Source organism: Camelus ferus, chromosome 5 (genome assembly GCF_009834535.1).
Source record: "Camelus ferus isolate YT-003-E chromosome 5, BCGSAC_Cfer_1.0, whole genome shotgun sequence".
Taxonomy (NCBI): Eukaryota; Metazoa; Chordata; class Mammalia; order Artiodactyla; family Camelidae; genus Camelus; species Camelus ferus.
The window spans coordinates 59,959,248-60,103,426 of NC_045700.1; the positions used below are offsets into that span (position 1 = coordinate 59,959,248).

At 38.7% G+C, this 144,179-nt stretch overlaps 2 protein-coding genes and 1 non-coding gene across 15 annotated transcripts; 1 reads left to right on the forward strand and 2 right to left on the reverse strand.

The window, feature by feature from the left end:
* Nucleotides 1-8,694: 8,694 nt before the first annotated feature.
* FN1 (fibronectin 1) lies at nucleotides 8,695-73,407 on the forward strand. Of its 13 annotated transcripts, none has more exons than XM_006184307.3 (46): nucleotides 8,696-9,085; nucleotides 10,039-10,167; nucleotides 11,121-11,258; nucleotides 12,616-12,747; nucleotides 13,690-13,827; nucleotides 16,108-16,266; nucleotides 18,655-18,846; nucleotides 19,660-19,839; nucleotides 20,446-20,622; nucleotides 21,682-21,834; nucleotides 23,110-23,238; nucleotides 24,258-24,401; nucleotides 28,904-29,025; nucleotides 31,320-31,500; nucleotides 31,696-31,872; nucleotides 32,684-32,812; nucleotides 32,915-33,004; nucleotides 33,800-33,994; nucleotides 34,897-35,169; nucleotides 36,479-36,745; nucleotides 40,412-40,506; nucleotides 41,933-42,101; nucleotides 42,546-42,632; nucleotides 44,746-44,937; nucleotides 46,193-46,465; nucleotides 47,588-47,770; nucleotides 49,936-50,025; nucleotides 51,315-51,584; nucleotides 52,292-52,408; nucleotides 53,162-53,326; nucleotides 53,866-54,021; nucleotides 54,701-54,814; nucleotides 55,616-55,885; nucleotides 57,045-57,232; nucleotides 58,106-58,193; nucleotides 59,069-59,245; nucleotides 60,180-60,269; nucleotides 60,508-60,687; nucleotides 61,928-62,017; nucleotides 62,996-63,462; nucleotides 64,487-64,625; nucleotides 66,883-67,047; nucleotides 68,928-69,053; nucleotides 69,567-69,673; nucleotides 72,200-72,310; nucleotides 72,643-73,407. In XM_006184307.3, the coding sequence occupies exons 1-46, from the start codon at nucleotides 8,938-8,940 to the stop codon at nucleotides 72,712-72,714; spliced, it is 7,434 nt and encodes a 2,477-aa protein (XP_006184369.1). In that variant the 5' UTR covers nucleotides 8,696-8,937; the 3' UTR covers nucleotides 72,715-73,407. The 13 variants fall into 13 exon arrangements, with proteins under 13 accessions (XP_032335814.1, XP_006184369.1, XP_014414372.1 ...); XM_014558886.2 differs by having other exon boundaries at nucleotides 63,071-63,462; XM_014558889.2 differs by having other exon boundaries at nucleotides 63,356-63,462.
* TRNAN-AUU lies at nucleotides 52,702-52,777 on the reverse strand. The gene has a single exon. It is a non-coding gene; the product is annotated as a tRNA-Asn (tRNA).
* A 5,740-nt stretch (nucleotides 73,408-79,147) lies between the features above and the next one.
* On the reverse strand, nucleotides 79,148-102,550 carry ATIC (5-aminoimidazole-4-carboxamide ribonucleotide formyltransferase/IMP cyclohydrolase). The gene is given in 17 exon segments (XM_032479924.1): nucleotides 79,148-79,378; nucleotides 79,686-79,841; nucleotides 81,175-81,357; nucleotides 82,565-82,657; nucleotides 87,810-87,938; nucleotides 90,291-90,380; nucleotides 91,432-91,517; nucleotides 92,328-92,435; nucleotides 93,283-93,408; nucleotides 95,222-95,378; nucleotides 95,708-95,794; nucleotides 95,796-95,860; nucleotides 96,160-96,248; nucleotides 98,308-98,374; nucleotides 99,146-99,222; nucleotides 101,978-102,104; nucleotides 102,391-102,550. Coding segments are annotated over 17 exon segments (1,779 nt in total). The 5' UTR covers nucleotides 102,410-102,550; the 3' UTR covers nucleotides 79,148-79,258.
* Between the last annotated feature and the right edge of the window lie 41,629 nt (nucleotides 102,551-144,179).

Consider the following 144,179-nt stretch of genomic DNA (forward strand, 5'->3'; position numbering starts at 1 on the left):
TCTTCAAATAAGGTCACATTCTGAGGTCCTGGGGGTTAGGTCTTTGACATCTGAATTTCAGGAGACCCAATCCCACCCATAACAGAGCTCTTAGTAGAAGTTCAAAATAACTGATGGATAACTTGAATTTGTTATTTCTAAATAAATGATAAATATCAGGAGAGTTTAGCAAAGAAGCTAAAATTTTGCTGCAAGTGTATACGGAGAGCCTGGGAAAGAAGAAAAAATGAAGCAGAATTGCAAACAGCAGGTCAAAGCTGGTAAACGAAACCCATGCAGTCACCAGGAGAAGGGTAGCTCAACAACTGGGCATCTAAGGAAGGCAGTGACAGGCCCATATGTGGGTTAACGTGGAAGCTAGGCTGCTGTCACAAAGATGACCAATAGCTCAGAGGCTTAAAGAATAAAGGAGTGTATTTCTTTCTCATGCAACAAACAGTCCCAGTGTCAAAGGCCCAGGTGAGTGGAGAAGGTCTGCCCTTCATTATGATTCAGGACCTAGGCTTTTTCTAAGTTGTTTTCATCATTTTCTTGGTAAAAGCTGGGTTGTTTTCCATGTCTGCATTTCAGCTGGTAGGAAGGAATAAAAGAATCTGGAGCAGGCATGCTGAATGAATGAAGTCCCAGACCCAGAGTAGGGACATAACACTTCTCACCTTGCACTAGTGAGAACTATTTCCACTATGATGCAGCTGCAAGGAGGGACTGGAAAGTGTGGTCTAGTTGTGCACAGTGGGACCATCTGGGGAAGAACAGACCGGATCTGGGTGGGCAACCAGCAGTCTCCATCATATTCCTTAAAGAACTTCAAAGAATAGAAATAAAAACATCTTCCCACTAGGGATAAATTCAGTGCCAACCATCCAAGAGTATATAGTGCTATTGGGGAGAAAAGACTCAATCTACATTTCTTTCAATAGGCTATAATAATATGCCAGTCTCTGTGGAAAAGAGTATAAATGTAATCAAAAAGTAGAGAAGAAAAATTTCCCATTGGGCCAAAACAATCAGAGGCCTATAATTATTACTATTGTCGCTAATAACCGTCATCTTCCTGTTGGTTTTCTCACTGCACACAGAGACAACCGGCGGCGGCAGCAACTGCCTCACACAGAACACGTGTATCACCTTGTTTACATCCTAATTACATAAAATGATAATAGATCCCGTAATTACCTGCCAATTAGCTTGATAACCGTTTAATTCAACACCCAGAGAAGCTGTGGTTATAGCATTTTAGCGTTTGTTTCCCGTGCTGTCTTTTCTCCACATGGATTCCAGCTTAAACTTTCCTCCAACTTCATTCTTTGACATCCTGTTCCAGGAGAAATAAAATTTGTTCTCAAAGCACAGACTGGTCGAAAAGAACATAATGTCTTATCAGTTAAAAGGAAATACTAAAACAGTAGTCAAAATTTTATGTAATAAAAAGCTGTCAAAAGTAACACTTTTATTGGGAACAAAATAACAGAGACACAAAACGGATTGTCTAAAACGGATATAAGAATGTAGATATTTAAAATCTCTGAAAATGGAAAGGAATTCCTACTTCCAGCTAAGATTGAGTAAGAGGGAACCAACACTATCTCACTTGAAACAGCCAGAGGCAAAGAGAAAGAGAGAGAGAGGGAGGGAGAAACCTCCAGAAAAAAATATATAAAACCATGGTTTTTCAAGACACTGGACATCAGGCAATAAGGGATAGTGATCTTTGAGAGACTCAAAACAAATGAAGTAGGAAAAAAATGGATGAACTATACTTCATCTAAATAGAAAATTTTGCACTTCAAAAGACACCATTGGGGGAAAAAAGACAAGCTACACACTTCAGAGAGGTTAAAAAATATCAGAACTTAACATTCTAATGATAATTCCAGATGGTTTTTACTTTGTGTTGCTCTTCTAAACAGAAATGGGTTTGTGACTTGGGTCTATAAATTTTTGCATTATTTTGCTTCAAAATAATCTTGAGTAAGTTTTCCTTTACTTTATAAGCTCTCATCTAATATTTCAGTATCTAAAACGAATTAAAAAACAAAACTCGCATTTTTATACATGTAAAAATGTGTAAATTCTTTAGCTTTTACATATATGACATTCACAGATTCTGAGGGACTTTTAAAGATTAATTTCTGTTCCTGACATGGTAGAGCTCCTGATCCCAACTTCTTTGCATGAATCAAATTACTCTGGTAGACAAGCCAAATCATTTCCAAGGGAGTTAAGAAGTATGGACAAATACTATATACTTATCAATAAAATCCTGGATTCTTTTTTTCATCATTTTATGATCACTAGGTCATTGCTCCTACCATCAGAGCAATTTACTGTAGAAAAGATACAGAATTCAAGGGGCACAAGTTTAGCAGAGAGAGAGCACATGCATACAAGAGCCCTTCAAGACAAGGGAAATACTCCAAGAAGAAATTATGGAGTCATATTAGTTGCCAAGTCTGAAACATAATTCATGCAACACAAATCTATTTTGCTACAGTTTCGACCTAAACCACAACTTATGCAAACTGTTTGTGTCATGGTTCGAGACTGTTAGGATCTGGACTATCAGAGTTTCAGCAGGAAATGAAATTCAAATGATTTCCACTGAAAAAGTCTGGTGAAGGCACTGTTAAAGGGGTGTTGGCCCAGCCAAGGGGTAAAGCAGGATGCTGAGGCTCCCAGGGACCAGCAAGGTAGGCAGATTTATTGCTTCTAAGGCAATTACGGGAGGGAGCCAGGGAGAGCTGGAGCCTCAGGGAACAGTCTGGCAAGAGCTGTGTAACCCAGAATAGGGTTCCTCCCCATTTCTTTTTAGTTATTATTCCCACTGCCAAGAAAAATTACATCTAACTTCAATTCTACCTGATGAGATCAATTAACCACTAAGGAATAGCTTTTATCAGGTAGGGCTGAGTGGTTATTGTTGTGTTTCTTTTTACTCTCCACTCCCCACCACCCACCGAGAACCCATTTTCTCCCTCTTGGGGGCAATATTGCTCCCACAGAGAATGCTCATTCTAGAGAGAGGCAGCTGTCACCAGAGGTGGCTCTGAAACCAGCCTTCCGAAGAAACACTGTGACTTTTGTCCTCCTGCCCACAGCAAGCAGAGGGCTCTGCCTCCCGTCCAAGGGGTCAGCCTGGGATGCAGGGTGAGGCAGCAGAGGACAGAGCCCCAAGATCTTGAGAACAAAGAAAGGAACCACCGGAGTTTTTTCCAAATTTCTTATAACTTAAATGGGGCAAAAAATCTTTGGGGGAGGCCTTGTATGTCTTAGTGAAGAACATAAATTTTTTGGCCAGAAGACTTTCAGTTTCAACTTTGTCTCTCTTTCCTTGCAGAAGCTTAAGGACCATCTTTAAACTGTCTGAGCTTCAGAGGATAAAATGGGGTTATGAATATCTGTTTCTGGCAGTTGCTTTGAGGAGAAACTAAAATAACATAAGTGGAGCACTTAATGTGACTGGCTGGACAAATCATCACTAACTGTGGATTCGACAGTGTTGGTCATCTGCCCTTTTTTTCCTCTCATTCATATGTGCCAAGCATTCATGCAGCAGTGCACTATACCCAGTGCTGGGCATACAGGTTAAACGAGACAGAGACTCTGCCCCACCAAGCCTGCAGTCTAGTGGAGGGTCAGAGGTAGCAATCAGAATGGCAAAACAGGTCAGGCTGTTTGAAGGAAATTGGTTCGCAAAAGATACAATGGATGAAAGCTGGTGGCATATCACTTCACAGAGTTCTGTGTGACATCTGAATAAATTAGTCTCGGGTTGAAAAAAAATCATCCACAAAATCCTTCAGCCAATTGCTTTGCCCATATCTGCATTCCAGAAGGAGATCATTAAGTGATACCATTTCTACAAGGATGCTGATTCAGCAAACTTCATTCTAGTAATTTTTCTAAGCCTTGTATCCCCATCTGTAAGGGTGAGAGCGTGATCATACTGACCCTAGAGGGTGTTTGTTGGTTGAATGAAAAAAATGCCTATAAAGTACATAGTACTGGATCTGGCTCAGAGAAAGTGCTTAATAAAATCTAGCTGGTCAGATGTATTTCAGATGTACTGAAATCTTTATGACCTTGTTCACGTGCTTAAGCGTGCCTTAGTTTTTCATGTTGAACATAGTAATGATTTTAAATGTCCTTTCCATCACAAAGTAAAATTTTCATAACTAATGAGAGAATATATCAAATTTATCAAGAAAATGTTTCAGCATAAATTTAGGGATAGTTATAATTATACTTTCATGTTATAATTTTGTTATAGCTCAGTTGAATATGTCCTTAGTTTTTTGTTAACTCATCGATGGAGTGTCTCTTGATCACCTACATCATAGTAGTCTTCTGTCGGCACAAAAGTTTATTTAAGAGATAATGTTTACAGTTGTTTTTAAGCATCTGATGCAACCTTCACAGTTAACTGCATGTAAGATGCTGAACATATGTGAATGGAAACAAGATAGAAAAAAATTTAAATACTAAGAATCTTTCAAGTTTCAAAAGAGGTTTTCAGCCTTTTTAAAGCCACCTACATAAAATAAAGCAAAATTGGAAAAAGGAGCAACGGCACACAAAAAATAAAAATTTTCCAAGAAACTGCTACCTATCTTGGAAAACCAAACTGTTTTACAACACGGTTCTGGGAGAGCGTTCCAGCTACACAGTAGTTCGTTCCACTTTATGGATGAATAAGACTCCTTTGCAAAGCCTTTTGGGAGTCCCATCACTCTAATGAGAAAAAAGAACACTCCAGTTAAAAAACAAAGGGCACAGATTAAGGCTTTTAAAAGTGCTGATTAAATAAGAAAGGAACTTCAAATAGAAACAAAGTGCTGATTAACTGAAAACTGGCTAGTTTTCAAGGCATAAATTAAAGTCTTTATCAAGTATTTTTTTTCCCCTGGTTGCCGGGCCCTGTCAGTTCTAGACTAACTGCCCAGACATTTTACCTGTGAGGGCTGCCCATGGGGCAGTTTATTTTTCCTTCTCGCACCTGTGTTTAATGAGTAGCAGCTCTTCAAGCCTGGCTGTTTTCAAGGGAAGATGGGAAGGATTTCACACCAAAAAAAAAAAAAAAAAAAAAAATCAAGACAAGAAACCAAACTACCATAATTTCTCTCCATTCAACCTACCCATAGAAGACCACGAAATAGTAAAAGACACTGCAGGCTCTTATGGTAGAAAGTTCCACAGGTCACTTAATCAATGGCCTCACCTCTAACTGGACCGAAAATGATTAAGAACAGATAAAAGCCAAAGGTTTTCTGGTAAAACAGCCCATCTTCATTTAAATGTAACCTTTGGGGTCAAGAAGTTACTTCTTATCAGGGATAAGATTTTTTTCCAGCTGGCAAGGGATTTGCCTACAACGGGTATTGTCTGTCATGTGTGTATTACTCTTAGAGAAAAGCCATTTTCCACTTAGGAAAAAAACTGCCTTTTAGTACTTATCCCTTAAGTTGTTTTAATTTCAGTCCTCTCTAAATGACTGGATCTGATAAATTCATTTTCTGCTTAACCATAATCTTCAACTCAGATGAAGTCAAGTCACTTTGGATTTCCATAATTGTTCATGCTCCTTATTAACCTTCTCCAATAAGAGGACGTTCAAATAACAACCCCCCACACACAAATGTATGTGCTCCTTTTTGTTACTGAAAATTTAAATTGACCTAAGTTCTGAGAAAATCCTATCTCCATGGCAAGTCCAAGAAGAAACAAGGCACAATCCTAAATGAAGATTTGTTCCTTCTCTCCCACATCCGTGCCATCACACAAATACCAGGTTTCCTAAGGGGTGACTGATGTAGAAGGAAAAAAAATCCACTACTATATTAAAGGCAAGCTCCCTCTTAGAAAAATGAAGACAGGAGGTCACTTTGTGTGTGCTGCAGCCACTTGGGTGCATTTGCCTGAAACAAAATCAGAAGATGGTACAAGTTAAAAAAGAATAAAGAAATACTGCGCTTTAATCAATTAAAAAAAAAAAAACCTTATTCCATACCATAAAATTCACTCATTTTAAGTGTACAACTCGATGATTTTTAGTAACTTTACCAAGCTGTGCAGCCACCACCACAATCCCATTTTAACATTTATTTCTAAGACCCCAGACAGATTCCTTGTGCCCATTTACAGTTAATTCTTGTTCCAGCTCCAGCCCCAGGCACCTAGCAATCTATTTTCTGTCCCTTTTGTCACAATACCCCCTGCAAATCAAGATGAGGAAAAGAAATCCAAGAATCTAGCCTATAAATAAAAAACTACTGTTTGCTGAAGAACCCACCCTGTCAAAATCATCTTCAGAATTCTTAAGGGAGTGCAAGGGAATCTTGGACCCGCGGCATGCCTAGTTTGAATAGGGTCAGTGTGGAGAGATTTAATTATCTCTCCAGTTAGAGATAACAGACTTACACAATTACAAGGGATTTTGATAATGAAAGAATACTGTAGCAAGCCTTGTTATTTTAACTAAGAAAAGGTCTCCACTACCAAGGTTTAAAAAGAAAAATTAAAAGTGTAAATTCGTAAGCATTTCTCTAAAATTCAATCAAAATATTATTACATTTTTGCTTATGAGACACTAGAAATATGTCATATCCTTAAACAAATTATATTTCAATGGATTGAAACATGTTTCTTCTGAAATGTAAGCTGCTTGGGCTTTTTCCCTCCAAGCTGTCATGTGTATATTATTCTAATGTATTTTGAGTACAGTAAATATATCCAACTATCATGGTTTTGGTTGACAAAATACTTTTCTAACCACTTATTTCCTTCCCCTAGAATCTATGTATTTTAAGAAAGTATTAGCTTCAGGTTTATCTTGCTTACATCCTGATTTCCAGGTATCCTTCCCTCTGGAAGGAACACCCAGCTTCCCAGAAATTTACTAAGAATTTTACAAGGGGCCCTTTTATATTTGAAAGAGAAAACTGCTTTGTCAAGTTGATGATGAGAAATTCAAAAAAACTCTGACCCAGACAGGACTCTAAATTTGGGGAAGTCCGTGGCACTCTTTCAACTTGAAAAGTTGGTCACAAAGATTCCTCAAGAAGTTATTTTACACTCTTTGTAAGAAACTGATATTTGCTGTGTTTTCCCCCCTTTAATTCCCTGTGTTAATAAAAACAAATGTTAGTTTTGTGTCTTTGATGTGCTGGACATTTTATAGACCAGGGTTCGAATTACCCCATGGCAGTTATTGAAGGTGGAACTTTTGAAGAAAACAAGTACTTGCAGAAAGAAACATATCTGGCTGGCAACTTTCATAGGTTCTCAAAGCAAACGGGAGGTCTGCACTTACTAACCTAACTAAGAGGCGAAGCTTTGAGTTTGGGCCCCTCAGGAGTAACTGAAGAAAGCTGAGGACTCCTTTGGAAGATCTTTAAAAAGCAAGTGTGACCTGTGTTTGTCTGAAAAAAGGGCTGATGTGATGAGTTGCTAAATGCTAGCGACTTCTCAGATTCCCTTTCTACTCTCTGCCTTTACAGGGAAAGACCAGGAAGTTTCAAATGGGAACTTTCTACATTCTTGGAGTAAGTAACACTTGAAAAAAAAAAATTGGCAGCGGCGTTGGGGGAGGGGAATTCTGTGATGAAACCGATGTCTACCAAACAAAAATTCCAAATAAAAAGCGAGGAAGGGACTGCAGGAAGGCGAGACTGGGAATGGTCTTGTCTCAGCTTTAAGTGACTCAGAGGTCTCTGTGTAAGGGGCGCGGTGAACATGGTCAAGGACACCACGATCTTTCTCTTTCCATGATCGGCCCAACTTTCCAGTTTTCAGTGGTAACAGGCATCCTATCCGCAGGAAAAGAAGACTTTCTTGCATACTTGAAAAAAAAAAAAGTAAACTGCTGCTCTGTCTTTTCAAAAAAACCTTCTCTGAATTTCCCCCAGATCCGCCAAGCGCCCCGCAGAGCTCCTGGTACTTAGTAGAAGCTCATTAAAGGATTTCTTTTCCCTTTCGCCCCGCGGCTAGCACGTCTCAGAACCGGGCAGGTACAGAGTTTAGAAGGGGAGAAGTTTTGAACAGGAAGCTGTAAAGGCAAAGAAAGTGAGTCCCCAGTCAGTACACAGTAGAGCTAAGAAAGGGAACAGGAGGCGCGCCAGCCCCGCCCTGGGACGGCAAGGTCTACATTCCTACAGCAGCAAGGTGGTGGCTACTTTACGGCTTTTCCTCCCCTTGAAATACACTCTAGTGAGCAGAGATTTTTTTTTTTTTTCCAGAGGTGATGCAATGTCCTCAACCTCCCCCTACTACAGTAAACTAGAAAGGGGAAGCGGTGGGGGGGAGGTGGGGGAAGGAGGGACTAGGGACCCCTTCGCTTCACACGACTCCAGCCCCTCCCTTTCCTCCCAGTCTATCCCTTTCCAGCCGCTTCCCATCCCTCCCCCTCTGCCCCCAAAAAAGTTTGACGACCGCAAAGGAAACCGAAAAAAAGTTCTCTTGCCCCAATCCTGGCGGGCGATCAGCATCTCTTTTGTTCGCGGCGAACCCACAGTCCCCCTGACGTCACCCGGAGCCCCGGCCAATCCGCGCGCGGTCGGCGGCGGCGGCGGCGAGAGGAGGGTGGGGGGAGTCCGGACGGTCCCTCCTCCCCGGCACCCGGGGCCTTGCGGGGGGCGGGAGGGGACCGTCCCATATAAACCCCGGCTCTCGGAGCTCGGCCGCCCGCGCCGACTGCGCTTTGCAAGAGGGAGTCCTAGGCGCGAGCGGGGGAGAGGGGACCTGCAGCCACAACGTCTTTGGTCCTCTCCTTCCCCTCTGTCCCTCTACCTTTTCCCTTCCCCATCCTCCAGTCCTTACTATCTTGGCGGTGTCAACCCGCTGGAGGCACTGGAAGGGACTCCCCCCGCAGGTTACGAAGGGAACCAAACTTGGTGGCAAGTTGCCTCCTGGTGAGAGCGTCTCTCCCCGCAACGTCTCAAGATGCTCGGGGGTCCGGGGCCCGGGCTGCTGCTTCTGGCCATTCTGTCCTTGGGGAACACGGTGCCCTCCGCCGGAGCCTCGAAGAGCAGGAGGCAGGCTCAGCAGATCATTCAGCCCCAGTCCCCGTTGACTGTCGGCCAAAGCAAGCGTGAGTACAGACCGCGGGCTGGAACAGGCTGTCGCGGGATGGGACCGTAAAGCCAACTAAAGTTGTGGCTGAAGTTTTGTGTGCGCGCGCGCGCGCGTGGAGTGTGTGCACGCCTTAATGAGAAAAAATCGGCTGTGGACACAAAAGACTCTTGGTTTGAGCAGGCTGGTTCTGAGGGCCTAGGATGAGATAATGCCTTGGAGGACAGGGGCTCTGCGAACCCCCGCAGTACTCTTACCAACTCTTCGTTCAGGTCTTCAGGTTGTCCTCCTATGAATTCATCAAAACTTGCCTTTAAAGAGATAATGATGTACGCCTTTAAATTTTCCATTTGGGATTAGTGTGGTCCTTACTCTTGTTTTCTTTGTTATTAAATAATTGGTTAAGTATTTTCAAAATGGGGGTGCAGAGAGGGTAGCTAAGTAACTATGCTGTTCCTACTTTGAATGAGATGTAATTGGTTCAGATTTCTCTGGGGGCCCTCAGGATGCTTCTCCAAGAACAGAGATCAGAATTCCTCTTCCAGGTTTTCCAAAGACACACCCTGCCTTTTCCTTGGCTAAAGGAAACTGCTTAATGTGCCCTTCTTGACTTATTACCCCAAAAGGGCACTGAAATTCCTTGCATGTTTTAAAATGTAATTCCCAGTTATCTGCTTTTCAAAATATTTCCACTTCTTTGATGCAAGACCCCCGGCCAGATGGAAATGACATCATTGTATAACATTTAACGAAGTAAAAAGGGGGGGGAAAGGAATACTTAAATATCTACGTGTGCAAGTTGTGGTTAACTCTTTAGATAGCTAGTTGCTTTTAACTCTCCTGGTGCTCTGATGATTAACTTTTTGCTACATTTGTTACTTAGGTTCATCAATTTCACTGTACAGGAAAATTCCATAATCTGGAAAAAGGAAGGATACAAATTTAATAACTTTCCCCTTCAATTACTTACAGCTGGTTGTTACGACAATGGGAAACACTATCAGATAAACCAACAATGGGAGCGCACCTACCTGGGCAGTGCCTTGGTTTGTACCTGTTATGGAGGGAGCCGGGGCTTCAACTGCGAGAGCAAGCCTGAACGTAAGTTGGGGGGAGCCTGTCTGCTACCTGGTATCTTCTAATAGATGGAGAAGTAGTGCCTGTTAACTAAACCTAGCATTAGTAGTGAAATTACATACACATTTTCCCAGTTGAATTATCTATCTTTTCCTCTTTTAAAATGTTTAATAACTGCTTAGATTTGCTTTCCATATGTTCTTTTAACCTATAAAACAAAAGAACAAATATATCCCAAAGTAGTTCCTAGAGTCTTCTTTTTATATTACTTTCCCAAAGCTTTTGATGAAAAAAATGAAAGATGTTGTGTGTTCTTTCTTCCTCTGGAAAAAAGAATTGCTTATAAAATTTTAATTTATTAGAAAGTAATTTCAAATCTTAAACTATAAAATTATGGGGCAAAAAACACTTTGGGCGCTATAATGTGAAGTGATTTGTTGGCTGCGGTTCAACATAAAACCACTAACCACTTCAAAGTTCTCATTCCTTTATGATTCTTGATATGTTTCTTGTAAATTATGGCAACTCCTACTGAGAAGCACTGTTGAGGCTAAAATGGAAATAGTAGGACTAACAAGTGACAGAGCCTGATGGGAGGTGGGGCTCTTCAAACTGTTTGCTTTTTATGTGGACCTTGGTTTGACTTTCTGAACCAGAGAGAAGAGGAAGCCCTTCCTTCACAATCCAGCCAGTCCTAAGGTCTTACTTTATATATGACTTTTCCCTAAGGGTCTGAGAATCCTTTCCAATGGAAATTATATTTCCAGAAAATCAGAGAACTTGTCAAATGTTGAAAACTGAGGCTTTATAACAGCCTAGGGTAAAATCTACATCTCCCACTTCAATTTTTTTAAAACTTTCCGTTCGTCCTTTGCTGCTTGTAGGATGGAAAAGTGAGTTTTCCTTTGGATGGGGTCAGTGGAATCGAAAAGCTTTTACATATGTGGGGCTCACGCAGACTTTCCTTCTCCCCTCAGCTGAAGAGACTTGCTTTGACAAGTACACTGGGAACACCTACCGGGTTGGCGACACCTATGAGCGCCCTAAAGACTCCATGATCTGGGACTGTACCTGCATCGGGGCTGGGCGAGGGAGAATAAGCTGCACCATTGCGAGTAAGGACAGCGTTCCGTCAAATGACTGGAAAATCTCCCCATATGAAGTTTTCCATTCCCATCACTGTCACTTTCTGTTATCTATGACTGGATATTCCTAACTTGGGGATTTGTCCCAGGTGACCAGGTACTCTTATGTGGACACCCAACTGGTTCCTGTGCTTCTGGAAGGTGGTTCTGAGCACAGGTGGTGTCAGTGTTGAGTCTGTGTGGATTTGTGTGTGTGTGTGTGTGTGTGTGTGTGTACATAGCGTTACCAAGTGGATCTCTTGGGTTCCATTCCAAGCAAGGCATGCTTGGAGGAGTTGCCCATTTTGCATGATCTGGGCATCTTCAATCCAGACTGATCCTGGGGTGATCTGCAGTGATTGGGAAGGTGGCCACGGAGAGCGAGTTAGCCACTGTGTGGTCTGCTCTGCTTGTTTGCAATGCACAGATGTCTTGGATCTCACAGCAACAGTCTGGTTTCTTTGTGACCAGTTGTTTATACCCAGGAAGCAGATCTCTCTCTTGCCAGGGATAATATGGGATGATTAGCCTAAGAGTGTTTCCAAGGTACTTTGGGATCTGGATTGACTCAGCAACTCTAGTTCAGCTAAGGCAAACTTTCCAATCTGAGTCATTGGGTTACCAATAGATTATATTAACATAGCATTTAGTTTTTTTCATATATCATTTAAGTCATTTTAAGGTCTGTCCAAAAGACAAATCAGTCTCTTGGGAATAAGCCCAATCAGCTTTGCCCTTATTTAATGTTAGAGTTTATTCAACTTTATTGGCAAATCTTAAGAGTCAGTGGTCCACAGCATTTACCATCCAGTGGACAGTTTAGCCCTTGCCTGGGCCACTGTGTTTAACAGCCTAGAGAAGTGCCCAGATTTCCACACTTAGATGTATACATCTCTTTGCTCCCATCAAAATGACATTTCTATCCTAGAGTAAAATACAGTCTCCACATTCCTGAAAGCTGGAAAACTAGGCCCGATGTCTCTTTAATTGACTTAGTCTCAGGCCCAACCTGCTATGTATGCATGGAGGTCTTGCCTGCCAGCCTTTCTTTTCTGCTTTAGAACCCAATTTCCTGTGATCTCTCTGGGGAACCAGGATTTATGACTCCTTTCCTTGCCATTCAATTTTCTCTGTGCTTTCCCATTGTGCTTAAACAAGACATTTAATTGAATGACCCAAAGTGACCAGACCAGTTAATTTTTCCTCTGTCTGTGATGGGAAAGCTGCTCCCTGTGTCCTTACTTTGGCCAGCTCAAGTGCCTATCCTGGTTGGAACATGAGACGTTTTCTTTTTTAAGAAATATTCTCGGTCCCACTCTCTCTAACATTAACTTTTGATCTTGAACAGACCGCTGCCACGAAGGGGGTCAGTCCTACAAGATCGGTGACACATGGAGGAGACCGCACGAGACTGGTGGTTACATGTTGGAGTGTGTGTGTCTTGGGAACGGGAAAGGAGAATGGACCTGCAAGCCCATAGGTGTGTGATGCACAGTCAAAATGTCGGGTTGAGCCCAAATCAATGCAGACAAGAGATCTGAATTCCAATAAAAAAAGACAACAAACTGAAATTTTAATTTCAATGATGTAATGTTATATAATCCATTGTTGTCTTAAAGGAATCAGATCAAAAATACCAACCATGTGTAGAAGTCTTACTTTTGTTTCAAAACACAAGATAAGTTTGAAAGATTTAGGAAGAAATTCCTTTTCTCTCTTAAGATCTGATCTCAGATTTCCCCATGGTCAAGATGTAAGTTATTTAAAAGAAAGAAAATGACATTTTTGCCATATTTCCTCATTGGAACACACTGGCCTGAAACATGATATGGTGTGTGCTCTGTCATCTTTTTGTCGAAATAAAAATTGTTGGGTTTCTTTCTGTCTCAATCCTCGGTTGAACTCCATAGATACAAATCTAAAAGTTTCTGGCTATAAATTTTACTCTGATTGTTGTTCTCTAATTCAGAGGCTTTCATTTTTCTTCGTGTTGTCTCTGTTTTCGCAGAAATCCAGATTTTGAATAGCTTTCTTGTCATTGTATTTAGGCATTCATTATTGGTCATTCAGAATTAAGATCGGAATTTTGCATATTTAGTCTCCTACAGACTGGATACATACATAGATCCTTTTCACTCAAAGTGCTGGCATGAAGAAAGGTACTAGCTGAAAATACATAGTCCATGTGCTTGTTAGGAGAACAGAATTTCTGCCTGCCAACTTGGCTATGACTTTCTTTCGTTTTGGTTACTTACTATGTGCTTAGTTACAGGGCGTGCCTTTCATTTTGAACAGAGTACCACTTAACAAAATGTGGTTGGATTTTTGCTTATACAATACACTCGAAATTACAGGGAAATGGCACAATTCAAAATAACCCCTCCCCCCCTTTTTTCTGCTTCTCTTTCAAATTTCCCTACAGCTGAGAAATGTTTTGATCACGCTGCTGGGACTTCCTACGTTGTCGGGGAGACTTGGGAAAAGCCCTATCAAGGCTGGATGATGGTGGATTGCACTTGTCTGGGAGAAGGCAGTGGACGCATCACCTGTACCTCTAGAAGTATGTTTTAGATCTTTATGTTAAAGATGAGGCCAGGTCTTGTTTTCTGGATTCCTAGAGACAATCGTCACTTAGAACACATCCATCCCACCAATGTGGTAACGTTTGGGTGTCAAGAAAAATTCCAACTTATCCTGCTTCTTCAAAAAAGACTAAATTAAAAAACAAAAACAAACACAACAACAACAAAAAACCTAGTTCCCTAAGGTCTTAGGTTATCAGCTACTGAGAAAGAACTTTAATACACATTTAAATGCCAAATGTGTTGTGGACCTGAAGATTAGTTGCAAATGTTTCATCCAAGTTATCACTGAAATATTTTCTTAAGTGTTAAGAGTGAAGAAATTGTTAAAATAACACGTAAATGCATCTTTGGGCATGTAGGTAGTGTTGACATAGGAAGGACCAAAGCTCTAAAGTTTTTGGTTTTCTGCTATGTTTGAAATTTAAATAAGACACATTCATTAGCAAAATTGATGAAAATGAAAAGCACTTAGCCCATAGGTTAAAATTATGTGTCTGTTTTGGGCTAAGGACAGTGTCTCTTTAGGCTTATTAATGCTGTAAAGAAGCTGCCCGCTGGCATCTCTGCTGCTCCTTCTAAGATTGCCCTGGGGCCTGACTTCTTGCCTTAGGAATTAAAGGTTCCTTTTCTGAAATTTCAAACTAACAGCGACTATGGAGTTTGTGGAAGCAGAACAGTCATTAACGGTGTTACAAATAAATTTAAAATCACATCGCAGTATTTTGAACACATTACATTTATCCAGCTGAAGATATTTAATCATCTTAAAATGCTCATCACCCAAATTTGAATTCTTTGCTAACAAAAAAATAAGTATGTCCTGGAAAGTGGTAACATTTCTGACCAAATCTTTCCCAGAACCCTGCCAGTTCATTAGATCTTTGGCATTTAAAATTGTTATGGTCTTCAGACTTCCAAGACCTTGGTGGCAATGCTTTAGCTTAAGACAAACTAGATGTTTGACTCAGACTCTTTATCTATTATTTAAAACTCTCCTAATAGCAAGTTGAAAAAAGTTTCTCAAAGAAAAGTAATTTATTCCACGAAATTTTGTAAGTCCCTACTTTGTATAAGACGATATAGGGATGCAAAAAATGAGTTGGACAATAGCCCAGCCTTCAGAGAGCACTTAGTAAGTAGGTCAGGGTGATGAGAAAGGCTTATACATATTCATCTTCTACAAAGCACAGTATTAAGGGCGTCAAGACAAACACTGAAATAGTGCTATGGAGGTTCAGGGAAGGACAAGACTTTTTGTTGGGGGTTTGGGGAAGAGCTATCAGCAGCAATGGTATCTTCATTCAGCCTTCTGCTGTGGTGGGAGATCAGTGTGGGTGTGTATTTGTCTGAACTTAAATAATTATTATTTTCTCTAACCCAGTGCAGTGCTTTTCTGATTCACAAATACATCAAATCCTTTCTCCTCACACTGTAGCATGTGGGCAAAGCTGGATTATAATGGAAACAATCCACTTGCCAGATAATTGACCACAGATTAATGGTAATTTACCAATTATCATTTATACTGTGTTTATTATATGAAATATTAATTATAATGATAAGCTACCAATGATCATTTTACATGAATAATCGCACATTTCCATCAGAGGGTTAACACAGAGCAATTCCAAAGAGGCCATTTTGTTAGTGATGTTAAGTAAGTGGGGGGAGCGGAGATTTAGAGGGGTGAAGAGAATATTTCAGTCAAAGAAGTTGGTTCTCCCCTGAATTTTTTTCACATGACAAATGAAGAAAGAGATGCTGCTATCTCTGAATTGCTTCTCTGGGGCAGTTGAGGGAGACCCTTTGAGACCTACTTGCCTGCCTACTGTTTCTAGTTTTCTAACAAAAGTCCCCTGCAGATGGGAAGGTTGTCTACAATAATTACTAAGAGAAAGCCCAGAGAGCCTGAGAAGGAGAGAGAGGGCAGATTAGCGAGCCAGAAGACGAATTTGGTCAAAGGAATAATGTGAAAACAATGTGGAAAAAATGTAATGGATGAAAGATGATGAGGAAAAACTTTGGCAAACAGAGAAGTGGAAAGAGACTAAGTCCTACAGCTCAGTTCACACTGTTTCAGACACAATCCCCTATTTCAGAAGTTTAAAACCTGTGGCACCAGGGCTGAATATGGACGAATCACTCAAAAACAGCTTACCAAGCCTGAAATAACCATATTCTTATTTTAGGTTTGTAGGGAGCACTTGCCATGTTTGGCCTTATTTACATACTGAAATGCTTCCTTTCTGACACAGACAGGTGCAACGATCAGGACACTAGGGCATCCTATAGAATTGGAGATACCTGGAGCAAGAAGGACAATCGGGGGAACCTGCTCCAGTGCATCTGCACAGGCAACGGCCGCGGGGAGTGGAAGTGTGAGAGGCACACATCTCTGCAGACCACATCCGCTGGTGAGGCACAGAGCGAGCACGGACAGGACCCAGGGCGCGGTTCAGGGAGTATTTCCGCAAATCCATCTTTCCCTTGACACGCCACTTAAGGATGTTTGGCAGTGTTTCAGCTAATAAGCTTTGTTCAGACTCTTAGTTGTTAAAACTTTGTTTATTGTCTTTTTAAATGTAAATAAAAATAAAATGAAAATGGATCTTGGGAAAAAACAGTTTTAGCCCCAAGAGCTTAAACTAATGTTTAAGAGGATGCTAATAACATAAAATCTACACTATTTATGTATAAAGATATAGATAGATAAATACAGAGAGATCTATATATACACATATAGATGCACACATATGCATACACGTGCATATTGAATATCTATAGTGCATTTTAATGGAAATGAGAGACTTTTGATTAGTTTACGTGATTACTTGATTGTTATGCTAGGAAAAGGGAAAAAAGTACTTTTTTTTTTGAAATGGAATCTAGCTCCTTGTCCTGACATTCAGCTCTGTTTGTAGAGGAAGTAATCCTTTATGTGTGCTTTCCATGCTCCAGCAAAGTTTTTTGCATTCCATAAAGTAATGCACAATCGTTTTCTTCATGTATTGGCATTCACAGTTGCAGAAATTCAGAGGGGACCTAGAGATGGGAATGAATGATATACTAAGCTTTTTTTTTTTTTTAAAGCTTTAATTGTTTCTAGAATAAGAACAAAATCCTTGCATTGTTGCTTGTCTTGTAAGAATCTAAGGAAAGAAATATGGCAGTCCAGGGTGTGTACTTCTGTTGTTATTCTTGCTATGTTTTGATGAAGTTTTCACTGCACAATGAGCCAGCATTGTTCCTGAGTCTTTTATCAATCAGTCATTTAGTTAAAAATATTAATTACTTTGAATTTTTCTCCTTTGCTGAGTTTTCATTTTTCAGTGAGCAGGTGAACAAGATGAGATTTGATAATATCTTTAAGGTATTTGATTATTTTCAGTAAAATTGCTGCTAACCAAAAAAGAAACAATTACAAATCTCAATTTGCTGAAGTGTAGTTGGGGTTAAATGGGCGTAAGCATTCAGTAGTTGTTATCTATTTTTATTAGTATTACTAATATTATACTGAAATAACTTAATTTTTCAAAAAAGTTTGAGAAGCACTGGGTTAAACCAAATGGAACTTTCTTATACAGGATCTTAATGTTCCTTTGCATTGTGGCTCTCCCGGGTGAGGTGTATGAATACAGACGCCGTGTCCCCCCAGTATGTGTGACCTTGGGACCATTGTCTGTGAAGTATTTGGGTTCTCTTGGGTTCAGCAGCACTTAGGGAAATGCTGAATTCAGCTGACCGGTTACTCTAGCATCAGTTCCAACTCCACTCCTCCTTGGGCCCGGCCCTCAGGAGAACAGATTTCTAGAAGTTTAAAGAAAAGATCAACATATTCTGTCGTTTTACTCTGAAAGGAGAGCTGTTTCAAGAGGATTGACTGACTTTAGAAAAAAAACCATCACAGAATTTCCAAATAATCCTGGGGAGAAAGAAAATATGGAAGGAGGGGCAGCATCTAGAGAATCCAACCTGGCTGCCCAGGGCACCCTCTGGGATGCTCAGAGTCACACAGATGGCAAGAGGTCTGTAGCAGAGTGGCAGGGACCTCTCAAAACAATCTCAGGAAGAGAGAGGCCCAGATATATCTGGCTAATGGGAGCTGCTAAGAGAGGAAGGGTGAGATAGACCATTCCAGGTGAATGGAACAGCATGAGGAACAGCATAGGGTGCATGTTGGAATGATGAGCAGCTCACTGAGACCAGGCATAGAACAAGGAAGGAAGTGGTCAGAAGTGAGCTGGAAGGAAGTTAGGTGTGGAGGACCATGAAGGCATGGATTTCAGGCTCACTGGAGTGAGTAAGGAGTTATTGAAGTTATCTGTTCTGTTGAGTGGCAGAATAATGTCAGTGATTTAGAAATATAATCTTGGTAGATCCAGATAAACTGGAAGATGGAGATCATTTGGTAGATGCATGTGGATTATTTTCTGGGCTGCATGCAGTTACTAACTACTATATATAAAATTGATAAACAACAGGCTTCTACTCTATAGCTCAGGGAACTATAGTCAATATCTTGTAATAACCTATAATAAAAAATATGAAAATGAATATATATATAGGTATAACTGAAACATTATGCTCTACACCAGAAATTAACACAGCATTGTAAACTGACTGTACTTCAATTAAAAAAAAAAAAAAGCTAATGCAGAAAGGGAGAGTGGGCATTTCTTCCCAATTCCAGGTCACTCACAACATGGATTGCAGAGGGATCTGTATGGGACCTTAAGGATCCCGACTCCAGAAAGTAGTTTTCTCTTAACCAGCTCTGTGACTTCCCTTTCTCACGTCCTCAGGGTCTGGCTCCTTCACAGATGTCCGAACGGCCATTTACCAGCCCCAGCCTCACCCGCAGCCGGCTCCATATGGTCACTGTGTCACAGACAGCGGTGTGGTTTACTTGGTGGGGATGCAGTGGCTGAAGACACAAGGGAATAAGCAGATGCTTTGCACTTGCCTGGGCAACGGAGTCAGCTGCCAAGAGACAGGTCTGTGGCATCTTTTCAAAAAAGGGTACCGATAGCTTTTTATTATTTTGTTTTTTGAAAGGCAGCAATTCATTTGCCAAAAAAAAAAAGTAAAACAATAAAACAAACAAGAAAAGCTTAGAATTTTACCACAAAGTGATAGCAACCAAGGCTGGCATTTGGTCTATTTTCTTCCAATCTTTTTAATCTATGTATTTTCCTTCCAGTGGTGAGTGTTACACTGCTCTGTATTACCTTTATTTGTCTCAAATGTTGTTCCAAGAGGTTGCCTTCTGAATAGCTAATCATCCATATTTTATACTGCAAATCTCAAAAGGTCTGGAACTTTGTGATGTAAACTTCTTTCCGTAACCTAATGCATCTCTTCTGGGCTATAAAAGTGAAAGTAACTGTAGTAATAATAATTGGTACACTTGACTTTTCCCCTAGAATAGTCTCATGTGTTAATTGTCAGGGCACCAACAGAATCATATATATCCCTCCAGTATCTCTTGAGCAGCGTCCTTAACTAACCCATAGTAATATAGCTTTGCATATGGGGAAACTGAGGCGTGGTAGCAGAGATGGTAACAAAGGATGTCCCCAGAAGAACTCAGGTGTTGCTCTATCCACGAAAGGCATGGCTTCCAGAGTAAGGCATTTTTGGCAACATGACGATCTGGTTAATACTCACAGCTGGTCGTATAGTTGTTGTTATTGTTTTTTTTCCTTTTGAGGGCACACGCTCAGTCTCGGGTAAGCTATAAATAAGGAAGTACGGGGGGGAAATAAATGCAGCTCTGTTTGCTGAGACCCTGCTGGTTATGCCCACAGCTGTAACCCAGACTTACGGTGGCAATTCCAACGGCGAGCCCTGCGTCCTGCCGTTCACCTACAATGGCAGGACTTTCTACTCCTGCACCACAGAAGGGCGGCAGGATGGACATCTCTGGTGCAGCACGACTTCCAATTATGAGCAAGACCAGAAATATTCTTTCTGTACAGACCATACTGGTGAGTATCCCAAGGGTAAAACACAACAGTGAGAAAAACCCATTTCCCATGCCCTATTTTTATCTGCCAGCCATCTAGCCATTCATTTTGAGGCTGCACTTGGGAGGTATCACTTTTGTGCAATCTGGACCCAAGAGACATGAAACTAACTCAGCAGCTAAAGATCCTTCCAAGTTTCCCAGTAGTCTGGGGAAATGATACCAAGGGGAAAGCCCTCTGGTGCATTTATTTTTGACGCCTTGGGATTATCATGCGATTAAAGATACTCTCATGTTAAAATCAGTGGGCAGTCCCACAGGGCTGAAGGATACACAGGACAGATACCTGAGTGCTTTTGCTTCTCTTTTGGCTAAAATTGTTTTATTCAAAGCGACCATGTGATCTTTTTGGAGTGTAAAAATTGGATTTAAATCTGCTTTGAAGGTGAAGGTGAATACACTAAGGAAGCTTAGAACTATATTCTCAGACGTTTTTATTTGAGAGAGACTCTCTGAATTAGTCACAGAAACTCAGCTCTCTCAGAACCTTGCTGTAGTAATTCCCTGCTGTCCATTGGAAATCTCAGTTGTAATCTTTTTCTTCCTATTTGTGTATTGTTCTGGACAGTTTTGGTTCAGACTCGAGGTGGAAATTCCAACGGCGCCTTGTGCCACTTTCCCTTCCTGTACAACAACCACAACTACACTGACTGTACTTCTGAGGGCAGGAGAGACAACATGAAGTGGTGTGGAACCACCCAGAACTATGATGCTGACCAGAAGTTTGGATTCTGCCCCATGGCTGGTAAGATGAAGCCCTTGTAGACAGTCATTTATGGAGGAATTCAGAAGGATGATGTCCAGTTTACTCCTATGTCACCCATTAAGACTTAATTTTGAGATAGCAGAAAACTTTGTGATATATATATATATATACATACACACACACATAAAATCAAATATATAAGAATTATATAATTATTTACATGGTTTTAAAGTCCTACTGATATAGTTTAACGCCACCCGAATATATAAATACGATATAAATACTTCTTTAAAAATCTGGAAATGTAAATTTTTCACGAGTTAGTCTTTTGTAAAAAGCACCCAACTGAGTAGCTAAAAACATTCAAGTGGCTGATAAAGTCACAGATTTAGAGTCTTTGCATACAATCTTGGTTTGACTGGAATAAGCTCTATCATGTATTGAATACCAAAATGACCCAAACTCTGTGTTTTCTGACCAGTAGAGAATTTTGTTTAAAAGGGAGGGCTCTAGCTTGTGTGAGTGGAGAAAGAGGAACCAAGGCCTTTTGTTTGTTTTCAAGTTTCAAGAGCCCCATAGATTGCATTTGATTTTCCAGTAGTGGGACCAAAAACCGGTGTGCTGTGCACTGTCCAATGTGAATAGTAGGCAGAGAAATATCAGAAGAAAACTACTTACACTTATTTCTATTCCTCTCATTTGTTAGATTTAGAAGGAAAACACACATTAGCTTCCAATTCTATACCCATACACACGGTTTCCCTTTGATCTAGTATAAATCAGAACTAGAAAGAGTTCTGGGGCAGCAGTCATATCCAGGCTTTGAGAACATTGTACACCCTTTGAATGCATAGGCATTACTGTGGTTTACATCCCCTAACCACTCTGTAATTACCTCATCTTTAGACTGTGTTTTCTCTCTCTGGTACTCAGAACTCCACGCACCCTCAGCACAGCACTGAGATTTCTTTGAGGCACACAAAACGTCTTTCCAAGTGAGACTTCTGAAGATAATGAAACTAGACTGATAATATTGCATTCATTTTAGTCCTTGTGGTCATTTATCCAGTGATGCACTTCTTATCTGTTTCCAAACAGCCCACGAGGAAATCTGTACCACCAACGAAGGGGTCATGTATCGCATTGGAGACCAGTGGGACAAACAGCATGATATGGGTCACATGATGAGGTGCACGTGTGTTGGGAATGGTCGTGGAGAATGGACATGTGTTGCCTACTCCCAGCTCCGAGGTATGTTTGTTTGCTTATTAATGAAAATATGTGAGAGGACAAAGAATACAGAGAAGGTAGATTTTTACATGATACGTTTGCTTTAACGAAAGCAGGAGAAGAAATACTCAATGGCTACTCCATGTAGTCTACGGTGCTAGGTAAATTTTGCATGTTAGGCTGCCAGTTAAGAAAACCTGGCAGAGCAATTCTCAGATTCTGAAACATTCCTTAGGCTGAGCCAAAAAGATGACTTCAAAGGCTAGAGCACAATTGATTGATCCTTTTAGCTTGTAGTTATGCTGATTCTTGTCTAGGAAAGGCTGGATCATTTCTATAAAGAAAAGAGGTTCTGCTATTCTCATATCAGATCCTCACAGATCAAAAGTTAAGGAGACAAAGACATAGAGACCAATTTCTTTTGTTCACTTCAGTTTTTCCTCTTTGGACCCAGGAGTATAAATGGGTGTTGATCTATTAAAACTATTTTAGTTTTTCTTCTTTGATTTGAAATGTAAGATTTAGGTAGAACACTGAACTAAGAAATAGTCCATATGGCCTCTGTTGACAATGGCCTGAACTTGTTCTCCTTTTACGGTGTCCAATGGGTGACACCGTCCAGGTGTAATAATAATCACATACGATGTTGCACAGCTGAAAAGGGCACTAGAAAGTCATCCAGAACAATTCCTCATTTTACAAATGAAAGAACTGAGACCCAAAGAGGGAAAGTAATTTTCTCAGGATCTCGGAGATTTAGCAACAGAGTTGGCCTAATTTTTTTTTAATTTTCCAAATGCCATAGGTGGTATTTTATTTCCCAAATCCAAATATCTCCCCACCCCTGCCATTCTAGAGGTGAGACTGTCAGTCACTTCATTGCTGGGTGTCTTATAAGTATGTTTTATCTCCCTCCTATTTATTGTAACAAACAGAGGCCTCAACGTCATTATCAACACAGCAAGAACTTTTCCAAAAGTTAGACAGATACTTGGTTAAAATTTGGCTTTCCATAGGAAGATATATATATATATATAAAACCACATTCTTTAGTTGTATATACTCCAATCTACAATCTTTATAAGTTTATAAGAGACAGATTTTTTTCTTTTGCAAAAATTGTAGTGCTGAGTAAGCTTTGAAAAAAAAGCTCATTCTATACCAGTAGAAAAATTATTTTAGTGGGAGGTGTTGATAATTAAGTGGAAGGAACTATCTGCTTTGAAAAGCATAGCTTCTTTTATTTCATCAGTGAAACTTTAAAATTCTCCACTCATCCCACTGTTACCTAAACAGATCAATGCATCGTCGACGACATCACATACAATGTGAATGACACATTCCACAAACGTCATGAAGAGGGACACATGCTGAATTGTACCTGCTTTGGTCAGGGCCGGGGCCGCTGGAAGTGTGATCCCGTTGGTAAGTAGCTGTGTGTCTCTAGCTGGATTTGGACACTGAGAATAGTTAGCAAGTGTCAGGTAAGGAAAACTATTTGATATCACTTGATTGAAGCTGACTCCAGACTTTGATCATGGCTTGCAGAGAGCTTGGCAAAGTCTTTTCTCTAATCATGGGCCAATATACAATCTTGATATTGGTAGTTGTCTATTTTTGCTTAATTTGGGAACAAATGGAGGTTTATTTTAACTGAATGGGATTCGTTCTTTGCATCTGAATCATAAAGATAGTTCTTGTTATGAAAGAGAACTTTCCTTTGCTGACTGTGCAATAACATGGGCAAATGATTATGCCAGTAAATACCTCCCTCCAAATGCTTTATTTTTCTTGGCTGCCCTTTTTAGTAGATCTAAGCAAACAGTGAAGGTTGAGCCTTAAAAGAGCTGTGTGACCAGCTTTAAGGTAATCCATTAATATTCCTTTACTCAAAGAGACATGTTGCTCGCTAAGAAAACAAACTGATCAGATGAGTTTGTTTGACCTCAGATTGCCACAGCTGAGAGAGAACCCTGAGAGGTTTTCTTAGACGCTTCTCAGCAAGTGTTCATTGGTTGAAATCTGGCTAATTCATTTGTGTGTAAAATTAAGTCCTCCACACTTTGAAGAAGTGTACAAAGTGATATTTTATCCTTGCTATTCAAGTGATAAATCAATTGCACTTAAGTGGGTAAGATATAATACCTAACTTATTTTTCTCTAAAATTTGGATGTCAGTATGTATAATAATATCTAAATCTTAACATTTTTATTCAGAAATATTATCCTTTTAGAAAGCTAAATACTCTTCCCAATGGGTACTTTTAAAACCACTAACTAGACAATAAGGTAAAAGATATGAACAAAATATTTTTAACTGTATATAATTGTAAAGACAGTGCAAGTTTTAGTTAAAACTAAGAACATGTGCTCTAGCATACTGAAATTAAATTTGTAGGTTTAAGTCTTCAAGGCTGCTAATCTTTTACTTGTATGTGTTTTAGACCAGTGCCAGGATTCAGAATCCCACACCTTTTATCAAATTGGAGACTCATGGGAGAAGTATGTGCATGGTGTCAGGTACCAGTGCTACTGCTATGGCCGTGGCATTGGGGAGTGGCACTGCCAGCCCTTACAGACCTATCCAGGTAAGCAGCTCTATTCCCACAAACAGAACTGTCAACTGGGTTATAAAAACAGGGCAGCATCACTGTTTATTCATCCTTTGATGCTTAACTTGGTGTCTCCTCCCTTCCTTTCCCATCCTTTTCTCATCCTTTCTCATTCAGTAATCAATTGAATTTTTACTAAAATGATTTTCCTTTCCCCCCAAATCAAGTAAAAGGAGTGGAAGGCTGTGAAAATGTCACTGTATGTAAATTTGTTTCTTAACATAGTAGAACATTCCAGGAGGTGAAAGCACTGGCTAATTTGCTCTCTCATCTGTACACAGAAATAGAAACCATGAGCTGAGCTATGCTGGGAGTAGAGGTCGGGGTTTTATGTTATGATTCTTGCCAGAGAAGTTGCATAGAGAAATTGCATGAAATACAGCATAGGGTATATGTTCATTCAGCATTTCATCCAGGCCCTCTTTGTCAAAATGTTCATTTGTTTGATCAACTGGAGTCTGGAACAAAGTATCCTGGGTCAAGAATTGAGTAACTTGGTTAGTTCTCTGCCCATGCAGTTCAAATACTCGAAAATGTTCGTTGATGGATTTTTTCAGGTCACAGGACAAAATGAGTATCTGCAGGTATTATTAATTCATTTTAGAAAAACAATTTTTAATTTAATTTTTGCTGAGTGATTAATTACAATAAGATGAGTTGAATTAAGAAACTCTAATTTTTAGGCATTCATTATTTGAGTAGTTACTGAGATCAAAGCCTCCTGGAACTCTGTTAACTTAAGACTTAAGGCATAGCCTACATTTAGAAACAAAAAGAGAGATCTTCAGGGCACCAGATTCTGCCTAAGACAGAAATCAAGATGAGGTTAGATCCCCCCATAAGGTGATAAGAGATTCACTATCACAGGGAGTGAGATATGGAACAAGTTGGCCAAAGGCAGTAGATCCCAGCTCTATACACGCTGCTAAAGAGCTACAAGTCAAGCTTCATTCATTATTTCCTCACCTGAAAAATGGGGAGACTGTAGCTGATTACCTTTCAAGTTCCTTCCAACACTAACAATCTAACAATCTGTGATCCTAAATACCAACCACCCAGATATACCCTTTCTGAACTTTGACGAAACCCTCCTCTCCCCAACCCTCAGTCGCTGTCGTGGCTGCAGAAGATGACGTGGCTTTAACAGACTCACAGCGCAGACTGACCTGGCTTTTCAATTGTATTGCCTGGTGGATTTGGGCATAGGAATCACTTAAAACCTTTTTCTTTTTAATTTAATAGTTTAAAAAAATCTGATTGTAGAATTATTGTAAATTGAGAAAGTGTATAATTGAGTCTTTTTTTTTTCTTTAATGATGCAACCAAAGGATAGAAACTCCTAAAGAAATGCCCTTTGGTGTCTGTGTTTGTGGTTGTGATTGGTGTGGTGTAGCAACCTGCTGAAAAGTGATTTACATCTCAATGATTGAGAGAGAACCTCTTTTACTCTCTCTTAATGTAAGCCTGTTCTTGTAGCTGCTTGCTGGGAGCATTTAGGTGAGATGCAATCTAGATGGGAGGGAATCCTTCTGTGTTGGAGTTTCATGTGTGTTGACCTTGTTCCCACTCTTTAAAAAGGGTAACAGTGGGGCCCATTGAGCACAGAGGAGATTGAGGGGAGAGGAGATTGACCTCAGTGCACGGTCTGGTGCTCATCTGTATGTTTGGTTTGTTCAGTGGTTCTTGCCTTGGCTGTGGGGCTTTGAGAGTGTGAGAGGAACAGGGGAACAACACATTAGCGATAGCCTTGTCCTGTTTGTTCCTCCAACAGTGGACTTGGTGGAGTTGTTCAAACTAACAGAAGATAAGAGGCATTGGGTTTGTCAATAAACAACTGGGAAAGCACAGATCTCAGCAAACTATCATAGAGAAAAAAGGACTGAGTCGCAAACTCATCAATGTTTAACTTCTCCAGGGTCACCGTTACTGGAAATTATTCATTTGGGCCTTCTTTCAGACTGATTTTAAAAGTATACACATGGTATCATGTCTTTTCTTAACTATTTGATTGTTGGTCTGATCATATTGAATAGGAGAGGGAGTAAAGTTTTCATAGTGGGGAGTCATTGCTCAGTTAGGTTAATTTTTAAAGTTTTACCAACTCACCAATATCAAAAGGATTATCAAGATTTTAAACCTAAATAATGTAAATGGGGTCCGAATTTTCATATTTCCTGTCTTCAAATCAATAAGTAGAAAAAGCAGAGTAGAGTGAGGGCTGGAATTTAATTGACTTTACAGGTAATGGACACAGTCTCTTTATTTTCTGGACAAAAATGTGCTAAATGCATGACACCCCATTGCTGTTAGGGCAGTTCCCTTACAGGTGAGCTATGGCACAAACCCAAGATTGAAAACACAGGATTTCAAACCAGCACTTGAAATTTTAGAAAGAAAAAAACTTTCGTAGTTTTGCTCCATCACTGAAAAAAATATTGAGTTGCCTTTTTCTTGTTCCTCCTCTCTCCTTAACTATCCTTGTCCTGTGGACACAGCAGCATGATTGAGCTTAACGGTGGGCTGGAAAGGTCATTGGTGTTACTTTTCTAAAACTTAATAGACATTTAAACATCATAAAAGTTTTTAAATTAAGGATTATTTTTTAAAAGCAGTTTTCAATTCACAGCAAAATTAAAACAAAAGTTTCCCATGTTTCTCCTACCCCCACACAAGCACAACCTCCCCTGATGTCAGCATCCCTCCCAGAGTGGTACATGTGTTACAGTCAATGAACCTACATTGACACATTATCACCGATGCCTATGGTGCACATTAGGGATGGCTCTGGGTGTTGTATGTTCTGAGGCATCATAAATTTTCCCCCTCAAATCATGGTTGCCTACCTAAACAAAATACATATCAGGTGTTTCTTTACAGGAGAAAATTATGGTAGGATTTCCTTAAAGGATCAATATTTACACAACCTTATGCCAATTATTGTAAATAATTTAAGGACATGCTATTCCTATGTTTACTGATATATATGGAAGTACTTTAAATAATCACATCTCTAAAATTTTGCTTCAATGTTTGTTTTTAAAAAATGTATTTACATTTGTAAGGGGTGATTCAAAGAGGGACATGGAATTGACTTCTGCCAATTGATTAAAACAAACACCCTGCCATGTTTTATGAAGTAGACACCACTTTAGAATTAAAAATTGAGAATATTGTGTACACATCTTAGTTTTCATATAGCTTACAAATTTGTACATTAGATGAAATTAAGATTCAAAGAATATTTGTTAGTCTTCAGCCAACTTGGGATTGTTCTTAGTGTGGAAGTGAATATATTATTCTAGAACTTTTGAGTTTATACAGATATGCAAGTTGTATACTTGTTCCGCTAGAAAACTTTGTTTCAAAGATAATTTAAGAGCAAAAATAATAATTAAGTTTGAAAATCATTTTTTTATAAGACATTACAGAAAAATCTGTTAGTAATCTGGTGAAGTGCTTTATTAAATGTGCACAAATTTGCTCTGTTTGACAGAGTGGCAGTTAGAAATCCTTGGAAAGGTTATTACAAGGAACGTTACTTTATTTCTAATAAGTTGAACATTGACATCATAAAAAAATGGCAGTGTTTAGGAAAAAGATAGTTTTCTGTTCTGCAAGCATAAATTTTCCATCTATTTCATTATTATCAATAATAATGAAATTGAGTCCACTTCTTTCTTTGCCTTTCTTTTAAAAAAAAAAGAACCAAAACCATACTTTAAATTTTGTTGGTTATAGTTATACACAATAAGATGTGGAAATATTGAATTTAGTATACACTTCAAAATGTCATTTCATTGGTCACTACTTTTGAAAAAATATAAGTGTGATCTGTTAATAATTTGACCAATCAATGGAATGATTGTAAACTTCTTGAATAAAAATAAAACTAAAACTTTTTTTCCAAACTGATAGAATGCCTAGACTGATAGGAAGAGAAATAAAACTGAGTCTTTAATTATTACCTTTGTCTGTTTGTCTAAGACTCTACCCCATTTAGAAATGTGTTTGTTTTACATCATGTCATATGGCCTTTGGAATGTTGTTTCTTTCTTAGATGGTAGATTTGTTCTTGATGAAAGTTCCCACAAACTAGAATTTCCTTCAAAGAAGTTTAATATAATAAGTAAATGAAGTTTGATTTCTATATTACATTATTTGTGTTAGGTTGGTTCCGCAATTTTCTCACAATTCTTACTTTGAAAATGGAGAAGAACTCAAACTAGGTGGCATTTAAAAATTATTTTATTTGCTTATAAACAAGTTCTATATGTTTCTCATGTTTCTCAGCTAAAAAAGGATTTGTTGCATTGATTTCCAATGTCAATATGTAAAACCTTATTCCCAGATAATTTTTATTGTGCTCCCATTTACTGATAAGCAAAACTGTCTTTAATAATGCCATCCCTGTGAACTAAACTTTAAGTTGAAGTGAGGTAATACTCAAGATAACCAGATCTCACATTTTTCATTTTCAGGCACAACTGGTCCTGTCCAAGTAATCATCACTGAGACCCCCAGTCATCCCAATTCTCACCCCATCCAATGGAATGCCCCAGAACCATCTCACATTTCCAAGTACATTCTCAGATGGAAACCTGTGAGTATCCTGCTCAGAAACCTTGGACATGGAGGCTTCTGAAATTAATAGATTCTGAGAAGTTGTTTTCAGCTTTTGAGCCAACAGATCTGATTAACTATTCACATGGCTTTGTATTTGTTTAGTGACCAAAAATTATGCAGTCAATCTCACTGACATATCGATTTTTTGGTTTTTGGAAGAATTTAACTCTTTGTGTTAGAAAGAGCTTTGCAAGGACTTAGAAATGATAATGCTTAAACTTACTTTTTCTCAGTATGGGAAGAGAATCTAAAGTTTCGCATGTCTTGCAACTCCATCAAAGGGAAAAAAAAATTACTGGCATAATTTCTATGTTTTGAGAGACAAAGTAGCTAAATTAATATCTTTTTTGATTCATTTTTTCAGTGATCATTTCTTAAAACCTTATTTTCAGATGAGATTGGGAGCATTCAGGGGTATGGCTGTAGACTTAACTATCTTCAGTCCCTTGAAGTTATTTAGATAGAAAGGAAGGAAATGATGAGAGGGAGGTATAGATGAGGGATTGGTGGTGTATTTAATGAATGACCTTGTGATTTTTCTAATAATCATCTAGAAATTGAAGAAACCATGCTAAGAAGGATATTGGTCACTTAAGCTTTAGTTTCTCTTTCCCTCCCATACCTGCCCTGCTATTTCTCCAAAATGCATGACTCATAATTTGAGAAACACTATTTTAAACACAGGAGAAAAATGCCCATTTTTAATTTCAGCTATTGGTTTCCAGCAATTTAAAGTAAAGCAAAATAAAACATTTGACCAACTTAGGCAGTTGTATTAAATTCTCCTTGAAAAATTCAAGCTGTTGAAATCATTCTTTTTCTTCTTTCACCCCCTTCATTAATGTCCTCAGTATACGGAGTAGCCATTTGCAGAACTTTGTGTGTAATGATGTTGATCAGTGGAATCAAAATATTTGCCCCTCCAACACCTTGTCTCTCATCTTTTATCTTGTCACCAACTTTATTTACTTTAAACTTAACTCTGAAGTATAATGTGAGCCCACTGTAATAAGGAGCAATTACAGATAGGTATAAAATATTTATTAAATTAGGAAGTCTTCAAAGAGTGGAGTGATTAACTTCGTTGAGATTTTTAACAATTCCAGGTTTTTCCTTAATGTATGTCACCTGAGAATTTATTTTTGAGTATTTTCTTCTGATAGGTAACCAAGGAAATTCACATTGAATGACATTTTTTTTATTTTTGGGGTTTTTTTTTTTAACTAAGTCTGAGCTAATTACAATGACTGATTTTATTTTTTTCCACAGTGTATTTAAATTTAAAGAGTACTGGAATCTCTTCCATTTATTCCCAAAATATAAATGGGCACTTGAGTATTTGAATTATTGAGGAACTGGTTGATTGGATAATTAAAAAAAAAATTACTGGGCATTAAAAATGTATTTTGACTTTTATTAGTTTAGAATATTTATACTTAAAAGGATCTCATCTTGTTTGAAGTAAGGATGCTTCTTTTCCACACATTTTATTGCAGTGAGTTTTGTGATTCATGGTATATTAATGAAGTTGGACAGGATGTGAAAATATAAACTGGGAAACAAAGATTAAATAAACTGAAATCATATTCTTCTGCAGTCTTGCCCAAAGTTGGCTAACCACTTTTGATGGGATAGTTCATGTCCAAGAATGAGTCACAAAACCAGAGCAGTTAAACCTTGTATGTCATGGCCCCAAGAACTGAGTCACAAGGGAATATTATGCCTTTGACTGTCAGCAAGAAACTTGAATTGTATCCCACCAAGTGATACAACATATGGTCTTTTCCCATTTCAGAGAGGACTATATCTCTGTTCATTACAGAGTTTAAAAAATAGGGAAACACAAAACTTGGCTTCATCATATTGTGTTGCTGGTATTAATTAAACTAGCAAAAACGAAGGTGCCCAGGGCCTCCGACAGTGTAACCTTGGGCTTGTCACATAATTCTGTTTCTGCATCTATAAAATCAGGGTGATAAGATCCTTAACTTGGAGGATGGGGAGATGGAAGATTAAATGGGAAAATGCCAGTAAAACAGCACAGAGCATGGTACGTTGTAAGCTATCAGTAAATATTAGGTTTAATAATCATCATTAGTAATGTTAACAAATTTTGCTACAGGTTCCTATTCTGATTACCATTTTCCATGATTTTTCTCCAAAATGGAGCTGCATAGGCCCCTCATTCTTCAAATACTCCACCTCATCTCTGAATGTTCATCTTTGTGAATACGCGTGTGATTTTTTTTTTCTTTTTACTTATATTTTTAGAAAAACTCTCCAGGCCGTTGGAAGGAAGCCACGATTCCGGGCCACTTAAACTCATACACCATCAAAGGCCTGCGGCCAGGTGTGATCTACGAGGGCCAGCTCATCAGTGTCCAGCACTACGGCCACAGAGAGCTGACACGCTTCGACTTCACCACCACCAGCACCAGCTCAGCGGTGACCAGTACGTCCCCCAGCCATCCCCGCGTCCAGGACTGCTTGCCTCAGAGCTGGGCTCCCCAAGGAAGTGTTTTCCTTCTCAACTCATAGTCCTCCATGGATAGCACCCATGATTTTTTTAAAATGATGTTCTAGAGATAGCAGTAGTACATTTTCTCGATGCCTGAAGGCTGTCTGTCCCCTATCTGTGACTCTCTAGGCAACACGGTGACGGGAGAGACAACACCCTTGTCTCCTGTGGTGGCCACTTCTGAATCGGTGACTGAAATCACAGCCAGCAGCTTTGTGGTCTCCTGGGTCTCGGCTTCTGACACCGTGTCCGGATTCCTGGTGGAGTATGAGCTGAGTGAGGAGGGAGACGAGCCACAGTACCTGGGTGAGCTCCACGTGCTGTCAGGACAAGCTGCTGGGGACCCCTGCGTGGGGCTGGCCCTGGGGGACATCCAGGCAGGCGGCCGGGGAGGTTTGGAACTAGTTGACAGCTCAGACTGGACAAACGATCCTCCAATGTGAGGACAGAAAACAACTTACCCTTTTTAGCACTGAGCTGGGTTTTTCCTCAGCCACGCTTGCTTTCCTGGTCCCTGGTGGGAGCTGCATTATGCGTTTGCCCAGGCGCAGGTCCATACAACAAAAGTGTTTTCTTCCTGGAAGCAATCGCCAGCAGGAGGGCTGTGGTGGAAAATGTTAGCTTTGGGGGAGGCACACTACTCTCATTCATGCTTTTCAAATTCTCATGTTTAGGGGCCTTTTAAAAACTTTATTGTGGAGTAATATACATACTGAAAAGTGCACAGATCATAAACGTAGAGCTCAATGAATTTTTATAAAGTGAACACGCCCACATGATCAGGACCCAGATTAAGAAAAAGAACAGCCTTCCTACCCGCCTCCCCACCCTCCCCCACCCATAACAACTGACTTCTAACTACAGAGGGCTGTATTTACAAATCTGGGGGTGAATTAAAATTATACATCTTTAGAGAAAAAATTTGGGAAAAGGGGGAAAAAGGAAAAATTATCTCATAGTGCATTGATAATTATTGATGCTCAACTAGTACAGCTCCTTCTGGTCTCTCCCTGCTCCCCCACCATGAATATCTAGTTTTTAAAATATTCTCAGAGGCTGTGGAGTCATTCGAGGGATTGGTACGCTCTGATAGTAACCTTTCCCTATTATTTTAAAGATCTTCCCAGCACAGCCACTTCTGTGAACATTCCTGACTTGCTTCCCGGCCGCAAGTACATTGTGAATGTCTACCAGATATCCGAGGAAGGAGAGCAGAGTTTGATCCTGTCTACTTCACAGACAACAGGTACACGTGTGCTGTGTGGGCTGAAAGAATCTTTTTCCTGTAAAACAGACTTGTGGCAGTATTTCCTGTTTTTCTCACGTCTTTTTTTCTTTCTTTTGTTAGCACCTGATGCTCCTCCTGACCCTACCGTGGACCAAGTTAATGACACCTCGATTGTCATTAGCTGGCGAAGACCCCAGGCACCCATCACAGGTCAGCTTAGCTGCCTCCTCTTGGCTCTTGTGTTCATCTTGATGTAGTAAAAGTTCAGGGAGCAGATTCTGATCTGTGGGCAGGAAAATCACTTAAATTTCCTTTATAATTACTACATCAGGGTAGAGATGTGTGTATGTGTGTGTGTGTGTGTGTGTGTGTGGAATGCTAAGTCTTTACAGCCCGACTTTCTCAGGGATCATTTCCCCTTGAATCTGTTTTTCGACCTCTTTCATACACACGAAACAAACACACACAGTCGCACACACAAACCTCTAAAGCCAGCTCTCCGACTTATTACACCACCAGGCATTGCTGTGGTACAAGAGGAAGGATTTTTCTGAAAACCTCACTCTAAGATTTATTCTTGAAGAGGCAGCCAAGTTGCCTTCTTAGCTCATTAGGTGATTCAGCTGTCCCTGAAGTTCCTAAAAGACACAGACGTGCTAGACAGCTTTGTGCTCAGAGTGGTTCATTAATTGCTTCCATCGTCCAGAGCTCAAAGACAAGAAATTGGCTTAATACCAATCTTCTCACCTCCTGGCTTCTCTAATAGACATTTATTAAGGATCTTGGGTTTTCAAGGATGATATTTATTATTAAAAAGTTTTGCATGACTGTTCTTATTTTATATGAACAGTCCTTATAAGAAGTAGCAATATTGAAAGAGTCAAAAAGAAACACTCGTTCTTAACTAGTCCAGCAAGATGCTAAGGGCTATTAGAAAAGGGGGATTTATGCCTTTTGAAACCTCTGTTTCATCAGCGTATCTTACTTTTTTCCCTGAATCCACAGGATACAGGATCGTCTATTCCCCATCCATAGAAGGCAGTAGTACCGAACTCAACCTTCCTGAAACTGCCAACTCCGTCACTCTCAGTGACTTGCAACCTGGTGTTCAGTATAACATCACTATCTACGCTGTGGAAGAAAATCAAGAAAGTACTCCTGTTTTCATCCAACAGGAAACCACTGGCGTCCCGCGTTCAGGTAACTTGAAGACGTTTCCTGTGGTGTCTTATCTCTTAAGGCTTTACAAGGTAACATCTTTAACCTCCTTTTTGCTGGAGGAACAAAACTGACTGGCTTGTGTTCATTCCATGAACCTGCTGGGGAGGAGCAGACGTGTAAGAAGAAAGAATAATTGTCTCTGTGGGAGGGTGGTTTTATCTCTGTCAACAGTTCTTATATGAAAGTAGTCATAGATTAGTCTATCCCTAAACATATGCAATGTAGCTGAAATATCCTCACTGTAAAGTAACTTATCAAAGCTGGCTATTGGCCTTCCTGATTAAAAATTGACACCATAAAGTCTTCATATTTTTCCCCAGAAACCTAAGGGTCAGTTTATCTCTTGCTCTCAAGTATGGTAAAATGATTTAGTAAAATAAAAACCACCACATTTTTCCCTGTTGTCATAGAAAGAGCTCTTTTGGGGGGAGGTTGGTATGTTAATTTTAAACCCCTCAAAAGGACACTTCATATGTTGGAAACTCATCTGCTTGCCTACATATTTTACATAAAAGCTTCAAATGTCGTATGTAAGCCGTATGATTGAATTGTAAAAATATAACCCTCAAAAAAGCATATTCTTTGATTAAGAGATAAAACAGCATTGTTCTGGAATGAGAGGCTCAATGAATTGCTTTATACATATCCAGGAAATTGACTTTTTAAAAATAATCCTTCACAAAGGGGAGGGTATAGCTCAGTGGTGGAGTGTGTGCTTAGCATGCATGAGGTCCTGGATTCAATCCCCAGTACACCATTACAATTAATTAATTAACCTAATTACCTCCCCCTGAAAACAAACAAACAAATAAAGTGATTTAAAAGAATAATAATAGTCCTTGGCAGGAATTGTGAATGACTGGTTGGCTCTTGTCTGTTAGATAAAGTCCCGCCTCCCAGGGACCTGCAGTTTGTGGAGGTGACGGACGTGAAGATCACCATCATGTGGACACCCCCCGAGAGCCCGGTGACCGGTTACCGCGTGGACGTGATCCCTGTCAACCTGCCTGGGGAGCATGGCCAGAGGCTGCCCATCAGCAGGAACACCTTTGTGGAAGTCACCGGGCTGTCCCCCGGGGTCACCTACCTCTTCAAAGTCTTTGCCTTGCACCACGGGAGGGAGAGCAAGCCTCTGACGGCACAGCAGACGACCAGTATGTCCTGCTGCAGACTTCACCTCCACCCCACACTCCCCACCCTCACTTCTGTCCTGTGATGAATGGGCAGCAGGCCATTCACTCCCAGCTTCACAGTCAGAAACAGGAAAATACTCAGGGGGTAGGGGGAGTGTAGAGTAGACACCAAGTACGTTAAGCTTGAAAACAGAACTTAGACAAGCTCCATGGAGACTAAATGGTAACCTGCTTCCCAAATAGCCAGAGCAGTGGCAGCGAGAGAAATCTTAAGAGAACCTAATTTTCCTTGCAAAGGGAGACATGGATTGAAAATTTGAGCACATTTTTATGTAACTAAATATACCTAGATCAAATTTTAAATGTCATCACTTAATCCTTTTCTAGTAGAATTATTTACAAATAATAATTGCTAAAACATGTAGTGCTTATTAAAGTACCAGGTCTTCTGCTCAGTTGTTTGCAAGCATTATCTGCATGTTTAATCCGCATTCTGAGCTAACGGGGAAGACCTCATTATTATCCCTGTGCTCTACATGAAGAAACTGAAGTTCATCAAACGTTCTGCAACTTGTAGGATCAGAGATCTAGGAAGTGATGGAGCTGGATCCTCATAGACCTGTGTCTTTTTGACACCAAAGCCCATGTTTCCAATTGCTATACTTGACTACCTCTTAAACCTTTCCTCCCTCTGACAAGTGTTTTAAATGATTGTAGGGAAACTGCCTGTTACCACACTCAGGAAGAAAACCCACAATTTAAGGGGTTGTTTCTGATAGTGTAGACTCACCAGGGTCTTGCCATCAATCTGAGGTTCTGAGTATAGGTTATAATTATTGTCTCATCTGAATTATGTGAAAAGAACATTTATGTTTCCAGTAAAAGACTATTCATTGAATAAATGCACAGAATATTGCTCTTGTTCCATGTGGAGCTGTCTTCTTGCCCTCGTCTTAGTGGGCCTATCTCTCGTAACCTGTTTGGCTCAGAGCAGAGAAGACTGTGGCTTCACAAGTGTTTGTTTTTGGCTTTGTTTCAAATGCCATCTCTGTAATGTTAGTGTAATTTCTGAGGGTGATGGGAAAGTCATGCTGGGAAAATTAGACTTTCCACAGGATCAAAGTCAAAGAAAAATGGTGAGCAATTTCTCATGACTGACACAGACATTTGCAAATTTCTCTCTAGCAGTCAGTCTCTTCATGGCTCAATATTTCCAAGGTTTTGATCGCTCCTTAGTTTCAATCTTGAGAAGAAAGCACTTAGAAAATTCAGTCAAGCTTTAGGGTTTCAGTATAATTACTAAGGCTCAACTATTTCTTGAATTTTCTAGAATTGGATGCTCCCACGAACCTCCGGTTTGTCAATGAGACTGACTCCACCGTCATAGTGACCTGGACTCCACCTCGTGCCCGGATAGCTGGGTACCGACTGACCGTGGGCCTGACCCGGGGAGGCCAGCCCAAGCAGTACAACGTGGGGCCCTCGGCCTCACAGTACCCCCTCAGGAACCTGCAGCCTGGCTCTGAGTATGCGGCAACGCTCGTGGCTGTGAAAGGCAACCAGCAGAGCCCCAGGGCCACTGGGGTCTTCACCACTCGTGAGTCAAAATTTAACTGTCTTTTCTTAGTGATGGCCACAAGTTTTTACCTCTTACCTCCTGGACCAGCACTTTGAGTAACATGGTTTAAAACACCCAGTTATTTGCAAATTGAAGGCTACTGTATTCAGTGAATTTACCAAATACTAGTTAAGGCAAGAAAAAAATCAGCCCCTACGTCTACATCCTAATCCTTTGGGTATCAAATGAGAGCAATAAAAACGTGGAACAAAAACATCTACCAGCTGAACAGAAACCAACAGGACAAGAAGCTGAGGAAATGATTTCTTTACAAGTGTTGACTACAGCGGATTAAAGTACTTCTGCAGAACAGACTAGCTGGGTTTTTTTTTTTTTTTTTTAATCTTAAAGTACTCTCGAAATTCTACAGAAGGAAAAATACTGACAGTAATTTTTTGTCATTTCTGTTCTTTTGCTCAACATTGTACAGGAGGTGGCCTTAAATCTCTTATATATCTACATCACAATAGAAGACTGTATTCATAAATTGAATTCTGTTAAATGTATCCTCATTTACATTACAAAGAATTATGAGACCCATAATTTCTAGATAAGCATTAATTGTTATTTTTAACTTGACATTTTGAATTAGAGAAGGACCTTACATGACACTTTGTCAGCATATATTGCAACTGTGAACTAGCTTGCAATTTCCTAAAAGCTTTGAACAAATCTTACTCTGGCTAATTTTAAAAATCAGTGTTAAAAAGCATTCAAAAAGTGACTGTAAATTTAGTTTGTAAATTGCTATGGGATTCATAAGTCACCAAAATTTTATTTCCATTTAAATTTGGTGTATAAAGTCTGGCTAGTTTTTCTCCCTAAGTAATTGCTAATCATAAGCAAGTAAAATCTGCTTTTTATCTGTAAGTTAACCTTTAAATTTTGCTCTTTTATATTATATGTTACTGAGATACTCTAAAAACTATTAACATGAAATCAATGTCTTTGACTTCTTGTAAATATCTATTTCTTACAGATAACTTTCACTGCATTAGAATGGAGATTTCAGTAGATTTAATCTTTTACTGAACACATGTAATTCTATATAGCATCATTTTTACTTTTTAACATGAGACATATTTCATATAGTTTCTTTTGTTGGAGTGCTTATAAAAGAAAAAAGCATTTTTAATCATACTAACAATAATTAAGTGGATTGGGGTGAGTCAATATGGACTTATTTCAAGTACTTTTGGAGACTGATATATTGGGCATGTTATTTTATTGTCTGCACCATACATTTATAAAAATACAATTATATGTGAATTAACTGATAGAACTGATTTTATTAGATAAAGGGGAACAAGGAGCCTTGCACAGAGTATACTTTCAAAAAATATTTGTTGAATAGATGATTGCAGAGCAGCTCAACCAAGCTTAGATTTAAATAAACCGTCTTAAGCAGGGAGTTCTACAGCTTCATTTGAGCTTCAAGTATTCTCTGAGGCCATAAACATCAGCAGGGCTTGCATATCTTTGAAGTTGCTTTAAGTTTCTGTAGCTTTTTCCTGTTACCAAGCTGAATTCTGGGAATAACTTTTCTGGGTTTTAAAACTTATGCTAAATTCTTACAGGTATATGGCAGCGGGTTTGGGAGAGCTGTTTCTGGGGAAAATTCAGCTTACTCCTTTATAAATAGGGCAGTTTTGTTCTGTTTTTGTTTTTTGTTTTTTTTGAATATCCAGACTGTCCTTCACCCAACAAGACCTGCCAGAATCCATAGCTCATACTTACAGTCACTCCCTCTGTTTGACATCAGTCTGTGGGTTTGTGGTTTGGAGATTTTTCTGTAATGGCCTTCCCAGGCAGAGAGCATCGTCTTAAACTTTGGAAGATTCTAGCTGGCTGGCTCAAGCCATAGAGAAGACCCAATCTTAAAGCCCAGCACAGTTGAGGAGAATGTAATTTGTGGAAAAAAAACAAAACAAAAACAAAAACAAAAACAAATGCAGATGTTCAGTGAAAGAAGCTGACTGCTCTCTGAATTGTTTCTTGTGGCCCTTAACATGGTCACCCAGGGCTGTCCATGGCATTTTAGCAAAGTCAGTAGCAGCCAAGTGGTGTATGATTTCGGAGACTCTTGGACAGCATCACCGGTCACCTATCCCAATTACCCTGAAAACACCATCAAAATCATCATATACTTAGGAACCGCCTCTCTCAACCAGTAGAATGTCAGTCCAGCCATTAGAGCAGTCATCACAAAGTGGCCCCCACACAGAGTTAATTTTTTCAAACAACAGTATTTTTTAAATAATTTTTAGAAATTGCATGTGAAAATCCAGCCTGAAAAACAACAAAAGAATTGTAATGGTGGGGCTGAAACAATTGACTGGAGCTCTGGAGGATGAGTCTTTGTCTCACCAGCCATGCATAATTTAGCATAAATGCATCTACTAGGTTTTTAACCAGTGGACACAGAATTTGGTTGGGACATAAAAAGGAAGGGATTGAAGGCACAAACTATGACCAAGTCCATCCACACACTTGAAAGCCTTACATTTGACTAACCAACACAAATGTCTTGGCTTCTAAGCCCTCACCTTTCCCATAGCAGCCAGTTATCAAAATGCTTGTAATCCTTACTACAAGATTTAGTTGTTCAACCAATTACAGTTTATAGATTCTGAATGTCTGTTAAGATTTGTAAGACTGTTGACAATCTCTCTTTCAACTTTGTGTTCACATGCTCTTTTTCTTCCCTTTTTATTGTATTTTTAAAGTACTGTTTTCACTAAGAAATAACAGTGATGTCAGGATGCTAGGAGACTCAAGATAAACTTTTATTATCATTCCTAATTCCAGTGGCAGAATACTAAATTTCTGCAGTGTGATTATTCAAATCACACGTTTAAGGAAAGAATCTTTAGAATGTCTAAGTGCTTCCATGATGACAGATTTTGTTTACCTTTCCTACGGCACCTTTTTTGCAACCAAAAATAATTGGTCATCATTATGGAAGGAATCAGCAGAAAGCTATTTGTAAGATAATCATCTATAATTTAACATTGTTCTCAAAATAATGATTAAGAAGTAGAGTGATAATCAGTTTGTGGTGACCAGTTTTACATTTACATGGGATTCTGTACTGACAATATAGGGAAAGCTATTGTCATCAAACTCAAGTCCCAAACATGATGAAAGACACAAATTCTAGAATCCAAGGAGTTGAAAGGATCCTCTGAGATCATCCAGCCCCCTTGTCACTCAAATTTCATTCACACACCGACAACGTTGGTGTTACAGAAATGCAGACTACCTAACCCCATGTGGACCTGCAGAATCGAAATCTGCATTTTAAGAGGGGAGGGTATAGCTCGAGTGGTAGAGCACATGCTTAGCATGCACAAGGTCCTGGGTTCAATCCCCAGTACCTTCTCTATAAATAAATAAATAAACTTAATTACCCCTCCTACCCTGCCAAAAAAATCTCAGAATCTGCATTTTAGCCAGATCTCAGATGATCTGTATGGCATGGGAAAGATTGAGAAGCACTGCCCTACTCCAGATTTTCATATATGTTACCTTCTGGATCCATTAGCGACTAAAGTGCTGTTCTTGATAAAAGTATTTGTTATCTACTTTCTGTACCATCATCTGTGATTCTGAGGTTTGAACACGTGCCTTGATTCCATTTCACAGTACAGCCCCTGGGCTCCATTCCACCTTACAACACAGAGGTGACAGAGACCACGATTGTGATTACATGGACGCCTGCTCCAAGGATCGGTTTTAAGGTAAATTGCAGATGTTCCTAATCTCTTGTGACACAGCCCTGAGGTGCCCTCATGCTTCTAGATGTGGTTGAAATAGGATGTTCAGGAGTCAGGAGATTTGGGTTGTATCCTGCTTCTGTGCGTACCTCCCTGATCACATTGTCAAGGCATCACAACACGTCTGCCTCCCTGAGTTGCTGGAAGGATGGACTGGGGCAGTGCCGGTGCTTTGCAAAGAAGAAAACGTTAGTCCCGAACTGTTAGTTATTGTTATCTTATTTTCTCTATTCTTTCCCCCAGGGAACTACATTTAAAAATATATAGGGAAACTCTATTTGTTGTGTTGTTCTAAACGGATATCAACAAGTTCACAAAAACCAATTTAAGGAGACCAATTAAACTCAGAGTCACTTAAAAATCACATTTCATCCAGTCAGTTTCATCTCAACTTGTTCAAAGCCCCTTGGGTGAATTGCTTAATGGAAGTTAAGATTAAGGTCTTCCCTCTAGATAATCTGGATTCATTCTTTAAAGTAATGGTACCAGGGAAGTGATGAATAAACAAATGAATGTGTTTAAAAAATGAATTCCTTTCTCTGGCATTTAGAATGTGGGGAGAGAAATATTTATTATAATTGAAAATCAAGACTAAATCCTCATGGTTCCTTGTTAAAAAAAATGCATCAAAAACCACTTCTTTTGAAAAATATGCAAATGGCATATTGATGATTATGCTACTTAAATATAGAGAAACCCTTTCTGAAGATTGGCAGTATACCTTTTAAATTTCCCTTAATAGTGTCATTCTTTCAGAAGCCTTGTAACATACTAAGAATGTCTCTAGAGTTGAACGATGTTTGATGCACAGTATTACCTAGGTTTTTGAAATAAAATACTAAGGATTGAAAATTCTGGGCACATTGCTTTTAATTCTTCTTTTGTAACATATCCTGCAGTTGAAGCAATGAACATACTTCTTCAGAAGGAGTGTTTTTGAAGCACAATGTTACAGGGGCTGGTACCTTTAAGTTGAGTGTCAGTAACTCATTAAAGAGAGAACTAGAGGATTTCTTCCAGGAAAAAGAAAATAATAAATGAACTGCCATGTGGCCCAAGGTTCCTATGTACTTCGTTTGTATCAGGAGGTTATTTATCAAGCAAAACAGTATGCAATGACATTTCTCTGGAACTTTCCGTTACAAGCTACCTTAACTTTGTTTTGGAAGATACTTCCCCTAACTTACACTACTCTTTCCCCCACCCCACCCCCAAGCTCATTCCAGGGAATTTCCAGCTAAATTATTTAATAGAGCTAAAGTAAGGCCCTAACTCATCCCCAGCTGAAAGCGGAGTACAGGTCCTAAGGAGTTCACATTATGCAAGGCGTAACCACAACCTCTCAGCAGTGGCCCAGCTCTTGGTGTTTATTTTGCTTTCCTTCTTCTAGCTGGGTGTACGACCAAGCCAGGGAGGGGAAGCACCACGAGAAGTGACTTCAGACTCAGGAAGCATCGTTGTATCTGGCCTGACACCAGGCGTGGAATACGTGTACACCATCTCAGTCCTGAGAGATGGGCAAGAGAGGGACACCCCAATCGTGAAGAAAGTAGTGACGCGTAAGAGGACTTCTTTGCCTCTTTTCTTTTCCTTTAGTTTTTAAAACTGTTCCACTTTTAAAAAATAACTGATAGTGATATCACTTTTGACTTATAATGACACAGGGGAAAGATTCCATCCCTACTTATATTATTAGCTATTTCCAAATTTGGAGTAGCAAGTTCAACTCACGTCATCTATTCCATGGCATTGCAAGTGTTCTTTCCATGTCAAAAATATTTATGAGCTGGCAAGACAGAAACAAATTTCAACAGGGTTGCAAAACAATAAATTGGGGAAAAAAAATCCTCTCAAAGAATTGCTGTCCAGAATGGTTTCATAGTACAACTTCTTTATTTTTTACTAATTCTGGAAGGAACAAAGGAAGGAAGGAAAGAAGGAAGGGTGGGAGGGAAACATTTCATAGCTCAAATACTTTGTGTTAAATTCTTTTTTCGCCCTAGCACTGTCTCCACCAACGAACCTGCACCTGGAGGCAAACCCCGACACTGGAGTGCTCACTGTCTCCTGGGAGAGGAGTACCACCCCAGGTAAGCCTGAAGTGTGTCAGAGGGCAAGTATACGCACTGCCTTTCCAAGACAAAGTTTAGAAACTGTATTCCTATCAGAGAATGATAGGATCAAAAGTATAAGTACCTTGCTCTCCATAAAAAATACAGGAGTACATGAGTGTACATCTAAGAGTTACATGTAGGGTGTTTTACTGCACGTTTGTTTAAGTCACAAGAAAGACAACAAGGCAGAGTGTTATTGAGCTACAGGGAACCATGAGGGCTGAGGAAGAGCATTCTGGGAAGTGTCTTTTGCTCAGTGGCATTCAAAATTGCCATGCAAATGCCAAACAAAGTTATACTATCTAATTTTCCTTTTGTGAGTTATCATAGATTCTAACTTTATTGTTCAGTACACTTAGATATTTCACAAATATTTTGTCATAAGTTGCACTACAAAAATCTAAGGGTGAATAAAGGTAGAAATGACTCCCATTTTACAGAATTAGAAAACTGAGGCAGAAAAAACTGACCTACCCACAGTCACCAATTTTAAGTGTGACAGAACTGGGATTGTACTTGTGTGTTCAGACTCATTCTCACACCCATCATGTATTGGATCTTAACGGCTAGTTTGTTTTACTGATACTCAGTGCTGAGAAATTTGGCTAAACAGCATTCCGTGACTATTTTTAATGCTTTGAATAAAATTTTTATCTAAACTTTTTGTTTACACATATTAAAAAATATCTATAAAATCCTAAAATGTTTTAAGATACCTATAGCAATATTCAGGAATCATGGTGTACCAGGGCAATGTCAAGAGAAATTTTAGATATTCCTGATCTTTGTGAAAGTCTCTTTAAATGAGAAATGGTAACTAAAACAGTTAATATGGTTACAAGGGGGGAATCACTAGTGAGATATCAGGATACTCATTATTGAGAAAATTCTAAATGAAACAAAAACAGAAATTCAAACTGATATTGATTATATCTGTGACTGATATACTTATTAATTAGAGGACTATATTTAGTTTATTTGTTCACTGTTTCTGTTTTTATTCTGACTTTAAAAAAAAAAACAATTCTTACCTTTGCTTGGGCACACAGCTAAGACAATTATCTCTAAATCTGATCAATATGTGTAGTCACATCCAATAAAGTGAGCTGAAAGTATCCTTTTTAATCCTGCTCTGAAGTAAAGTGATTTTGGTGACATTTTCATTATCTTTGGAAACATCATTTAAGCCAAAATGACACTATTTCCAGCTAAATTACTCTACATTTGAAACTTGCAAGTTGGCAAGTTTCATGCTTGTCAGAAGCTGGATGGTTAATATTTAGTCTTAATGGACGGCCTAGCCTGTCCATCGGGATGGTCACTAGCAAGTGTAATGACCCAGACATTTATTTCCCATCCAGTTGGATTTCCTTGTATAGACCACTCTAGTGTTCACCCTGTTCCTAATGACAAAGTATACCATCATTTTCTTGCTCTTTAGTAAGTTTAACTTAAATATACTTTTTCATTTTACTTTTAGTCTGCCCCTGTGACTCTCAGGTTATCATTGGTTTTTGTTTTTGCTTTTGTAATTTATATGTCTCTCTACTCCCCCTCAACCCCCTTACTGCCTGATTTCTGTGACTCCTGAAGACTTTAACAGTTAATATTCATTCTCTAGAATAAGTAGAGACACTTTTGTTTTTCATTGTTTCTCCTTTCCTTTCTCCCTTCCAGTGAATCCCATAGGTTCAGACCTTGTAAATTAGGAGAGCCCATTCTGGGGAATGTGCCTTAAGGGTGAAAGCCTTTCCTTACCAAGCAGGTAAAATAGAATATTCTTCAGCTGCCCTGCAAATGCTCCATTAAGGAAAAGCAGGGTAGAGTGGTAGAAGGAGCATGCAATTTGGAGACAGAAAAAACCTTTGGTAATCATTTTTCTTTTCCAAGATACTCTTTAAACTGAGAATGTTAATACCTGCCTCCAAGGGTTGCTATAAGCACTGAATGACAATAGGTAGAGTCTTCAGTATGTAAATGCTGGTCCTTTCCCCATTCCCCTTCAAGGATTCATCCTTGCAGATTAGTTTAATAGGCTCTGGGTTGCAAAAGTTCTGTGCAGTAACTTCCTCCTTTCTGTTTTCTCCAGACATCACTGGTTATAGAATTACCACCACACCTACAAACGGCCAGCAGGGATATTCTTTGGAAGAAGTGGTCCACGCAGATCAGAGTTCATGTACTTTTGAAAACCTGAGTCCTGGCCTGGAGTACAATGTCAGTGTTTACACAGTCAAAGATGACAAGGAAAGTGTCCCTATCTCTGATACCATCATCCCAGGTAATGGAAAAATAAGCTGTTATCCTCAGAGTGGCAGTTGCAGTAAGAGTGGGGATTAACATCTTAATCCCTGGATGGTTGAGTGTGTCAAAAATGTTTGGGATTTAATTCTGACTTCCCATCCACATGCTCCAAAACCATGAAGGTCAAAGCAACTATTTGGACAAATGCTTGCTGTTAACACTGCTTGACTGTCTGTGCTTCACTGGGATGTTCTTTGTTGCGATGGGTATGTAATGGAGTGGCAACCATGGCATTAACTCTGTCCGCTCACATGGAAATATTACTAAAACGATGTCATGTGTCTGTACTCAGTACTGACAGGCAAAAAGTAATATGGTAAATGCATCCCATCAGTACATTGGTGCCTGATCTTACAGTCTCCATACCTGGGCACTGAAATAGCACTTGGCTGACACGTTCAGTTCTTCATCTTGCCATTTTGGATCATTCCTTCTTGCTGTTGAAGGAAAAACAAAGAAAGGTCACACCTTTGGGGTGTTCTTTCTTATGGACTGAATGACAACATTAAAAAGACCTATCTAGGGATAGGTTTGTTGTTTGTCCAAAATTGAATTATGACTGAATGAAAGCATTGGACATTGTGTTCTTCTTTGCACTATTTGGTAGAATGCTTTTACTAATGCTAATTAAATTACTGATTACAAATTGAACAAAATATTGGCAGTGGCCTTGGACTCAGGCCTGTCTTTCACCTGAATATGCTTTTGAATGGCACATTTTATACCATACATTCATAATGCATTCTCATTATGGTCATGATGTTATAATGAGTTTTTGTATGGGAAAAAAAGAAAAACTCATCAATCAATTTTTTTAACCCTCTTCATGCAAGCTTTCTTTTTCTACTAAAAATTTTTAGATTTTTTAAACACTACTGATACTATAGATATTATGTCTAGGTTCTAAGAATGGTTTTGACATCCAGAATAGGACTATATTTTTTAGAACCTAAGAGGTTCAAACTTTACTGTCTGGGGGATTTTCAAAAAACAAACCAAAAAAAAAAAAAAATCTCTAAAGGAGTATTATAACCTGTTTTATTCTCCCAGGGAAGCAAATTATTCATGATGCTTAAAAAGTCTTTTCAGATAATTTGGAACAGATTGCATATTACCATCATTGCTTTAACACCACCAATTTTACCACTAGTAACGTGATGTACACTGCTTTATTTTTTCCTCTTTTTTGCCTCTGTTTTCCTTTTGCCCTCCTTTGCTTTGTAACTCAATAGAGGTGCCCCAACTCACTGACCTAAGCCTTGTTGATATAACCGATTCAAGCATCGGCCTGAGGTGGACCCCGCTAAACTCTTCCACCATTATTGGGTACCGCATCACAGTAGTTGCGGCAGGAGAAGGTATCCCTATTTTTGAAGATTTTGTGGACTCCTCAGTAGGATACTACACAGTTACAGGGCTGGAGCCGGGCATTGACTATGACATCAGCGTTATCACTCTCATTAATGGCGGAGAGAGTGCCCCTACTACACTGACACAACAAACGGGTGAATTTTGAAAACTTCTGTGTTTGAGACATGGATGATGGTGTTGCATGCTGCCACCAGTCACTCTGGTTAAACGTGGATGTTTCAAGGGAAAAGCCAGCAATTTGCCAAAGATTAAGAGAGGGTGGATCAAGGGGTAAGGATGGAACACCTATGCTAATCTGATTGGATAAAGACAAATGCAGTCGTCTTAAGTACACTTTCATCAAGCCACAAATAGGTATAAAGCTAGAGAAATGTAGATATCTGGTCTATCAAATACAAAACGGCAAAAGTTGCTTGAATTTGCAGACCTAGCATTTTTTTTTTAAACTAACATTAATACCAAATTGTATCAGGAGCACCAGTTAATAAGAAATGTACTTCCAAAATGTACCATTATACCCTCCCTTCTACTCTGACAAACTCTGCCATCCTCCTTCTTAACTGTTTAAAAAACGATTGCAATTTAGGGTAGAGTAGAAGGAGGTTGTTTTGTGGGAGGAGAAAAAGAAACTTTGGAACATTCTAAGTTTCATTGACGTGGTGAGGTCAAAGAACTCCTCTTTAACCACAGTCTGGGGACCAGCATGCAACATTATAAAGGTTCTCTGCCCTGCATGGTAAGAAACATGCTGAGAACCAATTTGCATGAAGCCTTTTCATTTGTAAGTAGAATTCACTGAATGGAATTGTAGCCATGCCAGTAGCTGTAGTCACTCCTGTCAGGGGGAAATTTAGGACCCTCTTGTCTTTTTGTCTGTGTGCATGTGTTTCTTTGGAAAGTATCGCTCTGTTTCTCTCTGCTGTGTGGCAACTTAAGCCTCTTCAGCCTGGGATCAAATAATCACCAGTGGTATTAATAATATACTTAAAATCAATGTCTTTGAAAGCGGCTTAAAATTATTCTTTAAAATATATTGACGGCAGAAAGGTTAAAGGGGCCTAAGAGCAGTACCGGGTGTAGTGTTTCATTTTTAACCGTAGTTCACTATGATTTAGATTAGATTTAGCTTAGACTATTTGCATGATTATGACTCGTTTTCTTTATGCATGAAATCCTGGTTTTACTTTTCTAGCTCTTCTTATTTGCTTTAATTCTTAAATTATATTAACTTAGTCTTCTTTCTTATTTGAAACCAGCTGTTCCTCCTCCCACTGACCTGCGGTTTACCAATGTTGGTCCCGACACCATGCGTGTCACCTGGGCCCCACCTCCATCCATCGAACTGACCAACCTCCTGGTGCGCTACTCGCCTGTGAAAAATGAGGAGGATGTGGCAGAGCTGTCCATCTCCCCTTCAGACAACGCGGTGGTCTTAACAAGTAAGTGCTTGAGTGCATGTGCCCAGTAAATGCTAAGCTAGCACACAAGCAAAGAATTCCATGTTCTCAGGTAGGAGCAACAAAGATTAAGACAGTCACAACAGAACCGCAGGCTGAACTCCGAATCTAACGTTCAGTTCTGTAAATTGTGAAAGGTATCATGTTTGTTGTTATTTTAATATATCTTTGATATCTACAGCTTTTAAAAAATCAAAGTGGAAAAACACCAACAGTGAAGTTCAAAGACTTTAGACAGGTTCTGCTTCCAAATAAGTATGTGCAATTAAATGTATGTCAAGAGAAATTATGTGACTAAATCTAAACATTTAGTGAGAGAAAAAAATGGGGATTGAAAATAGTGTCCCCACATCTTTTTTTCTTCTCCTTTTTTTTTTTTTCTTGAAGTGTCAGCAGGTCATCTACTTGGCATTTGAAAACTTAGAAATAGTGACTGGTTACTCAGGGTAGATCAGGATTCTATTTTGAAGAAAGAGCCAGAAATTTAATTTGTACTTCAAAAAGAATCTGTGAGCAGGATTTCTCGGATGGCTGAGGATTCAGAAAACAACTGACATTAAAATAAACAATGACAACAATTTATGGAAATTGTTTCTTTCTAGTTCCTACCCTTTTGAAACTGATATCTTTTATTAAAGAAAGAGGCTGCAGCATGGTGCTGTGTTTCACATAAATTTTGCTTCTCATTATTTTCACCATAATAGTTAAATGCCCATGTAAGAATAGCAAGAGTTTCTCAGTTAGGGGAAAACAGCTCACATTTAGGTACACTATCAAATGACGGTCTGAAAACAGCCTCCATCTTTCAAACACGTTTTAGAGGATGAAATACAAACAAAGGCAATTCAGCATGACCGTAGTCTTGGATCCTCATTTTGTGGCTGAGGGCGAGAAATCCTTAGGTCTGCATATCAGTCGGGTTGTTGTTTCTGTTCTGGAGCATTCTGGAATCAGTCGTCACAGCGTTACCCAACACAGAAGGTCCTGCTTTAGGATCACTATCTGCCCCACCTTAGTCACAGACCTGTCTCATGTTGTTCATAAGATCTTATTCCAGATCCTACTCTGGATCTCAAGGTTTTACTTCCCTGAGAGAAGCCATTTTTACCCTATGTTACAGATAAAGCAGCTGAGGTCACCAATGACTAAATAGATTGCCCCCGGCCAAGCAGGAAGGAGAGTGGAGTCCCACCTCCTAGTCTGGTGCTTTTCCAAAACTTGCAGGAGCCCCTAAAGAAGGGGAGATGGCGTAGAGGGAAACGGGGTCTCATGAGTAGGAGTTTGAAGGTTAGAAACCTTATCCTGTACCTTTTTTGGTACCTCAGAGTGAGAGAAGAGGATACCCAGGAATGTGTATTCCATTCTTTTGAGTATTCTGTTCTTACTTTAATGGGGCAGAACGAATCACTCCCGATGACTATGACTCTTTTCCAGTAAAGAAAAACAGAACTACAAACTACAAACTGAAACAGCTACAGCAGAACTATAAACTACAAACTAAACTAGTTGTTAAGACCCACTGGTCTTGGCTCAGGTCAACTGCTGTGTGATCTTGGGCAAGTCTACCAAAGAAGATAACTTTTCTGGGCCTCAGTGTTCCCACTTCCAAAGTGGGGATAATTTTAAACCAGACTTTTGGAGGTAATGAGTATGTTCATGATCTTGAATGCAGCGATGGTTTTACAAGTGTATACGTTTGTTAAAACCTATTAAACTATACACTTTAAATATTGGCTGTTTGTTATATGGCAATAAAGCTGCTTTAACAAGTAGCAAACTACCTCCTAGGGTTATTGTGAGGAGTAAATGATAAGCCACAATGCCACAGTCATTACCACATGCCCTCAACAGTTAAGTGGATGATAGAGATATTACTGTGCTGCAGCCACTCCGTTTTATGTCAGATGCGGCTGAGTCACGCTCTCAGAGGTGGAATTGAGAGCGGGGCTTAGAGATGCTACAGGGCAAGGCGACCCTTCCTCATCACCTACTTACAACCCCTCTCCAGGTAGCAATGTTCGCTTGGGTGTCAATAGGCTATAGGACTGGACTCTTGGATATTTTATCAGTTGAAATAGTCCCAAGGGTATTTTGGCTTTTCATTCTTTCAAGCACATTTTGAAAATAATTCTCACTTGCCTCTTCAGATCTCCTGCCTGGCACAGAATATTTAGTCAGTGTCTCCAGTGTTTACGAGCAACACGAGAGCATTCCTCTTAGAGGGAGACAGAAAACGGGTAAGTCATGTGGGCCATATGCTTATCAGGTAGCTTCCACCTACCAATTTTAAAGAGCAAAATGCAGTGCTACTTCTAAAAACACATCCCCGTCTTTGTGGGAGTGGTGATGCTTGTTGCCTTGTTGCTACTTTTGATCACTGGTCTTAAAAATTAAGACACCTTATTCAACTATGATGCTGGCTTCCAGTCACTAAGATTATACTCTCTGCTTCCAGGAGGACTAAAAATAGTCCAGAAACTTTGTTGTCTATCTTAAAAAAAAACTCCCAAGAATAATATCTCATAATCTCTATTAATTAGAGATGGGAACAATCCTTCTCATTAGGCAGCTCTGTCCTGTGGCCAACCCAACACTGTCCCTGTCATCTGCATATTTTCCCTCCTTTACTTAGCCAACGAGTTTCTCTCTATTTTCCACTTGGTGAAAGAGTCATTAAAAGGAGGTAGAATAGACTCTCATAATATTATATCCCTTCTTAAACATGAGTGTTTCTATTAATTTTTCCCTTTCAAGAAAGTATAATTTAATATAGCCATTTATTTATTTCTTATAGTCCACTTGCTTCCAAAAAGAAGTTGTGGTAATTCAGTTTGATTTAAATATATTATTGAATAGAATATGTGAATGTTATAACTAAAATAAAAATTTGCTGGAAGTCCCAGAGAGGTTAAGTGATTTGAATTTGAGATAAACTTTAAATTCTTGCTAATTTTTCTTCAGTGCACTGAATTCTCAATTCATGAGGAATTACCCACACTGTAATTTGTCCAGGGTGATGTCTTATTTTAGTTTTAGAAAGTTTTTTGTTTGGCATCCTTACCCCCTGTTGACACAGCAACTCCTTCTTGAGGGTAGAAAGCTTCTTTTGAGAACCAAAGACTTAACTTGAGAGAAGGCAGATCTTGCCTTACTTTGAGAGATACACTTACAGGGTAGAAACGAGTACTTGAACACTGACGCATTTGAAAATATCAATTCCCAAAGTATCTCAAACATCTGTCTTCAAATGTGATGCATAAATCACTTGGATTACTTAGCAAAAGAAAAAAGAAAAAAATACTTGAGTTGGCCATTTTGAACGGACTCAGTTTATGATTTCGAAATTCATGTGTGGCTTCGAATCAGTGCGTCATAACCTGGGGTTCATGGCAATTCATTGTGTTAGTGGGAAAAGATGGAGACATTGGTTTTATGTTACTTTCCCTCCCAGTCTTCCTCACTTCCTAAATTGGTGCTGTCTTTTTTTTCCCCCTTTCTCTCTTTCTCCCCTGGGTGGGAAAAACAGGTCTCGATTCCCCAACTGGCATGGACTTTTCTGATATCACTGCCAACTCTTTCACTGTCCATTGGATGATTCCTCGAGCCCCCATTACTGGCTTCAAGATTCGCCATCATCCCGAGCACATGCCTGGAAGACCTCGAGAAGATCGAGTTCCCCCCTCTCGGAATTCCATCACCCTCACCAACCTCAACCCGGGCACAGAATACGTGGTCAGCATCATCGCTGTTAACGGCAGAGAGGAAAGTCCTCCCTTGGTAGGCCAACAATCAACAGGTAACTTGTTTTCTGATCTGCAAAGAAACTCAGAGGACTTTCCTATGCAGGCAATAGCTTCTGTGACATAGCTTTGGGTTGTCAGAGTCATCATCTTAAAAGAATTAGGTCATGGTTATGAGAATATATTAAAGAAGATGATTTCTTTATCCCAAGAAATTTCTCACCTAATTTAAGTATTTATGCATTTCTAAAAACTAAAGTTTTATTCAAAATGTAGAAAACACTGTTTCAAATTTCCCTTAAAAACAAAATTATTTTAATATAATAGTGCCATTGTTCTTAAGAGATAGATGCTCAAGTAATTAGGGGAGAAGTGTCATCCTGATATCTGTACTCTAGTCTTAAATGAATTAACAAAAAGAGGGACAGGGAAATGTGGCAGATGTCACCAACTAGCAAGTACCTAAGGGAAAGAAATGGGTGTTTACTACATTATTTTATGAATTTTATGTTGTTTTAAAAATTTTCAAAATAAGAAGTTGACGGGAAAAAACTCTTCAATAAACTTGAAATAATCATCTTACCACGATTTTAATTGTCCCCTTACCTTGCATTATTCATAAATTTTAATTTGGCCAATTTTGTATAGTATTTACATGATAACATGGAAGAATCATAAAGGCAATGATCTGAAAAATGAACAAAAGGTGAATCTGGTCATCTTTGAAAGTTACGCATGTAAAAACTTTCCCATGTTTTTCTAGTTTCTGATGTTCCGAGGGACCTGGAAGTCATTGCTGCAACTCCCACTAGCCTGTTGATCAGCTGGGATGCTCCTGCTGTCACAGTGAGGTACTACAGGATCACCTATGGAGAAACAGGTGCGTTGGCGAAATGCTGCTTCCACTCTGATCAGGTACTCAGTTGTGGGTACCCTGAAAGCCCAGCAATAGATACATCATTAAAGAAACCGACAAGTCCATTTAGTGGAGCCTTGTCTTTCCTAAGACTACTTGGGAAATATGTATGATCTCACTGGTGGCAAAAATTCAGATAAAAAGTTATTTGTATAATACTAGAGGGGAAAAGCAGAGCTTGTAAAGTCACAAACATATTATCAATGGTAAAATGATAAGTAATTTGTATTTATCTTCCTCTTTTTTTTTTTTTTTAATGGGGGTACTGGGGTTTGAACCCAGGACCTCATGCATGCTAATAAGCATGTGCTCTACCACTGAGCTATTACCCGCCCATTCTTCCTTTTACTTTCCTGTGTTTTCAAACTTTTGTTTACTATAAATACATTCCACTAGATTTGAAAAAGGAACACAATATATGCAATCCTGGGTTGAGGTCTTACCTCCTCTCCCCTTCTAATGTTAACCTGCCAACGTTAAAGCCGAAATGTTAAAATAGCATTAGCTGCAATTTTCTCCCAATTTCTACACACTCATCAAGGCTTACGACAGGCATAAATAAATATAACTTTCTGTTCAGGCTGTATTAATAGCACCTCTTTTAAAGGGCATAAGCAAAGGTGTGACTTGCTGCTCTCAATACATTAATTCAGTTACTCAGCAGTCCCCAGGTGCCTCTCAGCCCCTCACACTTTGAATTAACCCCTTTTCAAACAGGAGGAAATAGTCCTGTCCAGGAGTTCACTGTGCCAGGAAGCAAGTCTACAGCTACCATCAGTGGCCTTAAACCCGGAGTCGACTACACCATCACTGTTTATGCTGTCACTGGCCGTGGGGACAGCCCTGCAAGCAGCAAGCCCGTTTCCATTGATTACCGAACAGGTACTGACCCTTCCTCTGGGACAACTCAGGCTTATGTACTCACAGAGTTTTCACAATGATCTCCCAAAGTGTTTTCCTCCTTGTGGAACTGATTTTCTTTTTTAATAAGACAAGGCAGCAGCTACAGCTAACAGAGTTTTGAGCCAGAAACACAAGGAAGCACACCAAGGGCAGGGATTTTTGTCTGTTCTGTTAATGGATGTGTTCTATGGCATATATAAGAACAAGTATAAAAGATGTTCAGTAAATCTTTGTGAATGAATGAATGAAAGAATGAGCTGTTAAGGTAAGAAGACAAACATCTACTTGAAATGTAGTTTCTTTGTAAAGGAAGCAGCTGCCTTGGAAATAGGTAATGGTATCAAGATGCACATACTACCTGCCAAAAGCTGTCTCTGTGTTTCTGCAAGAGAAACCCCTGGGAGTCATTGACAGGAGTAAGAGATTATTCCACTGAACCAGAACTAGAGACAAAGACTTGTCCAGTCTTGTCCCCATAGAGTGGGGTTTCATTAGTTTCTCTTGTTTTTTATTTGTAGAAATTGACAAACCATCCCAGATGCAAGTGACTGATGTTCAGGACAACAGCATTAGTGTCAGGTGGCTGCCTTCGAGTTCCCCTGTTACTGGTTACCGAGTGACCACTACTCCTAAAAATGGCCCAGGACCATCGAAAACTAAAACTGCAGGTCCAGGTAAGAATAGCCAGCATCTCACATACATCAGGATACACAGAGTAAGACCATAATAAATAAATATACGCTTTTTAAAAATAAATGGCTCTGAGTACTATAGTTTCATATCATGTGTCAGAGTTTCCTCATTTGTGAATTTTGGGCTTACGGTTATTACCAACTCCCTCCGCAGCAGAATTTTTCTAATGAGTTCATTTCTGTTTTTACATGCATAGTTTTGTTTGATGGTGTGAACATCTTAAATTTTTAGATCCATCTTTGTGGTTTTGTTTATCATGCACACCGAGAAGAGAGAGATGGGCCTGACTTTTTAAGATCCTTTTAGCGCCTTGTTTTTGCTTTCGTATAAAATAATTGTGAAATTAGGACCCTAAGGCAGTATCTTAAAGTCCAGTTAATTTTCATTTTACAAATACAGCATCATTCGTTGTTAGTGGCATCACAGTTAATTTTAGAGCTTTTTCATTAGCAGGACTTCCCTCCAATATGGTCATTTGTATTAGCAATGAACACATTTGTCCAAGAGAAAATCCATGTGGGACTCCTCCATATTTTCATGACAATTCTGCAAATGAAAATTCTAGGCCACCACACATTTACTACCCAACTCTAAAAGCCACTGGGTTGATCTCCTAGTGAATGACATAGATGCTGCATTTGTTTTTCACTCCCTTTGCAGATCAAACAGAAATGACGATCGAAGGCTTGCAGCCCACAGTGGAGTACGTGGTTAGTGTCTACGCTCAGAATCGAAACGGAGAGAGCCAGCCTCTGGTTCAGACAGCGGTGACCAGTACGTAACCAGTGCCTGTTTTCCACTTTCAAAGTCAAATTTTGTTCTTAGGCGTCTGGATACCTAGTTTGTATCTCGAGCTGAGTCCTTTAAAACATCTTTCCTTCTCAGTGCCAAGCGATGAACACATAGGGAAAGAAGTTGTGGAACTACCAAAGTTAGTTGCTGTGCTTTGAATTTCTTTTGCTCAAATGGCCTCAGCAAAATCTTATTTGCCTGTAGCAAATCTACAAAATGTTTTGCTAGCACCTTCTTTTCTAAAACTGGATGGTAAAGTTGATTAAAGTATGCTTCGTGAAGCTGTTATGTTTGGAGACTTTGTGGCTGGACCAGACTGTGGCTGGACCAGCGTTTAATGTAAATATTTAACACAAGGGTGGAAGGGGGAGGGTGCAGTTAGAGGAAGATTCTAACAATCTGAATCTGATGTTGAAAATCAACTTTACCACTTCCAAGGTATAGAAAATCCAGGTCTATGAGACTAACATCACATTGCAAAAACAAATCTTGGTAGAATATCTTAAAATATAAATAAATCCTCATTGTGGGGACGTTTTGCAGGGTGTCTGCATCTCACGCACACCTATGTTTTAATAAGTGATATGACATTAAATATTTTCTAAACCAAAAAGAAAAAAAAAGTAAGCAGGTGTCCAGTAATTTTTCATTTAATGGTGAGTTAATTGGAATTTAATTCATCAAAGACAAAATGGTGTCTAGAGAACTGCTTTGCATGTTATAAAAATGCTTATTTCACAACTTGCTTTTCACATAACCTCTTACCGTTAATTTGCCTAACAGACATTGATCGCCCTAAAGGACTGGCATTCACTGATGTGGATGTCGATTCCATCAAAATTGCTTGGGAAAGCCCACAGGGGCAAGTTTCCAGGTACAGGGTGACCTACTCAAGCCCTGAGGATGGAATCCATGAGCTATTCCCTGCACCTGATGGTGAAGAAGAGACTGCAGAGCTGCAAGGCCTCAGGCCGGGTTCTGAGTACACAGTCAGTGTGGTTGCCTTGCACGATGATATGGAGAGCCAGCCCCTGATTGGAACCCAGTCCACAGGTATATCGTTAATTGCACCACTGGGTGCTCATGGGCGCAGCGGCTTTATGCCCTGCTGAATGAATCATACTTTATCGGGCTATTGATTCCCGTATAAGGGGGGACCAAAAAAAAAGCAGCCTCTCTATTAGGAAAGACCCTCTTTAAAGAGGAATAGTAATAAGCATTAAAGTGTAGGTGGCATTTAGATGAAGTCTAATAAAAGGAAATTTTGGAGTAGCCTGGCTTAGAAACCAGGCTATAAAGCAAGATATTGGAAGATAATACTGAAATTGTGGATTATTTCCTAAGCCATGATTTCCTGTGGTTACACTCACCGTGTATAAAGGAAAGAAGTTTGGCATCCTAGAGTTTTCGCTAAAAAAGGAACCCAAAGTGGGCCATTTCATAGCAGCATGATTCTGAGAACACGTGGGTAAGACTTTCCTTCTCTGGTTAGAGATTGTGTGCTGGGGGTATAATTTGCTTAACGGATTGAGAATCAGACACATAGGAAACAGCTGATAGGGCAAATGCTTTCCACAATACTTTATCCTCTTGTGCTTTATTTCTGAAGCAGAGTGGAATGCTAAAGACGTGTCCTCAGGACAGCATAAACCCTGGAGGTGACAATCTGTCTTATTGCTCTTTGCTTCTCTTTTCTGCTTTGTTGTGAGCCAATTTTCTTCTTACGCTGCACCACAGAGAATACTTCAAGTTTAGCAGCAGTCTCTGTCGTGGGGTCCAAATAAGAGAATAAAAACGTAATTCTATCTTTGGAGGGATAGAATACTCTGTGAAATGGTTTTTCATACAAAGATAATTTATATAAGAAAAGGACGTTTTCTCATCTTTCCATGGCCGATAAGCCGATTTTTGACTTTTTTTTTTTTTAAGGGAAAGCAAAAAACAACTTCTAAAACCTAAAATCTCTTAGGGTTTTGGCATTAACCCATGTTTCCAAGTGATTCTGAATATTGGTGGATTAAAAACACATTTTTTTTTCAGCAAACATTTTCTTCATTTTGCATCCCCCTTTGTACTTTTTTGCACAGAATCTTTGTTTGATCAGAGTACTCACCTAAGCAAACAAGCACTATCTACTTCTTGGAATTCACTTTATTTTTCCCTTTTCCCCCTTTACTATAAGATAACCTCTAACCAATGACCATCCCGACAGCCATTCCTGCACCAACCAACCTGAAGTTCACTCAGGTTACACCAACAAGCCTGACTGCCCAGTGGACGGCACCCAATGTTCAGCTCACTGGATATCGAGTGCGGGTGACCCCCAAGGAGAAGACTGGACCCATGAAAGAAATCAACCTTGCTCCCGATAGCTCATCTGTGGTTGTATCAGGACTCATGGTGAGAAGTGGCCTTTTTTCATTGAAATAAAAAATGTACGTCATCTCTTACACAGTTTAAGGTGGTAGAAATATAACATAAAATAAATCTAACTGTGTTCTTTGCCTCTGCCATCAAATTCATTTTATTATAATTTTGTATCAAGTAAAATTACTTGTGTTGACCTGAGCTTTTCCAGATGACTATCTGGGACCGCATTTTACACGTAGCTTTGGATATTGCATAGATCTTTAAATCTATTCTATTTCAAAAGGCTGCATGTATGTGGTGGGGTGGGGAGCAATAGGTATATCCATAGACTGAATGCATAAATCATTCAGCCTATGAATATATTACCTTTACAAGGAATATCTTCCAGTTTTCACCAAACCACCTTGATCCTACCTTCCTTAAATCATTTTTACTCCTTCTATATGTGCATGCAGAAAACTAGCCAGGAACCTAGGAGATTGGTGTACTTCTTAACATAAGGCCAATTCCAGGAGAAACTTCAGAAAGAGGGTTCAGAGATAGGCTAGAGCATTCTCTTTGCCTCTCTGTGATCAGAAAAACTCATGATTTGTACCTGTCAGATTATAAAGGAGAAAAACAGACTAATACCCATTTTCTTCCTTTTGTATTAGCTTAGTGTAAGTATGTGAGTTATGGCTTCCTTGGGGTTAACTCCTAAACATATTTTTAAATTTATGTGATTCAAACATGTTGTTGATCATCTGCAGTGTAGAAATGAAATCAATCCAGAAACTTACAGTGCTACGGATTTTGCTAGTTTATTTTTTCTTTTCTAACCATTGCATTTTTCTAATGCTGGAGTGAAAATCCCTGGGCTTCAGAAGATCACAATGCTAAAGCTTACCACGTCCTTTTCTCTAGGTGGCCACCAAATATGAAGTGAGTGTCTATGCTCTTAAGGATACTCTGACGAGCAGACCAGCTCAGGGAGTCGTCACGACTCTGGAGAGTGAGTAACCAAACTTTGTGGTATTGACAAACATCCCATATCAACAAAAATTAAATGGCAAATGCCTTTCTAGATCACTAAGTTAACAGTGGAGTGATTTCTAGTTTGGAAATTGATTTGTTCGCCCATCTTTTTGAGTTACTACAGTCACCTTTTATGCCTCTCCAGAAGATGTTCTGCTGGCCAGTAAATGGAATTACTTCATAATGTTGTAATGTTGGTGCAATGAATTAGGACTACCTAGTTCATGTTCTACTTATTAGAATTTGTTTTCATAGAGATAAGTTTGGAGAGGACATGCTGGCTTCTGCTGTATTTTAACAGTATAGTAAGATTTGGACAAAATTGGGCCCAGATTCTAGTTTTCTGCCATAGCAATAATCCACAGTTATTCTCTTTCAGAAATCACAAAAAGTGTCAAAGTTTCCTCATCTACAAAATAGGGATGGTGTTACACCTGTTAAACAATGTGAAGCCCTATAAAAATGAGAAAATACTAGCAAATATGTATATATTATTGCTGGCTGCCATATCATTGTTATTCCTACTACACATTTTTTACATTACAATAACTTAATAATTTTAACATTTATTGAGATATTTGTAGATATCTGAATACAGCCTTAGGAACCAATGGCCATATCTAGAAACCTTTTCAGTTCTGTAAAAAAAAAAAGATACAAGAGGTGAATATTTTCGTTTTTCCTAATTACTGTCAGCTTTTCTCTTTAGATGCCATAGGAGAAAATCTACACATTGTTAGTCATGTGTAGAAACTGATGTATTTTGTATATAATAAAGAAACATTTTAAAATATCAAAACCTTGCCTACATAAGCCAGCCAGGCACTAACCCCTGGCTATCATCCCATGCAGATGTCAGCCCTCCAAGAAGGGCCCGTGTGACGGATGCTACTGAGACCACCATCACCATTAGCTGGAGAACCAAGACTGAAACGATCACTGGCTTCCAGGTTGATGCCATCCCAGCAGATGGCCAGACTCCAGTTCAGAGAACCATCAAGCCAGACGTCAGAAGCTACACGATCACAGGTCGGGGAACTCTCTGTACTGACCCCATGTGTTAACTGCTATTCAAAACACACATCAGCTTATTTGTTTTTCTACCACTTACACTGATTAAATGTATCTTCAGTGCTTTATGATAACCCAGCTCTATTTTTAAAACTTATCTTCATACCATGATCAAAAACTTTTGTCTTGTGAATATCTGATTTCATCTAATGTTTGCCAGAGAAATGGCATAAGTCCCATTCATCAGATTTGATCTTTGCCGGGGGAAGGTATAGCTCAATGGTTGAATGTATTCTTAGCATGCATGAGATCCTGGGTTCAATCCCCAGGACCTCCATTAAAGATAAATAAATTAAATAAATAAATAAACCTAATTACCTCCCCCCTTAAAAAAAACAAACAGATTTGATATTGCATCCATGGACTCTTTCTTATTAAAAAAAAATTGTACATTAATGCTTAAAAACCAAAAGAAACTCAATGATAGTATAGATTTCTTAACATTAACATAGATTATAAAGTAAAATTAAATTAATAAAAAAGCAAATAACACTACCTCATAGAGATCATTGTTATTGTCAGAGAATGTTCCGTATCTGGGTCAGTTTAGGTCTTTCGGAGATTTAAAATTCTGATTCCAGTGACCATTGGATGAAACACACTCAACAAGTGCTCACCCATCACCAAGATGGCCACTTCCAACACACCGTTTTTGTATTTTAAAATTTGTTTTAGCCAGTGTCTTTGGATGCAGGAGTGATTTTCCTTGGAGACAGGTTTCTCATTAACAGTGAACAACCATACCATACTTTATTCTTCCAACGTGAACTGCTTCCAAGGGCTACATAAACATAAATATATAAGTAGGAGAAAGCATGACAATTGCAGATGAGTTTGAAGATTTGCCTAGTAAATGAAGGTCAGATAAAAATCTTCTCTTCACAAATCCCAGGTTTGCAACCCGGCACTGACTACAAGATCCACTTGTACACCCTGAACGACAACGCACGGAGCTCCCCTGTGGTCATTGACGCCTCCACTGGTAACTACACTTTCTCCTGAAGAAATGCCACTGGCTTAGGTGTAGGTAATCAGTCATGTGAATTTCAGAAACAAAAACGAGGCTGATACTTCTATATTACAGATCATAGTGAACCATTTTCACAGTTTACAGAACTCTCAGATTTACTCCAATCTGTCTTTAAGGGCTGGGGAAAGAGTGTGGGAATAGTTTTCCTGGTCATTCATTTTCTTGGAGACTGAATTTTGTTTTCTTTTAGCCATCGATGCACCATCCAACCTGCGTTTCCTGGCCACCACACCCAACTCCTTGCTGGTATCATGGCAGCCACCCCGAGCCAGGATTACTGGTTACATCATCAAGTTTGAGAAGCCTGGGTCCCCACCCAGAGAAGTGGTCCCTCGGCCGCGCCCTGGTGTCACAGAAGCTACTATTACTGGTATTGCTGCTTCCACGCTGCCACTTTCCTCCTGACTCCCCAGGGCACACAAAGTGCTCGGCAGTCCCCAACTGCGTGTTTGACACTGAACCATGAGAACGAGAAGCCCCGTCCTCTCAGTAGGAGCTCAATACATCTCAGAAGTCATGAATTCATGAAAATTCAATAATTTCAATACTGTCATTATCACTAGAGTCTTTTTATTTGCTCTACGTTTGCCAGACACCGCTCCGTGTGGTCCTAGAAAAAGATGTTTTTCAAAGCTAACTGGCAGACTTTGATACTGTCATCTTACTCTGCAACCTAAAGGAATGAGAAGCCGGCAGGATTTGCCCGAGTGCCCTCTGCCATTGCCCTCACTGTCCCATTTCACAGAGTAGGTCTGGAGGCAAAGTGATTCCCAACTACCCATGTTGGAGAGAGTGCTGCTTGGAGTGGGGAATAAAAGATCAGAGGCCTCTGGGATCATTTTTGTCCAAGGGATTAAAATTGTATACTGTGAATAGGGTATCATCTGGACTTAAAAATCTTGGGGGGAGGACATAGCTCAGTGGTAGAGCGCTTGCTTAGCATGTACAAGGTCCTGGGTTCAACCCCCGGTACCTTCATTAAATAAATTAATTAATTAAATAAAACCCAATTATCCCCAACACACACACACCAAAAGAAAAATCTTATAGAACACACAGGTCCCAGGAGGAGACGCTGCTTTTTTAGAAAGTTTGCGGACAGGGAAATAGAGTCAGACATGGGAGGCAGTGAAGTGGATTCTGCCTGCAGGGACCGCACACACAGTGGGCACTCTCTCCTGCAGAGCACTTCTGTATTGTCTGACCTTTCACTGATCCAGCCACTGAGGGCCACTGGACTGCTAAGCTTAAGTAGATTTGTGTCTACGGTATATGCATTGATCTCTCCAAATGTGTATTCTGAGGGCCGTGTACAATGCTGATAGATTTTCCTGAATTCAAAAGGATGGATAAGAAGTTAGAAGAATATCCAGGGAAAGTTAGAGTAAAAGTGCTTATTCAGGTGTCAGATTTGTTAGGAAGATAATTTGCTAAGTGGCCATTGCATGCAGAGTATTTGGGTATTCATGGAAGTCAATTTCATACCTTTCAAGAGTCCAAGGACCAGCTGGAGAGAGGATGCTTGCTCCCCAGGAGAATATCCTGGTGGGATCAACTTCCATTTGACCACCGAGCCCACAACGTAATGTGATCATCTGTCCTTCCATCAGGTCTGGAACCAGGAACTGAGTACACTATCCAAGTCATTGCCCTGAAGAACAATCAGAAGAGTGAGCCTCTGATCGGGAGGAAAAAGACAGGTAAAGAGCACCTTCCGGGTAACGGAGACCGTCACTACAAAACTCATTACAAATGATTCATTTTGCAGTGAAAAGGTTCTCCAGGTTCCGCTGCATTTCTCATAGACCTTTTTTCCCTCTGACAGCATAGCATGTACATTGTGCTTCGTGACAGCAGGAACAACCTGACATAATCTGCAGAGTTCAGTTTGTTTTTTTTGTTTTGTTTTGTTTTTCTTAGCCAGTCAATACAAAAGCTTTTTATTCACTTTTAAAAAAATTCAAACCAGGTATTAGAGTGTAAAACTGAGTTGTGATCATTGCTATTCTTTTATACATTCTGGTGAAGTTAAATATGTTTAAAAAAAAAAAGAAAAAAGCAAGGGGAGAGAAAAATCTTTCCCATTTGCCTTTATTTATTACTTGGTTTCTGAAACTAAATAATGTCTTACTTTTTTTTTAATCCAATTTCACTTTAATTTGAAGAAAATGCTTTATTTGTGCAGGTAGGAGAATTTTTTATAATAAACTTTATGTATGTATTTTAATCTACTTTTATTTTAGCATTTCAAACTGAAAATTACTGTGCCAAACCTCTGGAATTCTCGTACTTCAGATGCTGATATAATTATTCTGGATTCCAGTCCTTATAACAGGATTCTCAAGTGAAAAGGAGAAAAAAGGCTTCACCTTTCAGTTCCATTAGGCTTAATTTGAGCAAAGGCAGCGTCTATGGGGCTCGGCATTTCAAAGCTTTGTGTGTATGATAAATTCATACGAACACTTTTTTCATTCTCAACTGTAAAGAAACCTTTGAGAAAAACCATAAAGATTTCTTTCTGGAAAAAAGTGTTTTGGGATCTAAGTACTGCTAATTTTCCAGGGGCTTTGATCGGATTGTCAAGTAGTTGTTGTTGCCTGAATTGATAATGACTTGCTGCTGCTACTTCTGGGAGCTTAATGCGCTCTGCTTTTTTGGCTCTAACCTCTCTTGGCTAGATGAGCTTCCCCAACTGGTAACCCTTCCACACCCCAATCTTCACGGACCAGAGATCTTGGATGTTCCCTCTACAGTTCAAAAGACCCCTTTCATCACCAACCCTGGGTATGACACTGGCAACGGTATTCAGCTTCCTGGCACTTCCGGTCAGCAGCCTAGTCTTGGGCAACAAATGATCTTTGAGGAGCATGGTTTTAGGCGAACCACACCGCCCACAACGGCCACCCCCGTAAGGCATAGGCCAAGACCGTATCCGCCGAATGTAAATGAGGAGATCCAAATTGGTCATGTCCCCAGGGGAGACGTAGACCATCACCTCTACCCTCACGTTCTGGGACTCAATCCAAATGCTTCTACAGGACAAGAAGCTCTCTCGCAGACAACCATCTCATGGACCCCATTCCAGGAAAGCTCTGAGTATATCATTTCATGTCATCCCATTGGCGTTGATGAAGAACCCTTACAGGTAATTAATTTTTCTCTTTACTTCTGGACAGCCTGGGAAAATAGTAAGCCAGGTTACTGAAGGGATCAGAGCTCTGATGTCAAGTGGCCATACTTCTAGGACCATCTCAGAAAAGTGGCATGCTTAAATCCTGATTTTTTTTTTTTTAATCTCAATGTGGCTCTACTCTAGGGGATGTACCAAAGAGTGTCATTAGCTTTTGTTTAGTAGAGAGAATAGAATCATTTCTATTATTCTCAATCATTTGAGGCTCCTTAGTAACATAGACAAAGAAATGACCTTAGAAAAGAGAGAGAGAGAGAGTCTGCCTGAATTTCCATTTGTTCGAGAAGGGCTAAAATGCCATTGTGATGGTTTGTCCTTGAAGAATCCCATTTCCTACAATGTGTCTGAGGAGAAAGAACTTGGCCGAAGCTGTGTCTATCAGCTATTACCAGTGGTTGATTCTCTAAAGCTTCCTGTTCTTTAATTTGTCTTGTTGATTTCCATTTTTTACTGTTTTCTTATTTTTAGAAAGTGGCAGGATTTTTTAAAACTGACTCCACTGTGGAAGATTTATGAGCTTAGAAACATGAATTTGAGGATTTGCCACGTATTTTAAGGACCCTGTGTTGGAGTCAGGTGCCACTTGACCCTTGTGTGGGATGAATATATCTCCCACATAGCGCAGCGTCCACGTTTTATGTGAAGGAGGCATGGCCAGGGGTTTCAGGGGGCTTGCCCAGACCTGACACTACAGCAGGATGAAGAGGAGGCTGTCTCTAGAATTAGTGAGAGTTCCTGGTGTCTGTGGAGCACATAGGGTAGATTTTTGGCAGGAAAATCTGGCCAGTAGAAATGATGGCCCATCACCCAACTTCTATTTCTCTCCTTGGCTGGTCGGTTGGGACCTTTACACCCTCTATCTTTGTCTCCCTTTGCATTGCTTACACAGTAAGAGTTATTGATAAGAGAATAGGGTAAGTCATGTCGCTTTCTCACTATAATGCTTTCTCCTCCACTTTGGATGTGCCAATAATTGTAGTTCCGAGTTCCTGGAACTTCTGCTAGTGCCACCCTGACGGGCCTTACCAGAGGGGCCACCTACAACATCATAGTGGAGGCACTGAAAGACCAGAAGAGGCACAAGATTCGGGAGGAGGTGGTGACCGTGGGCAATTCTGGTATGTGAAGGTCTGCGTTACTCAGGCATGGGCCCTGGACTACACCAGAGAGGCTTCTTCAGTTGACTTTTCCTTTCTTGCTGTTGTCTTTTGACTTTGGGAAGTAATTCCATGAAGTAAATGAGCAACTTTAAATTCAGTTAGTTTCCCCTCAAAGAATCCTGGTATTTTTGTAAAACACATACAGAAATAGAGTCTCAAACAGTGATATGATGATAGACCTGGAAGAGACTTCAAATATTATTTAATTCAACACGCTAAGTCCCTGCTAGTGGATATCTGACTTGATGAAGGACACGAGTCTCTTGATCTCTTTTCCCAGACCCACTTCATCTTACCATGTTGCTGTCCTCCTAATTTTTAAGTCCTGAAAGTGATTACCTGTAAAGGATATTCCTTACCTGCAGACATTAGTGCCTGCTGGGTTTTGTTCCTGATGTAAAATGCTACCAGCAGAGCCCATGTCTGTCCAAAGAGCTCCCTTATCCCAACATTATTTCATGATTATAGACGTCCAGAACAGCAACAGAAGTTAAATGGTCATTGATTCTTCTTTGTAGCACCTGGGAAGTCCTTTTAAACCAGTAGTGTATCACCTGGCTTTTCAAACTGCGGCAACTGAAGATTTACCAAGGAACACACGATAGGGAATAATTAAAACCATGAATCTCGAATCTTCCCGCCAGAGGGTTCTCTATTCCACATCAGCAGGGAGTGCTAAATTCTGTCTCTGTCAAGTGACAGGCTTTTATTCCTAGGGCCAGTTACTTAACCTCAGCCTCCTTCCTCATTCGGTAGATGACTGTGCCCTTTTACATGTATAAATGCCTGTGAATTAAGCTGTTTTTGTTTTGTTTTGTTTTTGTTGTTGTTGTTGTTTTGGTTTTTTGCAGGGGGGATCATTTTGTGCTTACGTATTATATACCTATGCTAATGCACACCTTTTTCTTTGTGTGGTTTTGCTAGTAGAATGCCACGTGAAAGGAATTTTCAGAAGCACAAAGGTCTTTGCATTTTTTCCACATCATTTTGAAAGAAGATTCCATCTCCAAAAGTTTAGCCAGGTGGAATTTCAACCCCTGGCTATTTTTAGGAGGGCAAGTGAAACCCCCAGCAGCAGTTTAAGTTCCTTCCATTTTTCTTTCTGAGGCCTTATTCCCAGCAGCAATATTCTGCATTCTAGCCAGGTTCTCCCGGCTTTGAAACACTTCAGACACCTTTGTTTCTCCAAAACTCTATTTTCTTCCAGAGTGATGCCTTTTAAAATATTAGACACTTCAAATATCTATTGCTTTTGAGCTTTTGATTTTCGCACTGTGAAAAGAAATATGCAGGGTGGGATTCAAAGTCACAGAAGTTAGTCTACTTAATTTTTAGAGAATAATTTGGAGCATGCTTTGTTTGCATAGATTCTTTTAAGATAAGCTTTACCAAAACATAAGGCCCAGATCTTAGGCAACGTGAAGAAGCTCTATTACTTATTCTTAAGTGATTGATATCCCATTGTTTTCTCTTATTTGGAACAGTTGGTTTTACTGATAAAGTAAAGCAGTCTGACCATTGTGACAGTAACGTACAAAATCTAGGCTTTTTGCCCTACCATGCAAAAAAATGCAATAAAAGTGAATATCCCATTAGTGCAATCATATTCTAATGGTATATAAAAATGCTACGACTTATGTATTAAAAGCAAAAGATGTCCTCTGATAATCATTCTTTATCTGGTGCGTACTTTCTAAGTGTTGGCAATAGACCAGTGCTTTGAATTCATGATCTCATGTAGTCTTCAAGAGATCCTGAGCAGGTGAAGATATTTTTATTACTATCGCCACATTACAGATGAGGGAAATCAGGCAGAGAAATGTTAAATAACTCGCTTAGAGTCACTCAGGTACTGGTGCAGAGGAATTTCCAGCCTTTGCATCGCGCTGAAGTTCTTAACTAGCTTCAACCGCCTCACAATCTGTTCCACGTTCTATAGACTAGATTTACCAGAAATGATAACTTTTTTTAGAACTGAGGACAAAAAATGAAAGACGGGCTCCATTTAAAATGCTCATGGCAAGTGTTCACTGACAGTATCTAAGCATTGTTTATTAGAGCAGCTGATGCATTGATAGACGAGATGAATGCTTTTTAATACTACTGGGATTTTTGTTTTAAATTAAGTCATTACAATATACAATAATTCCGTTTTCTTATTATGGTTCAAAAATAACAATAAAATGTCTTTTTTTCCCTCCTTTTCTCCACGTAGTTGACCAAGGCCTAAGCCAACCTACAGATGACTCGTGTTTCGACCCCTACACCGTTTCCCATTATGCCATCGGAGAGGAGTGGGAGCGATTGTCTGAATCTGGCTTTAAACTCTCATGCCAGTGCTTAGGCTTTGGCAGTGGTCATTTCAGATGCGATTCATCTAGTGAGTAGCTTGCTTTGTCCATCTCTTGCATTTCCATGCATTTGCACAATGTGCCAAGGAAGCATGTTTGGCAGACACAGGCTCTTCCAAACATGAAGCAGACGAGAGGAGACTGCTTGACTCAAAGTAACATTTTGCATCATGAAAGAAAAAGTGATGGGAAATTTTACTTGTTGACCGTTGCTTCCTCTCAAAGGTTGTATTTCAGTGTGACTGTGAATTAAACAGCAATTTGTGATGGTAATGTGGTTTTTTTTTTTCAACTGTTAAAACAAATTAGTAAGGTCATACTCTTTGGAGCCAGGTCTAATGAAAGGTATCAGAGACACAAAGAAACCCAAAGCTCTTTTAATCTTTATTGTTGAATGAGCTCAGAGATGAACATTTATACTCACAACACTTTCTTTCAATACTAACCAAATGAAGACATATCACAGTATATACATTCACTCACACACTCACACACACTCAAATCCCTCACACACACTCATATCCTACATAGACATGCATACATATATTTGAATCTTGCCAAGTAATGGAGAGAGTACAGATAACCCACTTGTAGATAATTAAGAATTAACTACAATTGAAAAATATTTGATTTTTAAGTTATAAAGAGATTTTAATATTTTTAATTATTTTTAGTTAAAATAATCCTAGGAATTAGTTAACATGCTTTGAGATTTAGTATTAGAACTTATAAATATTTCACTTATGCTTTGTTTTTAGGGGATGTGATTATTATTGAAAATTGGTTCATTTTTATAGATGTTTATTTTATATAACTATGCTCCATAACAAGCCTCCTACAGATATATCCATAAATTATATTTGGGGAAATAATGACATTGTAGATTTTTTAAAAAGATTTTCAAAGTGTTTTTACTTAACTTGTATACATGAAATGGTTTAATTCAGACTGAAATATAAAAACAACTAATTTTTGCTTTTATATTTCATCTGAAAATGGAAAGACAGCATTAGAAGTGTCATATGCTGTTTAGGAGTTGAAAGTTTTAACACTTGGTCAGTTAGTTGGTTTTTAATATCTAAAACTGAACCATTTTAAGTCTGTATATTCATTACAGAGGGAGGAGAGCTCTAAGTTGATTATGTGATTCTTTGGCTCCACTTACATATTCTTTGCTTAGATGTCATAACTGTTGAATAACTTTTTTAAAGTTTAAGGAATGACTGACTTGATAAAATGGAAGAAATCATATGTTACACAAACTTCTGCAGTTTCTTTTGTTTTAGTATAAAGATTAAAAAGTCATCTTTTGTGTATAGTAAAGACATATAACTGTGACTTTTAGATATTCCTTAGAACCGGTCTTATTTGTAGGGACAATAACCACTCATTTATCATTTTGTTTGTTTTGGTTTTGTTTTGATACACAACTTTCTGCTTTTACTTTTCCCATTTAAACGAGACAGGTTGTAGCATGTAGAAACCAGCCTATCTTTTGTGTTTTTTCAGTTAATTGAACTACTTTGTATCCAGGACCTGTGCAAATCCAAAAGTGACTTTTCACTTGTGATCTATTCCTAAAAATCTGCTCAAATTCTCCTTTAGCTTCCCTAATTTTAAACCTTCATAGTGAGAATTCAAATGAAGGTCATTGTCTATTCTTGTGAAGTGATTATAATGGAATAAACTGGATCTTAAAATATCCTGGAAAATGTTAAGTGGTAAAGACAGTATTCTTAAATCTGACCAAAAAATTGGTTTGTCTAAGGGATTATGACCTTCAACTTCCCTCGCCACTCCTTCCAGATACCTGCCTTTGGAAATCCTGTGCCATGTCCCAGTCTGCTCACTGTCTTGTGAGTCAGAACACACCAATAACTCCTTGCCTCTGATTTTCGCCACCCCACAGAATGGTGCCATGACAATGGCGTGAACTACAAGATTGGCGAGAAATGGGATCGTCAGGGAGAGAACGGCCAGATGATGAGCTGCACGTGCCTCGGGAATGGAAAAGGAGAATTCAAGTGTGACCCGCGTACGTTGCCCCCGATCATTTTCAGCGCCGCATTAAGCACTCCCACTTTCATGATGGAGCGGTAACTCCCATTCCCAGCGGTGATTAGAGGCATCAGGTCTTCTTGAGGAGTGAACCGTGGGTTTGTTCATCTTTTGATTTGGGAGAGCAGAGACCAGCTTCAAAAATGAGCCATGATTTAACGTTATTACAGGGCACTTGAGCATTTTTCCGACCTGAGTATTTTGACCATAATCTGCAGTGAAATGTCACAACAAAGCTTTACGGAGCCTGTAGATTAAACTTTTAAAATATGATCTCTATCTTTGCATCAAACCTCTTCCAATCTACGTGATCTAATCTTTGGAAACGCTGCCCTGAGATCTAGTCAGCAGTGCGTCTCTTATGGTTAATTCCCATTAACATGTGGGATTTGGGCTATGATGATACAATTTTAGGAGAAACAGAACCCACTTTCATTGAGGGGTCAAGTTTGTACTGTACCTAAGTCTGCTGACTTGTGTGTCCCTGTAGATGAGGCGACGTGTTACGATGATGGGAAGACGTACCACGTGGGAGAACAGTGGCAGAAAGAATACCTTGGTGCCATTTGCTCCTGCACGTGCTTTGGAGGCCAGCGGGTAAGACCAGATGTGCCAGGCTCCCCAAGATCAGATAAGGGGGAGGCTCCTGCACGGATGATCAGGGTTAAGTTTCCTGTGTGTGAGCTGTACATACAGTGTGGGAGCACCCCTTATGAAATGCTGAAGTGCTTCATTTCCCATAGCCCAGCGCTGCCAGCTTAGGGCTCCCCTTCCCGGTTCTCCCCATCCCCGGCAGCCTCAGCCCCCTCCCCCACACCACTATTCTCAGACTGCCTCTCTTCTTCAGCAACTAAAGTGTTAAATGCTGGGTAGCACTGGGCATCTTGCTCAGTTCTGATGGACAGGTGGCCCTGTGACACTGTCTTTAAATAATCTGAATACCTAGATCTAAGTAAAATACCACTTCTTTGTACCCTCTCTCAATCTCAAAATAGGTTTTTGCAATAAGTCTAGCTCTGTGCTCAGGAATATGGGACAGAGGGATGAGAAATAGTCCTTACTCTTAATGATATAGTTGGAGACATTAAATTAGCATACATTGAAAGTCAAGCTAATTAAGTAAGGTTCTCAATGGGTTCAATAAATACAGTACCCAGGTAGGCTGATTATCAGCAAAAAGGGCTCATAAAAAGAGAAGCATAACTTGGCTCGGGTTTCAGATGGTTAAAATTTCGTCAAGGGAGAGGGGGAAGCAGAGAGACCAGAGGGAGCACACCCCCTGAGATGGGAAGGAGCTGGCACGTGTGCGCTCTGGTGAAACAACCCTCCACCTGCTGTCCAGTGGAAAGACGTTAGATGGGAAGAAGAGGGGGGCGCTCCTGGGAGCCTTGGAAGTCCATTATTTAAGCCAGTACTCCTCAACCATTCCTAATCCATGTCCTACTTCAATATAACAACAATGCTGTGCTTTCCTCTCACATTTGAAATTTCGAAATGAAACAACTTACAACAAATAAAAGCAACAGAACATACTATTTTTTGTTTTCAATGAAAACATACCTTCCCTAACAGCTTTTCAAATTCTGGTCCCTGAAGAGTGTGCTCCCTACTTCTGGGTAAGTCTCACTGGTTGATGCCTTTGGCATTAGCCAGTTGCAGGTGCCCAAGAAGAAAGGGAACATGATGGGAAATAGTTTTTAGGAAGATTAAACTGGCAGCAGGGAAGAATCTTCAGGGGTCTGGCTCTGCCGCCACCTGAGGACCCGGCGCAGCCGCTGGAAACTGCTCTGACCTCATTCCACCACTCATGGGCGGGTGGGGAGGGAGGCACTCCCCACGCAAACTGTGGACTGTCCCTTTCTCTCATTAACACGTATAAAGACTGTGATCATAGAACTTAGTCATCTCTGGTCATGTGCTTGGTGTAGAAATGCATGATGGAAAGTGAATTTGTTGTGTAGTCGGTTTTGGGCTCACTTCAGCCTCTCCGCCTCATGATTTACGCATGTGAAAGGTCTCACATGTGACACCTATTTTGTTCTAAAGCAAAGGGCTACATAAACACTTAAGACAGGAGTGGAAACTTATGTTTTTATATGAAAGCAAGATTCGTTGATTCTGTAAGTAGCTATTTACCTGTATTGCCTTAGGCATTATGGGAAACATGCTTTTAAATGGAGAAATACATCTGAAGTATTTAACTGACAGTGTAAGAAAGTGATTGTTATTATTTAGGGTTTTTTTGGTTTTAAGAGAAAAGCCCAACTCAGGTTTACTTTGGCAAAAGGCAGTCCCAGGACCCACCAGCTCCAGAGCTGCTCCAGCAATGGCATCCAGAGCCTCTCATCGTCTCTGTGCCCCGTCCCTTCGCATTGGCTTCATTCTTCAGAAGGTGGTGCCGATGGTGAGAAGGGTGACCTCCATCAGCTCCAGGTTTACCTCCTACCAGCTTAGGGGCAAAGAGGACACATTTCCTCATGTTTCTAGCAAAAGTCGCAGGGAGGAGCAGCCCACCAGCCCAACTCGGTCCCATTCCCTCTCATCCCCTCTCTAGCCAGATGACAGGCCACCGTGTGACTGGCTATAGACACTTAGGAAGGAGGTGAAGAGGTGGTGCAGCAGAGAGAACGTGCCCAGGAGTCGCCCAGCTGGGTAGCAGCCCCGCACTACCCACAGGTCACTGTGTGACTTCTTGCTCCCTTGAGCCAGTCACTCCTCTGGGTCTCCTTTTCCTTGCCTGTAAAATGAGGGTGTTTGTCCATGTGATCTCACGTCCCTTTGAAAAGCACTAGCAGTCTAGAGAAACCTCTTCCATCATCTAGCATGGAAAGCTGATCAAGGAAGCTGGGACTAGGATGAGCCTGGCAGACAGGTGCAGTGTGAATAGAAAGCGAAGACATTTCAGGAGACAGGAAAAGCATAAATAGACAGAGGCAGCTTTAAGATATGGGTAATCAGCCAAAATACATTCTATGAGTTATAAATGCATGAGATCATCATCAAAGCTTCCTTTGTGATTAACAGCTCATATTCTGCAGCTGAAATTCTTCTTTGACACAAACACTAAATTGTGATGTTCTCGTGTTACCATTAACCCTCCCACTTCATGCCTCTGCTCTCCAGGGCTGGCGCTGTGACAACTGCCGCAGACCAGGGGCTGAACCTGGTCACGAAGGCTCCACTGGCCACTCCTACAACCAGTATTCCCAGAGATACCATCAGAGAACTAACACTGTAAGTGCACCTGCACCCTGCCTGTCTCCCCCCTACCGAACGCAATGAGGCACGGAGTAGGGAGTCTTTTTCTGTAGGTACCTTTCTTCTGAATGGACCACATTTTTTTAAACTCTTAAATGACGTAAGAGTAGAACAGTTTACCCTGTAACGTAACCTAGCTTCTAACATATTAAACTCTTGAACATCTCCTATTGCCCAGTATCTTGCTAGGTTCTCAAAGGTGGATATACTCTCCTATCCAGAAGTAAATGTCATGGAAGCCACCCTCCCCCTTTTTTCCATACATTTTACACTATTTGCTGTTAATTTCTCTTCTTCTATTTTAACAGAATGTCAACTGCCCGATTGAGTGCTTCATGCCTTTAGATGTCCAGGCTGACAGAGAAGATTCCCGAGAGTAGTAGGTCCAACCCAGAGAAGCAAGCGTGGCTCTCTGCCAAGGTCCATCCAAACTGGAGTGATGTTAGCAGACCCCGTCTTAGTTTGTTTCTTTCTTCAGCTCTTTGCTCGGGAGTAACTTTTCCAGCTTCAGCTCAACTCACAGCTTCTCCAAGCATCACCCTGGGAGTGTTTTGAGACTTTTCTCATAAATGGGGGCAGTACGTGGCCTGTTCTCCAAAGTGTGCGTTCACTACCGCTCAGTATTGTAAATGAAATGATTCTAACTTGTGATTTGGATCAGGATCAATAGGAAAAGCACATACACCAACCAAGATGCAGAATGTACTGAAATGATATGACCAAAATTTTAAGTAGGAAAGTTACCCAAACACTTCTGCTTCTACTTAACTCTCTGGCCCACAATATTGTAGGAAAGGCATGTCCTTGTTGCTGTGATATTTAAAATATCCACAGTACTCACTTTTTCCAAATGATTCTAGAAACTGCCTAGAAATATTTTTCTCTTACCTGTTATTTATCAATTTTTCCCAGTATTTTTATATGGAAAAAAAATTGTATTGAAGACACTTAGTATGCAGTTGATAAGAGGAATTTGGTATAATTATGGTTGGTGATTATTTTTTATACTGTACGTGCCAAAGCTTTACTACTGTGGAAAGACAACTGTTTAATAAAAGATTTACATTCCACAACTTGAATGTCGTGGCTTTTTTACATAAAGAAATTGGGGGGAAATAAGAATCCTCAGGAATGTTCTTTTTCTTTGTGATTCAGCAAACATTTGAAAACTCATGATGTGCACGGCTCTTGAAATTCTGGTGATTTAAGTACAAGATTTTCTAAGTCTGTCCATCCAAAAACCCAGATTCAGTCTTGTTATTTCATCTCTTCAGTAATGGAGATAGTTTTCTATCTCCTGCTTTACCAGATTTAGGTGGATTCAAATATTTATTTAACTTGCTAGCTAGCTCTTCAGAAGTATAATTAGAACAACCTTTTTGTCGTTCTTTTCTAACCATTACAACCCTTTCCTCCCTTCCTTCATTAAATAAACATCTATTCAAAGAGATTACCTGCAAGGAAAATTAAAAGATGATTGAGGTGTTAAATCTACTTAAATCATGTGGCGTAGAGTTCTGTCTTAGGGAAACGCTGTGGTATGATAAACTCAATCCAACTTGTCTTAATTCCTGCCAGCTGACACTTAAGAGTGCCCCAGATGAACAAAGTTTGCATAGTCCTGGTGTGCAAACGCCATTTCCTTTGAGTTTTACTTTGGGGAAACAACAGAACTTTAAGACTAAATCTGGAATCCAGAAGAGTGGCACTGGAAATAGTTCATTATTGATTAGTAAAAGAGCAGTAATTCACAATATATGAAATATGGAAAACATTTTTTTACCCACCATGTGCAATGTAACAAAATTTTTCAGTATATACCTGGCAATAAATATTAAGACTAAATATAGAAAGAGATTTTCTCAGGGTTCATTTGTTTAAAAAAAACAACTAATGTTGAAATTGATTTACAGTTTCTAAAATTCCTTGAACATTTAGCATTTCATTAGGGAGAAGTTTTACATTCTAATTTTACAGGACTATCTCTCAGATGAGTTTTCCTTAGCAGAGCACAGACCCATGGACTTCCGTTAACCTCACTCAAATTTTAAGCCATTAGTCACCACAACAGCTGCTCTGTACATGCGAAAAATAGGAAAAATCACGAAGGACAGATCATGGTGCTACTAAATGACAGTCCCACACATGTGGGTCATCATTGCTCACAGACAGAGAATGTGACCCAACAGAAATCCACACGTGGTGTAAGCAGAGGTCCCACTGTGGGCACGCACCAGGGAGAAAGCCGGCCGGTGTCCCCATAATCAACATGAAAAGGAGGCCCAGGCACCACGCTGGTGAAAGTCCGCACCCCAGCAACACCTTGTTGAAAGGTCTTAACATTTAGAAACGTAAGAACAGCTTTGGGTTGAGACTGACTTTGCTCCAAACCACAGATCAAATGACAAATCTAAAACTATTTTCCCCAAAGCAAGTGTAAGCAAATTCAGTTGGACTATATTGATTAAAGGGATAGCGAGCCCGTCAACCACTTACACACTGAGGTGGAAAAGAACGCAAATTCCACATTTAAGATTAAAAAAGCACCACTTTTTCCAGGATGTCTGCTAGATTCTCCAAAACAACATATTAAACCTACAAACGAAACTATTTCAATAGTGAGTCAGTAACTACATTTAGATAATCTGAACAAATGGCCTTTTATGTTTTGGCATCACAATGCAAAATGGTAAAACTTTATTTTTTAGTATTTCTCAGCAAAATCACTCAAACACCTCAAACATAAGTATTTCCAAGGATCGTTTACAGTTTTTACTGACTCATGTTACTGGTGCCCCTGAGAATTGCCTTAAGTAGGCCAGACTGAAAAGGCAATTAAAAGACCAATCTGAATCTAGACAAGAAATAGTCAATTCAAGAAAAATCAGTTAAAACTAGTAAACATTTCATGCTTAAAAGGAAAAATTGTAGTTTTGAAACTATACCTTGTCTTGCTGCAGTTGATTTGTAATAAAATTTGTTTTGTGTGTTTATATTGTTTCCAGCCCTAATGACCTAAGTGAATTATGCAAGTCAGTCAGTATGATAATATCACCATAAGCCTAGAAGGCACACATTCTGTGGAGGTGAATAAAGAAATGATCAGGTGGAAATTACAAGTATAGGAAATGACTTTTCTATTTAATTATATTTCCATTGAAAATTCTATTCCATTTCCAGTTGTATGAAACTCATTAAAGTGATTAAGAAACATCACATCAGCACATTTAAGTGCTGAAATTGCTTCCCATTCAGTAAATTCCCATTACTGCAATAGGGAAAGTGGCAGGCTCCAATTAAAAAATCCCATTTTCAGAAGATATATTTCAACCATTAAAAAAAACCACCACTCTTGGGACTTCTCATGTTTGGGAACATTTAAAGATTACTACAAAGGTTGATAAAACAGACGCAGCACAAAGATGACCTTGCCCTGCCCTGAATTGTTCAGACTAAGAAAGTTATTTTTCAGGAGTATATACAGCAGTCATATTTGAAATACAAGTTATTATCATCGCCACTTCATCCCATTCCATATCCTCATTAAAATAAAAGAGCTTAGATTTGAATTGCAAACAAAAATCTATATAAATTACAAAGAAGAGAAGAAAATGCTGTAAGTAATAAAAGAGTAAGAGAAACAGTGCTTCAGCTGGAAGCCTCAAACGGGAAATTCCTCTTTTAACTTTCCTCAGTAGAGTTAGATATGAGATATTAAAGCATGTTTTACATTTCCTTGAATTCTTGTTTACTTACTCTTTAGAGACATAAAAGTTTTAACAATCTTAAAAGCCAAATTTATCCTAAAATGGCTCTTGTATGGAGCCTCCAAAGATTTGAAATTAGCTTTGTTTGGAGGTGGCCAGGCTGGGGTGATTGTCGGCTTCGAGGGTTGGAATCGCCTGTCCTGCAGGCTGCCCAGGACAGCCTTTAGGAAACATACATCGAAAGCGGAGGATTTTCTTAGTGAGCTCTTTGCATCACGGTACTTTGGAAACAGCCACTGCATTCCAGGAGGAAACATTGCCTCTGCCAGGAGACTGCTAGACAGGACCTAACAAGGAAACCCACTGATCTGTATAATTCAGCATTAGTCGTTAAGATACTGAGCCAAGTGCTGAACAAGCCGCTTTGGTAGAGAAACTGGAACCCTTACATACACTTCTGATGGAGAAGTAAAATAGTGCAGCTAGTGTGGAAAAGAGTTTGACGATTCCTCAAAAAGTTAACCATCAGGTTACCATATGACCTGGCAATCCTACTCCTAGGTTATGTACCGAAGAGAACTGAAAACGTATGTTCACGTAAAAACCTGTACACAAATGTTCATAGCGCCATTATTCATACTAGGCAAAAAGTGGGAACAACCCAAATGTCCATCAGTCGATGAATGAATAAACAAAATGTGGTATATCCACACAGTGGAATATTATTTGATCATTAAATGGAGTGTTCATACATGATAAACCATGAACCTTGAAAACACACTAAGTGAAAGTGGTCCTAAATGTATGGTTTCACTTCATGGGGTTCCAGTTCCAGACCCTCCCAAAGTGCTGAACTCCTTTGGCTACTGGCTCCCTTGGCCGAGGTTAACCCCAGATCAAATAAAGAGAAACAGACATAGGGGAACCCCAAGGGTGAGCTGGTGGCTATTTTGAAAGGGTGTGTAAGGGGTGGGGCATTGGCCTAAAGCAGGACACTGCTTGGCAGGGCAGTGGAAGGGTAAAGTGACAGAGGAACTGTTGAAAGCCCTAAACTAAGTTGTTTCGAGGAGTGAACGATTGACAGCTTCTTGCTATTAAGGGTGCTCCTCACCAGGGTTCATTCAAACTTCCCCTTCCTGAACTTCTTGGGGCTGAAAAGGAGTCCCCTGGCTGGGCTGCCTCAAGCACTGTCTGCCGCAGTGGCCAATACTGGTGGGGGGAAAAATGAGCTCATTACTAGATGAGATTCCAACAGAAGCAGAAATAGTAAAGCAGATCTGGAAAGAAGATACCACCAAAGGAGGAAAAAGAAGAGAAATATTAGATGTGAAATAATGTAACTGCCAACATAAAGGGCTCAACAGATAGGACCAACAGAAGGGATATAATGTAGGGGTTAATTGGTACATTTGAAAAGCAGACTGAAGAAATCTCCTGAAGTGACAAAGGGAAGAAAAAGAAGTATATAATATAAAAGAAAAGCTGGGGAGGGGAGGGTATAGCTCAGGGGCAGAGTGCCTGCTTAGCATGCACAAGGTCCTGGGTTCAATCCCCAGTATCTACAAAATAAATAAGTCAATAAATACATAAACCTAATTATCCACCCCTTCTGCAAAAAAAAAAAAAGAAAGAAAGAAAGAAAAACTAAGAGATGTAGAAATTGTATTAGAAATGCTAACATTTGGGTGAAAAAAAATTCTTCAGAAAGAAAAAATGGAGCAGAGGAAATACTAGAAGAAGAAATTACAAGATTTCCCAGAACTTAAAAAAAAAAAAAAAAAAAAAAAAACCCCAAAACCTCCGATTGGAAGGGCCCACAGAGTGCCAACAAGGAGAAATAAGGAGAAACCCACAGACACATTATAGAAGTTTGAAAACATCAAAGAGAATTAGAGCAAGTATCCTGTCAAGAAACAAAAACCACATTCACCTCAGATTTTAAATACAATAATGGATGCAATCAAACAATGGAGTAGGTTTTCAAAATACTGAAGAACTTAGAACTCAGAATTTTATGTATAGCCAAGGAAAGTCACCATTCAGAGCCCACATCTAAGAGGTGGGGAGTTATGCTCACCTCTTTGAAGGTGGAGTATCTGTATAAATTACTTAGAATTCTTCTGCATGGGAGATTTATTCTCCATTTATTTACTCAATCATTTACACCAGGAAAAACTCGGTTATTTTATATTCTGGGTTATAATCCAACACCACATTATTTTGTAGTGCTTAAACTGTTCCAGCTTTGGCCACTGGAGGCTCTTTCAGTTGGCTCCTGCCCTACGTCTTTGACATACTTCCTTGTTTTTGGTGTTTTATAAGTGCTTCCTTACTTTCTGGCACTATAAGATGCTCCAGGCAGTTTATCTTTTGTTTCCTGCCCCAGTCCAGAGTAAGCTACTATTCCAGGGAGTCCTGGACCCTTTTATTAGAGAATGGTATTAGAAACCAAGATCTTAGCATTAGGTATGCTTATTGCTACTGGGGTGTCATACTTCTTGGCCCTCTTCAACAGATAGATGTGGTCATATATTTTAAAGAGTAAAAATATTCCTTTAAAAATCATTTTTTAGTTACTTTTAGATTAACTGACAAAAATTCACAGATGAAACACTTAGACCTTTTAAATATTTTTTTTTTATGTAGCCCCAGAGGGGACATGAAGGGCTTGCTGAAATTGTGGGAAACATCTGACTTAACACAGAGGGAGAAGTCAGTACCAGCAGCATCCTTTTATCAGGTCAACTGAGGATATAATTCCCCTGAAGGTTCCAGTCCACTGGTTATAATTTGCTGTTGTTTAGAAGGTAATCAACCAAGTCTTTTAGAACTGGGATTAGAAAACACTCTGCATGAGCAGAATCACCTATGAGGAAACTAGAGGGACTTTACGAGGCTTGTACCACCTGCTGCGGGGGCTGCTCACTGTCTCTGGTTTACTTGATGATTTTTAGATGCTCACACAGGTAATGTTTGGGGATGAGCTGAGCTCCAGGAGGCAGGGATGCACCTGTATTTCTTACACACAAATAATTCTGTGTAAGGTTTGTCAAACTAAAGAGCCTAGAGCTGAGACAAAGTAAATACAACTACCAGACACTATGGATCCAAGATTATTAAAATTTAATGCTTTATTCTTTTAAAGAGGTATTTTCAAAATTCCGTACATGATTTTTCACCTACACGTAGGCAGGGTATAAAATAATGTGTGACGGAGTCAGTGATGGAAGAGCCGAAGGTTCGTGTGAGCGAGGATTATTCCCAGCTCATCGCAAGCCTCGATCACGACCTTGTCGGCGGCGGAACCGGACGGAGCAGCGATGTAGGCCACGCCACTCTGAGGGCAAGACAGAGACAGACTCTCCAAACACGGTTCTGGCCCAAACATGCCAGAATCAACCCCCTACCTCCCATAAATAATTCACACTGCAGACTGACTCACTCAATCAAAAGAGCAGAATAATGGGGTTTGGGTTATCCATATATCAAACGAAGAAGTCAGAATAATTGCTGATCTATCACTAGCACATCACCACAGCCTGGAGACGTACTGTAACTCAGAGAACTGAATCAGAAGCAGGATTTCTGAAATAGTTTCTAGTAATGACCAGATCTACACTGACACACACCAACCACACACTTACCCTCTTGGCTCTGTCTACATTGTCCCTGAAAGGAAAGAAAGCATCAGAGCTGATGGAAACTTCATTAAGTTTGTCAACCCAGTCCTTCTTCTCTGCTTCAGTTAATAACTCAGGGACCTCCTCAAACAGTGCCTTCCACTTCACCAAATCTTCATCCTGGGAGGAGGGCAGAAGGGAGAGACAGGTTTGGACACTTTCCTTAGTACTACCTGATGCAAATCCGAATGCCAGAAGACACTTAGGCATTTTCCCTAGGACACCTTAATTACAAATAATGACTCATCTACATTCAAGTTCGTATTTCTAGAACCTGTTTTTTGATGCTTTCTAACATTTCATTAAGGAAGAAAATCCATTCAAAGTATATCAAATAAAGACTGTACCATTTACTTCTAAGTCAGTTTATTCCAGATATATTTTGTTCTTTAATCTCTGCCTTAGTTAAATCTACTGCTTTATACTCCCCATTATCAAAGCAAGCAAGGAAACAAATGATGGTTGTTCTAGAACTACACTTCTACAATAATTAGTCTCAAGTATAGTCAGTTTTATAGACAAATCAAAACATGATTCATAGCATTCCCATTTTTAAAAAGTACAAATATTTGGGGTGATCTTTTTTTAGCTTATGGAATGTACTTAAAAAAAAAAAAGAATGTACTTTTATTCTTATTCACACATACAAGTCCTCTTCCAGGACTTATGGCAGAATCTGCTGTGTAATATCAAGCAGAAAAACCAAGTATTAAAGTTAAAAAAAAAAAAAAACAGCCATTTTAAGCACTTCCTGGTTACAAGGCACACTCTCCAATGACCCCTGCTGATTATGTCCCAGATTCCTGTCCCTGAATGGACAGCCCTGTATAGTTGACTTCCCCCTCAGAAGACCACCAAGCTTTTGATTATCAGGCTTCTTCTTTTTGTTTTGCATCCAGTACCTGTTAAGCATTTCTATTTCCAGAAACTGGGGTAAATCCAATTCTTTTGACAGGCTATCTAACACCTGCAATTTTAATGAGCCCACATACTTTCTTCAGAGCAGAAGACATTAAAGAACATGAAATGTAACAAAAAATAAATTGAATTGTTAATAAATGGAGCTTGCAGAAAATGTGGGAGGAGAAGAAAGACACCGGTTACCTGCTATCAGGTATCTGTATGCAATGCTGAATACACGCCTATCACACAGCAAGCATCACACCTTGCACAGTGACGGACACCCAGGATGGGTGAAAACCAGCCCCTGCCATCAAAGCTTACAATCAACAGGGGAGGAGCAAATATGCAAAACTAAACGAATGTTTATAATTTAGATGGTTTGTGGTGTCAGAAAAGAATAAAGAATTACAAAGAAAGGTAAATGAGTTGGAAGTTTAGATTGGTAATTTTAGACAGTCTAGAATGTTAAGCAAAACAGCTTTTCTCTTTGCAGTGATGAAGCCAAAGGGTGAACATACTAATACACTCCACCCATACCCAGCCCTTTTACCTCGCCGATGGTCCCAGTTACGTATTGATCAATGGCATTGGAGATTTCTGCTCTCTTCACTCCAGTTTTAAACTTCATTGACAGCACTTGTGGGTGATGCCTAAGCCACCAATAGTTTGCCTTATCCCCTGCAAGGCGGGTGCAGTGTATCCGAGACTGCTGTCCTGCTCCGATGCCAATAACCTGAAGAACATGGACATTAAAAGGAATTCCTCTCCCCAAAACATATTTTTCTCAATGGATCTTCTGTGTGTATTCCCCTAAATCTATCGATTTTGTGGGGGGAGGGGGGAGGGATCAGGCCGAAATAAGTGAAATAAAATAATTTTTAAGTCATTAAAAAGGTAAAGGTAACATGTTTTTACTGTTTATGTTTTACCTCTTCAGTGACATCTGAAGTATGGCTATTAATTAATACCCTAGAAGTTTCTAGAACTTCTGGACATCAGTAGTGAAGCATGGTCTCACTGGAACAATTTATTAGATCAACAGCCACAATCTCCCAGGTTTTCGTTATTACAGATTAGCAATCATTCGAAAGTTGGCAATCACTAAAACTGTATTTGGAAGGGTCTTCCAGGTGACATGCTGATTAACATCCACCGGAAGGGCCCCTCCCACTTATCGGCCAAATAATTTAACAGTAGAGAGAAGCTCAAGACGCTATGAAGAGAAAGGGCTTTGCAGTGGTGCTGAAGCTATGGCAAAACCAGCTTGACCCTGGAGCTAGGAGAGGCCCAGTGATGGGCGGTTCAGTCCTTTCCGTGCACTAGGAAAGAACTTAAATACCCAGCTTAACATCAGACAGCAAGAGATGTAGTATCTTGATTGTGATAGTGGTCAAACAACTATACCATCTGTGAAAACTGCACAAACTCTACACTTAAAAGGGGTGAATTTTACTGTATACACACTATGCCTCAGTGAACTTGATTTTAAAAGACCATGTTAGCTCCTAGTCTACGGATTCTTGGTAAAATAACATTAGAAATATAAAAATACCCTACAAACTGCAAAAGTATGGGTTAGCGGGTGGCAGTACCCTTCTACTCCCTCTGTACCAGAAATACTACCGATGGGGGGGAGGGAGAGAGAGAGAGTGTGTGTGTGTTGGGGGAGGGGGGCACTGAATAAACTAGTTTCCCAGAAGCTATTAGAGTCCTGCTAATCAGAAACATGTCAATTCATTCTAGGCAAGATGCAATATGACCAGTTTTAATACTTGGTTCCAAAGATACTTATCACTGAGTAAACACTGACAAACCCAGAAGAGAAAAACCTGGCAAATTTTCCATTTCAAGCAGTCCAGTACCTGAGGCAGATGGATTTTTGCTTATCATTTTGTAAAACAACAGTTCCCTCCCTAAGGTGAACGTGATGGCTTGGTTACCTGCCCGTTCTTGGCATAGCACACAGAGTTAGACTGAGTATACTTGACAGCAATGGTGGCTACAATGAGGTCTCTGAGCGCAGATTCCGGCAACTGAAAAAATACAGAATGGTAAATCACATCGGGTTCTTTTATTTTTTTTTGGCTTAACTTACTTAACTTTAAGCATCTTTCATGTCATTTATTGTAATAGACCTATAATACAGTTATATCTCTCAAATGATGGAGTGAAGTTAACCGTTTGTAGGAGACACTATTATGTTTTACTGAAAGAATCAATATTTAACATATTTGTCAAAGAACTCTGCATAATGTTTAGTACGCCATAGACTCAGACAGAAACCATTCTGCAGCAACTTTAGCTTAAGCCTGTTTACATATCACACTAGATATGAAATACCTTAACCGCTTCACAACTGACAAACAGTATTTTCACTACCATAATGCCAACAAATAACAGGAGATGTGATAAAATTTATGTTCAGAAAAAAACAATAATTTTTACAGACATTACAAACAACTGTGATGTACACACAGCCAAAGCTGTTCAGGGAAAATCAAATTAGGATCATTTTCTGCTTTGCCTAAAATATTCTAAGTAGAAACTATTCAAAAATGCATTATTAACTACCAGTTCAAATGGAATGAAACAACTGTTATAGCTAAAAATGTCACTATTTTTTAATATAAAGAGCAAATACAAATTGAAAAGGATAACGATCTATGTGAACAAAAGATGTAAACAGCAGCTAACTGATAAATCAGTTCACTGAAAAAATTGACAAATCAGACTTCATCAAAATTAAAACTTCTGCTCTTCGAAACATCTTGTATTAAGAGGATAAAAAGACAAGCCACAGACTCGGAGAAAATATTTGCAAAACCACAAATCCAACAAAGCACTAGTGTCTAACATATGTAAAGACCTCTCAAAACTCAGTGACAACAAAAATCTAATTAGAAAATGGGCAATAGACATTTCCAGAAAAAAAAGGATATTCAGATGGCAAATAAACACATGAAAAAATATCCATCACTAGGCATGAGGAAATGCAAATTAAAACCATGAGATACTGCTACATGCATATCTAAAAAGAAAGTGACAACACCAAAAGCTGGTAAGGATGCAGAGAAACTGGACCACTTATACACTGCTGGCATAAAATATAAAATGGCACAGCTTCTTTTGGAAAACAGTTTGGCAATTTGTTAAAAAACTAAATACCCAACTATGATACCACCTAACACCCAGCAAATACACTAGGAGTCTAGAGCAGAGAAATGAAAACTTACGTTCTCAGAAAGATCTGTTCATGAATGTACAATAAATGAAAGTTACAGAAAGGGGAACAGATTAGTAGCTGCCCAAGGTTACCAAGGGGGTGGAGACAGGAAGGAAGTGAGTATGGCTATAAAAGGCAACAGAGCCTCCTTGTGGTGATGGAAATACTCTGTGTCTTGACTTTATCAATGTTGATATCAAGGCTTTGATACTATATGTCGTTTTTGCAAGACATTGCCATTAGGGGAAGTGGGGTAAAGGGTATGTGAGAACTCTCAAAACTGCACATGTATCTACAGTTTTTATTTTTTTAACTCAAAATTAAAAGCTTAATTAAAAACTACTGTAAGAATGTTTTAAGAATTTATTATTCTAAGGTACTACTGATGTAGTATACACTTTCCTATCTACAGCTGCCCTTTAGAGTCACCAACTATGCATTTTATTCCTTGGGTTCTAAAAAAGATTAATAACAAAAGCTAGACTTCCTAGACATCTATCTTCAAATATAACCCTGGTATACTGAGTTAGGATCAAGGAATATGAGACATGTCAAGCGGTGGGAGTGAGGGAATCCAGTTTTATAAACATGGCACAAATAATTAAAACAAACTGAAACATTATTCAAGAAAAATGGAAAAGGAAAAAATTCAAGTATGCTTATTAATATTTAATACACATTTCTCCCACTTTCTCAGGACTGAAACTATTCTATATCTAACAGTACAATCTGATTATTTTTGAGGTCAGAATGTTAACAAAAATATGCTTTAAAAGAAGGGAGGGGAGAGAATATAAAGGAAGATAAAAACCATCATTCTCATCCTTAGATTTCCAAATTTCTATTAAAAATACATATGAACAAGTAGAGAACTCAGGTAAAAAATTAAAATCCCAACATCTATCCTTGTAAAAAAAAGAAAAAAATCCAAGCTAGCACAGCCAGAGGCAAAAAACCTATCAAATTCTACTGAATTATTAATTAGTCCAATAGCTATAAAACTACAAGGATAACTTACAAAAAGTAAGGGTCTCAGTAGGTGGGCACAGTCGTCAGCTTGGGTATCCTGGAATCTAGGTCAATACCCTTACAGTATTTTTAAAGATACATTAACCAACCAGGTTAATAAAATATAAAAAAAAGAAAAAGCCTTGTTTACTGTGAGTGAGCTGCTTAAAGTAACACTGCTACCCTAGCACCTCATGGCCTCGACCAAAGGAATGGACCCCAAAAGACTGTTATTTCTACATATGATTCCTACTTGTTCCTTTACTTGGGGGTAACATTAAGTTTCAAAGATAAAAATGAAAGAATATCCAATAAATCAACAAAGATCATGTTTTAATCACTATGTGTTTATTAACAAAACTATCCTGATAAAGACTTCAAAGCTTCTTTTCAGCGAATCTACTTAAAGCCTCAGGACTGAGACCTGGGGACAAAAGCAACTCCTCATTTTCCACTTCTGTTACAACAAATAACTTGTTAAGAGATTAATCCTTTTCTAGGAACAAAAAGAAAAGCTGAACACAGAGCTACTAAAATATCAAGCACCCTGGGAGAAGACCCACAGAGACAAGGGAAGCAGAAGAATGAGTATGACTATGCTTTTCCTCTCAAGGCATTTTCCAAGTTGCAAGGCAGTAACTGAGAGGTAAACAAGCAGAGACTGGCTCTGGCATGTCCTGCAGGAAGGACGAAGGAACACACCAGGGAAGAGACACTAGCAGACACTCGATGCTCTCAGCAGAACAGGGTGAATCACAAACAGACCAGTCCTCCCAAAGACCGAAGCCCAATCAAATCAGCTCAGTTCCTGCCAGGATGAAGACACCTGCCTGCCCAAAGTACAAGTCAACTCTATGGAGGGAAAAAGACACCATCCGGACCCTCAAGATCTCTCTAATTTTCTTTCATATTGCAGACAATAGTCAACCTACAGAAGAAATGGAAATTCTATTTGAGGCAACCTGAGGATTATAACCCAGGAGGCAGTCTCTCAGAGAGCTCTGAGGACTGTTCCAAACACATAAGGTGGGAGGCGATATTACTTGGTTTTGGTGAAGGGGTACATGCAATCAGCACGCATCTTGGTAAAAGGTTACTGCTATTCAAGAGCAACAGGTATCTCAGTTAATGGTTTTAGTGATTTTTCTAAGTATGGGAAGATGCAAGAAACTGGGTTTACAAAATCTCCTGAAAATATCTAACTAGCTCAGGGCCAGTTCTGTCAATTTTCCCAGAGCAAAGTATCTCGTTCTGACTTTCACCCTGAATTCCTTCCAGTGGCAGCAGTGGCTAAAGACCTGATTCTTGTAGAACTGGCTGGTGGGTGACATTCTTTATTTATAATCTCCTCCCTTTCAGTCTTAATTTCAAGCAAGCTTAGGAGGCAGTTCATGACTAATTTGTCCCATGGTGCTAGGAATACTCATTCAGTTCAGGCAAGGATTTCGTTCACAGTCCATTCAATTTGCTATTATTGGACTACACCCTGTTATCAGTAACCAAAAACCTCCGGACAGCCATCCTACTAGTCTGTCATGGTCCAAGGAATGTCTCCCTCCCATTGCTTCTTCTCGTACATACAGTTATACTATTATAATCATTGATCTTATAGAATGATATACTTGGTCAATCGCTTATTATTTTTACTGAATGCTCAATCGCACATTTGGTAATGCAAGAAACAATAATCTCATAAAACAAGAAGAACAGAAGTAATATAGTTAGTAATAGTTAATTATTTAGGCTAAAAACTTGCATTAAGTGTGGCTCAGAATCTCCCCACGTTGTCTGACTGGTCTGCTCTGTACCAATTGCTACCTTTAAGGGAAATAATATATCAGTGTTGTACATAAAGTCTGTCAAAGATGCCTGAACGTACAAGGCACGTGGTGGGTCATCGTGATCCCTCACAGGACTGAGAAAGGACTGTTGGCATGTAAGGAGCTGCATGGCTGGCACCAGAAGAAGAAAAATTGATCTTTATGATTAAGCAGGTATTTCTGCCCTTGGGCAGGTCTGGTTAATGCAAAATGCAGATACACAATGTATACTACATGAGAAGGTGAAGGCCAAAGGGCAGAAGGTAAGTTTTATGTTTAAATTTTTCTTGTCTTGCCTTAAAATAATCAATTTTTATTTCATCAGTATCCAACGCCCAGCATTCGATCAAAATCACCAGGCATACCAGCAGGTAAGACCAGAAAACAATGTTGTCAGTTACACAGCTGAAGAACTGAAAAAAAAAGTATAGCTAACATTACATCCAGCAAAAATATCCTTTAAACTGGGTTCCCAATTAAGGGAAAAATAAGTACCAGCTCATCCATTTCTTTATTGTGTAACCTTCGGCAAATTCCTTAACTGTCCTCTATGTCACAATTTTGTGATTTTTACTATAGAGATGACAGTAGTCATGCCCCACCCAGAGGATATTGTGTATATTAAATGATATGATTTATATAAAAAAAATCACCTTTATTATCTTAGGAATATGTCCTAAAAAATGACAAGTAGCACAAGATCAAAATCATAACTACATGAAAATCATAGCATTGAAAATGGAAAACCAATCTAAATATCCATCGTAGTACATGGATTGCCATGTGGCCTTTCAGATGAAGATGTGGGTCTACATTCATGGATACAGAAACACATTTGTAGCTCAGTGCATGGAAAAAAGGTAAGCTAAAGAACAGAATTATAAAACACATGATCCCATTTATATAGTGTTGAAGATAAATAACTCTACATAATTATATATGCACAGAAGCTTCTAATATGGTCTTTTATTCATTTTTTTAAGCTCTCAAATTTACTTGACAACTCAAAGATAAGCAAGCTGTTTGCACATCAACCACTTTTAAATATGGGCCTTAATAAATGCATAAGCTTATAAATATTAAAAACATATCTACTTAATTACTAGTATTCAGTTCAGCTATTTTCAAACTTACATCCTTATTCTTGGTAACAACGTTGCTAAATAATGACCTGTCGATGACACCATTATTTCTCTTCTGGCTTAAACGAAGACCAAAGAGAGTTCGAACTTCGTTTTCATCCGGTTTGTAAGATTGGTCCATCTAAATAAATTACAAGAGTAAAAAAGAGTTAAGAAGTATGTCTACATCTCTCAACATTTTTCACTTAATTTGTGCACAAGATATTTCATTACAAGCAAGGCTATACGCATGTTTTCTAACTTAAGCATGTGTAAGATCATTTCAGTATGGCTGTAACAGAATGGCCAGGCACCAATATTTTACTCCAAACAATTTTTACAGGTTTTATAGCTCAACAGAGTTTTGTAACTTAAACATATTAAAACCAATGATTCCAATAGAGCATTTCTGGTTTCAGTAATTGAAAGCACTACCTACACAGTTCTTTTTAAATAACAGCAGATAAAACAGATATGCTAAAAAAAAAAAGAAAAAGAAAAAACAGGCAGTGGCACTAAAATTAAATTCTAATTTTCTTTCCTTCCTAAAAATCTATTACAAATACTTAGCTAAGACTTGGATTAAGAAGTTAAAAAAGGGAAAACAGGATTTGTAATCTATGTCTTTGTTATTTTAAAGGGAATATGTCATTCTTTGCTCTATTCCTCTCCCAGATTCTGATCTGAAAAGATACTAAGACATGGGAATAGTCTGCATAAGACCACTCTCTCCCTAGGTATCTTTTGAAACTTGACAGTATTTCTTCATTTATCCTCTGCATGATCTTTGACTTAGAAAGCACTGATGTCTGTAATTTATAAGCAAGCACTCATACTAATTTCACTTAATCTGCATTTTCCTAAATTCTAAGATGGTCCTTTTCCCTTTGTATTGTAAATTTTCTTAAGTTGAGATGTGCCCTATTAACTGATGTCAAAAAGAAACTTGTCACTAGCCAGGAAGAGGGATAAGTTGTAATTATGTGTCAATGTGCTGAACTCAGCCCAACTCTCAAATAATTAAAACGTTGAGGAAGCCCTGTATTCTTCTGACACCCTCAAACAAGATACTGCCAGGTGCTGCAGAGGTCATGATCATGAGCTCAGGGTTTGGAAAACATTCTCCATGATGCTACAAGTAACTGCTAATAGCCAGAAGTACGTACTACTCTAAACACTTGATTAAGAGTGAAGAATACAGTGGCAGCTAACTGGTGAAACTTTCTGTCAAGTACCTTTAAGAAAAAGTATTATATTTAATGTGGTATTTTTTTTCTTCTTTCCTTGAAAAACTGACATGCACTCTACCATGAACCATACAATTACTGGTATCTAAAAATGAAGTGTGAGAACTTCCATTATACGGAGTTTGGATTCCACAGATTTCTTTTACACCAATATCTTCTGAAAGACAGTATTACGAGTTTTCATTTTCAATTCAAATAACTGTTTGCTTTATCCATGTATGATCCTAGACTATGGGCGAATTTCCCTAACATATAAGAGCTGGTAAAAATCAGTTAAAGAAAGAACTCAATAATCTATTTAGAAAAACAGGGAAAGAATATGGCTGCACAGTTCATAAAAGGGGAGTAAAAATGCTTTTAAATGTGAAAAAGATATTCACCCCACACACAGTGAGAAATTAAAACTATAGTAAGATGCCGTTTTGATCCGTCTTACTGCTAAAATGAAAAAGTTTAAAAAACTCAATGCTTACAGGGTGTTAGGAAACAGGCACCCTTACACATTCCCATCAAGACATAAAATCGGTCATACAAGCTTAGCAGGAGGCAGCATCTATCAGTCAAAATTACCAATATGCACAGCCTGTGACTCAGTCCTCATTTCACTCTCAGGACTTTCCCCCAGCTGATCCCCTGCAAGGTGTGTCAAGATTGGTGACCGGCTAGATAAGAAGCACAGACATGGGACAAGTTCCACGATGGTGAAGCAGTGTGCATTTGTGTCAGTGGGGAGGGAAAAAAAGAAGAAATGCATATGCAAATATTTGCTAAGTATGTACAGACTATGTATTTCAGGAAAGATGAGCAAGAAATAGAAAATGTTACTTTATTACTTTATTTATTTATTTATTTAGTTACTTAGTTAGTTAGTTAGTTACTTAGTTAGTTAGTTACTTTTTAGAAAGGTAACAGAGTGGCCGAAGGAAAGGATGGAGAGATTTTTTTTTCATCAAATAACCTTTAATACTTTTTGAATAGGAAACCATGTAAATGTATTTTTTTTAATTGAAATTAGGGTAAGATTGTTAAGAGGAGTGGAGTCAGTGGCTTTTTTCTCCTCCCTCTTCCCCTGACCAAAATACAGTTTATTAAATTAAAAAAAAAATCCTGCAGGATTAAGGATAAAGAAACTGTAGTAAAGAAGGATAAATTAGAAGAGTGTCTGCAAAAAGGAAAGATTCAATATGGGGAAAAAAGGAGACAAACTAAGAGAGCAAGTTACTGTTTCAAACATGAAATGCACTGACCTGAAGAACACAGTAGTTACCATTTTTCTTTTTACAAAGTATTTTCAAAGCTTCGTCTTCATATCCCGGGGCAACAATACCATCAGACACCTATATTATGTATCAAATATTAATTTCTGTTTAAAAAATTGGAGAACACGTCTTAAACAATCAAGAGGCAATCACCTGTCATAAATAATGTAGGAGCATTCTGGTTTCTGCCTCTCCTAGATAATACATCCACGAGATAACAAACACTGCACTTGGAAAAGGGAAGTCTAAGCTAGAATACAGCTTTCTACAGCTGGTCTTAGCTCACTGGCTGTCCTTTTGTTTATTTGTTTCAATTTCAACTAAGAATATATGAGTGATTCACTGCAATACATATACCCTAGAAAGAATAATGATTTTTTTAGTATTCTGACCACAGAGTGTGGTTCTGAACTAGAAAGAGCGCGTTCCAGTCCTGGCTCTGCCGGAACCTGGCTAAATGACCCGAGGCAAAGCAGGTCCCTCAACGGCAGGAGAACTGGTCAGAGAAAATGGGAGATTTAACATATTACAGCTAAAGGTACAAAAGTCACAGCTCATCCTCCAAAGCCTTGTGCTGGAACTACAACACAGCACAGCAGCGCCGCTGAGCTGGGGGTGGTACGGGGTGGCGGTAAGAGTCCTTAAAGAAACCAAATATTGTGAAGCCACAGGGCCTGTTACCCCTAAATGCTATTTGTTTCTCTCGAAGCTATCTGAGATACTATCCCTTTTTTTTTCTTTTTATCTCCCCACCTCCATCTTTCTGGCATGCTTGTTTGGTACCCAATTGATAGGGGTTAGTTTTTCAGAGTAGCTTATCATTTCCCCCATCGCCTAGTCCCTTTCATCAGAGATCTAATAAGGTTTACAGTCAGGTTCAGAACTACATCACTATCCAAGATGACATCTCTGCTCTTCAGAAACGGTAACTTTGGCGTTAAGATAATGATTGCTAACACCAAGGGGAAAAAAGCTAATAATCAATAGAAAATTCAAAAGAATTAATAAATATATCAAATTTTATCGTAATAACCAAATACCAGTATTACAGGTTATAGTTTCAATGAACACGATCAACAAATAAAGCTCTACTCAGTTATGTGCAGAGCAAGACAAAATGTCCACGAACCTCCCGGGAGATAATTTTGGCAGTAGGGACATCACAAACATCAGATAACGCAACAAAGTCACCAAAGGAAGACATCCTATCGGCCCCTGAAAAGAAACATTAAAATGTGTTATTTATCACAGGTTACCCTTACAAACGAAAAAGATGTTTAAAAGACTCCAGTGTGATCATACAAGATCTAACTTCACCGCTTACATAAGATTTAAACAACAAATTAGTTGGCTGTTTAACTGAAATAATCAGCAAGAAATATTCTTTAATTTCACCTTCTAAAGCAGTATTCGGCAAGCTTTTTCTGTAAAGGAATCCACAGTAAATATTTTCTAAGCCTTGCAGCCACATGGCCCCTATTCCCACTCTGAGGTTGTGGTTAGAAATCAGCCACCGACAATACCTCAACAAAGGGATGCGACCCTATTCCAATCACTGTATTTACAGAGACAGGAGGTGGGCTGGACTTAGCCCACGAGCCAGTTTGCTAACCCCTGTTGTAGCAGGTAAACAAGTTTCTCAATCTCCCTTTAACATTACAATAATATTCACAGGTTGTTAAACTCATAAATTAGGTATTTCTGAATTACATAAAATATAACTTTAACCAAATTCAATGCAGTTAAATAACCATATACAAGTTTAGTCATAAAGTAAGCAACACAAATGCATTTAATAGCCCCATCTGCAACTTCATGCACCAAATGCCAATTGTACTTCTTATTACATTAAAATATTCTTTTTATAAACAAATTTATTCCGAAGTCTCATAGTCATTCTAAAGTACTAGTAAAAAGCAAAATAATTTGAAATCTTAGAATAAAACAAAAGATATCACTACTTTAAAATAAAATATTGCCTTTTCTCTCATTTAAAAAAAAAAACCACAGTATTATTCTTCTGACCTCTTGCTCTTGCATATGCAGTGGATATGGGTGTGAGGGTTTTGTACAGATCATAGACCATGCAGACTCTGGCTTCATCTTCACTGAGTGGAATTCCAACAGCAGCGCCTGGTATGGAAAACCATAAACAAACCAAATTTCTCAAGTTATTGTCAATTCCTAAATCAAGACAACATTTTTCTGGTCATCTAGCCTATGTATCATAACTTCTAGTGCCCGTGCCGCCTATGTATCATAACTTCTAGTGCCTGTGCCAAGTTAAACAAAATGCCGTTTCACCAGCTAAGTAAGTGCCAAAAATATATTTACAGGGGAGGGTGACGAGGGAGGAGTCTCTTCTCTGGCTTCTGAACAGAGTCCCCTCTGTCCGCACCAGGCGCAGGTATGAAGCTACCTTACTTCATTACTCTCTGTCTGGCTTGATACCACACACCATTCATTTCCCTGCCACTCCCATTGTTTTAACATCCAAAAAGCATCTAATTGTTGAACAACGAGTAGGTGATATAAATAAGTAAGCTGTAAAGATGACTTAAACATAGAAGCAAAAAGGTCTCTCATACAAGGGCCATAAAAAGAGACAAAGTGTCACAAGAACAACTTCTTTATGTCTACTCAGTTACATTTCAACCATAGGGACAAATATTTACCTCAGTCATACTGCATTAAGCAGTATCACTTGTACTTTCTACAACATGTTTCCACCACACACAAAAAACTATCACTTCGCCTTTGTATTTCATACTGTTACACGTTATATATGTGCAAATAATACATGTGCATATGTTATTGTTATCAGATTTTATTATATTACTACACTGATATTGTTACCAACAAAAGTGGTTTCAGACTTCATAGAATGTCTAAATTTGCTATTGAGTCTTGCCAAATTTCCAAAAACTTTAAAAAGTGCATTGTGAACAGTTTCAGAGAATCCCAGAGTGCAATGTTTTACCTGCTGGGCTGACGTGTTTGAAAGAGGCGGCAGCTGGAATGCCTAAAGCTTCTTTGAGTTCCTTTACCAGCTGCCAGGCATTCAAAGCATCACACAAGTTTATAAAACCAGGGGCTCCATTTAGAACTACATGCAAAAATATACACACACATTAACAAGCAGAGTCAGTAAGATCAGACATATGTACATTCCCTAGAAAATAAACAAGTATCTATCTATCTATCTATCTATCTATCTATCTATCAAGACTGCACAAATATGTTTTAAGTAAAGTACAATAAAGAGGCAAACAAATTTACACAAATATGTAAGAACTGGATGAGACCAGTGAATAAAGTACCCGAGCCTGAGCCCATCTTGCCAAAACACACACACGCACCACCTAAATGCAGGAACACACACATGTGCACACACACCACTAGAGGACCAAATCCAGTAAGAATTCAGGATTAGGACAAAGCATGACGAGACTAGTGATCATCAGGGATCTACTTCAGTACAGAACTAAGATCAAACAATCGTGGCAACTACAGTATAAAATTTAAGCTGAAATCTTGCCATTTTAAGAAATAATATTACAAATTAAATCAAGAGCTGTGGATGGGAGAGATGGAGGGGAAAAAATATGTATAGGGTTTTTATTCTTTTATAGCAGACTCGGCAGGCTCAGCATAAGGTTGAAACGCAGTTAAAATGGAGACCACAACTTCAGTCTTTCACTCTTTTCTTAACAATGGGTTTTTTAGAAGCTAAAATCTTTTCTGAATAAACACTTAAAAGTTCAACACAGACAAAATAGTGGGCCACTAACTAAAAACAACTCCATAATTTCATTTCTTTTGTGTTATCCTGGATAGCAGACGCTTTTAAAAGCAAAACATTGCCAAACACTGAGTGCCTACTATGATGTTAGGCACTGTTCTAGGTACTTGGAATGTTATCAGTGATTAAATATCTGAAACAAATAGGGCTCTTCTCTTGTTTCCAATCATAAGAAAACCAGTCGTTAAGATCACTCACACTCACATGCACACACTCTAGGCTGAGTGTGAGGGCTGGGTAGTATTAGAAAACATTCAAAATACATGAGGCGACAGTACTAGTAATAAAATACGCTGCACCACTGAATGTGAGGAGTAAAGAGTATTTCAAGTGCTTCTCAAACTCGCACTGCTCCCTGTCCTCCTCAGCCTGGGCTGGTGACAGAAGGAAAGAGCAGAGGGGAGCACCCAGCCCGCATCCTCCCGCTACGAAGAGCACTGGGCTGCGTGCTGCGCTTGCCACCCCGCCAACACCTCCCCCTCAAAGGCCTCCACACCCACAACAAGGAGCAGGAGGCACGCTAATACTCCATCTACAACAAAACTGAACAAAAAGCTGGAAAACCCTTTCTTAACTCTACAAACTCTTAAGTCCTGATTAATGTCTCTGCTCAAAAAATTAACTTTATAATTCTAATTTCCTAACCTCACATTGGCCCATTTCAACTGGGCTTCCAGGTCCATCATTCCAAGCGAACCGCGTCTTGCAACATTCCCAAAGCAAACAGCCACTGCTCTCAGCAGCATTCCAACCGGCTGATACTCTACAGGTTTTCCAATCTGGTTTTCCTCTGATGGTTCCTCGATGGCCATCTCAAGGCTTGGTCCTGACCATCTTCTACAAAATCTAGACCATCCCATCCAGCCCTACATCTTCAAAACCACCTACAAGCCAAAGACATCCCAATCTGTATCTCCAACTTGACCTCTCTCCAGAACCCCAGATTATCTCGGTTATTTTTTGTCCACAAGTCCCACTGGCATCTCAAACTTCAGGCAACTCTAAGAGGTACTATGTAATTTATTTTATCTTCTAAATGTGAACCACCTCTGGTAACAACAGAAAGACACACACACCCAGACACAGCAATCCGTGCTGTGGAAGACTCGGCCTTTACCTGTGATGGGAAGCCTGGGCTTCAGCGTGTATAACTGGGCAGGGGTTTGATGAGGGTTCATTCCATATCTCAAGGGCATCTGAGATATTCCTTTACTATACTCTTTCCTGAAGTACTCTGAAATTGCTTCATCATATTGTGCCGTATGAGTGAAAGCCTACAAAAAGAGTTAAGTTTGGTTAAATATCTGCAGTATTTTCCAAAATTAAGTATAAATAGTTCTAAGTAGTATATATTAAATTATACCCTTCACCCTGCACACATGCCTGTGCAGGAAAGACACCAAATACTACTAAATAGCATGATGAATTATTCCCTTTGCATTTCTCTTCCAATCTTTTGGAAAGAATACCTCTCTAACACTTGATTTCTGTATTTATAACAAAAGGACAGCAGGTCCAAGCAGAGCCTTGGTGGTGTAACATGGTGAGACCTGAGCACCATTCGGTTTTGTAAACACTGCACTGGATAAAAGTCCATCCTCACCTTTAAGGCTAACTGGCGTCTTGTCTCCAAAGATGTGTCCTTGCTGTCGGAGCCCTGCATCTCTGTGGACACGGCCACGTAGTCCTCCAGGTTCACACACTACTGTCACTCGAGCGTGGTTTTTGGCTGCCGCTCTCAGCAGGGTTACTCCACCTTTGAATAACAAAAGATGATTTGTATTTTTGTATCAGTTTAACCTCTTTCAAATAAAGTCATTGTACACATACTTCCATTATAATTCTTGCCTTTAAAAATAAAAGTCACCCAGATGAGACTCTACAAAGAAAAAACTTAGAAAGTATAGATGAATGAATGACAGTCATCCCAGAACATAGTCTGGGAGCAGTAACTATATTCTGCTCCCTCGATAGTGAACATCAAAATGTAACCTCATTTACAATGTGAACAGCCCTCTCCTTCGGCAGTCTTCAAATGCCACTTTTCTAACTCACCAATGTCAATTTGCTCCACAGCCTCTTCAACAGTTACATCCGGAGAAGCCACTGTCTTCGCAAAGGGATACAGATTACAAACGACAACTCTAAAACAAAGAGGAATTTAGCTGTCACTAAAAACTCAAAAACGTATGTGGTTTATATGTGTCAGTCAGTAGCTATTAACATGACCAAAATACGTCAGCAGCTATTAACAAGACCAAAACCCCTAAAGACCTCAAACATAACTGTGAGCCTGACATTTGAAAAGTCATGTTGAAAATGTCAGGATCTCCTACTGTTCCAAGAGCACAGGTAAACAGGAGTGGTTGCAGCCAGCAAATGAGACACATGATTCCCTCTAAACCAGACTGCAATGTTGCTATTTGGGTGATCTCAGCTACTCATTATACTATCAAGTCATCAAAGGTTTTTAAAAAATTAAACAGAAACACAAAATACAAGACTACAGATAACATCCTCATTTTGGAATGTGATCACTATTATCTAGGATGCTGGATTTTATATTCTATTTCCAATCGACTGTGTATAATAATGAAAAATGATCGGTCATTCCTAGGGTGAAATATTTGTTTTCTCTTCACAGAGGCCATGTGCAATAATGGTAGCAGGAAGGCCAAGCGAATACTTTGGGGGAAAGAATGGTCTTTTCAACAAATCGTGCTGGGACAACTGGATAGCCCATATGAAAGAGTAAAGTTGGACCCCCAACTCACACCCATACGTAAAAAGTAACTTAAAAGGAATCAAAGACCTAAGCATTAAGAGCTAAAACTAAGAAACTCTTAAATAAGAAAACACAGGCATAAATCTTCATTATCTTGGATTTTGCAATGGCTTCTTAGATAGAAGACCAAAAACACAAGCAACAAAAGAAAAAACAGATTAAGTTGGAGATCACCAAAATCTAAACTTTTATGACAGTCAAAGGAGTATCCTTTTATGAAGAAAGCAAACAACCCACAGAATGGGATAAAATGAATTCTTATAACTCAAAAATAATAGATAAATAACTCAATTGAAACGTGCAGACATAAAAAGACATTTCTCCAAAGGTATACAAATGACCAATAAGCATATGAAAAGATGCTCAACATCATTAGGAAATGCAAATCATAATCACAGTGAGATACCACAGCACATCCACCAGGATGGCTAGAATCAAAAAAAAATCAGTAACAAATGTCAGAGAAGTCAGAACCTTTGTACACTGCTGCGGGAAATGTAAACTGACGAAGCACTGTGGAAAACAGTCTGGCAGCTCCTCAAAAGGTTAAATGGTTACCAGATGACCAAGGAATGCCATTCCCAGGTATATACCCAAGAGAAGTGAAAATGTATGTCCACACAAAACTTGTACGTGCGTGCCCATTGCTGCATTATTCATAACATACCAAAGTGGAAACGATCCAAATATCCATCAACTGATGAACTAATAAGTAAATAGGGGTATAGCCATATAATAGGTTACTTTTCAGTAATAAAAAAATAAAATACTAATCTATGCTATAATATGGATGAACCCTGAAAATGTGCTAAGAAGCTGATCACAAGGGACCAGATATTATAATCCCACTGTTATACAATGTTCAGTATAAATCCATGGAGACAGACAATAAAGTGGTGGATGTCTCAGGTGCTGGGGGAAATGAAGAATGAAAGTTAGTGGGTACAACTGGGGTGGGGGGTGGGATGATGAATATGTCTGAATATTGACTATGGTGATTGATAACTACACAACTCTAAACATACTAAATACTACTGAATTATCTATTTTCAACTGGGGAATTATATGGCATGTGGATTATATCCAAATAAAGCTGTTATATGTACATATTAAAAAAAAAACAGTGAGTATCTTTTTGCAAATAACTAAGTTACTTGTGTGTACTACAATTTAGATCATAACTTCCTAAAAAAACAAAGGCTTTTTAAGCATAATTATGTATCTTGGTGATATAAATTTGGCAAAATCCAAATGTTTACCTATGTACCACATCACACAGAAGGTCCCCAATAAACGTTTACGGTGAGTCATGAGGAAACTAAACCTAATGCTAACCTTGACCTTTAAGAAGGGACAGTAGGTTTGGTCTCTTTGTCTTTGATCCTTAATGTATTAAAAGTTCAACTTCAAATTTTTACCTTATAAGATTGAAATCAAGTCTGGCCATGTCAGCACTATCTTCTGGGATACTACGAGCCAAGATTCCTAATTTAACAAAGTTAAAGTATTAGGTTCCAAAAACAAGTAAGAATAAGGCACTTCTTTCCAATGTGGTCCCATCAATCAAGTTAAAGCCTCTGGCACTGCCTGATTAAGAATACCAAACACACAGTACAAAATTAAGATTAGTGGGTATATTTAAAAACTGTTTGCATCAGTTCCTGGTCTGCTTTTCTTGAGTAACAAAACATAAAAGGAATTTTCACGTAACTGCTGCCAGTTCCATCACCCCATGTACCCCCATAAGTAAATGGCTAGTGTGATGGTTCTTAGCCTTGCAGCCTTTCATTCTGCTGAATTTTACCATAACCAGGAAGTTAGCAATAAATCTGTTCCTCTTCATTTTGGTTGTTACGCGAGTCATTGTCTCAGATGAATGAAAAGAAGTAAAGCATTTTGAAAGAATTTCTTTGAAAATCAGTTACACTGTGATGCTTTATTCTCAGTTTGAATCATCATAAAAAATTTTTCACTCTAAAATCTAAATATTTTCATCAACTCCAACAGGAAATGTCATACTCTAAACTAGTTATCCGGTCAGGACTAGCAGCAAACAGAGGAATTCATCAAGTAATAAGGCAAACCAGATTTTAAACAGGCTCTAATGTGTTATGAACTTTAGCAGCAAATCTGACAAAACCAATATAACCTCACGGAGAATTTTTTTTGAGCTTATGACCTGCCTTTTTCCTCATTTATTACAGAAAGTAACTGAAAACCCCAGATTGTTTTAAATGGAAGGTATCAACCACTTACCAGCATGGACTGCAGGATGTAAGGTCTTCACACGCCCCCCTAACATTTCAGGAAATCCTGTTAGCTCAGAGACATCTCTGAAAACAGATAAACAGAATATTGCTACTGCTTCTGCTGAACTGTCATAGTACATTTTACACTATTCCAAAGCATCTTCCAACATTTTTTTAAGAGCCTGGATTTTCAGAATTCAGAAAATGAGTCATAAGCCACATTAATGAAATATTATTAAGGAATAAATTCAACTGAGAAGTAATCTGGCAACATACAACGAAGTATAAAAAATATTCTTATCTCAGAACCAGACTAAAGTAAAAGCAAGAATTTAGTTTTATGATTAAACAAACAAAGACAGCAAAGCAAATGAGTGGGCAATACAAGACTGTTAAAGTGGTGCTGATATTGGTATAACTGGTTAACACTATGCAAAAATAAATTCCCAATGAATCAAAAGTTTGAATACTTTAAAAGAAAATCATAGTAATACCAAAATTAAATACATGAGGAGTGCTTTCAAAGCATTAAACAAAATTGATGGATCGGTGTAAATGTTAAAGATTTTTTACACACACTAAAAAGTAAGCTGGAAAAAATAATCGCAAAATGACAAAAGGTCAAATAAGACAGCATTTAAATATTGATCCATAGCACCAAACTGACCTGAACCCTCTCTCTGAGAGACTTTACAAGCAAATTTTAAAAAACCTGCATTACTATGTTAAATGAAAAAAAAGTAAGAAGTGAAACTATCTGTCTTTAGTATAAGCTATGAAATAAAGAATATACTTATAAAAACACTGGAAGGAAACACATCAACGTGTTGAACAGAACTGTAAGCCATTTTTACCACCTTCTTTATATTTTCTACAATCAATATATATTGCCTTTATAGTAAAAAAAATTAATAAAATTAAATTAAAGCATTAAATTCCAGAGGATACAGAATTTTCTGAGTAGATTCTCCTATTAGGGAGGGCCATTTGCAAACGACTGGTGTTTGACTAAGAGCATACATAGTTCCAATGTAAAGTAAGAAACAGGTGGCATGGTTCTAATTCAAAATTCCCTTTCCTGGAATTCAAGAAATAAAACCCAGTTTCTCCAACTGAGAACAATCACTAAAAACAGAGAAGGTAGATCTCTTAGAATTAACAACCATTTGGGGGGAATTAAGAAGCATGCTAGCTACTCCTTTATGTTTAAGAATCTGTATGTAACATGCAGTTGGAATGATTCTCTGAATGTCCTCTGCCTTAATGCTTAATTCTCTGAATGCCCACCAATTAAATTCTCTCAGTTGACCTCACACTTCAAAGTTAACTTCCTGGAGTAAAATCTTGGCTCTGCCTTTTACCAGCTATGGAAGAAGTGTGATCATGAGCAAGTTACTTAACTTCCTTGTGCCTCAGTTTCCTATTTATTAAACAGGGATAATACTACCTAACACCAAAAACTTATTCTAAGAATGACATGAGTTAATACATACATACATACATACATACATACATACATACATACATACATACATAAATGCAAACAGTCTCACTTTAATAGGAAAGAAACATATTTACATTTCCAATTAAAAAAAGAAAAGAGCCACAATGGGGTGAGGGAGGAGTGGGTAGAGGCACAGATCAAACAAGACTGAAGAATAGAAAAGTATTTAAAAGGGGGGACGGATTTGCAATATAAGGGCTCATACTTTTCTACTTTCGATTATATCTGAAATATTTTCATAATACAAAGTTTGGTTGGGGAGAGAGAGGAAGGCTACAGGAGAGGACTTAGCTTAATTAGAAGGGTCCAATGACAATAGGACTCATCATGGTCCAATGGAAAAAGCAGTCTAGATTCTGGATTATTGGATTCTCACCTCACTGCTTTTCAGAAAGTCACCCTGTCCTTCCAAGATTCTTACAGAGTTCCTATGAGAACCACATCAGAGAAAAGATGCAAGACTTTGGAAAATATAAAGCACTTATTTAATAAATAAAAGTAAAGCATTCTTGCCATATGAACTTGTCAAATTTAGGGAAGCTGTATACCACCCACACAGGGCAGGATTACTAAAGGAAAAAGGTAAGAATCTCTCTCTACATGGATCCAGAAGGCAAGTAGCAAAATTGTCCACATGGCAAAAAAGCAGACAGATTTTTCACTCCTTTTCTAAAATATATTTCAGGGGTGGGTATGTCCTCCCTCTGAACTCTCAGTGCAGTTCACAGCTGTCCTATGAAGTCTCTTTCAGTAGTTACTCCCTCTCCCATCAGATTGCTAGCTCCATGGGGGCAGGACTGGCAGCCTGATTCACCTTTGCACATTTCTTCCTCCAATCACTTAGCCAGGGAACAGTTTGTGGATGAGGGAATGCAGATTTGCTGCATTCAAATAGTTACCAGAGAGGCTAAGGGAAGAGAGGTTGAATCTTAAGAGTTGAATTTTAATGATGTCAACAGTTTAACTAAAGAGCCAGTCAAAACAGATCACATGCATCATGCAAATAACTTCCCTCTTGCACAACAAATAGCCCACCTAAATTAATGTTATAGGCAGGGCTAAGGAGCAGAGGGCGGGAGCTCTGAAATGAGAACTCCGGAGGTCCCAGCCCCTAGTCCTACTTCTTACTTTGTAAACTTGAACAGAAGTTATTAAATTTCTCCGAGCCTCACTTTCCTCTTCTGTGAAGGGGTTAAGTAGCGTACCAACCTCACAGCATTATTGGGAGGAGTAAATAACGTATTTTACTCCGTGCCTGGAATACATTACTTTATGGTTAATGTCCTCATCCTACGTTCTGACTGGATTTAACTTAAAAAGTAAGTTGTGCCTTACCTGACTGCCAGACCAGCATCTCTGAGAGCTTTTGCAGTCCCTCCAGAAGCGATCAGATTCAAACCAACAGAAGCTAAGTTCCTGGCAAATTCCACAAGGCCGGTTTTGTCAGAGACACTAAACAAGGCTGAAACAGAAGACATTTTTCATCATTCTCAATACACATTATGTTCTTCAGGGCCCGGGGGGCGGGGCGGTGGGCAGTTAGGGGAGAGCAGTCACTAATCTCACGGCCCAGACTACCCAGACTGTGACCCGGGGCGGGGTCAGCCGCCAGCAGGCCGCCCTGCAGCCGGCCGGGGCCTCGCAGACCGCCGCGCAGCCCCCCACCCAGACCGGGCCCGCAGTTCCCGCCCGGCTGCCGCTATGGCCGGGCTGAGGGCGCCGCGGGGACCGGGTGCCGAGGCACTCACCGAGCTGGCCGGGCGCCATGGCTGCAGGCGGCGGGGTGCGGGGACGCGGGGGCACGAAAGCCGCGGCGCCACGTGCAGAGACAGGCGGCGGGGCCCAAATCCGCGCGAGGAGGACACGGGGCGGGCCCGAGGTCACCTGAGTCGTCACATGATCCGCCCCGCCCCCGCCCCACCCCTGTTCAATTTCAGACGCTAAATTGGAGCCTCAGGGCTGTAAGGGAAAGCGGGCTGGGGCTGCAGCTGGCTTCTCACACCCGGAACTGGGGAGGGTCACCGCCTCCAGTCTCATACTCCGGGAGCGATTTGTCCCTGCCCTCAAAATGTGGCCGCCCCAGGCCTCAGGATCAAATACCAGTTGCCCATGGCAGCCTGTCCCCAGAGGCTGCAACGCACATTAAAGTGTTAAAAGCCCTGGCAGAGAAAACTGAGAAACACAAGGAAAAGCTCGTAGAGCGGCAAAGGTAGAAAAGTAGAAATCAGCTGCCTTACTTCCTCCTGTTTTAATATATTTTTTAAAAATTAAAGGAGGTCCTAAAGATTAAGTGACTGACTCCACAGTTCTCATATTAGAGGCAAAACGAAGTCAAATTGACATTCATTTGAGTTTTGGGTTCCACCTTATAAAATAGCCTGAAATACCTTTCTCAATTCGTTAAAAAACATGGAAAGCAAAACTGAACACATTCATTTCGAAATTTTTGAAAATAACACCTTTGCCACAAAATATATACATGCTGCTGTCTTCAGAAATCTTTCAAAAATGTTCCTTATTAGAATTATAATAGCACTGCCTATCTTTTGTTCTTAGTCTTGGGCTCACAAGTGCAGAAAGAAGTCTTTTCTTACCACATGTTATTTATTTCTGTTTTTCTTCTGGTCTCTAATCCCCAAAATGAATACCTATCTGTTAGAATCAAGGGCTCTATTTTATAACCTTTGAATCTGTGAACTTTTTGCTCTGAATATTTCTCACATTTGTAAGAGAAATATATTAAGCTTATCACAGTGTCTTCAGAATGTGCTTGCCAACTTTAAATAAAAAAAGACAAAAGTTCATAGATAGTAATAAAGGAAATTTCCCTGACCAGACACCATTAGGTCTTTATAGGAAATAGAAAGCAAAGTGAGTAGAAAATAATGCTGAGATTTAGCGATAAGAGGAAAATAAACAGTACTTAGGCACTCAGCATTTTTCCTGCATGTGAATTTCAAATATTCAATTTAATAAATATTTATTGAGCCCTGTCTGCCTGAATGGCAGAAATAGTGTCAGAAAGACAAAGGTGACTATCAACTAATCATTGTTCTCAAGGAGCTCATGATGAAATGAAAGTATAGAAACATAGTACAACTAGAAAATATTACTACAAAGAGAAAACATGGGATTAAACTGATTTTTGTGGAAGTCCTTTGGAACGTTGCCATATATGCTAAACAAGAATGAACTGTGGGTTCCAAACCAAGACACAACTCTTCAATTAAAGATGCTTACTAAGTTAGTTCTGACTAATCTCTCCATAGTTTTAAACTTCAGACTTGATAACTCCTCATATGTTAATGACAAGAAGAGTACATGAATTTTTTACTAGCTTTGTGATTCTGGCCACATCACTCCATCTTTGAAGACCTTAGTTCCCTTGTCTGTAATATGGGTATATTATTTGTTCTCTAGGCTTCAGGTTGTAAAAAGCAAATTAATCCATTGAAAGTACAAGCTGTAAGGTGGTGACCAATAAGGGTAATAAAGAAGTGCAGTTTCTTCTTGTTTTTATTCCCTGGATGTAGTTGACTAAGTGTGTATCTCACTGGGCTTCATAGTATGTCCTCTTTAAAGATGCTAGTCATAAGCAAGCTAGTGTTTTAGAAACAAAACAGGAGACATTTTCACAAAGATGCAGGCTCATCTTGCGAATGTCTGTAACTAGCATTACTGCTCCAGACAAACAGAAAAGAACACACAGGCACTATAATGATTATATTTTCATTTTCTCTCTTTCAACTTCCCACCCCTCCCAAAAGAAGCTTAAAGAACCTGAAACCTTCTTTATATACCAAAAACATTTCATATATTTGTAAGTTGTTTTAATTTCTCAAGTGTGCTATTATCTGTTTCTGTTCTATGCTGTTTGTCCTTTGTGTAAACTTAATCATTTCTGCCAAAAAGCCTCCATTCCACCCAAATCTGTGATCTTCTACTAGACTGTAAGGATTAGTAAGGCTCTCATTTTGGGCCAGATTGCTCTACATGGATATATATGTCTGCCATATGAACTGATTCCCAGGAGCTTGGATAATTGGATTAAAACATAAAGTATTATCAGCAAAATCTCTCTCTAATCTAGATGTTAAACTATCTTATATTAATAAATTTGAACATTTTCCTTGAAAGTTATAGGGGTGTTCTGACATGTAAAGTTGGCAACAATACAAAGAATGAATTAGAAGAGCTGAAAGCAGGATAACCACATTAAAAAGTTTTGTAGCCTTTTGGAAAACCACTCAAAAAGCCACACAAACTCCTAACCAATGACCCGAAAGCATGGAAATGAAGAGATTATATGTGAGAGAAAATCAGAGGTAAAACCAACAGCATATGGAGATGAATTGCATAAGGGAAACATGAACTGGAAAGAAATAAGGGAAGTTCCATTGTTTCTAGCTTGACCATCTAAGTTGCTGGTGAAGCAAATAATCAACAGGAAAAATAAAAGAGAGAGAGAGAGAACAGTTTTGGCATGTGTTTATTTTTATTTGAGTCAACATGAGAGTTTGGGCAAATAAATTTGAGTTTCTGTTACCTAGGCTGCTGTCCCAGAATTATACCCCTGCCTCTCCCTCTAATGGAAACCAATTACTCTTATCTAAGTTTCAGGAGGAAACTGGAAAAAGGAAAAAAAAAAACAAAAAAACAAAAAGTTAGAACCAACTACAGCAGATTTGACTTCCAATTGATCTTGAACCTTGTTATAAGCTCATTGTAATATGTTAGCATGCTAAATGACACACCCACCAGCATGATGATAGTTGACAGTTGCCATGACAACAACTGGAAAAGCTTGTACAAGAACTGAAGAGTACTGTTGCATAGGTCCTAGGTCCAAACCACACCCCATTATCAGATAACTCATGAATATTCCTCCCACTCTCTCCAATATCCTCTTATCTCAGCTCTCTCCACCGAATTGGGATGAGAAATTGACTTGTGAACAAGATTTCTGCTTCTCCATTCTTTGGCCATTGAATAAAGTTTATGCTGTTCCAGTCTCAGCATTGGTTTCATTACTGGCTGCTAGAAAAAAAACCCCTGGGCTAGGACCTCAGCATGGGTCCAGTTGACCAATTTGGTAACAATTTTTAAGTGTTGGTTTTGAAGTGTAAATAATTGACCTACATCAAAATGAAAATATTTGGTAAGTTTTAGAGAATACAAATGCAAATCAAGAATAGATGTAAGGCTATAAATAAACTTGGATTAATGACAGTGAAGTAGTTAAAGTCTGAAAGAAGATAAACTGGCTTAATTAGATGCAGCAAATAATTTAAGTCAGAAGGCCAAAGAAAGGAAATTTGCTTGAGCAAACATTTAATGCTCTAGAGTGCTTGTGGACTGTAACCATTTAGCCTTCGTATAATTAATACAGTGGCTGATAGAGTAATAAAAAATGATACTATGGCAAATGTTCGTCTGATGAATATTTATTGAGGATGATATTCATTCACTCACTCACAAATTCATTCAAAAAAATATTTCCTGGGGGCTTACTAGGCACCAAGCCTGAGGGCAATAAGGATGCAAAAGTCGACCACACAGGCAAAAAAAAAAAAAAAAAAAAAAAATCCCATCACAGAGTTTTTGTACTCAGAGGAGGAGACAGTCAATAAACAACAAACAAAATGCATAAAAGTATACAGTGTGCTAGATAAGGAGACGCTTCATCCTTGCTGGGGGGGGTGGGGGGGGAATAAAGCAGGGATAAGGGCAGGACAGAAGGAAGTTGAGATTTTAAGTAGGCTTGTCAGAGAATTTCACGGTGAGAAACAATTGAAGATGGAAGGGCTAGGAGGCCACAAGGTATTTGGAGGAGACTATTCCAGGCAGAGAGAATAGCAAGTGCAGAGGCTCTGCTTGGCAGGTTTAAGGAATGGCAGGGAGGGCAGTATGGCTGCAAGAGAGGGAGCAATACTAAGAAGGTGGGAGCAATGTCAGGAGTCAGGTTGTACAGGGCTTCCTGGGCAAATTGTAAAGGCTTTGATTTTTACACTGAGAAGGGAAACCCCTGAAGAGTTTTTGAGCAGGAGTGATGTCTGCCTTATGTTTCAATGTGATTATTCTAGTTGTACAAGAGCTAAGGTAGAAGCAGGGAGGTCTCTAAAGAGACTGTTGCAATAACCTAGGACCTAGATTCTGGGTGAAAGATGAGGGTGGCACAATGCAGGGTGGCATCACTGGAGAGTGTGAGAAGTAATCGAATTTCAGATGTATTTTGAAAGAAGAGCCAACAAGATGTGTTGACAAATTGGATGTGAAGTGTCAGAGGAAGAAAGCAAGCAAGATTTATTGGCCTGTACAACTGGAAAACTGAAGTTGACATCAACTAACACTGGGAGGGCTGCAAGGGGAGTAGGGCTGGGAGGAAGAGCAGGCATTAAATTTAGGACACATGATGCCTATTAGACATCCAAGTTGAATGGAGTTGGAGAAGTCCAGCTGGGAGCTTCAGGGTAGAGAAATACATTTGGGAGTTATTAATGCATAGTTTATTTTTGAGGCATGAGGCTAGAAGAGCTCAGCAGGGAAGCAGAGGGACTAGAGAAGAAAATAAGTCCCAAGGACCCAGCACTAGGACATTCTACAATTGACATCAAGGAGATGAAAAGGAACAGTCAGTTATCTAGAAGGAAAATGGGGTGATGGAGGAGACTGGGGTGTCCTGGGAGCAAAGCAAATGGACTGTTATTTCAGGAGGAGGAAATGGTCAGGTGTGTGATGAATACCACTACTAAGTCACGTGTGATGGGGACTGAAAGTTAACCATTAGCTCTTGGGTTATCCTTACAAGGACAGATTTGGTGATGGCGTGGTGGAGGCAGAAGTCTGGTTGGAGTGGGTTTACCAGAGAATGAGGGAAAGAAGTGGAGATGTGGAATAGGGAGAACTCTTTTAAAGAATTTTGCTCTAGAAAAGGTTTTCTCAATCTCAGCAGTATTGCCATTTTGGACTTTATAATTCTTTATGAGGGTTGTCATGTGTGTTAGAGGATGTTTAGCAGCATTCCTGGCTTCTACCTACCAGACACCAGTAGCACCTCCACACCCCCTCACCCAGTTCTGACAACCAGAAATGTCTATAGACATTGCCAACTGTGCCCCTAATGCCAAAAGATCAGCCCCTGTCCCCGACGAGCCAAATAACCCAGAGACAAGTTCTTGGAGCTTAGAAGAAAATAGGCAATTGTATTGCTTTGCCGCGCAAAGGGGACTCACAGCAGGCTAGTGCCTTCAAAACTGTGAACCCACCTTGGGGATGGGGTGGGGTGGTTATCTAGCCATAGCTCAAACAATACAGCATTGATAACAAGCAACAGAATTATTTTCTCATCAGAAGACAGAATGGCATCATGATGCCTCCAGGTGACCAATTCTATAGAGGCTAGAGGTTAGATCTCTTTATCTCATAAGCACCCAAGGTGTGGTCTTCTTGGTAATTCAGGCTATTTTGTAAGTTTAAAGTCCTGTGACCTTCTCCCTGGAGATCTACTCAGAGACCAAGCATGATTATAGCCTTTGATTACCGGAATAAAGGAGAAACAGTAAGATCAACAGCTTTAGTTTTAACAATGGGCCTGGAACTCTGAGTAGCAACGGGTCAGTCAGGTCAGTTGACTGTTTTAAGAGCAAGCATAAAAATAAGCAATCTGTTACCCTAGTGTGGCCATTTTATTAATCCTTCTTCACCCCGGGAAGGGGTAAGGAGATAACATTCACCCACAGTTGAGAACCACTGCTCTAAAAAGACAGTAGATAAACAGTATGGTAGTAGGTGGTAAAAATGGGTCCAGAGACGTTATTAATGTTTTGGTTTGTTATGATCGGGTTAGAGAAATAACAATATTTGTATGTTGATGAGATTGATGCAGTAGAAGGGGAGGGGGGACCTGACAACGCAAGGAGAGCATAAATGTTTATGACAGAGGAATCTACCTGGGGGAGGTGGGTAGTGGGGGAGAAGGATTCTTGAAAAAATAAGTTTTGAATTCATATCTTTCAAATTATTATGTGTTTACTAGAGGAAGGTAGGGGAGAGAAAGTTTCAGGAAGAGAAACCAGCATGTGCAAAGGCCAAGAGGAAGGAAAGATTACAGTCTATGGAAGAACTAGAAGAAGCTTTGCATATCCAATACCCCAGAAGTATAGCTAGGGTACTAGAATGGATCTATTCAAATAGGGTCCTGTGAATTTTAGTCTTATTTCTAATGGTGATGATAAGTAACCAAAGATTTTTAAGTAGGTAACTGAAGAGTTTTAAGAAGGGAGCAATCCAACAGATTTACATTTTGAAAAAAAGTCTTCTGTTTGCTGTGTGGAGAATAGTTTGGAAGGAAACTGGAGGGGATGTAGAAGATGACTGAAAGAGAAATTGATTGTAGTTTAGATTAGGATGGTGACAGTAGTGATGGAGAAAAGTGAATAGACTCAAGTAATGTTTAGGAGGCAGAATTACCAGCATCAGTGAATGATAGGCTGTGGCAAATGAGAGAAGAAAGAATTTAGATAACTACACTTTTCTCTTTGCCAGAATTCTTAGAAGTTCCAGAGACTTAGGATTGATTATAAAGAATAAAGTTTACATACATTCAGGATTTGGATGTGTATTCATATCCAGATCTTACAGATGTATTCTTCATATCTTCCTCCTGTCTTTGAGATACTAAATAACGCACAGGGAAAACGTATGTTGTATTATATCAATTTTCTAGATCAGAAGTGTTAAGTTCCTCTGACTCTAAAATCCTAGATTCTGAGTTCTCTGATAAAGTATGTTTCAAACCACAGAAAAAGCTAAATTAAACCTCTATTTTAAAAACCTAATAATCATTTGAAAAAAACAGAAATAGAACGCAGCCTCACATAGACCCTCCTACAACAGGTCTCTAAGGAAGTGCCTTTCTTCTCATGCTGAAGAATGGTCACCATGTGAAAGTATTGTTTCCTTTCACAATTGTTTGTCAAAATGTCAATTTTTAAATTAGGAAATAAAATAGTTGAATATATGTTACTGAATGCATGTTCATATGCCCAATGCACAGAGAGGCCAAACAAATCAAAACGGAGTTTGGAGCAGAGAAAGGTTTATTGCAGGGCCAAGCAAGGAGAATGGGTGGCTCCTGCTCAAAATTCCTGAACTTTCTGATGGTTTGGGGGGAGAATTTTTTATAAGGAAGATTGGGGGTGAGGGCTGCAGGGTGTGTGACTTTCTTTTAATTGGTCGGTGGTGAGGTAACAAGGTGGGTTTCTCCTGCTCAGCCTGAAGTTACTATCCTCTACTTGGGTGGGGGCCTTAGTTCCTGCAGAAGAACTCAAAAGATATTGCTATGTATATTCCTTTAGGAGGAGGCAGGACCCTGTACTGCAGTTTCTTGATTGCTCCTCCTTCATATCTGCACTCTGTCCCTTCCTTGATAAGCAACCATTTGAGTCTGCCCTTCTTAACTCAGGGAAGGTCTTAGGAGGCTAGATGAAGACTATTTCCTACAAACAAGAAATGGGGGACACAGAAAGGCTTTTGTACCTGGGAGGGTCCCACAGGGTCTTGTTTGGTTTCATTTATATAGATTTTAAAATGTATATTTTGGCTGAATACCTGGAAAAGTAAATTTCCAAATTTTAGGGTTTTCATAAAACTCTCACCTGTATTAATTTTTAAAGAAAAGAATTTGTATGGATTTGTATTAATTTTATACAACTTCTTTCAACAAAATGTTATACTGACTTCTACCTATGTACATATGCCCATTACAAATGTTATTGCTATAGCAACGTCCATTATAAATATGTAGCTAATAATTATATATCACTTACTACATGGTGCACACTGTTCTCTACACTTTATGTGTATTACCATGTGATCAGGAATACTTTCTCAGAATTTATGTATAAAAATCAAACTTTAATGTTATATCACTTTTTCAGAACTTGAAACCAATATCCTAAGTGTTTGAAGAGAAAAGGTCAGTCTACAAGGCTAAAATAAAATATTCAATCTAACATCTGGAAAAGTTCCATATAAAAATCAATAACAAAAGAAAAATACTTTGGATCACTTGGAACAATAAGATTATAATAAAATACTTGGATGTCTTTCTTGGAGCAAAAAGCGTGTGACCCTTCAGGAGTAGAAAAAAGATTCCATATGCTCAATTATAAGATGAAACACAATTGTCATCTGTCATGTGTCTCCTTTTCCCCCAAAGAATCTAGGTTGCAATTAAGATTAAATATTAGACCCAAGAGACCCCACAGCGCATCTCTTTATTATTGTACCTGAATGTCAAAAGAAGTTCCAAGCAGAAAAATTACTTCAGTATAACACCAATATAATGTATTATCACCTTTTTTGGTCATTAAATATTAAGGGATATCAACTGTAAGTTAATGTAATTTTTAAGTTTAAGCTTTGTGAAATGCCAAACATAATGTATTTGGGCTCTTTGATGGTGAGCCTTCAATAAGCATTTAAGAATGTGTCTCCTTTATTTGTTTTTTGGAAGGATCACTGATTCAATATGGATATAATAGCAAAGAGTACAGGTCAAAGTCCTTAAAGTAACATAGTAAAGAATAAGTATGATTTTTGTTCTCAGGAAAAAGTTTTAACTTGTTTTGGCCCAAAGTGAAAGGAATCTAGAAAAAGCTATGATTAAATAAAATTATTAGTTTTCATTTTTAAGGATAATGCAAACCAGAAAGGGGCCACAGGACCTCCAGTTAACAGAACACAAACGTGAGTGGACAGAGTACTCATGGCCCAAATTCATTTACAGCCTTGCTCCTCCCCATTAAAAATTCACATTTGCTAGTATGTTAAGGGCAAGGAGATGGGAATGGATAATAGGAGGGCATTTGGGACATTTAAGCTTAATAAGGGCAGTGGAGAAGTCCAAGAAAGTGCAGTCACAGAAAAAGAATTAAATCATTTCCTGCTTAGATTATTTTGTACATTTTTTTAATGCAATGAGTTCATGCAGTTCTACGCAAAATGTTAAGCATATCAAAAGAAAAGCCTCACAAAGAGGAATGGAAGATGACAATTCTAGAACAGTGCTCCCAGGAGAACATGCCACCACTAGGGAGCAGCAAAGGTTGTTCCTTGGGTCATCAACATCAACTTGCAATCTCAAAGTCAAAGATAGTCAACTACGTTTGCACAATGCTTCCCGCTTAAAAAAAAGTGCTCTTATACTTCATTTTCATTATAACACAATGAGGGGCTTTCTATTCTTACCCCCATTTTTCAGATGCAGAGGCGTGAAGGCCAGTAGAAGCTCAAGGTCACAGTGTTAGAAAGTGATAGAGTTGAAACTGTTTTCCCACTCTAAAGTCTGTGCTCAGGCTAATAGTATAGATAGTTAATGATGACAGACATCCTCCTGGGAGCACAAATTACAGCCTAAAAGGAGCAACCGCTGAATTTTTCAATTCTAAGGTGTACCATTGATTTTATATCAGGTTTTTGCTGTTAGGTAGGAGGAGAGGTATAACACCACATTCATTTTAACTTGCATTTCAATATCAGAAAATTGAAAAAATAAAAAAAGATAATGTGTCATAAGCTTAAGGAAGTAGGATATATAAATAATTCAAGCTTATATATGTGTGTGTATTCTTATTTATGTGTTCGTGTGTTGGTAATCTTTTAAAGAAAGTTCTATAATGAGTCTGTATTCTTCTTACTCTTGGTCTTCTCTTGCTAATTCTCCCTCATCTTGTTTCATATTAAAGTGTGTTTATCCTGTATATCATTGCTGTAGGGCTAGTTCTCACCTGAAATTTCAAAATAAAGTGTAGCAGGTGATTCCTGATTCATTAGAAAATTTAGGGAAGGATTCTAAGTTTTCCTTCCTTTCTCAAAAGCATTTATCCCTTTAAAAAAAAGCAGTGGCCAATTTCAGGCTGAGTGGTAATGGTGGTTGGTGTCAAAAGAGAAGATATTTCACTCCAGATGGACTTTGTAACACTTCTCAATAACACTATGGAAATGGATATATCCCCCACGTTTATTTTGCATCCTTAGGAAGGCCCACCTCTTTTTTGCCTTACATGTATTTCCATCTGCCAGTGTTGACCAGACAATTTTCAGCATGCAGGAAATATGATTGCTTTGGCACCAGGATTTTTGAAGGGCTGAGAAACCATGGCCTAATATTGAAATGAAGCAATTGGTTTAGATCATTCCAAAGGTTTATTCATTCAACAAACATGTATAGAATACTTACTATGCGTCTTGTACTAGACTAGTATTGGGAACATTAAGGTAAAGATAATTTTCAGACAAAAAACAAACAAACAAAAAAAAAACCTTTCCAGTGACATACGGTAAGATCAAGACAGTGCCAACACTAAGCGCAAAACGGGTGTTAGTAGCTCGGCAGAAAATCCTTTCTCCCGGCTTCCTTATGTAAGGAAATACAGTTGACTTTTGAGCAACATGTGCTTAAATTTCGCGGGTCCTTTTATATAAGCATTTTCTTCAATAAATACAGATGGCCCCTGCGTTTCCTGGGTTTCACATCCGCATCGGCAGATTCGAAGTGTCCACCCACGGTTGAATCCGCGGATGCGAAACCCGTGTACAGGGAGGACGGACTATGGGACTTGAGCATGCGCGGATTTTGGCGCGCGGCGCTCCCTGGAACCAGTCCTCTCGCGGGCACCTGAGGGATGACTGGAGGACCAAAAAGTCTGTTTAACAAGTATTGCGTTCTCCATTGGCTTTGTGATACACAAGAAGTTACTGTGCAGAAGACCATGGAACCTGATAAAACGGGGTTTGCGGTCGTCAGCCTCCCAAAGATTCCCCACAGTGCCCACCTTCTGGTCTCCTCCCCTTTGTGGGGTCTTATCGTCTCTCCCTGGAGCAGGGTTGGTCCGGTTTCAGAGACCACGGCAGAAGTGATGGGGCAGCTTCCATCTGGGACTGTGGCTGCTCCTCCCTTGGGCCGCGAGCCGGGGAGAGGCCAGCGCCGCGCCGTGAGCGGCCCTGAGGAGAGGCCCGAGGAGGACCTGAGGTGGGGGCTTCTCCTTTGGCTGCAGCCAAGCCTTCTGACGACCGCGGCCTCCGCTGACGTTTGACGACAACTTCCCGCCAGACCCTGACCCCGAACAACCCAGGGCAGCCACGGCCGGATGGGGACCCACACACCCCACAGGGTAATACATGTCTGTTGTTTGAAGCTGCTAAATTTGGGAGTAATTTGTTACCCAATAACAGAGCGGAAATGACTTTCCAGGTCCCAGATGGAGCCGCTCTTTCCCTGGGTGCCACGTGAGCAACGGAGGTCACTTTCAGCGCCTGTCAATGCCCGGCTTGACGGAAACGCGGTCTAGACAGCCAGCCAGTCCCCACACCCGAGTCGCCGCTGGGCTCTGTCCTCACGTCCTTGCTCCCTCTCACCCCAAACCGCGTGGGCTCTGTGGCCCCAGGCAATCAGCTACCTATTTTTTATTCCCCTCTTTCTTGTTGTTTAGTCTTTGTCCTAGAAAAGCTTCCTGCCTTCCACCCCATTTTGCAATTCTCTGAAGACTGTCCGCGTCCTGAAGTGTTAATTAAATATAGGTGGTTGTATCACATCTGTTATCTTCTTTATTCATTTTTTTTTTAACAGTTTTGTGCAATGAGGAATGGGATCCGAAGCTATCAGCTAATAGCTTACAGGACAACAAGACACAGGCGAGGCGCCTGCTGTACCCTTTGAGTTCACTATCCCACTCATTCTTACCGGACGGCTGTGAGTAAGTCACTCTCAAATTTGATCTTTACTCTCCTGAGTGAAGGGACAAAACATGAACTTTATTTTTAAAAAGGAAAAGAAATATATAGATATAGATATACCTCAGAAAATTTTCTGGGCTCCTAGAAAGATTCCAGGGTAGTAATATTGGGAGCCCCCCCGAAGTGGCAGCCATTAAGAGACTCAACAAAGCCTCAAGGTAAGTCCACAGCATAAACTGTTGGGGGACTTGAGAAAATAAATTAGGACAAGAAATTTGAACTATTTTGATCATCAAAATAAAAATTTAGCAGAAAATCATTGATTCCCAACACCTTTTTCCACCCTCCCCCCATCAAGAATGCTCCCCCACCAAAATGCCTCACATAATTTTTACATCTCATCAGTGGCATCTATATCCAACCACTTGCTGAGGTCAGACACCTTGAAGTCACCCTGAATTTCTTTCTTTCTCTCTTACCCCACGTCCATTATGTCAGTAAATCACATCAACTCTATCTTCAAATGTGTACAGAATCTAACCACTTTTTACAGCCACCAATCTGGCCAAGTAATTGTCATCTTCTTCCTGGATTATTGTAGTATTCTCCTAACTGGTTTTCCCATTTTCTACCCTTCCCCCTCCTGCAGTCAATTCTCAATAATGTAGCCAGATAGAGAAATCCTTTGAAAAGTACATACAATCATCATGCAGCTCAGCTCTAACACTTCCAGTGTCTTCCCCTCTCACTCTGAGTAAAAGCCAGAGTATTTATAATGAGCCACAGACCCTATGCAGTCTGGCCCCTTACTTCCCTTCCTCTTCGACTATTCTCCTTGTCTGTTCCACTGCAACCACAGCGGAATCTCTGCTGTTTCTTCAACATACTAGGCACACATCTGCATTTTAGGGTCACTCCCTCACCAACTTCATGTCTTTCCTCATTGTACACTTTTGAAAAGTGTAGTCGAGGCCATCCCTAACTACACTTTTCATTCATCCCATATACATTTATTGAGCACCTATTCTGTGTCATGCAATATTCTAGAAACTTGGGATACAATAATTAATAAAATAGGCAAAAATCCCTGCCCTCATGGAGTAAGAAGTTGCAGGTAATAAGCAATGCACATAATAAAGACGTAAATTCAGCCTTAAATCTTACAGATAAAAAAGAAAAAGAATACATTGTAGATGATCTAAAGTGACACATTTCAGGGATCAAGGCAGGCCTCACTAAGAAGATATTTAAGGAAAGACTTGAGGGAGACGAGGGAGTTAACTACTCAGGTATTTGCAAAACCCTTTCACATCCTTCCATACTTCCTCACCCTTCTAATTTCCTCTATATATAGTCTTACCACCATCTAATATACTATAAATTTAAAGATAAATGAGAAAGTGATTTTCTTAACATAGTATATCTTCCATAATGAAATAATGGAATAAAATTAGCTTCTGAGAGGCCTCTGAGAGAAGCCTTTCTTATTTGAATGTGTGTAAAATGTTGCTTGAAAAAATAAGATCTTTTAGAGAGAACAGACTTTGCCAAAAGCCAAGTATCAAATAGACTTTAGGGAACAAGCTGCTTTTGATATGAAGTTCTGTTAGACTTGCTGTAAGAAATCAATCAATAAAAACACCTGATAGGATGTAAGAATGTTTCACGACATGCAAGCATGGATTCTCTGTCTCTCTCTGTGTCTCTCTCGGGTTTTGTCAGATGGAATAGAAAAACCAATTTCTTCTTTATGTAAAAGACCAAGTAATACTGAGTCCTTAGATACTGAAAGGAGAGTACATTTTTTTTAAAGCTACCAAAAGCCTATGGCAAAGGAGGAAAGGCTGTAGGTTTTTTTTTTTTAAATCACTTTTAGAAATGGTTTGATGAAAGGGAATCTGTATTCCCTGGATAAGCCAAGTAAGTCAGAGTGAGTTAAATATAAGCTGAGGATAGGTTAACCTCAGATGAAGCTCTACAATGACAATTGATTGTTAGAGCAAAATCAACTTTCTATACAAGAGAAGCCCTAGCTATTAATATCTTGGTGAATGGATTATTAAAACAAAAACATTCTGTGAAATTTTATGATCTTGTTATCTTTCATTAGTTAAAAAAAAAAGTTGTTGGCAATAGTCAGCTCTCAGTTTGATGTGTTTCTAAGCTCCTAACACGATAAAGAATGCTGTCAACCTGTGAAATTGGGGTGTACGATTGGAGTTATTTGGGGATGATGGATTTGTACTGCTTCATCAAGGTTCTTAACTAGTCATTAGATCCCTCTTGTGACTAATAATACAGCATGAGTTTGCAAGCCTTGCTTGATCATCTGGGGATCATATCTGAGGCCTTGGCCTTATTAGCATAGTAACTAATAAGCTGAGCTAATTGGTCACACACCACAGTAAGTTACAACATGATTATTTATGGCATGCCAAAGATAAAGTCTTAAATTATATTTGTGTCAAACACAACATTTTAGTTCGTTCATAAAATTTAAAAATAATAAACAATAGTATATCATACTTCCAGACATGAAGTTTACAGTAGTGAGCAGGTTCTTCAAGGAGTATTTTGTACTTCTTTTGACTTTACAATCCCCTTTTTAATGAACATAAAATTGTCATACTTCATTTGCAAATCATCAGCATCGTCTACATATTCCCACCAGCCAAAATACATTTGTGAAGCTTTATTTACTGTAGTCAGATATAATATTGTTTGCTTTTACTAACTACAGTGTACTTCCTGAAATGTCTGATATGTTCTTTCTTGTTCATCCTCTTCTACCCATTTTATCTCTAACCAACCAGGCTCGAAATTGAAAGCATATGTCCGTTGATATGATTTTCTACAAATGTATTTAGATTTAATGTTTAATTTAAAAATATAAATATAATTTGTATATAAGCAGATAGCATGGATCAAATTTTTATTAGTAGGTTAACAAAAGCAGTGCAAACAAAAATACGAGATAGAAATGTATAATAAGTAAAAAGTAAATAAAGAAGAGTCTTGAAATTAGATTGCTAAATTTTATGTGAATCTGGCTAATATCCTATATGGCAATAATCCAGAACCTCAGAGTAGCTTCTCTTCAGGACAAAAGTCATTTGCAGTTCATCAGTTTCTATTAAACATCTGACTTCATAGACCTTAGACCCTAATGAGTAGTGATATTAAAAGATAACAGAATCATCTTTTCTCCAAGTTTCTGGTAACTTTTTAAAGTACAAGTGATAAAAATGTAAGCATATGATACAAAGAATAAATGATGAAGTGGTGGGGTTTGGGGGGCAAGCTTTTATAATGACTCTGATACCACACTACCTTTCCCTATACATGACTCTCCCAAGGTCACTTTCCCCTATAATATTTTGGAAATTTTGTTCATCTTACATCAACTCCTGAGCAATCCTCTTGACTGTTGTCTTTCTTGGCTTTCTGTTCTTCCCATCTCATGTCCTGCTTTGAGACTGATCACTACTCTTTTTGATGCTAACAATGCTTACATATTCTGGAAAATAGGCCTCCCATGATTGGATGCAGAAGGATAGATGAGCAGCTGCCTGCGTTTGCCTTTATTGCTCCATTCCTTAATTTCAGACCTTGCCACACTAGGCTGTACAGGTGTGTCTGACTCATCTATTGTGTTGGGAGGAAAGAGAATTACAACATAGAAAAAAATTTTAAACTGTGTGCTACATGTCATTATTCCCATTCCCCAAGGGAAAAGCTCCCCAAAGCTCAAACCTTTGTGAAGCATTACGTTTGTGGACACTGCTCAGGTTCTTTCCCTGAACTCTTGCCCTCAATTCCTCATTTCTTGGCAATTGTGCTCTTACTCATATCTACACCGTGTGAACCTCTGATTCCCTTTTGGGAAACCCACTTCCCTATTCACAGGGCTGTATCTGATCATCCTCTAGACATAATAATCCATAGCATGACATTTTGAGTATCTGAGTTACTCACCTATGAATATGACCTTATTTGGAAAGAGGATCTTTGCAGATGTAATCAAATTTAGATGAGGTAGGACCCTTTCCCAATATGACTGATGTCCTTACAATAAGAAGAGGAGAAGAGACACAGATACCTACACAGAGGGAAGATGGCCAGGTGAAGATGGAGACAGAGAATAGAGTTATGCTGCCACAAGCTAAGAAATGCCTAGGGCTGCCGTATGGTGGGAGAGGCAAGGAAGGAGCCTCCTCTGGAGGCTTCGGGGGATCATGGCCCTGCCGATACCTTGATTTTGGATTTCTGGCCTCCAGAAAGGTGGGGGAGTAAATTCCTATTGCTTTAAGCCTCTCAGTTTGTGCTACTTTGCGTGGCAGCCCTGGTAAACTAACAGAAGCATCATTGTCGTCATAGTTATCGTTAATGCCACATGCTGTGTGACATTCAGTGTGTTATTTGCTTGACAGATCTGTGTGCTAGATGGAAATATAGGTTCTGGAGTCAGAGTCTCTGGGTTCAAATTCTGATTCACACTAACTAGGGCAAGTTATATAACTGTTACTTGTTATTTACATTGTTTTCTCAAATAATTGTAATAGCTTTGAAAGGTGGATATTAACAGCCCCATGTAACAGTAGAGCCTTCTGAGGCATAGAGAAATTCATCATTTCCCCATGGAAATGCAATTAGTATTTGGAACTGTTGGGTATATTTTAAATATGGTTTTTAACTTTCATTATGAAATAATTTCAAATTCATAGAAAAATTACAGGAATAACACAAAGAACTCTCTCATACCCTTCACTTGGACTCCCAGTCAACTTTTTACCACGTTTGCCTCATCATTGGCTTTCTCTCTATATACATAATTTATGTATTTTATATTTTATTCCCTAATCCACTTGAGAAGTGCAGACACGTACCCTATTAACTCTTAATACTTCAACATGTAGTTACTAACAAGAAGAGCACTTTCCCATATAATAAAAGTTCAACCATGGAAATCAGGAAATTAAAGTTGATATGTTACCATGTTGGATTTTTTTTTAGTGAACTTTTTTTGTCTAAGAATAACATGCATACAGAAAAGTACACAAATCATAGATAAGAGCATACAACTTAATTTCTACCAACTGAACCCACCTATGTAACTACCAGACAGATCAGGAAATAGATAATTATTAGCACCCAAAAACTCCCCACCCTGGGTCCCTTCCCAGTCACTACTTTCTTCATCTCCTCTACCTCCTCCTCCCCATTATCCCTGTTTTATCACCATAGGTCAGTTTTGCCTGCTTTTGAAATTTATGTAAGTGGAATCACGTAGCTGTCCTCTTCTTTTTTCTTTTTGCTTTAAAAGATTGGCTCTTTTCACTCAATATTATATATGTGAGGTTCATATATATATGAACCTTATTGTTAGGTATATCTGTAATCTGTTTATTTCTTATTGCTGCATAGTATTTAGTTTGTATGAATACATCCCCGTTTATCCATTCTACTACTGTTGGACCTGTGAATTGTTCGTAGTGTTTGGCTATTGACATTTTTGTACATGTTTTTGGTGCATATATGTGTACATTTTTTAGTAAACATATGGGTATATAACTCAGTAAACAATGGGCTATTACTAAGCATGTAACAGTCAGGTCATAGGGCATGCTTAAGTTCAGTTTTAGTCCATACTGTGCTGTCAAATAGTTTACCAAAGTGATTGTATGTTCTTCAGCAGTGCATGAACATTCCAGCTGCTTCCTGTCCTTACCAACACTTGGTATTAATCATTATTTTTAAATCTAGCCCTTCTAGTGGGTGTACAGTTATATCTCATTGTGTTTTTAATTTGAATTTCCCTGATGACTAGTGAGTTTGAGGACCTTTTCATGTATTTGCAGACCACTTGAATAACCTCTTTGGAATGTGTTTGTGAGGTGCTAGATTTTAATTTTTGCTACCTGATCTCAGAGTTGATTTTTTTAAGTTGTTATTCTAATTTTTTTTTACAAATTATGATATAAAATTTTAATTGGTCAATATGAACTGAGTACTCTAGTAAGAATAGTGCTGTAAGTGCACCAGCTTCAGTTGTATTATCTATTTATCACTGCACACATAACAAGTTACTCCAAAACTTAGTGCCTTAAAAGGACAATAAACATTGATTACATCATAAATTTCCCTTAGGTCAAGAAATTAATGAGATCACTCAAATTCAGTTAGGTGGTTTTGGCTCAGGGTCTCTCATGAGATTACAGTCAGGGTATCAGCCAGGTCAACTTGACAGGGGCTGGAGGGCTTGCTTCAAAGTGTCTCACTCATAAGGCTGGTAACCTGATACTGGCTGGTGGCAGGAGGCCTCAGCTCTCACCATACGGACCTCTCCATAGGCCCTCTCCATGGACCAACCTCAGTTAATGGTTGTGGTTGGATTCCACCAGAGTGAGTGATCCAAGAGAGAACAAGGTGGAAGCTGCAATGTATTTGATGACCTGGCCTCGGAAGTCACACTCAGTCATTTCCATAGTATCCTATCGGCTACCCATTTTAGCCTTATTTGATGTGACTGCATGAGGGCCATTTTTGAGCTTGGCTGCAACAGTTGTTCTGATAAACTTAATTGCCTAAGATCTTTTTAAAACGTAAGTAGAGAAAAAGATTACTTACTTAACACATACTTATTCTTACGACAAATATAATAAATTGATTTTTGGATTAACTAACTTCTGTTTCTTACAAGTGTTTCAGAGATTTGTGGGAATAAATGGGTTCGGATATTTTTGATAGTTTCTTTTACCACTTCTCTCATTTCTTTTCCTCTTTCTCATATTTGATGACTTAGGGAGTCAATAGCCTTTCTGTATATAAAAGTATTTTTGAAGTCAGCATCTGTATAGAAGATCAGCAATCGGTAGCTACTTCTCTAAGTTACTTGTGGGGTAAGGGATGAACAGGGAAAAAGAGAAGGTTAAGACAGATGGTGAGCTTGGGCAGGTCAGAGTTACTGCCCATTAAAGGTTATATTTCTTGGAAGGTAAGTGCAAAATGTGGTGTGCCTCCTATTTATCTATCTATATATCTCTCTGCCTACCATCTATTTTTAACATCTTTTACTGAGTGTGTCAGTTATCTTTCCATTTTTAACACTTATCTGAGGAATGAATGAATAATTCCAACCAAGTGAAGCAGGCATTCCCGAAATGTTTTTGTTCTTTCAGCACTTAAATCCATTAATTTTTCTGTGTTGTCTCACTAGTTTGCTTATAGTGATCTAGCATATTATGACAGTCTAGTCACTGCCCGATAGTTTTGGTTGTACTCAAAGCTGAAATGTACTCTTTAAAATATACTTTTCTATTTCTAGTCTTCTTGGTGTATGTCTAAACTAAATAAAAAACTAAAACAAAGCTGTATGATCTAAGATGTTCTTCACAGTATCAAAACAATTAACATTTACTGAGAAAAGCCAGGCACTGTGCTTAGCTCTTTTATAGGCTTCATCTTGTTTACTATTGCAACCGTATAAGGTAGCTTGTAGTATTATCCTAATTTTTTAATAGATGAGAAAATTGCTGTTTAGAGAGATTAAGTAACTTGACTAAGGTCACATAGCTAGTAAGTGGCAGAGCCAGCCAGGAATTGAACCAAGTCTGCTTTTAAAACCATCTTTTTAACCTCTGTAACAAATTAAGTGTTCAACAATAGAAGAATGCCCATGTGCATTATAACTTCAATGCAATATAATATGCATGAATTGGAAATTACGTACCTAAATAATTTTTGTTGAATTTGAAAAATAGATTTTAATAGCAAATAGAAGGATAAGATACATACTGGTATGTTATGATATACATATTATTATCTCAACTATATAGAAAATTAATTACATGTGAGTAGCCATAGAAAAGAAGGGCAGTAGTACATACAAGCATTAATAATGTTTACCCCTAAATGTGATAAGACTGGATGCTTTTTGCTTTCTTATTTTGCATTTCTATAATGAACATGTATTACTTTTGTAATAAGGATAAATGCAATAAAATATTTAATTCTTACAATGTAAGAGAGAAAATATAAAGACTTGGTTTCTATAAATAAAGGAATGAGTCCATTTAATAACTGCTGGATCCATTTAAAGGTGCAACCGTTCGATTTGAGATCTGTTTTGGTTGTGTATGGCAATCAGATGTTCAGACACAATGTAATATTCTCCTGCTTGCTGTATTCTCTTTTTCTTTCTGCCTTATGTTGGAGATAAAGATGAAAGTGTGTGTTTCTCATTGGGAAACTGGCATTTGAATGAGACTGTTGCTTTTCTCAGCTTAAAGAAGATAAAAGGAGTTATCAAGTAATGTTGTCTTTCACCCAAGAATGTCGGTCCCATTCCAACAATTGGAATTGATTGAACTCCAGTGCTTGCAAATTTAAAAGCCTAACACAGGGGATCTGCTCACTCTGAATTTTACAAATCAATGGATAAACTCAAAACAAAAACCCATTACAAAACACCTTAATGTTTATCTGTTTGGCAAGATAAACATTTGTAAACAAGCATTTTCAGCTGTGAGCTTCAATAATATAGTGAGATCTGTATTAGATGTTGAAAATTTGTATGGAATTATAAAAATACAAAGCCAAAGGAGAAAATTGCTTTTTAAAAAATTAAGGTTTCTGATCCATAGTCTCAATTAAATTGTTTTTCAATTCTCTAGACTAGAGTCATTTGTCTTGACTTTGGTAGCATTTTTATTACTGTCTATGGACTGTAGCATCACATGAAACAAGTGTGCCTTTGGTATTTGATTAAATAGTACTGCTTCATGGAAGCCTATAAACCATGGACTCAGGCAAGAGAAATGATAGTAAATAGACTTAATCTGACGAGCATAATGATTGCTAATTAGTTTACTATTTAGCCCTGAAGTTGTCCAATCTAAATTTTGACAATAAATTTGGACTTCATGTTTTACTTACTGAGATTAACCAAACTGTAGGAAAAATTTTAAAAAGATCTTTTCTATGTAGAATCAGTACTTCTGCATAGAAAGATTCATTATTAGATTTCAATCAGTAGACCTAAGGGCCTTAACATGTAAATCAGTGCTTAAAAATTGTCTTTGGACAAGATGATGGACCAGATCCCCTGGCTTCTGCCAATTTGACCCTGACCAATATTTTTATAAATACAATAATATTGAAGAACTAGAACAATGGAAAAGTGAAAATAAAGACATAGAAATGCACATTTTTAACTATTAGTTCCAACAGAAGTAAAGTTATCATCAAATTTTTCAAAACATTTTAAGTCTTTACTCTCAATTTCTGTACTTATCTTGCCAGAACCAATAGCAAACAATTCTCAGACCTGCAGCATACCAACCACACTTTAGTGCTGCTATGATTTCCTGTGCTCATCTCTCAGCCCCACACTGCTGCTTGGCTTGGGCTGGGAATCAGATTAGGGAGCAGAATGAGGCTGACTTCATTATCCTCACCTCTACTTCCCCTTGAGAAGGCCTGCAGGCTATAATTATATCTGCGTGGTGTCAGGATCTATCATCTGTAATATCTTGATGTTATCCCTGTATTTATAAACACCGAGGCAGGTGTTCCCAAGGTTCAGCTGCCTGTGGTTTCACATGATCACTCCAGCTAATAAATGGGCCAATGTCAGGGGATCCCCAAAATAGCATATCCAGCTTAACCAGGGGAAAATATTACTGAGTGTTTTACATCTATATGGATGAAATAGTTAATAGCTTCTGCAGTGTGTGTGACAATCATGGCCACAACAATGAAGTTTTAAAAAACTGTTAGAACCTGGTGTACATGCTGACACTGAGTCCCTTGCTGTGACTCATGTAGACAACCTAATCTAATTCATCTACTTTTCTCCCAGTTCAAAACAGTGAATTTTCAGGTCAGCTCAGGGTTTAGAATTCACTTAACATTTTAAAGTTTCTTTCCCCCTCCTCACTGGTTGACTCTAACACCTTAGGGAATGGATGTACCCAGCAGCCTAAGTATGCGGTAGAGGGTGGAGGTGTGGGGGAGTGAGTGGGGTGGTGGGTAGGGTCCTGTTGCTTGATCTTTTCTACTGGAAGTAGGTGACACTGGTTTCCATGCTGTTCTCAGTATAGTCAGCATGGCAGTTGCTTTAAGAGATAAGGAAGTGTCATTTCTGCAGCTCTGGCTGCTTCTCTTAAATCATTCACTGGCCTGAACATCACCAGATGCAGCTGCATCCCCTCATCCTGCTAGGGTCCACGTATAGCCCTCTGTGGGGCAAGACCTTCTATTAGCTAGCACCTAGGTTCTCTCTCTTGGACAACTCCTGCCGTTCACTCAGGACTATTGGAAACATCAACACCAGGTTGTCAGACTTTGGAGTTTGGCCTTGATCCCTCAGCTCTTTTTCTGCTTACAAACCCTACCTTTGTAAAGGCCAAGAAGTAGGAAAAACCAAGAGCCCCTTAGTCAGGGGTATATGGGTTGAGATGCTGGGGAGAGGGTGAGGGATGGGGGAAGAGAGGAGCCCTGCTATCCAGGTCACCTGTGCCCCAAGCCAAGGTCTGGTAGTCCTCATGGCTTTGTTCCGATAGTAGAAATCATTTTAATTGGATGATTCAGTCAGGAAACTTGGAAGCATCCATGAAAACCATATCTGATGAAAATATGCTATTTAGAAATAAGGATAGAGGGTACCTTTGTTGGGGGGCAGAGTGTGGGAGGCTTCCTGAGGTGCTGATAACATCGTTTCTTGATCAGGATGTTGGTTATACAGCTATGTTCATTTTTTCAAATTTTGAATTTTGTAGCTGTACACTTAATGATTTATATACTTTTTTGTATTTAAGCCATACTTCCAATAAAATTTATTTTTATAAGTTACTCTCCTTTTAATTAATAAACGTTGGCATTGACAGGTGATAGAAAGCTATGTTATCAGTTGTATTCCTTTTCTGAGTATTTACTTACTTTAGTGTTATTGAACTTAATCTGAAAATGTCTATAATTTGTCAGCTATTTTGGGTCACCTATTTTGAATTTAATACAATGCACTTCTTCATCTGTGACAGGGACACGCTTTTGACACTATCTGCTTATATCTCCTGAAATCTGTATTTTGCTCTCTAAGGACTGAGATCTTGGCATTTGTCAAGTGATACATTTTAGAACAGCAGTTCTTAACATGTGGTCCAGGGATCCCTAAGACTCTTTTAAGGGGTCCACAAGGTCAAAATTCTTTTCATAATACTAGTAAGATGTTCCTTGCTTTTCCGTTCTCATTCTCACATGTGTGGAGTTTCCAGTAGCTCCGTGACATGTGATGCCATTTGAACAACTACTAGAGCTTGTAATTATGCATTCTCTTGTATATTGTTTGTAATCCCAGTCTTAATTTTGAACATGATAAGTAAGTATCGATAGATATAGCCTCCATAAACTACAGTTGTTCCAGGTCTTCAATAATTATTAAGAATGTAAAAGGTCTTGAGATCCAAAAGTTTGAAAAGTGCCACTCTGGAAGAGTAATGCAGTTAATTATGTTTACAGTGAAATGAGGAGACAATTTGGCCACGATAACCTTAGGAGATTTTTCTTCTTATTACTTGATGTCCAATGTGCCATTGTAGTTGGGCAGTGTCCTGGCAAGGAAACAGATTCTCATATAACGCTTCCAGAAGAAACACAGCTTTGCCAGCACCTTGATTTCAGGACTTCTGACCTCCAGAATTATAGAATAACAAATTTGTGTTGTTTTAAGCCATGAAGTTTGTGGTAATTTGTTAGGTTCAATAAGAAACTAATACAGACCTGTTTCAGAGGAAAGTAGGATTTGTTGAATACCTTCTGTGTGCCAGGCCCTGAGCAAGATCACATAGCCAGCAATTAGGAAGAACTAAGGTTTAAGCCTCTTCAGCAAGTGGTGTTGGGAAAGTTGGACAGCCACATGTAAATCAATAAAATTAGAACACTCCCTCACACCATACACAAAAATAAACTCAAAATGGCTTAAAGACTTAAACATAACACAAGACACTGTAAAACTCCTAGAAAAAAACACAGGCAAACATTATCTGACATAAATCTTAGCAATGTTCTCCTAGGGCAGTCTACCCAGGCAATAGAAATAAAGGCAAAAATAAATAAATGGGACCTAATTAAACTTACAAGCTTTTGCATAGCAAAGGAAATTATAAACAAAACAAAAAGATAACCTACAGAATGGGAGAAAATATTTGCAAATGATGCAACTCACAAGAGCTTAATTTCCAGAATATACAAATAGTTCATACAACTCAGTAACAAAAGAAATAAACAACCCAATCAAAAAATGGGCAGAAGACCTAAACAAACATTTCTCCAATGAAGACATACAAATGGCCAATAGGCAAGTGAAAAAATTATCAATGTTGCTAATTATCAGAGAAATGCAAATCAAAACTACAAGGACGTATCACCTCACACCAGTGAGAATGGGTATCATTAAAAAGTCCACAAACAATAAATGATGGAGAGGGTATGGAGAAAAGGGAACCGTCTTACACTGTTGGTGGGAATGTAGTTTGGTGCAGCTATTATGGAAAACAGTATGGAGATTCCTTAAAAATCTAAAAATAGACTTACTGTGTGATCCAGCAGTCCTACTCCTGGGCATATATCCAGTGGAAACTCTAACTCGAAAAGGTACATGCACCCCAATGTTCATAGTAGTAGTATTTAATAGCCAAGACATGGAAGCAACCTAAATATCCATTGACAGATGACTGGATAAAGAAGTTGTGGTGTATATATACAATGGAATACTACTCAGCCATAAAAATAATGAAATCATACCATTAGCAGCAACATGGATGGACCTGGATATTGTCATACTAAGTGAAGTAAGCCAGAAAGAGAAAGAAAAATATCATGTGATACCACTTATACTTGGAATCTAAAAAAATGACACAAATAAACTTATTTACAAAACAGAAACAAATTCACAGACATAGAAAACAAACTTGTGGAAAGGCAGGGGGCATAGAGAGATAAATTGGGAGTTCGAGATTTGCAGATACTAGCTATTATATATAAAATAGATAAACATGGTCCTATGGTATAGCACAGGGAACTTATAATCAATACCTTGTAATAGCCTATATTGAAAAATAATATGAAAAGAAATATATATATGTATAACTGAATCACTATGCTGTATACCAGAAATTAATACATTGCAAACTAACTATACTTTAAAAAAAATCAAATTAAGTAAAAAAAAAAAGAAAAAATAAGGTTCAAATTCAGGCTTACCAACGTTCAGAGACTAAGCTCTTTTCACTAATCTAGGTTTTCCATCCAAAATAAAATGTTGCACTCTGGTAGGATTGGTACTGGAAACTTTTGAATTCTAGATGTCCAGTGCATGACCCATGTTGCCATATGTCATAAACACGGTTAAGATACTGATGCCACATTGATCTTGCACCTTGGCTATTAACAATCTACTTGATATATATAGTGCCATGAATAACTTTATCACCACTCAGAATATTACAATTAGGTGTTCTTCTCCTCCACATTACTCCACTTAATCCTAACTATGAATTAACTCCCAGCCTAATTGCAGCATATTCATTTACCTCTGAAAATGAATTGTGTGAGTGTTGAATGTCAGGCTTTGTCTCATGAGAAGGAAATTCTAGAATGAATTCTCATTCAACATGGGTAAGATAAGATTATTTGCTTTATTTTTTAAAAATTTGATGGTGAAATATGCTGATTCTTCTAGTCTAAAGCTGAATATTTACCTATCATATTGACAATTTACCACCAGTTCATCTGTAGGAATATTATAAAGATGGGATTGGTTTTAAAACAAATATTTAGGATAGATGGAACTTGCTTTGAGAGGTAGCTTAACTGTAAGCATGATAAAAACAGCTCAAAATACCCAATATTCAGAAATATAATTTAGGTGCTTTAGAAATATGTATTTGGGAAAGTCACATTGATGGGCCCACATCTTAAGATGGTCTCCATTTTCACTTTGCTGTAATCTTTGCTTTTCCTCCACTCCATTCCAAGCTATTCCAAAAGTGTATGTCATTCATTTCTGAACTGATATTAGGCCAGGGCTCAAGATCACCAAATCCCTAAACAGCCATCTGTTGTATCCCTAAACAGCCTACTAGATTCTCAACAGGAGATACATGCACTGAAGATGAGGCCAAGCCCATGAGTACTGTTTGTTACTATTTAGGTTTGGTGCCAGCATCCTATGTGGAGTTCCCGGATCTGATGAGTTGTGCTAGACTATGGAGGGCTGAAAACATTCCTGTGTGTCTTCTGTTAAAGGCCTAACTAAAAGAAATTCCTTCAGATCTTCTCACTTTAGTGGACAAAAAATAAAACAAATAAACCCAAAGTAAAACCAGATGAATGGGATGATTTTTCCTCCCTAGGACTTGAGTGAAGTGGTCTCTGGTCCAGGGCAGGCCTTCTTCACAAGACAGGAATTGGAGTTTGGGTGGTGGTCAGAGGAAGCAGTTGAAGGAGTTGATCAGCAGGTGGAAAGCAGGGCTTAGTTCTCTTTCTAGAGCAGCAGCTGCTGGGAAGTTTATTTTAATGAGACAAGTCAGAAAGGACCTCTAAGAAGCAAAATCCAGCTGGAGAGCATTGCCAGAGAAGCCTAATGTTTTGTGCTCTTGCCTTACCATGACACTGGGGGCTCTTCTCTCTGTCCCAACACCATGGCCCAATGAGGATCCTCAGAAACTAACACTGCTTCTCCTTAGGAGTGGAGGGCAGGGAGGACTGGAAACTTGATCTGACCCCAGAGGCCAACAATGTATATTGTCCAACAGATGGTTAATACCTGGTCAGGATTTATCTCCCCAGGCTTGGTTTATCAGCTTATTATCAACAGAGAGCTCATGCTCTTCTCCACCTGGCTTCCATAGTGCCTGTGCTGCCTCATTGCTCCAGCATTCCATTTATGTCAAGGGAGGCACAGAGCCCTGCTGGTTTGCATTGTGATGAGGTGTATCTGATTGCAGCCTCTGAATGCTCTGGGATGCTCTGTGGCTGTGCAGATATGAGCAGGAATCAATTAAGCAGCTATTAGATTCAGACTCTCAGGCAGTGGCAATAGTTGGCTTCACACTGACTTTGTTATATATGAAACCTCCAAGGAGAATAATACCTTATCTAAACTTTCATTATATTTTGTAGTAGAATGAATGTGGATCAATAATAAATTTTCTTCCAATATAACATTAGTTTAAGAAGAATTTTCCCCCTTTCTTCTTTCTCTATCAAGAAATCAAATTATAACTATAAAATAAAGGCTTTCTACTTAAGGACTCTATGAAGAGAACAATGGTTTCCATTTTAATATTAATATTTTAACTTATGTTTTAAAATAAGCTTGGGTGATTTTATACAATACAGAATTAAATATGTTTCTCAGAACATGAACTTATACTTGGATATTTTGGAAAATTAACATTTTATACATGGCAATGAAATTAGATCATGTATTATGAAAATATAATAATTTTACCTTTTAAATTTAACTTTTTTAAAATTGATAGGTACATCAACTATATAGACAAGAATGAAAAATAAAGTTATGAAAATCCATTGTCTATCTACTACCAACTTTATTAAAATAATATTATGCTATATATACTTGAATAGTTTCTAAAGAAAAAATATGCTACAGATAAAACTGTGGCCATCTTTGTTTTTCCCTATTCCGTTACCCTCCCTTGCTCTGAGAGGTAACCACTATTGTGAAATTAATGTTTGTAATTCCCACAGTTTGTTTATTTTTACTGTGTATACATAGAAACTATATAGGCTCATTTTGCATACAATCATAATATACATATCTTTCTCCAACTTGATTTTTAAACTCAACATTGCAGACAGGATTTTAAATCTGGGGAACCTGGGATGTGTATAGAATTAGGTAAATCCCAAGCTTTTAAATTGTAATGCAGACTCTTCAGGTATTACATGAACTCCTGAAATGCATGCACATTTTTCTAAAAAGTAGGTCCATATCTTTCACAAAATTCTCAACTCCATCTTTGACCTCCTAAATCTTTTCTCAAAATTAAGAGATTCCATTAATGTACAAATGGAATCTTTTTTCTGTGATGTATGATTAATTTCCTTTATTTTGTGCCATAGGTTCTATTCTGGTGCAGCATTTTTTAAAAATTGTGATTCTATTGAGAGGCTTTTTTTTTTCCCCTTTTGGGAGGTCAAGCACGTTTTGAAGCCAAAATGATTTAATAAACTGCAGATACTATACTAACCGCTAGAGGGCACTAGCACAACTAAAAAATGAAGACGGCATCTTTTCGGAGTAAAGGAGTACAAATGCCAGAGGAGTCACTTGCAAGATTTCACATATTTATTATCTCTATTTACAGATTTCTACATAGACCTTCTAATGTGTTCTAAAACTTTAATGTTCAAGCTATTTTAATGTTATCAGTCTCATAAAACAAATTTAAAGCAGGCCTGAAGGAGAGACTTTAAATAAATGAAGAGCACTACAGCTAATTTCTGGCTACTTACCTAGTTATTGCTCAATTTTTAAGACACCAATTGCTGGTCAGTTAATTGATATCTTTATTAATAAAAATAAATAACTTGCCTTAGGAATTTACATAGAAAAACAGCCTCTTCATTTAAGACTTTACTAGAAATGCTTTGTCATCATTTATGCAATCTTCCTACACATTCTTTGGGAACATTCCGTATCTTTCTTTTGCCAGTTAAGAAGAAGGCTGTGGGAATTTTGCATCCTGAAGGCTGTGCTGCTGGGACTCTAGCCAAAAGCAGATATTTCGCCAGAGACCCTGCCTGCCCATCACCCACTTGCTTTTCTTTGTCTCTATTGTAGAGCTAAGGTAGACAGGGATCAATTTTCCTTCCCCTAAATGAGAACTACTCAAGAATTTTTATGTTCTAACTGCCAATTTTCAATTAAGAGCCAAGAAAAGCCTATCTAAGCAAATATTTCAACACCAGAACTTTAAAATAACTCATGTTTTTAAAGCACTTTACAGTTACAAGGAGTGTTTTTGCCTACAAGCCTGACAAGTTTCTTGAGATAAGAAAGTAATATATGGTTTTTCCCATTTTATGGATTAGGAAACTAATGCTGCTAAAGTATCCCATGCTGTGGATTATTCTTGACCTTGACTGCCCCTTACGATTAATAAGTGGCAGGGTGGAGGCTTCTCTGGAGGTTGTCTGATTTCTAGTCAGCCAGCAGTCTTTCCTACTCGTGTCTATTCCTTTCCTTTCTCATTTTGAACACATTGTTAAAAAAATAATGTTATTTAAACCATTTTATTTATTTTGTTCTGCATTTCCCCCCAAATCTTTAATTCTATTATAACCATTATTTTGATAGTTTCAGAATTATCCAGTGAGAATGTAGCTACTTATTAATTCATTTAATCTGCTGAACAAAACAAAGATCCCCAAGCAAATAGAACTTACATTCTACAGGGGGAGGACACATAATAAACAATAAAGATAACAAACAAGTACTTTATATGTTAGAAGGTGCTAAGTGCTATAGAAAACTGACAGAGCAGAATAAGGAGGATGGAGAGTCAGAGGTGGAGGATGCATTTTTAAGTAGTAAGTGGGCTTTCTGAGAAGGAGATGAGAGAGCTAGCCCTGTGAACGTCTAGAAAACAGACAGAATAGGTAAAAACAGGCCCTCAGGTCAGAGAGTACCTGGCTTATTGAGGGTCATAATGGAGGAGACCAGCTTGGATGGGGTGGAGTGAGTGGAGGGGAAAGTATGAGGGGAGGTAGTCGCAGCTGTGAGAACTTAGAGACTTGGAGTGAAATAGGTGGCCACAGAATGCAAAGATATGATCAGAGCAAATATTTTAACAGGATCTCTCTGGTGGCTGTGTGGAGAATCGACTGTATGTGTGAGTCAGGGGAGAGGTGAAGTGTAAAAGAAGACGAATTGGTCTATAATTATAGCAATCCAGATAGAGGGTGATGTGCTCAGACCAGGGCAATGGTGGTGGAGGGGTGAGAAGTTGTCTGCTTCTGGATATTCTTTCAAGGTAGAGCCAATCCAATTTCCTGATTACTGAATGAATGATGTGAGAGAAAGGGGAGGTAAGCAAGACTTCCGAGTTTGCGCCTGAGCAACTGGAAAGTTGGAGTTGACATCACCTTAGAGGGTGAATATTATTGGCTATGCGTGGAGCAGCTTGGTGGGTTGAGGGTATAGATCAGGAGTTCAGATCTGAATGTTCCCGCTTTAAGATGCAATTAGTCACGAAGTGGATGAGTTGATTGGTGATGGTGAGATATGGGAGCTCCAAGTTCAGGAGAGAAGTCTGGCCTAGACTAGGTGTAAGAGCCATCAGAGTTGTAGGCATGGGACTGGTGTCACTGGGGAAAGAAGAGCACCAAGGACTTATTCCTGGGTACTCCAGTGTCAAGAGGACAAGCTGAAGAGGAGGAACCAGCAAAGGAGACAGAAAAGGAGTGAGCAGTGATGTAGCAGGACAACCAAGAGAATCTACTGTCCTGGTGAAGAAAGAAGGGCAGTGGGTAGAAGCTGCAGCTGCCCACCGAGCTCCTCCTCTAGACCCTGCAGCTCGCATGCATTTTCCCACCCAGAAGGATTATCAAGTGGCCTCAGAGCACAGTGGTTTTCCTCTGAAGGAAAAACAGGCAGGGGACATTTATCTCATTCCTGCTGATTTTTTTTCCCCCATCAGTTACACATTTGATTTATTTTTATTAATTTTCATATCAATTAAATTTTACAATCTAAGAATAAAATGCAGTAAATAGAAACTTGTTAAAGTAATTTAACCCATCAGATCTTACTTCAAAGATAATAACCTTGCATTTTTTCATTTTCATACTTTCTGCTCATGCCCGTGTTATTTATTTCAATTATTTCAATCTCTTTCAATTAGGGGAGTTTCAACTATTCCATTTTATAGGTGCAGAAGACTGAGGCTTAGAAAAATTACCTAATGTAATTACTTTTTTGATATAGTCAGTATATTAGATTTCCATTAAGCATATAGGTTTAAAATGTGCATCTGTGACTAAAATTTGAAGCATAACATAAGGAGACTATTGACTTTATCTAATTTTCTCTCACAAGAGTACTTTATAAAGACATAGTAAAGAATATTTATTCCTAACATTCAGGAAGAACCTTAGGGGAATTTTCACCCAGGAAATATGCAGTCTTTAGATTTAAAATTCATAGCAAGGTGGTTGTAATATAAATAGTGAAAACTTCTTTGTAGGGCAGCTTGCAAAACTTACCAACTCTTAGGACTTCTGAATATCCAGTTTTGATCCAACAATTCTATAGTTAGAAATTTACCGTAAAGAAATAGCTAGAGATAAGAGGAGAGGGTTAGATTGAAGGCTATTTATTATCTAAGAAAATTGGAAACAACCTAAATAAATTTTGTTATATCCAGACAATGGAAGGCTACACAACTTAAAAAATAATGCACTATAACATTTAATGATATGGAAGGACATCCATTGCATAGTGTACATGGGAGTAGCAGGTTATTAAGCAATATGTATGATACCACCCTCTTTTTATTGCAAATTATCTCTGTATGGAGAAAAAACTACAGATCAGCAAGCATTTTTTGTAAAGGACCACACAGTAAGTATTTTAGGTTTTGTGGGCCACAGAATGTCTGTTGTTTTTATTTGTATTTTTTTAAACAGTTTTTATTGAGTTATAATCATCAAAGTGTCTGTTGTTAACTGCTCAGTTTGATAGTTGTGCAAAAACTATCATTCATAATATGTAAATGAATGGCATGGCTGAATTTAGCTGCTGGACTGTAGTTTGCCAGTCCATGGGGTATGGTAGTTTGCTGACCCTGATCTATAATTGTAAACAGAGCTATAATTCTAGATTTAATTTTCCTCTTTTTGCTTCTCTACAAGATCATAGATAGTTCATTGTTGTCAACAGAGAGATAAGATTTGATGAGATGATGATAAAGCATTTAATTATATTTCATTTTTATATTATCACTGATATATTGCTACTCTTAGTAATTCACTCAGAATAGGATTGGGTCTTATCAGAAGAATAAATTAAAATAAAGGCAACACTTGATTATTCAGATACTGAGCATATTCTAGTATAGCCTAGTTCTTTGTGATGTTTAAAATTCTGGACCAGCTTTCCCTGTGACCCAGAACATTTCCTGTGCAATATGTACCCACCAAATAAAAGATTATTTTAATATTAGCTAAGGAAAAAAACATAGTTAGGAATTAGGAAGTTTGGTTGCTAGGACAAATGGACATGGTATTTTGAAGAATTTTCCAAAAGCTCCTAAATTTTGAAGTATGAGCAGCATTCTTTGCTTCATTGGAAGAGAGAACAAGGTCAGTTGATCGTGTAAATCAAATATATGCCAGAGATCTCAGGTCTTCCAGTCTTGTTGAGTCCAGTGGTAAATGTTTAACAGCCAACCATGGCGGGGAAGTGGGAAGAGGAACTCTGATTTTTAGCATATGCCAATTTCTGTAGTGTAAATATTTCCAGCTGTGGGCAATTTCAAGCTACCCATCATACTCAAAATTTCTTAATGTTTAACAACTCCCCGTGTGAGCCAGTGTGAGCCAGCTCCAGCACACCACTGGGTCTAATTGAAATGAATTGAGCCCCAATCCCATCTACTATAAAATACCAGCTCTCGCTCTTCTGTACCACTCCCGTCCACCAGAACTTTCTGGGAAGTCCCAAGTGCTCACATTTTCCTGGTGGGGATATCTTGCTGCTTGCTCTTTCAGAGTTGTTCTGCTGTTAATAATCCCCATGGCTGCCGAGGCTGCTGCTGTCTGCTGTGGTGTAGGCCTTAGCACTAATCCTTCCTTAAGAGGGCTGTTGTAGGTAACTGTCTTGTCTGTCACCCTCACTCCCATTCTATCAAATCTTGCCAACTCTGCTTGACTATCAAACAGGACTTTATGGGAGAGTAGTGATCTAAGCAACAGGAAGGAATCAGAATCTCATTGATCTGATCTAGTGTCAGATTCCAGGATGGCTTTGGTGGGATGGACCACAGAAAGTAGGATGAAGGGAAGAGCTGTGCTTTCAGCACCACCATGGGGGACTCTGAATGCTTGTTTTGGGGTGGTGATGATGAGTGCCTTCCAGAAGCCCATACTCTAGTCTGGCAGCAAAAGTGTGATTCCCTTCCCAGCTCTGATTACCCTTCACAGTTTTGACAAGAACACAGAGGGCTGATACCACCCAGTCCCTGCAACCTGGGGATGGCACAGGAGGAGTGGAGAAGAGAATGACTGGGAGTGCAGGACAGAGTCTGGGAGTTGTCTGGTCACATAGCTGTGGCCAGCTTCTGCCTGAGGCCAGTTAGGTCTTGTATCATATGGCTCAGGAGATTTCATCAGCTTCAGCCTGCTCCACTTCAAGCTGTGCCCTGTCTAAAGTTTCCATTTGCACTTACTGTAGGGATGGCTATGGAATCATGAGCATCATTTAAATATAATAAAACTTTCATAATAAAACTACAAGGCATTGGGCTGTACCGTCTTTGTATTTCAATTTTATTTTTATGGAAGAAAGGGCTTATTGACAATATTTTTTCCTGACAATAACTCATTAGGTGCTGTCAACAGCAGAAATCTTAATAGACTTTAGCTACCTAAGCCGTATTTCTTTCTTTCGTACCCTCAGGGCCATTTGGAATGAAGGATTCTCAGGAAATGGACAACATACTGTCAAATTTGAAAGCATATGGAACTGAACAGGATTCTACTGAAAGCTCATGGCCTTATAATCCAATATTTATAAGCAATTAAAGTTCACCAACGTCTATAAAAACATGCCACAGCTGTGAGTCAAATTGGTGCCTTGACCTACCCAATTAGACAGAGAAACCATCAATATCATAATTAGGTGGCCAATTCCCTTCTACAGTTAATGTAAATAGTGATTATGTTTCAGAATCAAAGGAACACTATTTTCAAACTAGAAGAAAGAAGCCTATGCTAAAATATACAAAATTCTGGGTAGGACAGAGTTCCTTCATGTTTGATTAGTGAACTGTCAAAAGGGGAATTGTTTTTTGGTGTCTCAGCAAAATTTTCCTTTTGATTCCAATCAATCTCTCTTCTCTTATAAGGACTGACTGCGCATAGATTTAAAGTCATTGCTTTGTCAGTTGAGGTTGAAGAGCAAAGAGTTTCAAGCCTTCCAGAGGGTCAATTAGTTAGTTATTTCAAATTAGTTAGTAATTTCAAACCACACCCAGATGCAGACGTAAGTAACAGCTAGTCATCTACCTGCTGAGGTCTTTCCTCCTCGTCAATGAGAGAACAATGTTTCAGAGCTAGGGTGGGAGCTTCTATTGTGATGGAACAAGTAAAATTACCCAAGTGCTCACTTCCTGTCTCTAATTTCCTAGTCTCATAATTTCCTCTCTGCTTTCTCTATTCATTGGTCAGAGTTTCCAATTACAGAAACCATTCAAGAACCATGAACTTGCCCGTAAATTTAAGAAATCTAGGTGAAGGAGTGTAGAGTAAGGAAGAGTTATTGTAAATTATCAATTTTTCAGTTGGAAGAATATTTGGGGACTCTTTTCTAGAGAATAATAGGACTCTCATCAAAATTATTTTGTTCTTTAAGTAGCAACTGAAAGATGCCTTGCTTTAAAATTTATGAAAAATGAATTTTTTAAAAAATGTTTTGCTATGAAAGCATAATGGGGCAACAGTAGAAATGTTTTTGTCAATTTTCATAGTATTTAATCTCTATATACAGAATAAACTCTGCATATGTTGTGAAATGAGTTGGTCTGATTATTCTGATTATCTTTAGTCAGGCCAATAATAGATCTGTAGGATGTTTTACTAGCCGTGTGTGGCATAGTCTTGATATCTTGGTTATTTATTCTTGTTAAGGATCACTTTCATCTTTGTTATTTTTTTCTGGGGTATACCCGGTGCTCCTCAGACAACTTAAAAGACACTTTTTTTTGAGATATCTGTATATCAAGTGTAAAACATGCTGTCAGAATCTTAGATAAATCTCTACCCGAGAGGGGCTTAAAATATAACACACCTTACAGATGTGGTGACTTTATAAAAATTATTTGAGGATGATTCCAGAATGAGCTCTTAAATTCAAAATGTTGTCATTTATCCTTTGAGACTTGATGTATTTTGTTAATCATTCAGGAAGGGTGAAGGCAAATTATTTACATCCTTACCTTTCTTTTGTTACTGAAAAATTGGCCCCTGCACCCTGAAAGGTGAATTCAAACTCAGAGAAAGAATTTGGGAGCAAAGAAAAGAGCAGCTTTGTTGCTTTGCCGGGCAGAGGGGAGTCACAGCAGGCTGCTAACTTTAGTAACTGTGAATCCATCTTGGGGTTGGGGCTTGGTGATTATATAGGCAAATGGGACAGAGCATATCAGTGATAGTGAACCATAAAGTGTTTTACAAAAGTTTATCTTGTGTCACAGGAACTTTTGGTGGTCTGTTATGTAGATGATTGCCCGCGCCTCGGCATTATCTGGTCTGATCCCTCTGGTGTCAGGCAGCTCTTGGAGGATTTGGCTGTTCCTTCAGGGTTATTGTTCAGTGAACTTCTTTTTGGAAAACAGCTCCTGGGTTTAGGTATAAGTTATTTAGGGTAGGGCATAACTCAAAGAAAGCAAATTAATTAATCACAATAAATTCTTAAAGCTGCCTTAGTGTCAAGGCAGCCATTTTGTGACTCCTTCACTTTTTATGTGGAATGCATTGTTTCAGGAAGTCAGACTGGAGTCCTGTATTGAATTCTCACAACTTTGCACTCCTTGCATTTTATTTTTAATGGAGGAACTGGAGAGGAACTGGGGAGGAACTGGGGATTGAACCCAGGACCTCATGCATGCTAGGCATGCACTCTATCACTGAGCTATACCCTCCTGCGTCCTTGCATTTTATATTCTTCGTTCCTCAAGATAGCATGGAGGTTACTAGTTCCAGCTTGATTATATTTCTTGACCAGAGGCTGATTCCTATACAGAATAACAATAGTGTTTGGTATTTTTGCTGTAGACATCTTTGCCACATTTTCTCTGCATAACTAATTGGCCAGAAGGCTATTTTGCTTAAAAGATACAATAACTGCTTGACCATTTGGTTTCACAGTTTGGTTTCCATTGATTTGTCCATTGATCCATGACTCCTATTTTTATGTTACATGTATCTGAAGGAGGCTGTAGGCCTTAAGCTGAAGAGTTGAACCCACATTTCCCACAGAACTTTGGAACGTCTATTCACAGATGTAACAACATGCCAAGAACAAACAACTCTATAGAACAGGCTTTCACAATGCAACACAAAGCTCAGTGTTGTGTGCGTCCTAGTATTAGGAAACTGATTCATCTCTTAATGAAGGAAGAAATTTTAGTGAAAAAAAAGAAAAAAAAAAGCCAAACAAGAAGAACAAATCACAAGCAAAACAAATGTATAATCCTGTGAATGAAAAGCTTCAGACAAGTGCTTAGACACAACCCACAAAATAGAACCAGTTATGTGTGCAGTATTGCCATGCATCTATCTACACACTTAAGTGTATTCAGATATTTTGTATTTCACAATAAAGTCTTTTAGAGATTTTGCTATTTATTTTTCATGTTTCTTTATATCTTTTTAAATGTCCCTCTTTTACTTTTTTGTTTATTAATCTTTTATGGCAAAGTTGCCTTACGGCCAGTTAGTTATGTGGTGAAAACGCTTATGGCAAAGATGTCTATGGCAAGGATGCTTATGGTGAAAGTACCTAGAACCTAGCAACCCATTCATCACGTTCAAAACCACTGCATTTCCACAGATCAAATTGTTTCCTAGTAGTTTGAATTTTCTGTGTGAGACAAAACAATGAATTAATAGCATGCTTTTTTTTTTCTATGAACTTTACTGGTTGTTTATTGAACACTTAATGACAGAGTGAATTTGTTCAATATTATACTTTAAGTCATTCTTAGTTACCATTTTGCTTTACTTATATTTTCAGTTTAAATAAAATTTGTAGACATTCATGAGGCATTAAATTAAGTGTTTTGTGTAAGTCATACTGTAGTGCATTAATGCTCAGTTAACATATTCCATTTCCCCCACTGATCCACTCTCCCTCCCTCCTTTCCTATTTTTCCTTTCCTTCTTTACTCCCATATATTTGCTAAATAGCTATAGTGTTTTATTCAGAGTTGAGCAGACATCCCCTGTCTCCAAGGAGTTCACAGCTGAGTGGGGCAGCTGATGAGCTCTCCTTTGAAAATCTAATCTACTTTATGACTCATGAACTTTCCTTAGTAGAGACATATTACCTATTAATCATTTGTATACAGTTTTCTTCTATTGTTTTCTACTATGTTGCAAGCCATTTTTTTGGTGACTTATTTGATGTTAATTGTTTCAATCACATCTTTAAAAGGTACAATTACATTTGTTTTCTTTCAGTCCCCTAGCAACTTTTCACTTCTTCAAGACCTTACAAAAATAATTTAGGCTGTGGTGAATTCCTTAATACATCCCCTTTGTAATTTAGGATTCTTGTCAGATCTGCCATTATGTGCAGAGCATTTTCAAAAATGACCATTTTTCCTTAACTGTTTATAAAACAAAACAGCAAACTCCTATTTTTTAAATATTCTTATCTTACCTTGAAATTGTCTGTTATTTTCTTTTCTTTTCTTTTCTTTCCTTTTCCTTCCTTCTTTCTTTCTTTCTTTCTTTCTTTCTTTCTTTCTTTCTTTCTTTCTTATCATATGAATATAGTTTTACTCTCTGCCAAATAGTACATCTTAATCAAGGGTTAATTTTTTTGCTGTTATTTTCTTTTAAATGAGAACATTTTGTTTTTTCCTCCACTATCTTAGACCATAATTGTTTCAGAATTTTCACATATCAATAGGCTTGCATTGTTTTAAGGGAAAAGTAATATCTGAAAAGCTCATTTATTTCCCTAAAAATTATTGAGCTGACATCAGTTTTCTGAGAGGGGAGGTAATTAGGTTTATTTATTTATTTATTTTTAGAGGCGATACTGGGGATTAAACCCAGGACCTCATGCATGCTAAACATGTAAACATGCACTCTACCACTTGAGCTAAACCTTCCCCTCATTTTCTGATATTTTCTAATTGTTAATGGTGATAACTCTTACTCTAAGAATAATTGATGTAGCCTTTCTTTGTCTACAAATGACATTAATATTTTTTTCTGGTTTTGGGTTAATTTAATTTTTTTATTGAAGGATAGTTCATTTACAATATTATATTAGTTTCGGGTGTACCACATAGTGATTCAATATTTTTATAGATTATACTCCATTTAAAGTTAGGGTTAGGTTAAAACATAATGTCTGTGTTTCCCTGTGCTGTACAATATATCCTTGTTGCTTATTTATTTTATACATAATATTTGTGTCTCTTAATCCCATATCCCTGTTTTGCACCTCTTCCCTTCTCTCTCCCCAATGGCAATCACTAGTTTGTTCTCTGTATCTGTGAGTCAGTTTCTGTTTTGTTATATTTGTTTTGTTTTATTTTTTAGATTCCACACATAAGTGATAACGTACAGTATTTGTCTTTCTCTCTCTGACTTATTTCACTAAGCATAATGCCCTCCAAGTCCTAAATTTAGCTTCATGAAACCTTTTCAACAAACTTTTCTGAATAGAGTACATTCTTAATGGTCTGGCTTGAATTAATATTAAAATAGCAAATAGAACTCAGAGAATCCATAGCTACATCCATGTTGTTGGAGATGGCAGAATTTCACGCTTTCTCATGATTGAATAATACCATTGAATACACCATATCTTCTTTATCCATTCATCCGTTGATGGTTGTTTCCATACCTTGGCTATTATCAATAATGCTGCAGTGAACATGGAAATGCAGATATCTCATAGAAATCCTGTTTTTATTTCCTTTGGATATATGCCCAGAAGTGAGATTGCTGGTGGTTCTATTTCTAAATCTTTGAGGAACCTCCATACTGTTTTCCATAGTGGCCTGTACCAATTTACATTCCCATTAACAGTGCACAAGAGTTCCCTTCCTTCCACATAAAATGTCATGAATATTTTTGAAGAATACTGGTTAGTTATTTTGTAGAATGTCCCTTGGTTTGAATTAGTTTGAAATTTCCTTGCAACTAGCTTTAGGTTATGCATTTCTTGGGAGGAATACCATTTTGTCCTTTTCAGGGTGCATATCTTCCCATATTGAGATATCTCTTTGTGATTTATATTACTTTGTGATTTATAACTAATTTATGGGAAGATAATTTGAGATTTTATAAATATCCTATTCCTCATAAAACCTCCATCCACTAGTTTAAGCATCCATTGATGATTCTTGCCTGCATTAATTTTTTATTGATTAATTATTAATTGTTTAAAAGGTGATTTTCTATATGATTTATTCCTTCTACATTATAAGGGAAAGAAGAGCTTTCCTTTCTGCCTCATTCATTTATTCATTCATTTACTTATATCATTATGTATTCTTAGATTCTTGTTTTAGTTATTTGGGTTATATGCTGTTACTTTCGTTATTTAAATTGAGACACAAATTGTCTCATATTTGGTTAATGGGAGCTCCTTTGGAACTTTGTTATTCTCATTTTCTTTCATTCAGTGATACAAAGATCCATAAGAGCTTTCATTGCTTCATATTCATTTATTGTCTGAGTCACAAAGGTGCAATGTTAATGAAATCATTAAAGAGTGGCATTAGGTAAAAGTGTAATTTTCAAAAGGTTAAAAACATGGTTCATATATAGCTATGATTAGTGTATGTTAAATAATTATTTAACTCACTAAGAGACCAATAGGATGATATATCTGATTAAAAGGGGAATTTCAGAGTCTGAGTACTTACAGTCAGTGAAACACAGAATGCTGAAATAAGATTGCACAGTTAGATTTCAAACTGGTTAATGTGCTACATAGCAATAAAACTGTAACCATTTGTATTATCTCTCTATGAACAGAAATCTTCAGATTAACATCTAATTTCACAGAAACTAGGTACTTAACAGTATAAAACAATAAATTAAACAAAGATACATTCTTCTAGAAATTTAAATAACCCTTGGATGGATCTGTTATACAACGCTTCACATTGCATCGCAACAACAAGCAGTATCTGTTGCATGATGTCCAAATTCTGGATAGTTCTCCTTATTACCCAAAAGTTATATTTCTCTTAAAGTGCTATGTCAAACCTTTTGGGTTCTAGTCTTCAATTTTAATAGAAAATCTAAAATTTCTATTGGTGTCTTTTGTGGATCTTCTTAAGTTTCTCTTACTGCAATTTAAGCCTGTTTCACCTGTGAAGTTAGAATTTGTCTGCTATAAAAATCCAACCTGAAGGTGAAGAATGAGTAGACTCTTGACTTCCTTTTCTTTAAAATAATTAATTCTTTACATGTTTTCTGGTTTCTTCTGTCTTCTTATCTTTGAGTGTTTTGTTATTTTTCTGGACACTTTTTGCTTTTTTCCCCACAGTTCTTAATCCTGCAGAATCCCAAACACAATACTGCTTTATGAGTCCAACAAAGTCCCACCAAGTACGCGTGGCACCTCTGCTGTCTCAGCATACCCACATCTGCAGATGCTTATAGGACGGCACTCTAGGCTTGTTACTTTTTTAACCAATAACTTAAAACCTGATATATCATAAACCACCAAATTTTCTATTTATTACTATAAATGTTTGAGTCTCTCACTCATTACTTCATTCATTTAGCCCTGCATTCATTTAACCACTAATTCATTCATTTTAAATTTTATTATGGTAAAAAGTATATGAGATAAAATTTACCATCTTAAGCATTTCTAAATGTATAGTTCAATAGTGTTAAGCATATTCATATTGTTGCTCAACCATCTCCAGAACTTTTTCAACTTGCAAAATTGAAACTCTATACTCATTAAATAACAACTCCCCATTTCTCCCTCTCCCAGCCTCTGGCAACCATTATCCTACTTTCTCTTTCTACAAATTTGACTACTCTAGATATTACATATAAGTGGAATCATACAGTATTTGCCTTTTTGTGACTGGTTTATATCATGGGGCATAATTCCTCAAGGTTCATTCATGTTGTAATATGTGTCAGAATTTCCTCCCTCCATTGTATGTATGCACCACATTTTGTTTATCCATTGATCGGTCCATGGACACTTGGTCTGCTTACATTTCTTGGCTTTTGTGAATAATGCTGCTATGAACATGGTTATGAAAATACCTCTTCAAGATCTTGCTGTCAATACTTTTTGATATTATACCTAGAAGTGGAATTGCTGGATTATATGGTAATTCTTTAAAAACTTTTTTGAGGAACCACCATACTGTTTTTCATAGTAGCTGCACCATTTTATATTCTCATCAGCAATGCACAAGGGTTCCAATTTCTCCATATCCTTGCCAACACTTGTTTTCTGTTTTTGTAATAGTATCCATCCAAATGAGATAAGGTGATAACTTTTTGTGGTTTGCTTTGCATTTCCCTAATGATTAGTGATGTTGAGCATCTTTTCATACACCTGTTGGCCATTTGTGTATTATCTTTAGTCCCTCATTCATTTTTAACCATCCATCTTACCTCGTATCTCTAGTAATTTTCTTCTTAGTATTTGCTCCTGAATATAATGGTGGCCACTGACACCTTATTTCTTCAGAGATAATTTACAAGTTTGCCCCTTCAGCTTCTTATACTTATCTTTTTGTTATTCATTGGCTATTGCAAATAAGTTGAGTTTCCT

Bases quoted from the DNA above. Each gene is read 5' to 3' on its own strand.
- FN1 (XM_006184307.3), top strand. From the start codon at position 8,938: ATGCTCGGGGGTCCGGGGCCCGGGCTGCTGCTTCTGGCCATTCTGTCC. The intron at 50,026-51,314 runs GTAAGTCATGTG...TGGGAAAAACAG, and splicing joins TAGAGGGAGACAGAAAACGG to GTCTCGATTCCCCAACTGGC. The intron at 62,018-62,995 runs GTAAAGAGCACC...TCTCTTGGCTAG, and splicing joins GATCGGGAGGAAAAAGACAG to ATGAGCTTCCCCAACTGGTA.